This window comes from Juglans microcarpa x Juglans regia, chromosome 6S (assembly GCF_004785595.1).
Source record: "Juglans microcarpa x Juglans regia isolate MS1-56 chromosome 6S, Jm3101_v1.0, whole genome shotgun sequence".
Lineage (NCBI taxonomy): Eukaryota > Viridiplantae > Streptophyta > Magnoliopsida > Fagales > Juglandaceae > Juglans > Juglans microcarpa x Juglans regia.
In genome coordinates, this window is record NC_054605.1 from 14247851 (window position 1) to 14392029 (window position 144179).

The 144179-nt window shown below is 35.8% G+C and overlaps 11 protein-coding genes across 16 annotated transcripts in view; 5 read left to right on the forward strand and 6 right to left on the reverse strand.

The window, feature by feature from the left end:
* Window positions 1–223: 223 nt before the first annotated feature.
* On the forward strand, window positions 224–4870 carry LOC121236985 (peroxisome biogenesis protein 19-2-like). The gene is made up of 5 exons (XM_041133529.1): window positions 224–419; window positions 504–552; window positions 648–936; window positions 3710–4026; window positions 4562–4870. The coding sequence occupies exons 1-5, from the start codon at window positions 380–382 to the stop codon at window positions 4605–4607; spliced, it is 741 nt and encodes a 246-aa protein (XP_040989463.1). The 5' UTR covers window positions 224–379; the 3' UTR covers window positions 4608–4870.
* Window positions 4871–6365: 1495 nt separating this feature from the next.
* On the reverse strand, window positions 6366–14812 carry LOC121236984 (putative glucuronosyltransferase PGSIP8). Of its 2 annotated transcripts, none has more exons than XM_041133527.1 (5): window positions 14172–14812; window positions 8062–8320; window positions 7695–7896; window positions 7412–7559; window positions 6366–7223 (listed from the first exon to the last, which is right to left on the reverse strand). In XM_041133527.1, exons 1-5 carry the CDS (start codon window positions 14477–14479, stop codon window positions 6683–6685), a joined length of 1458 nt encoding a protein of 485 aa, XP_040989461.1. In that variant the 5' UTR covers window positions 14480–14812; the 3' UTR covers window positions 6366–6682. The 2 variants fall into 2 exon arrangements, with proteins under 2 accessions (XP_040989461.1, XP_040989462.1); XM_041133528.1 differs by lacking the exon at window positions 14172–14812 and adding an exon at window positions 9382–9753.
* A 9443-nt stretch (window positions 14813–24255) lies between these two features.
* On the reverse strand, window positions 24256–26068 carry LOC121236986 (pentatricopeptide repeat-containing protein At1g77360, mitochondrial-like). Its single transcript, XM_041133530.1, has 2 exons — window positions 25946–26068; window positions 24256–25860 (listed from the first exon to the last, which is right to left on the reverse strand). The coding sequence occupies exon 2, from the start codon at window positions 25828–25830 to the stop codon at window positions 24355–24357; it is 1476 nt and encodes a 491-aa protein (XP_040989464.1). The 5' UTR covers window positions 25831–25860; window positions 25946–26068; the 3' UTR covers window positions 24256–24354.
* A 25434-nt stretch (window positions 26069–51502) lies between these two features.
* Window positions 51503–56206, forward strand: LOC121236990 (ATP-dependent Clp protease proteolytic subunit-related protein 4, chloroplastic-like). Its single transcript, XM_041133535.1, has 8 exons — window positions 51503–51810; window positions 52526–52729; window positions 53562–53617; window positions 54560–54686; window positions 54863–54940; window positions 55269–55382; window positions 55469–55576; window positions 55912–56206. The coding sequence occupies exons 1-7, from the start codon at window positions 51562–51564 to the stop codon at window positions 55538–55540; spliced, it is 900 nt and encodes a 299-aa protein (XP_040989469.1). The 5' UTR covers window positions 51503–51561; the 3' UTR covers window positions 55541–55576; window positions 55912–56206.
* Window positions 56207–56901: 695 nt separating this feature from the next.
* LOC121236988 (histone-lysine N-methyltransferase, H3 lysine-9 specific SUVH6-like) lies at window positions 56902–78089 on the reverse strand. The gene is given in 4 exon segments (XM_041133531.1): window positions 56902–57496; window positions 65911–67829; window positions 67832–68917; window positions 77941–78089. Coding segments are annotated over 2 exon segments (2928 nt in total). The 5' UTR covers window positions 68877–68917; window positions 77941–78089; the 3' UTR covers window positions 56902–57496; window positions 65911–65946.
* On the reverse strand, window positions 69941–75549 carry LOC121236643. Its single transcript, XM_041133080.1, has 10 exons — window positions 75409–75549; window positions 75198–75303; window positions 74827–75063; window positions 73762–74269; window positions 72966–73679; window positions 72666–72827; window positions 72459–72557; window positions 71708–71915; window positions 70936–71016; window positions 69941–70339 (listed from the first exon to the last, which is right to left on the reverse strand). Exons 1-10 carry the CDS (start codon window positions 75547–75549, stop codon window positions 69941–69943), a joined length of 2655 nt encoding a protein of 884 aa, XP_040989014.1.
* Window positions 78090–80950: 2861 nt separating the features above from the next.
* Window positions 80951–87267, forward strand: LOC121236989 (probable E3 ubiquitin-protein ligase RHG1A). Of its 2 annotated transcripts, none has more exons than XM_041133532.1 (6): window positions 80951–81467; window positions 82612–83685; window positions 83815–84009; window positions 84096–84250; window positions 84594–84704; window positions 86892–87267. In XM_041133532.1, exons 1-6 carry the CDS (start codon window positions 81303–81305, stop codon window positions 86950–86952), a joined length of 1761 nt encoding a protein of 586 aa, XP_040989466.1. In that variant the 5' UTR covers window positions 80951–81302; the 3' UTR covers window positions 86953–87267. The 2 variants fall into 2 exon arrangements, with proteins under 2 accessions (XP_040989466.1, XP_040989467.1); XM_041133533.1 differs by having other exon boundaries at window positions 84117–84250.
* An 18817-nt stretch (window positions 87268–106084) lies between these two features.
* Window positions 106085–111556, forward strand: LOC121236991 (pectin acetylesterase 8-like). Its single transcript, XM_041133536.1, has 13 exons — window positions 106085–106464; window positions 107660–107781; window positions 107883–107965; window positions 108394–108523; window positions 108637–108716; window positions 108815–108901; window positions 108983–109107; window positions 109212–109272; window positions 109543–109596; window positions 109679–109756; window positions 110529–110634; window positions 110899–111044; window positions 111191–111556. The coding sequence occupies exons 2-13, from the start codon at window positions 107661–107663 to the stop codon at window positions 111317–111319; spliced, it is 1200 nt and encodes a 399-aa protein (XP_040989470.1). The 5' UTR covers window positions 106085–106464; window position 107660; the 3' UTR covers window positions 111320–111556.
* Window positions 111557–112996: 1440 nt separating this feature from the next.
* On the reverse strand, window positions 112997–117024 carry LOC121236992 (pentatricopeptide repeat-containing protein At4g19440, chloroplastic). 4 transcript variants are annotated; one of them, XM_041133539.1, is made up of 5 exons: window positions 114259–117024; window positions 113973–114043; window positions 113774–113820; window positions 113540–113612; window positions 112997–113462 (listed from the first exon to the last, which is right to left on the reverse strand). In XM_041133539.1, the coding sequence occupies exon 1, from the start codon at window positions 116796–116798 to the stop codon at window positions 114276–114278; it is 2523 nt and encodes an 840-aa protein (XP_040989473.1). In that variant the 5' UTR covers window positions 116799–117024; the 3' UTR covers window positions 112997–113462; window positions 113540–113612; window positions 113774–113820; window positions 113973–114043; window positions 114259–114275. The 4 variants fall into 4 exon arrangements, with proteins under 4 accessions (XP_040989473.1, XP_040989471.1, XP_040989474.1 ...); XM_041133537.1 differs by having other exon boundaries at window positions 113774–113839; XM_041133540.1 differs by having other exon boundaries at window positions 113973–114054.
* Window positions 117025–131983: 14959 nt separating this feature from the next.
* Window positions 131984–136472, forward strand: LOC121236994 (protein NUCLEAR FUSION DEFECTIVE 4-like). Its single transcript, XM_041133542.1, has 3 exons — window positions 131984–132417; window positions 134375–135318; window positions 135698–136472. The coding sequence occupies exons 1-3, from the start codon at window positions 132109–132111 to the stop codon at window positions 136176–136178; spliced, it is 1734 nt and encodes a 577-aa protein (XP_040989476.1). The 5' UTR covers window positions 131984–132108; the 3' UTR covers window positions 136179–136472.
* Window positions 136473–137529: 1057 nt separating this feature from the next.
* LOC121236993 (DNA (cytosine-5)-methyltransferase 1-like) overlaps window positions 137530–144179 on the reverse strand; it is an 8800-nt gene continuing 2150 nt past the window's right edge. The window contains exons 2-12 of the mRNA XM_041133541.1: window positions 143041–144179; window positions 141105–142614; window positions 140767–140931; window positions 140381–140579; window positions 140174–140285; window positions 139944–140091; window positions 139638–139835; window positions 138906–139184; window positions 138614–138775; window positions 138295–138513; window positions 137530–137959 (exon numbers count right to left, since the gene is read on the reverse strand). The exon at window positions 143041–144179 is cut by the window's right edge and continues 353 nt beyond it. Of these exons, the coding sequence (XP_040989475.1) occupies window positions 137822–137959; window positions 138295–138513; window positions 138614–138775; window positions 138906–139184; window positions 139638–139835; window positions 139944–140091; window positions 140174–140285; window positions 140381–140579; window positions 140767–140931; window positions 141105–142614; window positions 143041–144179 (4269 nt within the window). The 3' untranslated portion in view covers window positions 137530–137821. The remainder of the gene's footprint in view (window positions 137960–138294; window positions 138514–138613; window positions 138776–138905; window positions 139185–139637; window positions 139836–139943; window positions 140092–140173; window positions 140286–140380; window positions 140580–140766; window positions 140932–141104; window positions 142615–143040) is intronic.

The window sequence follows — 144179 nt, forward strand, 5'->3', positions numbered from 1 at the left end:
ATACATTTTATACCTTTAAATCGTTAAAATTTTTGTACTTTTACGTCAAAAATCGAGAGCTAAAACAGTTCGGCCGACGTAACAACTGAGGTTGTTCACGGAATCACGTGTAAGTCATTCCGCTACAGGTTTGTACAAATCGATGCCGATGTCTTTATTATGACGGTTCATGGCATTTGAGAGCGAAAAACGACGAGGGTTCCTTGGTTCATATATATTGCCCTTTTCTTTGGGTTGAAGTCTTCGTAGTTTGTACAAATATCTCATTGCCCGAGAGAGAGAGAGAGAGAGAGAGACAGCGAGCGTCTTGGAGAGTTCGAGGTGGGAGATTTTTGTGAGAGTGAAAAATAAAGGACAGCTTTTACAGTTTTGTGCATCCATGGCCGACCACTCCGATGATTTAGACCAACTCCTGGATAGTAAGCTCACAACTCTCCGTGTGCGTGTGTGCGCGAGCGCTTGTGTGTGAAAATTGCAGGTTGAATGACTTCTCGTGATTGCAGGTGCTTTGGATGACTTCGAAATTCTCGACCTCAATCCTTCCCTTCAAAGGTTCTATATGTTTTTCCTCCAATTTCTCTTCTCCAAAGTTTTGGTCTTTGGCACCTATCATCTCTGAAAATTCCTCTTTCGTTTGCCTATGATAGAAATAAAGATGCTACAGAGACCAAGCAAGATGAGCCACCCACTTTACCCTCCGGGATTCAAGGACTGGGCATGGGTTTGCCCGACCTGAGAAGCAAGAAAAAAGGGAAGCAAAAGGTTTCCAAGGATTCTCATGTTTCTGAGGCGCTTGACAAGCTCAGAGAGCAGACTATGGAGGCTGTTAAAGGACTTGAATCGGTGACTGGTGCTAAACCCGGCGGAGATGATTTGGGCAGTGATGCTATGATGGAGGATTGGGTCAAGCAATTTGAAGAGCTTACTGGGTCTCAGGTAATGTGCTTGAAACTTGTTGTGAATTTTCCTTTTGGGCTTCGTCAATTTTTAACCTATCTGGTTGAATGTTTGATTTGAGACTTGCGGTTTGAGTTTTGAACCAATTATGAATTCTTATCGAGATACGATAGTTTTTTTTTTCTCCAATTTGTCGTGAGTAATAGATTTGAAGAATATTGCAGGTGTTTAATGATTTTTAACTCTATGGGCTTGTTCTTTGTAACATGATAGCATGGAAATTTGTTTGTAAAAAACCAAAAGTCGACCCTTTATTGTTAAGTCTCACATTAACGAGATGAGTTGTGAAGGGATTGCACGGCTCAAGTCTCATATGGCATGTTTACTAGATAGAACTTATAAGTGATTGCAGGATCTCCATTTGTAATAATATTTTTTCTTTTTGGAGTATAGCATAGACTTGGTTAGCACCTTCCTTGAATGCTATGCAGTGTTGTACACCGTGTAATGCTGTCCTTAGCGAAGACATTAGATTTGAGTGGGGAGATTTTGTTCCCCTTAATTGTTAAGCCTCGTACTGGTGGTTGAGTTGTTGGGTTCCGTGTCAATTGTAAGATTTTCTTGGTCGAAGTGGATTTTATAAGCTATTACAAGAAGCGTCAATTGTAACACTCTAGACCTTTTGAAGCATGGTGCAGATGTCCTAGGTCATGATAATGTCATGGTTTTGGGCAGAGAAATTTAAGTTTGAAGCAGTGTAGGAGTTGAGAAGTTTGTATAAATTTTTTTTTAAGTAAATTAAATAATCAAAATAGAATGTTCACGGTATATTTCTATATACTTTCTCAAGGAATTAAATAATCATAGTTTTTTCCCTTTTAGTAAACAGGGAAAGGATTGGAGTTCAAATGTAATTGTGCCAAAAGCTTGTAAAAAAAAAAAAGTGTGATGCTAATTGCGATGGCACACTTGTGCATCACTCTTTTAACCATATTGCAAATAGAGAGTCCTAGCTATGTAAAAGAAATTAGGGATTTTGCAGTAGTATTGTGCAATACTCTTATTGATATGTTATTTATTCATCTTGCTCTCGTGTCACATCATTGGTGGAAGAGTGCTCAAATTAAATAGATTACTTATGATGGGTGATGAAGTTTTTAGAGTATATAGATTATCAATACAACAGGCTAGGACTAAGATTTCTTTTATAGCCCTATCCTGTATTCGGATCAATTGAGACGTATCAAAGTGAGTTCAAGAATTTTTCAGGGTTTTCCCTCTCTTTTCAGAATTGCAAGGGATCAAAATGCAGCTGTGGGATATTCTTTCTTTTGTATTGACAATAATATTCAGTGGAATGTCAACTTTTTTAGGGATGTTAATGACTGGGAAGTGGATGATGTTAAGGCTTTTCTGGAAAGACTTTACAGTTCAAAGTTGATGCTAGGTAGGGAGGACAGCATGCTGTGGATTCCTGCAGGAAATTCTAAGTTCTCAGTTTCCTCTTTTTACAGCATATTAACCAGTCACAGGAGCTGTGAATTCCCCTGGAAAAACATATGGAAAGTGAAAGTTCCTTCTAAGGTCGCTTTTTTCTGTTGGGTGGTATCCCTGGGCAAAGTGTTGACAACTGAAAATCTTAGAAGGAGAGGTATGTACATTGCTGATTGGTGTGTCATGTGCAAGAAGGATGGGGAATATGTTAATCATCTCTTTCTTCATTGTGAAGTTGCCAGGTTCTTGTGGAATGAGGTTTTGAATTGGTTTGGTCTTCTTTGGGTAATGCCTAAGGAAGTGGTGGATTTATTGGTAGGGTGGAAGGGATTGAAGGGTAGCAAGAATGCTGTTGATATTTGGAAGATGACTCCTTGTCTCATGTGGTGTCTATGGCTTGAAAGTAATGGGAGATGCTTCGAAGACAAAGAACGTTCATTAGGAGAACTTAGGGATTTTTCTTTAGTACTTTTGAGTTTGTGGGCTAAAACTTCTGTAATGGTTGATAATTTCCAGAATTTGTTCTAGATTTTCCTTTTGGTATTTCCTTTGTATACGTCCTGTGTACTTGGGCTTATGCCTATTCTTGGGAATAAAATCTCTTATTACTTATCAAAAAAAAGAAATCGGGGTTTTGCAGTGTATGAGATTTTCTCGAAATAATGAAAACCATATTGTAGAGAGGCGTAGGATACTTTAATTCTCAAGATAACTCATCTCTTCCCTTTCTCTTTGCAGAAAAAATTTGCTTGCTTAACTTTTGCTTTAATGGGAAATACTAACTGGCAGCTCCTGACTTAATTCCATATTTGTACTTTATTTTGCGGCTGAAGAAATCTCAGAGAGTCGGACTTTGAAACTGCATCGATCTGAGCTGAAGAAAAATTTAATCGTAAGAAATAGGTTGTTGCGAATTTGTCAAACATTTCTGGATTCGTGACACTCGCATACACACAAGTATAGATTCTTGAGTTGTTTGAAAAATAGAAAGGCCGAGATAGGAAGCAAGCCTTTTTGGATTGCACCAGAAGTAGAGGAGTAAGAATGTTTGCTGGATCAGTAGTTGCAAAATTTCAACCCAAAATTTGATTATATGGAGTAAAGTGGATTTAGGCTATGAAGTATATTATGTTAGTCAGAATGATGTTTTTTCTTTATGCTATTGCATCCTGCAGGTGCTGTAGAAGTTGGAGTTATGGTTCCACGCAAATACGAGTGGGATTCATTCCATGTGTTTTCTATCAAATCACTGTTCAATGCCATTTCACTGTTTGGTATAATCTCCGTAAGTTTGAAATATCTTGGGCTTTTTCTCCAGGACATGGAATCTATTGTTGAGACCATGATGCAACAGCTTTTGTCCAAGGAGATTCTTCAAGAACCAATGAAGGAAATTGGAGAAAGATATCCAAAGTGGTTGGAAGATCATAAAGCCAGCTTGAGTGCAGAAGAATATGAACGTTATTCTCGCCAATATAAACTCATAAAAGATCTAAATGAAGTTTACGAAAATGATCCTAGTAACTTCAACAGGGTTGTTGAGCTGATGCAGAAAATGCAGGAATGTGGACAGCCTCCAAACGATATTGTCCAAGAGCTTGCTCCTGATTTTGATCTAGCTAATCTTGGACAGATGTAAGTGCTCTACTTTTTAGTTTACTAAATATTACCTGAGCATTTAATGTAAAATGTCATTAGCAAAGCTGTCTCTTATTGAGGCCTTTGAGAGTGTGAAGTCTCAGGAATTAATTGCTCTTCCAGCATCATAGTAGCTGACACTTGTCACTTCTCAGCTGAAGTGTGAATCCTAAATTAGTTTTGATTTAAGGAGTTTGTCTTCAGAGTCCTTTTATTCATGTGCGTAAAGAAAGGAAAAAAAAAAGGTACAAATTTGTAAGAGTATTCCATTGGCTAAGAGAGTCATACCCCCTACAAATGCATGTATCCATCATGCCAGCTTGGCCGAGAGAAGTCATGCCTTTTAGTTGGATTGAGGCATATACCCCTAGTACCAAATTCCTCACTCATTGGCATGTGTTTTTCCCTTGATGTTTAAAATAAAGTTCTGCAACAATTGGAGGTGTTAGGATATTAGGTGCAATATCTTGTGGTAGACATTGCTCATTTTATCAGTAGTCTTGCTACTGAAGCCAACACCTCTCTTTTGCAGATCTCCAGAGATGCTCGACTCCCAGTCAAATTGTTCCATAATGTGAGGAAATGTCTCCAGTGGCATGTCCCCCCAACCCCAGGCTGTTCGGTTATACGGTGGATATTGTTATTTGTTGAATATTTGTAGGAAATAAATTGTTTTATGCTCCAAGAACTAGATGATGATGATGAAGAAGATGAGTTCCGCAATTTCAGAGCTTCAGTGTTGGGTTCATTTCAAGCTTTGTACCTGATCTGACGTTGTGTCCCGAGTCAAATTGTGGCTTTTGTGGGTGCTAAGTTCAGCAATTTGCTTGTGAGGACATTACATCTCATACTCTTTTTTTTCATGGGTTTCTATAGATTTACACTTTCTTGGGTCAAAACTCTGCATTCGCCACTTTGCAAGTTGCGAAAGCTGATGATTAAGCACTGTAGTAAGGCTATTGCCAGTTTCAGTCTGATAAAAATGCTTCATAACAAGTCTGAGTAGACCTAACAGCACCAGGTTTAAATCAAGCAACCTTATTAGAAAGAATAAATGATTTTTTTGTAGGAAAAAAGTTGCATGTTCTTTGCGAGTCATTAGTGCATCCGAACACGTATCCAATATCCTTGCAATGAGCCAACTTTGATTTAAATTTAGTTCTAATTTTCTAGACGAGTAATTTAACACGGGAACATTTTTTTTTCCTCAACCACTTAAATTTTATCTAGAAATATCTGGTCTACAAAGAAGTTTTATAAAAATAAATTTATAAAATGAATACATCATATTATAATTTTTTTTTATTATAAAACAAATATGATGTATCATGATAACTTATGTCAGATTGTTGTGTAGATTAGGAAAATATGAACACCTGAAAATCAAATGGGAGCGAACCCTATTAATAAATTTATCAAAAAGGGAAAAATGGTGTAGCCTAATTTGGCAAAATAAAGATTGGACAAGAATCAAAGGGGCATCATTAAAAGTTAAGGTGATGGATGGGGGCTCACTTGTTGGAGTTGTTGGTGGTGTTAATATATCCCAGTCGTACCCCGAGGCAGCATGTGCTAACGATGTCGTCGGAGTGAGTGTATGAGTAGACAATCCTGGCATAGCAGCCCATGGCTCGTCAGTCGACTGCAGTACCATGCATCGTTAATTATCGAGAGAGATGATAGAGTTTTCCACGTTTGTCATGAGTTGTGACGAATCATTGCCCTTCACCTTTTAACTTGATTGACATTGAAAAGTCACGTATGAGATGATGTACATCTCTGATCGCATTATAAGGCCAAAATTCATGCAGCTGGCGAATTTTGACGAATTGGGATTACCCAAAATCGTTGAAACGTGCAATTTCCGAGGGAAATTCAGAAAAAGTTATCTATGATATTTGACGAAAATTGGAGCATCTCCGAAAATTGGGTTAGTTTTGGATTTGCACATGTTAAATGGGTTGGAGTTGCCCGAGGCTGGCTATTCTAGATTCCATGTAATTTGGGGACGCGTGATTGGTGTTCGGGGAATTACCTCACCGGAAATTGAGCAATTTCAGTATTTCACACATACTATGCCACGATGGTTACATGATTATGCACAGAACTTTTGCTGGTCTTTCGGAGTATCTACCATCTAGAAGATCTCAATGACGTCTAAATTGGGTGGAGAGGGAAAGATGATATCATGATTTAAAGTCCGGACAAAAGATTTATAAGTTTATGATGGTAATTTGAACCTTCTCAATCGTCTTTTAGCCTTCTAACATCGCCCCCCTTTTTTGGTTGGGTATGTAACACTACCCAATATAGGTTAGCCAATGGGGAGACGAATCAAAAGAAAGGGCGAAGCTTCATATGGACAAAACTTATAAAAAATGATCACAAACAAAAACAATATTACAACAAAGTCAATTGATTATAACAATCATGTATGATTTTCATTGCCACTGTCCCTTGGGAGAGTGAAATAATCCCCCCCCATCTTGCTTAATCCATCACAAAACTTCTGTCCTGGAAGAAACCACGGAAGCCCATGCAAAGCAAAACTCCTCATTTCAATCCCTCATGTCTCCAATATCTGTCCAGATTTTTCCCAAAACTTGCTCCATCATCCCAAGCATCGGTTCATTCATGATCAGAAACTTCATACTCAATATAACTTGTTGAACCCTGGAGGAGGGGAAGATTCACCCAGTTTTGGGAAGAAGGCTTCCCTTTCGAGTGAGACTTGAAGGCATGCCATGACCTTGACCATCGCTACCCACGCGAATGGTGCAGCACAAAATGCATAGCCAAAGACGGCCAGAGCTCTTACAACTCCATCTGAGTACCAAGGAAATGCCATGACCAAAAGGGACCCAAAGATCCCAAGCCATGGCACCAGAACCGGTAGCATTGGCAGTAAAAATGCATTAATGGCTATGGAGCAAAGTCCAAAAGAGCCGAACAAGTATACGGTCCAGCCTAGCAGTGGATGAACTGTGTGCGGAATAATGAAGAAGGGTACAACATAGGAGGCAAGAATAGACCACACTGCGATTACTTTGAGCCCTGTTTGTATAAAGGAGATGTTCTTCTCCGATCTCCGGTAGCATATCTTGGAGAAGCTGGGCCGTGCTAGACGAGTCATTGTTATTATTCCTACATAAATTGCAAACTGTATGAGTATTGCGGGTATCTCTGCAGCATACCTGTATAGAAAATACGTTAGCGTCACAACTATTCTTTGCAATTGATTTTGAAAAATGAGCAAAATCTTTGTAACTTCTTATCTCTCTTTTATTAAAGATGCCATAAAATATCCGTCATGTTTGAAACTTGATCTGTTTTTTTCTATATTTTGTCTGAAAAAACAGCGCATAAGAATGCCTAATCTTACCCCAGCGTTTGACGACGCTGTTCATGCCATGAAATGCCCAAGGGCAGGACAGGCCAGGACCACCAGTACCATGGCTTCAACCATGGTGCACCTGGGAATGTAATCACGCTATTGGGTCCACAAGGTACGCTCCAGCGGAGTCTAAGATCTGGAACATCAAATTAAATTAATTAAGATAAGCACATAGTTAAAGACAAATGCATTACTTCAAGAACAAATAAACAATTGGAGTTTAAAGCAGAAGAAAAATGGAGAAATTTTATTTATTCTCTGGTTTACGTACAATAGTAAGTAGCATCCATTTGATAGCCCAATGGAAGTCTGAAGGTTCCGTCAAGCTTGGTGCCATTGGGGGGTGGATGGAACATAGGCCGATCAAGCAAATTCGGGAAGTATCCGCAAATAAAACCCTGGTCTGCACCATCTGGATTCTCTCTTCCTATCTCTAAGTCATGAACCATGTCCTTGAACACCTCCATTGATGGCTGCAGAACCAGTTTCATAACAACACCCATTAAACACATTCAAGCCAAGTTCTGAAACGAATTATTATCAATTTTTTATAATTTATACCATTGACTGAGACCCAATTCCTCATTAGTTTTAGAAACTCATTTAACACAAACATAAGCAAGAGTTGGAATTTTTACCTGCAAGACGAAGAGTCCAGTGTGAAAGATGCAAGGGTTGATAAAGACAGCGCAAAACTGTCCACATTGGAACAACTCATCAGTTTTCTGAAGGAAGAGATTATCAGCATCGAGCATGACAACCCTGTCATATTCGACCAGGCGCCACGCATAGAGTTTGTTCAATGTCAACTTGAATCTCCTGTCGAAGTTGGACTGATCCTTGTATGGATTATCCAGATTTTCAACTCTCACCACCTTTGCCCCATCTTCCTGTTCCCTAGACCACAGATCAAACATGATAACCCGTCACTTAATTTTCAACAACCCTTTTCATCTGATCAGAATTAGCCCATACCTAAAAAACTGCCCATAAATGAATAGATTCAAAGGGATGGTAACAAATTCATGGGGCCACAGCCACTCTCTCCCTATTTGTTTCTTGGGAAGGAAATCTAGGAAATTATCTCACATTACCTGAACAAGTAACAAAAGAAAGAGGAAACAGCGGTGTAAATTGAAAGCAACACATACGCTTTCGATTCTTATATTGTCTGGTTCTTCAGCCACGAATATGACCCCAAAGTCACCATGATTATGATACAAAAAGTCAGAGCTTACAGATCCCATGTGACAGTCAAGCTTACGTAACAATGGCAATATGTGTAACACGGTGATAATAAAGTTATCATTTTTTTTTTACAATTGATGTAACAAGTTTGAGGATTACGCTTAATTATACATTAAATAAATTATTAATGTGGACATTTATCACTTTAACCACTATAAATTATGACAAGTTCACAAAATGACATATTTACTGGGAAATTGAGGTGGTTTCAATTCTAAACGTAAAAGCACCGTTTATCTTAAAAGTTTAAGCTTGAATTTAGGATGTCTGCTCTCTGATATCACATGAAAGCACCAATTATCCTAAAACACTTCAAAGCTGAAGAAGAGGTAGATTTACTTTATACTAACAACACTAAATTAGTAAAATATTTAAACAGATAGGAACAGAACCTGAGCTCTTTTTTCCAACGCGGATAGCTAAGTTAAGCTGTAAAAAAAAAACAATTCGGGGCCACCTCTGTTTCTGCTTTATGGGGGCAGCCAAGCAAAACAACCATCAGCAATATTACCAATGGTTTGGTTTGAACAACACTATAGCTGATCGTCTTATCCTTTTTTGAGCAAGAGGATGCTAACCAGCAACAGAGGTCCACGCCGGCGTACGTTAGAGACAGACAGATCGAACAAGACAAAAACGGTGCCGCACGGAAGTTGCAAACAAAAAGGGGGGAAAGGAAGGGAAAGCGGGCGGTTTGATGAGAGACTCACAGAGCTCGGACCCATCGGAGAGGAACGTCGAGGGAGGCAATGACGACGAGATCGGCGTCCACGTCCAGCCCGGCGAGCGATCTGAGCATGACACGTGTGGCCACGTAGAAATCGTAGTCCCTCGTCGTCCCCACGTACATAATCGTCGCGTAAGCGTTCCGGTGCTTCTCCCTCTCCTCCGACGCCGTCGTCTCGTGAACATGAGCGAAGAGCAGTAACAGAAACCTCAGAAACCCCACAACCTTGAACATCTCTCTCCGGCCCATCGTTCCTTGGAGCTCCTTTGGGGAGTTCAGGTCGTGAAGAAGTCAAAGGTCCTTCCAATATACCGATATAGTGCTGGATGATTAGAGTATTTAACGTGCTGGATGGGGCCGGGCCCTGGGGGCAAAGTCAATCTAGTCGGACTTTATTTCCATCTAACCAAACAGTCTCGACTCTCGAGTACTAGTGTCTGACTATTGTTAATCCCGACCATTTAAGAGGCTCTCGTGGACGGTCGACGTGATATGCATGATTTTAAGATTAAAGTCGTGCTATACCAACCTGAGTTTACGAGAGAGCTACCGACAATTTCAAAGAATTTTTTTTTTCTTTTTATATTTTTAAATATTTTTTTTAAGAGAAATGATATTATTTTTTCAAAAGAAATGATATATAGTCGTAACATATATAAATATCGCACAATAATTTTTTAAAAATAAATAAATACGATATCCATGAATAGTGGGCCCAAAAAATTCAAATCTCCTAAATATACGTAGGTACAGTCATTAATGACTAGGTATCAATGAATTAGCCCTAAAATTCACGGGATTGTATAAACAATAAAGAAAAAATCTATTTATCATCATCTCATCATCTTATAATATGATATTAGATAATAAATTTATAAATAAAATATAATAAATAATTTTTAATTACTTAATGTCATATTATAGGATGATGATAAAAATTAAAATGATGAGTAATATTACTCAATAAGGGTATAAATTCAAACTGGAAAACCGATTCGGACCGGACCGGACCGGACCGATTTTATCGATTTTGAATCTGTCCGGTCCGGAACCGGTTCTTAGAATGTGAAAACCGGCCGGTTCCGGTCCGATTCCGATTTTAAGATTTTTCGGACCAGACCGGTTGATAAAAAATATATATAAAAAATAATATTTGTATTGTTGTATATATAAGTTTTATATAAAATATTATATATATAAGTTTTATATATTATGTATAATTATAAATTCTTATGTGAAATTTTTATATATAATATATATAATTATATATATTCATATATGAAATAATTTCTTATTATAAATTATAAATTATTACATAAAATGTTAATACTAAATCACTAAAAGTTTATAACTAATACTAATAGTCTAATATAGACTAATGACTATAGTTATACTTATAATTAATACTATAAGTTTTTACTAAAAGTTTATAACTAATTATAATATTAAATATATAGTTTATAACTAATACTAATATATAACTTATAACTATACCAATAGTCTAATATTAATACTATTATATAGTCTAATATATTAATAAAAGTATAAAATAGATTTTTTTAAATCAGTTTTTTTTTAATAAACAAATTTTTAATGACAAATTGTGAAACTTACATTTTAGAAAAATCAAAAAACCGGATCAGAAACCGGTAAAACCAGAAATATCGGTTTAGGAGGGTAACTGGTGCGTAATCGATTTTAAAAAATATAAAACCGGTATATACCGGTTCGATCCTAAATTTTATCCAAAATCAGACCGAACCGGTTACACCCCTATTGCTCAATAATAAATGAGAACCTAAGAGTCTAGTAAAGAGATTCAACTATTATATTATAGGAAAATATTTTAGATCATCTATAAATAGTTGTAAAATAATTTATAAATATTAGTAAATTGTTTATAACTAATAATAAAATAATCTTAAAAATTCTAAAATAAATTATTTTTTCAAGAAAAATGATATTTGTTATCTTAAAAGGTACAAGTGTCGCACAATAATTTAAAAAAATAAATAAATACGAAAATTTAGTAAAAAAAACTAAATTTTTAATAATAAATCTTATTTTTTTAAAAATAATTACGTAATGCTTCTGTCATCGACTAAATATAGTATTATTCTTTTTCCAAACAAGGTTCATCGTATGATAGAACCAACAAGTGTGCCAAAAAGTACACACAAATGCCAAAAAATAAATAAAAAAAGATACTTATATGGATATACTCGTCGGTCCCTTAGCCGTACCCTTCTTCGTCAATTAATGTCACAATCGATTCACAAGATATTTTTATCAACAAGAGACAGATTGGATGAGATTCCTCTCCTCATTGGTTAGCACATTTGTCAAGATTTCTTATCAACAAGAGAGAGATTCGATTCCATTCCTTGGCCTTATTGTTTGGTGTACTTATGCAGCACATTTCCAATCCTTCTATTCAACGTTTACTATAATATCAAATGAGAACGGCTACCGTAAACAAATTACATAAAATTAATTTATAAATTAATTTAATTTTATGAAATTTATTAAATCTATTTTATAATAAAAATAATTTTATAATCTTACATACTATATTAAGCTACATTAATTTATAAAATTTATTTTTATATAATTTCTTTATAGTGATAATATTTTCCATATCAAATTAAATAGAGATAAGTACGAACGAAATGCACGCTTCTTTGTACTTACGAATGCTCGCATCTTTATATCTATATATATATATATATATATATATATATATATATATATTTCCACAATTGACTAAATAATAAATTTTTTTAAGTATATGTAAAGAATATTAACTTATTTCTATTTTAATGGAAGAGACACCAATACGTCAAATGAGTACTAGAATATTTATTTAATATTAGATAATATCTGAAAATTCAATACATACCGCCCCCGTGGGGAGGAATTCTGGGCAGGCACCCATATCGAGCCTACCTGACACCCTGCTACACCACCACAATCAAGTAAATGAGTGGACATTTTTTTGTAAACTCATTTTATTAATTTATGAATTTATTTTTATATAATTTTTTTATAGTTAAAATATTTTTTAAAGAGTTAACATGCGAACAAGGCTTGAGTGTGATCCTCACCCGTTTGAGATACACTCACCTGCCCTCATATATATATATATATAATATTTTTTATTTTTTTAATATATATATAGATATCAAAACAATGTCTTTTAATAAGTTAAAAAAACTCCTCACATGGTCTCATTTAGGCAATGTATAACCTAAATCTACCCCTCTCCCGAGATTTCTTTTCCTCTTCCCGTCTCCCAAATCTCCCTCATTCTTTTGAGTCTTTTCAACTGCTACATCATCTGCGTTATCACCCTTGTCGTCTCTCACTTCTACTCTCAGATGAGAATCTCTCTCGTTGTCTTTAGTCTCTTCAGCTACTACGACGACTGCGTCATTCTCTGTCGATCTCTCATGTCACTGTCGTCGTTTCCGCTTCCCATTGAAGCCCACAGTCATGGGTGGGCAAACGGCCCATGGGCCAATCCACTAACCCAACATCTTGGCAAAGTTACCCACTATAGGACAAGGTTGGGGCTTGGAGACTAGACTCGATCCCTCGCCCATGCGAGTGTAGAGGGTGAGGGGTGGGCAGATAACAGGCTTAATACATAGTAATAAATATTATAAAACTAATTTTGGATCTTACTCTTTGACATGTTCGAAAAATTCAATTCCTATGAAAAGATACAAAGGATAAATATTGAAAACGTTAGATTTTAGCAATTTAGGGTTTCCAAAGTTGACTCAAGACCTTAATTGTTTTATAAGTAAGATATAGATATAATTATTTAATTGATAATTGCTTGTTCTCCATAACTTTAGTGACGCAACAATGAGTATATGTAAGATGGATCATGCCGTACCGATAATAGATTAAAATGCATGGCATTATTAGGAGGAAGGAGACTATTAATTATTGTTTAAAAATGGTAAGAGTAGAGTAGAGTAGTATTCTATATATCTATCTAAAAGTTACTTCTAAAGGACGTGACAACCACGCCCTATCGTGAACAAAGATTACTAGGAGTAGGAGAAGTAAATCCAGCACGCGCCTGCATTAATTGAAATTCAAGAAAAACACAGACAATTTTGCCGACCATCATTGTGGTGATGACTCTAAGGATGGCGATCTGCACGGAATTAAGGTATCTCCTGAGGATATGCTTTTATTTTAAAGTTGTGTAAAATACATATAAGTTTAGGTATTAATCTGTATATTAATATTATTATTTTTAAATTTTAAATTTAAATTAATACTATTTTTAATAAAATTTACTTTCTGACCAATCATATTAAATGAGTGCGTATATTAATATGTAGAATCGCTTATAATTAAATTTTTTCTTTATTTTATCCACCGCTTACTCTTGGCTAGCCTATCTCCAACTTGATTAGATCAACCCATAAATATATATATATATATATATATAATCATTTGGAAATTACTTTTAAGAAGTGGGTATTTGGTGAGCATGTTCTTGATCAATCTAAGCGCATTACAAGGGATCGAGATAGAGTGATTTTCCACATACTTCTAACTTCTAAGGTTTTATTATTGCATTGTTTATTATGTCAAGAAATAATTATGTTTTGTTTATTATTTGAAGATTGAAGAGATTTAAATGAATGAAGTAGTGTTAGATTGGCGCAAATTAACGATGACAGACAAGAATAAGTTAAGAATAAAACATAAAAAATAATACTGGGAGTGGTGGGAGAGAGATGATGGACATACAGAGCTTGGACCCATCGGAGAGGCACGTCCATGGAGGCAATGACGACGCGATCGGCATCTACGCGGAGCCTGGCGAGGGATTTGAGCATAACTCGGATAGCCACGTAGAATTCGTAGTCCCTCGGCGTCCCCATGTACATCATCGTCGCGTACGCGTTCCTCTGCGCCGCCGCCGGCTGCGATACTACTACTGCCCCTTTCGTCTCTCCTCCATATGCAGACGCCGTTCCATATGCCGCAGCTAAAATGATCAGCAAGCACAAGAATCTCGAAAACCCAGAAGTCTTTCGCTGCTCTTTCCAGCCCATTCGATCGTGCGTGCGTCCTGATCGTTGTTTCTTTTTCTGTTTCGTTTCTTGCTTGTTTTTTCAAAAAGCTGATCGATCTCCCTCCTTGCTAGAATATATATAATATGGTATGTACGTAGAAGCTAGCTAGGACCCAGTATCTCTGTCTTCTAATCTGTCGCTTAGTTTATGCTATACTTTTCTTAGATTCAATGGAACTGTACAGATAGAGAGAGGCGCAGAGTGAGAGGGAGGGAGGGAGAAAAGGAGACAGAGAGAAAGAAATTGATGGGTTTCTGAACAAAGGGTAGCGTCGAAGAAGAGCTTGAAGAAATAAAAGAGTATAAATTAGGAGACGTTCTTCTTTAGGCATGTAAAGTGTTTTATGTTTGCGGCAAATCTGAGGAGGCCAAGAGATCACTTTAAAATCTCAGCCAAGTTAAAAACAGACATTTTTTTTCTGTTGTGGCCTCAAGTTTTGTTTTGCCATACGTACGGCTGTGAGCTGATTCCTTCGGCATGTTTCGATGATTGGTATATATATCATAATTTTAAATAATTTAAGTGAAAATATTCTATTAAATTTTGAAAAATAAAAAAGAAAAATTTGAATAAAATATTATAAATTAATAAATTTTTAAATATTATTTTTATTTTGTAGTTTCTAAAAGTTGTATTAATTTTTTTATTTTTTTTAATGTTTTAGAAGTTGTATTGATTTTTATGTTTGAATAATAATGAACTAATTACTAGAAGAAAAAATTTAAAAATTTTAAATTGAAAAAGTTTTTATAATTAAGTGATATTTGAAAACAAAAATTATAAAAACTTTAAGAACTTTTGAGAATTTTTTAAAATTCTCGTAGTCTTCTAACATGTCCTTATAATGGAATGAAGATTCCCTATCCTGATGCTTGCAGAGTAATATTAGATGCAATTATATGATATGCAAATCTCGTATATTCTTTTTAAAAAAAATTTGAATTCATCATTAAAAAAATAATTTTTTCAACTAAATTTTATATTTATCTATTGTTTTAAAAAAAAATAAAGAATGTATTAAACTTGTTTGTCTTATATTACAAATATCATTTATCTCGCAAGAATTTGCCTAAATATTATATTTGAAATGGGAGGAGATAGGTAACTAAAGTAGGCTTTACTGCCATCTACTAGGAATATAATAAACATACATATTTTTTACAATACTTCACATAACTATATTTTAAAATGAGAAATATTAATATATTATACAAGTAACATTACTTATAAAAATATCTTTATTTTTAAACGTGTATTCTTATTATTAACGGTAAAAATATTTCGGTCAGTAACGCCGGCTGTATAAATATCTCAGTAATCTCATAGTCCTTGAGATCCTTAAAAAGATTTTTCAATGGATTATGGAGTACCGGTTTTCTCGTTTATAAATGTTACTTGACCTCTTCTATTTATTTATTTTTTATTTTTTCAATAATATTACTTAAAAGCTAAGTTTGAATTTTCCTTTCGAGTTATGCTAGCTATTTGATGCGAGACTATTGAAGTTACAAAACAGGTCAAAATACCAACACTTTTTATGTTAGGTGATCATGTGGAAGACTTGCATATAATCAATAACGCAGTGACTATATCAATAAATGGACAAATAAATAAATTGGGAAAGGATCTGTACATCTTTAGAGCGTTTAAGTTTTGTGTACTTATTTTGAAAAGAGAAATTTTATTTACAGTCCTCACTTAGAGATTGTATGTGCAGGTACATTATTAAATGAGATAAAAAATCATTTTAAGAAGGATAGTTTTGTAATTTTAAAAAATTTTAAGGTGTCGTTTGGATTCGAAAATGAGTTTAGATGAGTTGAAATAGGTTGTGAATAGTAGTAAAATAAGTTATGAATAGTATGAGTTAAAGTTGATAAATAGTAATGAATAGTAGTGAGATGAGTTGAGATGAATTCAGATGAATTGAAATGAGTTGCGAATACAAACCGGACTTAAAGTTAAAATAGCCTAAGCTTGCATTGTAGTCCCTATTTAGGGACTATACCTAGTATTGCTCTTTTGAAAAACTAGATAAATTTAAGATCTACATAAAATAAGAAATTAATTTTTTAATAATGAGCTCAATTTTTTTAAAAATTAATGTTAGATACCGTCTTAAAGTTAATTTTTTTTATGTGAGTCTCGAATTTACTCATTTTTTTTCAAAATGAGTATACGAAACTTGCATACTTCATAACTGTATAAATCGGATTCCTTATTTTAAAAATAGTACGCAAAATTTATGCACACTAAAACTATATATCTATACTAGCATTACTCAAATAAAGTTTTCCTTTTTATTTTCCTTGAAGAGCATAATATTTCTCTCTCACCTTCCTATTTGAGAGTAAGTAGAGTGATAGGTGTGGAGGGATGGTTATCATCTCCTTCTCCATTTTCATAAGATTTGTGTTCCATTGACTATTCGCAGGCTCTTTGTTATCAAAAAAAAAAAAAAAGGACTATTCGCAGGCTTTCTCTTATGATTGGTTGGACATGATATCCTTCTTTCAATATCATAAGAAATCACGCAGACTTTTTCTTTTTTGGGTTCCAACTCGATCTGACCAGTTGGGGTAGAAGACTTGGTCAATTATATGAATATCTTAACAACTTGCAGTTTATTTTCTAAGATGGATATGTAGGATTAATATTGGAATTAATGTACTAAAGATGTTTATTAATACAATATCATTTCCTAATCATATATGAACTATATATGCATGTATAAATGGCAAAATTAAAGACGATCCGGCCAGCATTAATATCGTCGAGTAAGCATAAGGTAATTAATTTGAATAAAATCAAAATCATGACCTCATGTACACGTTAAATGTGTATTCACATTGCTAATTATTAAATTGGATGAATTTTTCTAGTCACATGGTCTGCAAATTATGTATATATACTTCCTTTCAAAAAAAGTGACCAAATCATAAATCTAAATAAATAATCCATTAAAAAAACCGATGGATTCATATTTATTTAAAAAAAATTGCGCAAAACTTATACATTATAAGTAGCATTATCTTACCAAAATACTTAATCATAATATTATTTTAATTTTTATAATACTTTCACTCGCAAACATATATATATATATATATATATATATATATATAGCATTCAATTTGAACGCCTAATTAATGCTAGCTGCTAATGTTTTTTAAATCGATCAAATGAGCTCATGTACATACACGAATTGCGTCATACCATTCGATCGTGATCTGATCATCACTGTTCTCACAAGAAGCCAGTTATTTCACCAGTATTTGACAACTTTTTTTTTCTTCTTAGAATGCATCATTGATACGTGTACAAGACTAAGTATGTTTGGGAACACAATTATTTTTAGACTATGTTATTATTAGTCATAAATAATTTACTATTATTTATAAATTATTTATTATTATTTATAAATTATTTTATTATTATTTATAAATGATCTGAAATACTTTTAATATTCAAATGAAGCATAAAAGGCCCATGATCCTATCAAGATATATATATAGATCGATGTCAGATGATAGCCGTCCCACAGGCCATCATGAGCCGACCTCTTGTTGCTCAAATGGCAAACTACTTCATTTCCCATGAACTTGGTTCGTATGTCGATGAAGTCCCATGAACGATAATGTGTTTTGTTCTAACTTATGACCGTAGTTGCGAAATGCATGAAAGATAAGATGCCATATATATGATCAGTATATGATCACTTAAAAGACTCATGTTGTACCATGGTTGTCATGGTACGTGAGACAAGCTGGTAGTGCTGACGTTGTCATGCTGCCCCTCTGCTGGGATCTACTTCTGCTATACTGTTTCTTACAATCTTATCTAATATGGGATCAAAACTTTAAACCATAAGATCAAGTACCAAAAATAAAAGATAAAAAGCTACAAAACGTTAACATCCGCACCGGCCTCCATTGATTAAATGTGATTGTCTCATCATAATCTCATGGAATAACCTTGAGGCCGGTCGGGTGTGAAATTAGTTTTTATATTGGCCAATCATCAAGTGCCACATAGGCATCCCAAAAGCAAGTGAACTAGATATGCATACACCTGATCTACCTCTCCCTCTCCTTTTTTCTCTCCCTCTCCCTCCCCCATCTGCACTCAATCAACAAAAGCCCCAAAAAAAACGTCTCCCTCTCCTTCTTGGGCATCCACAAAGACATCTACAAAGGTGTTCATAGAAGCGTTCGCCGATTGAATGAGATATAATATTACATCATATTTATGATATTCTAAACCCATGTTTTGAGATAATATTAGCAAGTATTAGATAACTCTCTGATGAATTCTTAAATATTTTTTATAGAGGAATTAACAGTAATGGTAGACTATCAGGGTGGAAGTAAGTCAAGAAGAATAACACTAGAGGAGGCCATGAATGCAATACTTCTCTGTAGCTCCATTGTCCACGATCTGGCCTACATACCAAGCTGCAAACCTAACAATTGAGAAGGAAAACTTAATTCCATTGGAAGGCTCATGGCCAATAGTTACAATATTGGGAAAATCGAATTTTGATAAAAAAAATTGCACGTGGCAGAACTGCTTGCAAACCACTTGCTTGGAAAGCCCACAAAGCCAGGCAAAAGTAGGTGGAAACAGATGCAAAGCCTGCATCCAATAAGATCGAGAATGATGAAAACGTCGACGACTGGATTGAGTGCGGATGGGGCTTTTGTCGATTGAGAGGGAGAGTGCTTATGGGGAAGGGAGAGGGAGAGGGAGAGATCGTCGATTCGAGATGGAGAACTTTTTTGTGGGACTTTTGTCAATTGAGTGCAGATGGGGGAGGGAGAGGGAGAGAGAAGGAGAGGGAGAGGTCGATCGGGTGTATGCGAGTCCAATTCCTTTGCTTTTGAAATGCCTACGTGGCATTTGATGATTGGCCAGTGTGAAAACTAATTTCACACCCAACCAGTCTGAAGCGCCTCTCTAATCTCATATGTCTATAATCATTATTGCGATATTGCCACGTCATAAAAAATATTAAGATTTTTTGAAAAATTAAATTAAATTTTTAGGTATAATTATTGATGTAATACAATTTTTAATTGGTTTATATATGAATAAGTGAAATGATCAAGAACCAATTTATAACATTTGTCACGCGGTATAAAATTTGACCGAAAAATAATAAAATTAATTAAAATGAAAAATAACATTAAAAAAGAACAAGATATTGGCATGCAATAATGTAGTAATTTTGACCCTATACCATAACATCATGCATGGTCTCGATGCTAAGTGCATGTACCATTGTTCACATGACCATCATGACCATGACCATAGAAAAATCAAGGAGTTTGCAGTCAAAATTAAGGATAATGTATGTTAAAAACAAAAGAACTACGAGACAAAACATGATGAGATTATTAAATATTATGATTGCTTGATTAATCAAGGATCAACGTCACAAGCTTCCACCTATAAAGCATGTCAATATGCGACATTATTGATCTGTCAAAACTTGCCCCAAAACAAAAACAGATGTCCGATTTTGCCGGCCATGCCACCTGTCTAAGTTCTAACATTGAACCCTTATAAGAAAACGAACTTTTGTGATCAGTTAATTTTAACGAAATGATTATTTGTAATTAATTTTAGTTGTAAATAGTCTTTTAATTGTAATAAATTAATCACAAAAACTCGTTTTTCTTGTAGTGACAAGGATGGAGCTGATGAGGTCGGTCGGTTGGCTCATAGATATATATATGTTTGTATAAAACAAAGCATTGCTTTGGCCGACCAAAGCACTAATAGTTAAATTAGAACTAATTACTTAGGAAATGTTGTTTATGTGTCAGTATTTTAAAAATCAGAGGCTTTCACGTCGCCCGGGACAGAAGAAAGTTTACTTATAATATATATATAAATGTTCCTTATTTTGTTATTTTTCTGGTTATTTTTTTATTATTATTGTAATACTAAGATAATGTTCTTGTTCTTGTTCTGATTCATCAGATTCAGACGTTTCTTCCCACGCACAAAGCATAATGGCAAAGCTACTGCTAATTAATTAACGTAAAGATGGGTCATTTGTGGCCATCAAGACATGATTAGGATCCTCACAATCAAACATACTGCATCGAGAGAGAGAGAGAGGGCAACAAAAGAATAGTGCCACCAACTCCAAGAAAAACAATTATTTATGATGAGTTATTTGTAAAATATCAAAAATAGAATAATGCTATTATATCTTCTCAATTTGTCAACCTGATGCATCCCTAATGTAAATTGTATTTTTCTTTTATTTTATTTTTTATTTCAAATATTTTATAAACACTTTTAAACATTTAAAATTAAAATATCAATACATTAATAGTCACTTCATTAATCAGTAAGTAAAAAAAAAAATTAAATGTATGAGCGGTCAAAATGAGTAGGCATACTAATACTATTCTAAAAAGAATAATGCTAGTTACAAGATCTAAATAGACAAGTTTCATAAAAAGTAGATGTCACTAAAAAATAATAGATTTTTTTTATTCACTTTTTGAGATGGCATGGTGTCTACTTTATTATAAAAGAATTATGTGAAATTTTTTTATTTGAAACTTATACAAATTATTTATCTCATAAGAAAGCGGCTCGAAAGCTGCGAATAATTGGCCATCTATAAGTATTTTTTCTTATAGTGGGAATGCTTTTGCCTTGTTGATTTGGGGACGAATGCTTTCGTCGACAAAAAGTGGCTAATCTTATCGTCGATATACGCCAAGACATCGCTAATTCTTTAAGCAAGCAGCGGCAGTCCGTTTTAGCCTTTTAGGGACATGGTTTATGTTCTGGGTTTGTTGGAAGTTTGCGTCTGAATTTCATGGCATTTTGTTGTGAACATGTCCGCCCAAACTCGTAGCTAATCATGTTAGAGGTGAAGCCTAAGAGAACAACCATCGAGGTAATAACAATTTGATTTTCTTTAATTGAATGGTTAATAGATATTAAGGGGTAATCACTTTAGATCTAATATCAATTTGTTCAATTTGTTTTTATTTATTTACGTTTTTTTTTTAGGCTGGCTTGTGTATTGCATATACGGTTGCATGCGTCAATTTCATCTCAAAATAATTATGGAAGTGGGAAAATTACCTCAACCCATCTCAAACCAATCATTGATGAGGACCAAATATTAATATTTTTTTTAACTTTTTCATATAAAGTTAAATTCATCTCAATCTACTCCGTATATTCAAACATATATATCAACATATTTACATTCAAATACATTTCAATGGAATCCAAACACTACTATTCACATATCAATGCAGATCATCTGAGATCACATCAGCATCCAAACGCAGCCTTAAGTCTTAAGAGCATGTTTGGTGCATTCACAATCATCACTCAAAAACAAAAGGAAAAATCTAATTATAAGCGATTATGCGTACTAATGGACGTACTCATTCAATATGATTGATCAGAAAATAGATTTTATTGAAAACAAAACTAATTTGAATTTAGAATATGAAGACAATAATATTAATACGCAAATTAGTACGCAAACTTACTTGTACATAGCAAAACTCAAAACAAAATACTTCTCTATTTCAAAGTTAAACTTTTCATCAAATCATTACACAAATACAAAAATCAATATGATTTTTACAAATTTTAAAATAAAAATAATATTAATAAATTATATTCAAACAATTTTTTAATTTTATCTATTAACTTACACAAACTTCAATACAATACTTATTTTAAAAAATATTTTTATTCAATTTTTTTTCTTTTATTTTCCAAAATTCAATAAAACATCTTCACTTAAATCCTTTTATTACCATCCACAAAATTTTGAAATACTTTTAAAGCATCCAAACATAGCTGTAGCGTAAGCTTGAATCTCAAGGTACATCAAATGCTTACACTTGGGAGAGAGAAAAAAAGAACTTGACTACTAACATCTAGAAATTGAGATCCTATGCAATTGTGATCGCTACTATGGTCGCAACACTGGAAAAACAAAACAAGAGCACAATGGTCCGCGCCAATGCACTAATGTAGCTCATTTAAAGGAAAATGTTACATACTACGCCTTCATTTCATTCTTACTTTGCTATAATCAAGCGTCATTAACCTTAGAATTTTCTTTTAAACAAATAAGAGGTGATCCAAGGATATGGAAAGCGTCACACTTACAAAGCGAGATGAAAGTAAAATAGAGGTGTAGTATATAATATTGCTCCGTTTAAAAATGTTGAATCATTTAGAAGAACAAACTGAGCTTTAGACTAAAATGAAAGCAACATGACTGTAGTTGAAGAGCCACAACTATTGTGTCACCCATAAATCCCATGAGATCCCAACGAATAATAATCGAGACACCAACACAACCGAAAGTTAATTACTTCGAAGGGAAAGCAAGTTAAGCAACACATATAGTACAAATATATACATACATACATATATATATATACACACACACACTATGAACAGCTTCAGGTGCGTTAACCCCAGCATGCACCTGACATAATGATTTAAATAAAAAAAAATTGAAAAAGTCAATAACTTATTTGTCTGGAAAAAGAAAATACAATGTTAAAGAAAGATTAAAAAAAAGATTAAAAAACAATCTACACTTCAGCAAAGTATCTAACCGCAGAGCTATTAAGGGTCTTTTGGTAAAACATGATCCTTCATTAAATTCTACAAGGAAGCTATACATCAAATGGTCAATGGTCTTAAGGACCTTTTGGTAAAACATGATCCTTCATTAAATTCTACAAGGGAGCTACACATCAAATGGTCAAGGGTTTTAAGGGCCTTTTGGTAAAATAGGACTTAATGGAAAAACAAGAAAAGTTGACAGAAAAAAACAAAAATTACTATTTACAGTTAGATAGCCACTAGAACAGGCCACAATGCAAAATACAGAAGATTCCATCACTTTCTTTTTACAGATATTCTTCTTCTTTAATTCAGTTATTAGATTTACATATCAGAGAAAAACTTCAGTTATACTAATAACGAAATTAAAGGAATGAAAAAAAAAAAAAACCAGAAATCAAAGAAGTCTGCAATGGGCTGGTAAGCCTACATCTCTCTCTCTCTCGGCACCCGTTATATCTCCTCGAGCATTGAGATTGCCACTCCAGGAGAGGGTAAAACAGATGCACTGATTTCATACAGAGAAATGGAATTTTCGTACTAGGATAACTGATCAGAATCGACGAAAAAAAGTTACTGATACTATAGAAAAAAGATTCAGATTTCGAGTGTTTTCAATCATTTGAGAATGAAGATCAACTCCCCAAAGATTGAGAGAAATTAGGGCATTTGGTAAACAAGGGCTCGGAGAAGAGGAATGCAAGGGACGGAGAGGTGTAGGAATCCATCACTTTTTTCATAAGTGGAACTAACATAATTGTAGTGAAGAAGGAAATTAACCACTGTACACGAGTGGAACTAATCTGAATTCTAAACCATCGGAGGAAATAAAAAGGAAAAGACCACAAAACAAAAATGAAAAGAGAATAACACAGCACAGAAGAAAATTTCAAAGTGACACAAAAAGAGCCATACTTTGTCCCCTTCTACCACCTATGGCAAAGTGTGTGTGTGTGTGTGTGTATGAGAGAGAGAGAGAGAGAGAGAGAGAGATGAAGAATAAGGTAAGACAGCTACTTTCAGCACAAGACTGGCCAGACACCAAGGATATCCATGAGATAGCACAGAACCTACATCACTTGTAAAAGAAAGGGTTAGACAATCAACACGAAAAGAAAAAACGATTTGCATCAAGGACTTCTAATTATCGAAACATTAATCCGAAATAATAAAAATGTTAAAGTTTATATGCCAGATCAAAACAAAAATTTACACCATGAATCCTAGTGTCCTTTCCACCTCCTTGAAAGACTATCAAATTTGTCCCTCGCAGCTCTATCCTCCTTCTTATAGAAAGCATTCTTCAATTTTGCCATCGTTGTCTCATATATACTTACTCTTCTGTCGAGCATATCATCGGCAAACCTCCTTGTCTCCGACAATCTACCTAAGTTACAAAGACCAAGGAGCAAAGCATTTGCACTTTCATCAAGATGTTTGACATTGTTCTCAATCATGTAGTTCCAAATCTCAATGGCTGTTTCAGGGTCATAGCCTTCAAACAACATAGCGATGGCTGTTGCGCAATTAGAATGCGTAGGTGACCATTCATTTTTAATCATCTCGACAAAGAATTTACCCACCTCATGGACCTTATTGTTTCTAATCAGGCAATTAAATATCATGTTATAACTTAAACTATCAGGAAAAACACCATCAAAGGGCATCTCATCCAGGAGCCGAAACGCATTATCGATATCATTGTTGTTGCAGAGAAAACCAATCATCTTATTATACATGATCAACTTGGGCACCGAACCACTTCCAACCATAATATCCCACAATGGCATTGCGTGGCGTGAATCTTTTAGCTCAATAAGTATATCGAGAGCATCGGAAAAGAATTTCAAACCTGGCAAACAATTATTTTCCTTCATAACTTGAAGAAACTTGATGGCCTCTTCGAACTGCGCCTCCCGCAAAAGCATCTTCAAGAATGCCTCATAAGTTGACATATACTGCGGGCTCCAACCGAGGCGGATCACCATTTCCTCAAAGGTGCGCTTGGCTTGTGCTACATCGCCTTCCTTCCGCCAACCTTCCAACAAAACGGCGAACGTGTCCCCATCTGGGGGAATCTTCACTTTGATCCTATCGAAGAACTCCAGCGCCTTCACCGTTTGATTTTCCTCGCGGCAAATCACGCTCAACAGCAGATTCACCGCAAGGACATCTGCTTGAATTCCGTACCTATCCATCACATCAAAGCTCATCCCGGCCTCGTTAAATCTCCGGACCATGCAATAACTCCCAAAGACGGACTCGAATGTGGCCATCGAGACCATTCTTTCCTCCTTCATGGACCGCACCGCGTCCCACATGGGGTCGAACAACTGATTCTTGCCAAGCAAGTCGACCATGAGGTTCCACGCATCAGCGGAGTGCTTCTGAGCCCGGCCGGCCCACCGGAAGAACTTCACAGCAGAGGAAGGGTAATGGTAGGAAAATTTGAGGACTTCCTGGACGATTTCCGTTGAGGGAGAGATTCCGGTGGAGGAGAGTGCAGATTCGATGTCATGGGGAGAGACACGGGTAAGGATTTCGCAAATGGTTCGGGCGGCGGAGGAAATTTCCGGTGCGTCGAGGTGGGATGGGAATTGGTGAATAGGAAGAAGTGGTTTTAGGGGTGAAGTTGAATTCATCGGGATTTGTGATAAGGATGAAGAAGAGGTATTGGGGTTCACAGCCATGGCCTCCATTTGGTGTCAAAAGGAAGAAACGGTTTAACCCTAGAATCAAATTCAATGTATAATTTACAAAAAAGCAAACAAAAATGAAGAATAAAGTAAGAGAAGGGAATCGGAAACGGAGAACCTTGGAGGCGAGAGTACGATGACGTTGGATTCAGCTGCAGGAATGACCGGAGATTCCTACTGAACTGACTGAGGTTTTCCGAAGAGATGAACACGTACGTAGGAATAATGCCTACTCGCCAACGGTTAATTGTCGGCCCATTTAGATGGGCTGGGCTGGGCTGGGCTATTTAAAGAATGAACATACATCTAAAAGAATAGTAAGCCCAAGGGAAAACAATACACACAATTTTTTTTTTTTTGACATCCAATACATACGAATTTCATTTCTTAATTATTTTTTAAGATTTGTCATGAATCCAATATTCATGTACATAAGATTCGGAAGGCATTACAGAGTAGTGAATTCAACCATGAAGATTGATGAAAAAGTTTTTTTTTCCTTTTTTTTTTTCTTTTTAAAAAAGAACGGCACTTCTAATTTTATTCTTAATCCTCATTTTTGTTAGAACAATACCTTTTTTTAAAAAAAAAAAAAAAAAAAAAGAACTTGGAGATTACAGAAATTTCAAAACCAAGCTTTGAAGAAAAACTATATCTTTATAATGTGTTAATTACAACCATAGTCTATACTCAGAAAAAAGTTAGAAGCTACAAAATCATCTAATGATGGTGCTTAAGATTGTATTTGGGTAGTGTAATGATATTACATCACTCCGTTACTATGCATTATTTTTCACGTTTTTCACTATTTTTTACTACTATTGATTATAATTTAATATTTTGTTATTACTTTTCACTATTATTTACAGATCATCTAAAATCACCTCACTATCTAAATACACACTGAATCGAAATAATCTCAAAATGTCTATCCTTATATACTCCCCAAAGCCAATGATAACATTTAAATAGCAAAATAATAAGTATTTGAAACAGCCCATTTTTTTGCAAGATGAAGAAGTTTTACCACTCTTAGTGCTTCTTCTCATTTACACAAAGCTATACATTGGCAGTTAACTTTTTTATTTTTATGAACTCAAGTGTTGATCATTTATGTTGTGAAGGGACAAGTGCATGGACAAAGACACTTGGTAGGTGTACCCATCATATTCTTGCAAGGGTAATGATATTATGTCCCTTAATTTATATTATTTATTTTGTCCATTTGATGTGACACCACTATGTGATTTATTAAAAAAGATTAAAACACAAATATAAAAAAGTAGAGAGAATCTAGGATTTTAGCCATCCTAACCTCTTTTTATCTTTTCGAATGCCATTTTGTTTTAAATATATATATATATATATATATATATTAATCTTTTTAAGAAAATGATAGTATGACTATAAAATATGACCACTCTTATTTTTATTTTTTTTTATATTTTTATACTTTTTTATATTTTCTTAATGGTTAAAGAAGTGATTATTAGTAAATTTATATATATTTTTATTTTTTTCTTAATTGTTAAGAATGTTTAAAAAATGCTTAAAGAAAAAATAAATAAATAAATAAAAACTCATTTGTACTAGTGTGCACATTTAGTGAGCACATTTGAGAGTTATTCTAGCATTGTCCATTTTTTTAATAAGTCGCATGGTGGTATAAATTAAGAGGCATAACAACATTACTCTTCTTTAATTGCAAGCTGGTTGCAGTGAAAAACGAGTCGTATCCGGCCAATTCAGTTTGGTCGAAATGTTACAAATTAACATGATCTCTGTCTAGCTATTATTGCATCAAGACAAAGAACATATGCAGTGCTGAAATGTCTAGTTATCACCCTATCATATATATAACCGTTGCAAACTCATGTTTTTGTTCCAAGAAAGTACATTTTCGAGGACTACATGCATGCACCTCAAATCACAGATAGAAATGCTTTGGGTCCCAAATTCGAGACCTAAAAAGTGTCCCAAATGAGTGTTTTTTTTTTTTAATTTAGTAATTAAGAAAATATTTTTTAATTATATTGTAAACTTTTTATTTTTTTTAAAAGTGTTTATGATGATTAAAAAAATACATGAAAAAAAAGAAAAAAAAATTAAAAAGAAATAAAATGCACTATTCGGCGAAGTTATTCGGGCCACTTTTTCGGTTGCGGTATCAGGACTCAATCGCAGATACCTTAAGCATCTTGGTGTGCATAAGAGACTTGTGATCATACTGCTGATCTTCATGACTCCCAATGAAGCATCTACTTCAAGCCTCCTGCAAACACTCTCAATATTGGCGCATGGCAATGAGAAAAAGATTTGATTCTTTTAAGTGAAAATGGAACTTAGAAGTTTTTACCCATCACATTCTTATAAACTAAAGAGAAGTCATGCCACGTACGGTTATAAAGATATTTCACCAATTTAAACTCACAAACTAACATGATTTCATGTGATCCGTTAAAATTACTTTACAATAAAAGTAACCTTATTAAAATCTGACGTACCACATCAAAACATGTAAGTTTGTAAATTTATTTTTGTGAAATTTTATTTGTAGCTAAACGATTTATCTAATAAACTAAATATATTCAGTTATGGGTGTGTGTGTATATATATATATATATAAAGGCGGCCAGGCTAGCTAGTTTTCAAAGGCTTTGAACAACAAGATCATGAGATAGTTGATTATGTAAAAACGTTCAATCCTGTTGGAGTCATTTCAGATCGATGGCGTTTTAATTAGCCAACTTGATTTGTCTAATGTTTTAGCGTTTCTTCATTGAATTTTCGGCGAAAAGTGTGGTCTTTATATACCGATTGAGCAGTATGCTGGTTTTGTAGATAATTCGGCCTAGTGGCTCTGATTAATACATGATTTTTGGCCCATATAAAGGCATTATATATATATATATACACACACACACATACATATACATATACATATGTATATATATAATGAGCGAAAGAAAATCACATCAAGTACTATTATATAATATTGTTCTAATTGTCTAAAGGCTAGCTGTTTTTGTTTTTTCCAGTATACTTTGACGTGTGTCCTAGCTTAATGCATGATTTCTTGGTGAATTTTCCTAAGAATTATTTCCCATTGAGGGTACACTTTAATACATTCCTCTCATTTAATAATATAAGTTTCTCATTAATAAATTGTCATGGTGCTTCTAATAATTATATTTCACTTTCGTCCAATAGTACATATAATATAGACTGTCTGGATCGTGCTCCCCTAGTACATATAATATATCACTTCAGTGATCATATTAATATACTCAAAGAATTGAGAGTAAATAATATAGACTAGAAACATGAAGAAGAGTTCAAATGGTTTGAACAACGAGTAATGATATTACAAATGCAAGTTTGTACTAAATTAAAAAATACATTGGATTGATTATTTTTAGATGTTTATACATTATTTAATATGTAGGTTGTATAAATGCATGTGAGTAATTCAAACGATATACCGGACGAACTGTATGCACTGGTGCGTGGCCCCTCAAGATAGACTACTCGATATTCTGCATGTATTTCTCGAAGAAGTAGGTATCACACAATGGATCGAGAACGCTATAGGAAAACACAAGATAGTGGTGTCCTAGTTGAAGGAAGTCATGACGGAGACAATGTTGATTTTTATGAGAAAAACATCATGATAAATATTTTCTGAGTGTTAATATATCAAAAAAATGGTATGAAGATGATTCTTTTATTTTGGCTTTTCAAACATCTCAAGTATTCTATTTAGAAGATCTTGAGTTAGAGAATGAATGACAAGTAGTACAAAAAGTTTCTCCAAGAAATATGTATGACGTTATCCCTGAGGCGGAGGGACAAGATGAAGAAGAAGATAATTCATCTACTCAAGAAGCATACCAAGAGAGTTAATCGTCTTTAACTTATTTATGGATTTGAGCCAATATGAGAGTACCCAATTACATAGGGAAGATATTGAGGACAAAATTGTTGATGCGACATTTGAGAAAAATATTGAGTCATCTGCAGTATCTACAGATGATGAGAGCGAATCTATAAATGAAACTGATACAGATGATTGGCCGGTTTTGTATTCACATTACATCGTATCTCGAAATTATGCCACCGAAGAAAAAGGAAGTTCGCATCCCATCTCCACCTGGTCCTAACTCTCCCTTTGATTCACCACTAGAGTCTGACTCTACAGAACAAGGTAAAGATCTAATCTAATGCTTATTTTTTTCAATTAAGATAATTGATAATTGATACAAGGTAAATAACTAAATATTTTATAGAGTTAACAGTGCACTCTCGTCAAGGTCGAGGCACTACTAGAGGCGTGACGTTGGAGAAATATCATAAAGTGGGTAAGATTAAAGTTAATATTCCTAACGAACATACCGGAGGCGAGGGACAACAAGCAGCTTAACTTGCATCGCATGCGAGTACTCTTACACTAACTTATACACCTTTAACTACAAGTTCATGGCATAATTTTTCACAAGATGTGAAAGAGCTTATAAAAAAACGTTGTTTGGTATATAATATTTAAATAATTAATTTATATTAATATTATTTAATATTTTAAGTGATAATATATGTGTATATATATTTTCAATGATGATTTCGAACTAAATTTGGTCTGAGAGATGAGCGTAAGACTGTCGATGAGTTTATGTGTAATGCATTCTGCAAGTATAAGGTAATGTGTCATAAGCATTACAATAAGTACGAGAATAAGGAAGATACACGCTAGAGTCTTTTTCAGGATATTTGACCTTCCGTTAGGAAAAATTTTGTGACATATTTGAGGATCCATCATATAAAGTAAATTAAATGAATTCCTTAAGTGTCCTATTTATAATTTTAGTTTACTAATATTTACAACTTCTATGCACGATCGAAATTCTATAAACAAAACAAATAGATCAAAGTTAAAGATTCATCATCATGCAGGCTCAAGATCTTTCTATCACCTCTCTATGAAATTGGTAATACACTTTTTATTTTTTTATTCTATATAGTTTATTTTTTGGAGGTACTCATTTTAATATTGACTTTATATCTTAACAATGTCTCTTGTAATAAGAGTCAGACACTAATTATGATATGACAATATTATATGCTACATCACATACTGATTGTAATGGAGAGTGGACTCATCCCGATACTCGTAAAAATTATATAAGTATTATAATCTATTTTAATTAACCATATTTGAATATTTGTTACGATATTAATTCTTTAAGTTGTTGTAGGATAAAATAGTTGCCCTACGTGCTGAAGTTGTTTCAGATAAAAATTCCTCAACAAGTAATGTTGAAATTTTTACACAAGTTTTGAGTCAACGTTAAGGATATTTGAGGGATTTGGTTCGCTATGTAAAGTCTTCTAGTTGTTCCTCAACGCCAAGTACCTTTATGGTGTTAGAAAATGCGAATTCCAAGATCAAATAATTGATTGCAAGATAGCATGAGTTAGAAGCTCAATTGACAAAATAAAGAGACATGGAGATGCGCATGAAACAACAAGAAGAGTTTGGGAGAGAGATGTAACTCCAAACACAGATGCTTATGCAACAGTTCAGGCCTCTAAGCAACTAATTTTCATGTTTTGCATACATTTTGGGATTTAATTATAAAATTCTGTACGGATTATAGTTGTAAGGAGATTTTCCTCCACTAAGCCCAAGAGGGCTATAAATGGAAAAGAAGCATGATCAAAAGCCCGACCTGAAGTAGAGAGCCCCTAACCTAGCCCACGGGAAAGCTCCTTTGAGCACGACCTGCAGGAGGGATGGTGCTGTAAGGGATTAGACTCGTTAATCTAGAAACCATTCGAGTACTGTCCAGTCCTCAAGTGCCTGCCCGCACAGCAGGCGTAATATGCAGGGAACTCTTGATCTACTGACAGGAAAGGCATCAACGAACTATCAAGAAGGCAGTTTGAGAGAATGAGGTCGGAGAACCACGCCGCCTTAATGGCTCCACTACCTAGGCTACACGCTACATTAATTATACTGTCACAGAATCACGCCGCATTAAAAGACTCTGACACAGGGAACAATATGAAGAATGCAGACTTCATAAGGGTAGGCACGATTTGTCCCCCCCAGACTTATAGTATAAATATCAGATCTCAAGTACGAGAATATCTCTCTCTGATCCTTAGACTCCCTTACTTATTTACAAACTTCAAATAATATTTACTAACTTTGGTATCAGAGGTTACCCAGCCTCTAGGCCGCCCTCTCCCAGTAGCTTTTCTCTCATTCTTTTGCAGGCACGTTTTCGAAAACCTGACTTATTGGAACTTGGCTCAAAGGTGTGCGAAACACAACATTAACATTGGTGCCATCTGTGGGATCATAATAGATATTGCGTGTCTTTCTCATGCATGCAACAACCCATTTTGAGCAACTCAAGAGAAACATTGGAGATATTATGGAAGTAAGGTTGAAGACCATGGAGGAATGAGTAACAAAATTAACTGGCGAAGTACAAACACTTCACAAGGAAAATGAGGAGCTCAGAAAACCCCAACAGGAGCAAGATTGCGGGGCAGGATCCAGTGACACTGAGCATGTGGGATCTTGAAACATGCAAGCGAGACTTAATAAGGAAGAGGAGCAAAAGAATATGCAGGATCCCAGTTTATGGCGGAGCTGGCCAAAAGGACTTCCGCTACATTGCGAGAGTTCATGGACAAGGCTGACAATCTCATCAAGACAAAAAACACTTTTCAGGCATTGATGGAGTTGCAAAGGAAGGATGTGGAGCGCGCAAAGAAGAAGGTGAAGGTCCCAACCAAGAGAAGGGTTCTCAAGAGAAGCGGCACGAAGAAGTCCCGACAAAAAGACCCGGACCATGGTACGATCGATTCTCGTTCGCCATTCAAAAGGAAGACGACCAGGGGACAATGTGCCACTATTGTACGTACCATTAGTCCACCTCACATAATATCGAATATTGTTTCTCTCCGTAAGGGAGGAGGGAATATGCAAAAGAATAGAAGCGGCACCACTCCTCGACCCGGAGGTAGGAGTAAGAGAAAATGGGAAGATCGAGAGAAATGAGTCGAGATCGAGGTGACCGAAACAAGCGAGCGAACAGCCCCGAACGGCAACTGGCAATAAGAGAGCCACTGCCAGGTCACCCCCGTTCGTCGCCAAGGCAGGAACCCCCTCTTAGGGAAATTCGAACCATAGTTGGAAGATTTACGGGCGGGGGTATTACCTCATCAAGCAGGAAAGCACAAGCCAGATAGGCTTGATACCACGAGGTGTACTCTGCTGAGTATCATCCTGCCAAACAACGAAGGGGTGACCCAACCCAACAATCTCATTCACGGAGGCTGATGAAGAAAGGGTTCTGTACCCCCACGACGACGTGCTAGTGGTCACTATACTTATTGCCAACTTCACCACCCACAAGATCCTCATCAATAACCGGAGCTCCGCAGACATCCTGTCCTGGGGAGTCTTAGCCAGAATGGGTATTGAGGCCGCCCGGCTATAACCCACCCCTATGCCCTTGAAAGGTTTCTCTAGAAATGTTGTCCAGCCTGTGGGAACTATCACGCTATCCGTCCTTGTGGGGAGTAGCCCCTGCACAGCCCCTGTTATGGTCTACTTCCTGGTAGTAAAGACACCGTTGTTGTATAACTCCATTATCGGGAGGTCCACACTCAATAGCTTAAGGTTTGTCACATCGACCTACCACCTCAAAATGAAGTTCTCAATCTCCCTAGGGAGTGGGCGAAGTCCGAGGAGAGCAGGTCTTAGGAAGAAAATGCTATGCCCAGGAGCTAAAATAGAACGAAGAAGGGTCCGCCTCAAACGACAGTAACAGAACAAAGTAGGCCGAGCACCACCAAAGAAGCCATGGCAGGCCACCGTCTATGACTCGCCCTGCTAGTCTCAAGAAGGAAAGGGGCGGTGCACAACTTTGGAAGGAAGGATGGATAACGACCTCCCCTGCTCGAGATTCCATTTTCTTTAATTTTGTAACACCTCTTCATCTAGCTTGTACTTTCTTTTTATTTAATGAAAATGTGACTTTTCAAAACAATACAAAACATCTACTCCACGCTTTCATATTACCAGTAAAGCACCAGCAAAAAAAAAAAAAAAAAAAAAAGTGTGCGCTAACGAAATCTACGGCAACAAGTTCATTAGCAGATTACCTCCTCGTGGGGCATTATAAGGAAAGGCAGGCCTAAGGATTGTCTTATCCCTCCAGTGGCGGAGTGCAGGTTAGCCTTCGGTGGCCCGAATATGAAAGCTTGCATTTCTTGCAGACGTCAATAGGCGGGTGCAAATCCAGTCACAAACTGCTCGAAATTACCTCCCTGCTGGACACTATAGGGAAAGGTCGGCTCGAAGGTGGCCTTATCCCTCCTGTAGAGGAGAGTGGGATCTGCCTCAAGACCCCCTGAATCAATTACCTCGACCTCCGCTGCAATAAAGAGTGGGATCAGCATCAACCTGACCTAACACGAACGACATACCTTTTGTGAGACAGAGGGGGGAATTAGGCCAAAGGTTGTTCCACCCCTCCTACGTTGGAGAACGGGTTATGCCCCTCCGGCAACCCAAACAACTTACCTCGGCTCTTATCACAGGAAAAAGTGCTCAACTATATTACTGTTCGAACTTATCTCCCCGCGAGATACCACAGGGAAAGGTAGGCCTTAAGGTTGCCTTGTCCCTCCCGCAATTGAGTGTGGGTTAGGCCTCAGCTACCTGAAATCAGAAACTATACCTTCTTTGTAAGTGTCAACAGGCGGGAATGGGTACAGTAACAAACTTGAATAACTTACCTCCCCGCAGGATACAATGGGGAAATGTAGGCCTAAAAGGTTATCTTGTCCCCCCTACAGAGGAGAGCAAGTTTGACCCTTGGGGCAACTTGAAATTTGAAAACTTACCTCAACCTTCACTACGAGTGAAGAGTGGGTTCAGCACCAGCTAGCCCAAAATGTTAAATTCCCGTGTGATGTCAACAAGCGAGAACGGGTCCAGTAATAGACTTCCCAAATGACTTACCTCCCTACGGGACCCAACGGGAAAAGACATATCCAAAGGCAGTCTTATCCCTCTCGTAGAGGAGAACGGGTCCTGCCTTTGAGGTGGCTCGAAGAGTTTAGCCCGACTCCTATCACAGAAGAAGAGCAAACTGCCCCAGTGGCTACCCGAAGAAGTTACCTCCTTGGAGAACCAAAGGGGCAGGCTAATTTGAGGTAGCCTGACCTCTCCATGATAGAGTGTGGGTTTTAGTCTTACAATTGCCTGAAGTAAAAAGGACATCCCGAAGGGAAGCAAGGTCCCTCAAGAAGGCCGCACAAGCACCAGCAAGCAAGAAGTAAGTCAAGGTTGTAAACTCCCCAAATACCGAGACAAAATATAGAAGTAAGGGCAACTACGGCACGCGGGGAGGACAATAAACGCGGAACGATGCAAACGGAAGAGCCCAAAAAAGAGAAATGCAGTGAGGAAAGCACGAAAATCATATAGCTAGGTACAATCAACGAAAGGTAATTTTATTGATTACTGAAAGCTATAAGGAACAAATTACATCATAAAGTCGCAAAGTTACAAGGAACAAATTACATCATAAAGCCGCAAAACTACAATGAACAAATTACATCATAAAGCAGCAAAACTACAGGGAACAAGTCACAACAAGTTCCAGTGTTCAACCATAGACCAAGACTGTAAAACCGCCAGGGATTACCTAAAAGGACCAGGAGACCGCACTGTTCTTAGACCCATCTAAAACAAGATAAGCTGAAAATCTCCAACGACGATGAAGATACCGAGATACCGCTAAGAATCAAAACATCTCGGAGTTGATTTGTATGTTGAGAATCGTTTATCGGACGAAGGCCATTCGCCACTGCAACCAAGCCCGATCAAATTATGCTTCCAAGCAAGCAACAAGTTGAGGAGAATGGCTTCGAAGTCGAGCCCTGTTAGCAAAAGGGCAAGAATAAGTGAGACACAAAAATCAAAAGGGTAGGAACAAAAACAAGGAGTCTAGGACCCCCACAATGGAGGATGGGCAGTTCCATCACATGAAATCATTCAGGATGGAACCGCCACGGCCAGTAGAGACCTGAGCACCGTTAGAGGACTCGTCGCCCACTAGGGTTTAAAGATTTCATCGAAGCCATGGAAGATAGAAGAAAAAGCAAAGGAACTTCGGGAAAAAAAATAAAAACAAAACAAAACAAAACAAAACAAAACAAAACAAACAAACAAACAAACAAAGACAAATGAACTAAGAGCTCAAGCAGCAGAGCAAGAATCACAAAATGAAGGAGAAAAGACAGAGTGAGTATAATAGGTTTCCCAATGTAGAGGAGGGTCTTTATATAGGCGGGGTTAACGTTTGACATCTTGATGCACCATAACTCCACGTATCACCAGGCCTTTTCGTAATCTTAATTTCGCATCAACAAGGTTCATAATTATTCTTATGCTTATGATCGATCTTTTCCATTTGAACTTCATTGAGAACCAAAAGTACTCGATCGATCTCAGAAAACCATGCAGTACCTAAGAAGTTAGCAAGGTAATTAAATATGCAAAACAAAGGACATTTAAGTGCACTATTAATCATGAAATTAATTTCAATATAAAACATATAATGTGTGTGTACATGTGTGATGGCCTGAAAAGGCATATATAGGTCTTTGGAAGTGAAGGAATAGATGCTTGCTAGCTAGCTAGGTTTGATATGCTTTGAGAATTATATATAATATGGCTGAAGAGCAGATATACCATGGGGGTATTATTCTTGATCCTACTATATATTTTTATATACACCCTATAATCTTGTGGGTTCAAATTTTGTGTCTCTTTTTAGAGTGCTTTCCTGAGCTGTAGGTAATATATATGCATGGATAATCATGTTTTGGGCCTGCGTATATACGTCTTTGGTATGTTATTTGGGCAGTGCACGATGGTTATGCCTTTCGATCGGACTTGTACAAAATAATTAATTAATTTGTTTATTTATCACGTACAGTTGCAGAGAATAAGCTAGGTTTTCTTGATGGATCCATACCTACCCCAGAGCAATCCAGCTCTCTATACGTGCCATGGTTGAGGTGTAACAACCTCCTGCTGTCTTGGATCCTCAACTCAATATCTAAGGAGATAGCCTCAAATGTTCTATATATCAACTTTGCGAAAAGGGTGTGGGAGAAGCTCAATGATCTATTTGCTCAATCGAGAACGTGAGACTATATCACTTGCAACATCAACTCAATTCCATTGTTCAAGGAAACCATTCTGTGAGTGATTATTTTACTAAGTTAAATGCTGTTTGGGAAGAATTGAACAACTATCATCCTCTACCTCATTGTTCTTGTGGACATTGTACCTATCATGCTCTAAGTGATGTTGGTCAACAAGTAGATAATGTTTTTAAATTTATGATGAGGTTGAATGACTCTTTTGATAGCATTAGAGGGCATATAACACTCATGAGTCCCATGCCATCTCTGGATAAGATATTTTCCCTGGTTTTGCAAGAAGAAAGGCAGAAGCAAGCTCATACCATCATGTCACCTGCACCAAAATACTCGCCATTTGTAGCATTTCAAGGTCCAAACAAGAAAAATGATTGGAATGATGTCACTTGAAATAACTGTGGGAAGAATGGACATACCAAGGACAAGTGTTATAGGCTGATTAGGTTTCCACCCAACTTCAAGTTCACTAAAACTAAATCACCATATTCCACAAATCCTTCAGCAAACCAGGTTGCTTCTCACAATCATGGCTAGGAAAAATAACCTATGACTCCATCTCAGCTGCCTTTCACTCAAGCACAGATTTAGCAGCTCATATCTGTTGCCAATGCTCATACTTCACTATCTCATGATCACTTCTCTATCCCATCTACCGAGAACATCACTGGCAACACTACTTTTTCCAACATGGCAGGTATAGGACTATCCACCCTCACTGATATTCCAAGTACTTAAATTTTCTGTCAAACATCATTCATCACTGCATCATTCAAATTCAAACACCACTGAATGGATTGTTAACACTAGAGCCACAGACCATATGGTCTGCTCTCCTTCCCTTCTCACATCCATCACTTGTGAAACACATGCCTATGTCCAACTTCCAAACAAAACTCAGGCTAGAGTCACACACATAGGGAATGTTCAAATTTCAAAATCTCTCACTCTCACAGGGGTACTTTGTATTCCTTCATTCACCTTCAATCTGATTTTTGCCAGTAAGCTTACTCACGACTCTTCCTTGTGGCTTATTTTCTTGAAAATTTTCTATTTTATACAGGCTCTCTTTCCTTGGATGATGATTGGACTTACTAAAGTCCACCACGACCTTTATTTTCTCTTTCAAAGTTCATTTTGTAGCAATGTCAGCAAATTTTGCTCCTCCAGTCCTGCTGCCATCTATCCTACTTCATATCATAAGGCCCTCAATGCCAATACGCAGCAGCCTTTCGACTTTTGGCACTTTAGATTAGGGCATGTATCTAATCAAAGGACAAATGTAATCCAATCTCTTGCTCCTAATGTAAAGTTTGAAGAACATATGCAATGTACCATTTGTCATTTGGCCAAGCAAAAGAGAGTCTTTTTCCTTGAGCAATTTTGTTTCATCTTCTGTTTTTAAACTTGTGCATTGTGATATATGGGGCCCTTATTCACAAACATCCCTTCAAGGTCATCATTATTTTCTAACAATAGTTGATGACTAAAGCCGAGTCACTTGGGTTTTTCTAATGAAATTCAAATTGAAGTAAGGGCTCTTTTACAGTCCTTTGTTCACATGATAAAATCTCAATTCAATGCAAAAATCAAACAAATTCGATCTGACAATGGCATTGAATTTCAAATAACTGATTTTTATCATCTTCATGGTATTTCGCATCAAAGATCTTGTGTACACACTCCACAACAGAATGAAATTGTTGAAAGGAAACATTAACATCTCTTTTTTGTTGCTCGAGCCATCCTTTTTCAAGCATCTCTTCCAATCAAATTTTGGGGAGATGTTCTCACTACTGCACACTTAATCAATTGCATTCCTACATCTATCCTCAATAACAAATCACCCTATAAGGTCTTTTTTTCCACTACACCCTCATACAATCACCTCAAAGTGTTTGGTTGTTTTATGTTTTGCCTCCACCATTCAACACAAGAAGTCTAAGTTTGATCCGAGGGCCAAGAGATGCATTTTTCTTAGCTATCCTATAGGAGTCAAATGCTATAAAGTCTATGATTTAGACACTCAAGCATCCTTTATTCCAACCTTCTAGCACTACTTCTCCTCATACTAGTCTCTCTGATCTGACTCTACCTCCAGCTTTACCAAACTAGTCACCTCTTTCTTATCCTTCTTCTTCTGCTACTGATTCTTCTCTTGTTGCCCATTTGCCTAATTTTTCACCCAATCCTGATAACAATGCCACTTATGCTTGTCCCTTATCCAACCCTACACATCACAGTCCTTCTTATTTGCTCCCCTCACACACAGATCAGCCTTTAACACCATCTACACCCACTGATGCCCAATCTCAAACACCACTTCTAATATTGATGATCAATCTCCTATTATCCACCTTAGAAGATCTGATCGAGTCAGGCAACCACCCACTTACTTAAATGATTATCATTGTCAGTTAACTCTTACTGATCATCACCCTTCCTCCACTCAACACTCAACTCACCCAACCACTGCCTATCCCATTCATAACTACCTCTCCTATGCTCAATTCTCTCCCTTCCACAAAGCCTACTCTATTACTCTTTCTCTTACACATGAACCTAAAAATTATGATGAGGCAGTGTTGTCTGAACATTGGAAAGAGGCCAGTGGCACATGGTCAATTACCCCCTTATATGCTGGTAAATCAACCGTAGGGTGCGAATATGTCTACAAAATAAAATTGAACTGGAGGCTTTAGAGGTCAGTGGCACATGGACAATTACCCCCTTATATCCTGGTAAATCAACAGTAGGGTGTGAATATGTCTATAAAATAAAATTGAAGTTTGATGGTACAATGGACAAGCACAAAGCCCGATTGGTGGCTAAGGGCTACACACAAATAGAGGGCTTCGATTACCAAGAGACCTTTAGTCCTGTTGCTAAAATCACCATTGTCTGATTATTCTTAGCCTTGGCAACCATCCACAATTGACATTTATGTCAATTGGATGTTAATAATGCATTTCTCCATGGAGATCTTGAAGAAGAAATCTACATGGAATTACCACTAGGCTACCAAGTTCAAGGGAAGTCTCTTTCACATGGCAGTAGAAGATTGGTCTATAAGTTGCAAAAATCTTTATATGGCTTAAAACAAGCCGCTCGGCAGTGGCACTCAAAATTCTCTTATGCTTTTGTTGTCATTGGTTTTCAACAGTCAAAATCTGACTATTCATTGTTCACAAGATCATATGAGTAAGGATACATTGCCCTTTTGGTCTATGCCAATGATATCCTCATAGGAAGTTCAAGTTTGGCTGCCATTGAATTTGTCAAACTGCACTTGCACTCTCAATTTAAGATCAAGGACCTTGGATCTTTGAAATACTTCTTGGGTCTAGAGATTGCTCAATTTGCAGCTGGAATCCATCTCTGCCAAAGAAAATACAGAGTTGAAATTCTTGAAGATGTTGGCCTTCTTGGTTGCAAACCAGCTAACACTCCTATAGAACTTAACCATAAGCTGGCTCATTCTCCCACAAATTTATTGGCTGATATTACAAGGTATAGAAGAATGGTGGGTAGATTGATTTATTTGACAATCACACGGCCTTACATCACATATGCTATTATTATTCTCTGTCAATTCATGGATAAGCCAGCTCAAGTTCATTTGCAAGTAGCTCATAGGATCTTAAGGTACATAAAAGACACGATTGGACTAGGAATTTTCTTCTCTTCACAATCTTCATTGCACCTTAAGGCATTCAATGATTCTTATTAGGCTGCATGTCCAGAGACTAGGAGATCAATCAGAGGTTTTTGTGTCTTCATTGGTGACTCTCTGATTAGCTGGAAGTCTAAGAAACAGGCCACTGTCGCACGATCATCAGCAGAATAAATTGTTTGGATTCTTTCTTTATTAAAGGATTTCAATACAGAACATTCACGGTCTGCGTTACTCTACTGTGATAGTCAATCAGCTCTCCACCTTACTAAAAATCCCATCTTCCACGAAAGGACAAAGCACATAGAGTTAGATTGTCACTTTGTTAGAGAAAAGGTCCTTGTTGGTATCATCACACCAGTTCACACTACTTCCAAGTTTTAACTTGCGGATATACTGACCAAAGCCTTGCCTGCAGCCGCACTTCATTTTCTACTATCCAAGATGGGCATCTTGACGGGGAGTCTCAAGAATTGAAGGATCCATCAAATAATTTCCCCAAGTCAGAGAAGAGTTCGTCCTTATGCGCAGCTGTACAAAAGGCCAAGACTGCATCTGTCCACTGTCCAATAGTTAGTTAGAATATTCCTGATCTGTACATTCCTTAGTTAGAATATTCCAAATCTGTACATTCCTTATTCCTCCTCTATACATGGCTGGCTGTAGTGCTAGCAATATTAGTGATTCCCTGTCATTCTTTGGTTGGCTGCAACCTTGTATATATTCTTCTAGGTGCTAAACAATATACGAAGGAATAAAATCATTCATCTCAAATTCAATTGTCATTTCTTTTATGTTCTCAAATCCACTTTTCATCAATCCAGCAAGTTCATACATGTATATTTAAACCCTCTGCCCTGTATTTTCTATATACATGAGTAGTACCATATATTAAAACAATGTGCCTGATCTTTTCCAAGGACAGAAATCTGGGACAAGTAGTCTTCGACGATTATAATGTTTTAACCTTTCATTATGGTTCAGATCAAAGCATAATATATAATATTGCGCTTCACCATCTTTGCATGTCTGACTCTATGGGCGCTATCCCTGCGTGCTCGTCCGTGCCCCGCCAACCCCACTGATTTATAATATCACATATCGACGGCCAGTACTAGTCTAGCTAAGAATATCTCCAGATATGCTTAATTAATTCCTCATACATGATATTCTAAGCCGAGCTAAGTGCAAGCAATCAATCTCAAAAAGACGACAAATTTAACATGGGGGCCGGAGTCCAGCAACTCAGTCAAAATTAATCTAAAGTTATTGCCGAGTCATGTACTGTCTGAACTGTTTCACTCCCGAGATCTAATAATTATGATTCTCCACAAAAAGGGTTTTCCTTGAGGAAGATGATCAGCATGCAGGCCGTTGTCTAGTAGTGGGAATATCTTATACGAGGCCACATCCGGAGATTGATCACCGATCATGCCACAATGGTAAGTAAACATGCGTACTCATAAATTAAAAAAGAAAAAGCAGCACTAGAGACGATCAAAGCTGGAATACGTACGTACAGGATTCAAAAAGGAGTGAGACAAGCTTCTAGATCACTAGGCAGTCCTAAGCTGCCATGCGCGCGATGGATCGAAACCAGGAGCGGAGGCTGCTGGCCTCTGCCTTATGTTTCCTGATTAAAACAGATCGAAGTGATCGTGCAAGTTCGTCATAATATATAAAATTATACGTTAATTAATTATTTGGAATTCTTTCTTTTTCCTCTAAAAGAATCTAATGCATGCAGCATGCCTCGTTGTAAAGTACTAATAATGCAAGTTCGGGAAACCTAGGTTTTCAGATATCTTTTGGGCTATATATATTGGCAAAGAATAATTAAAGCATTATATATTTAAGGTCAGGGATGATCATGAGAAATCCTTTACTGTACGCACGTATTACCATGATATTCTTGGTGTCTGGCTCTTTTCGTTCTCCTTCACGTTTGCTAGCTAAGGCAACCAGCTAGTTAGGTCAGACGTACAATTGATAACAGCCATGCATGGTGCGGTGCTGAATATATATATCAATATATATATATATATATATAGGAAAAGGAGATGATCTCTTTCCAGTCGTGTAGGTTTAATTCGGTGTCATCGATCTCTTCCTGTCCTAATTAGCCATCGATCCCCCTCGGCTCCTCACTATAAATAGGGTTAAATTAATTATAATTAGGTTTTCATGAACCAGAAAAAATTCGTTAAAACCTCTAGATTCATGTATAGTGAATCTAGATCTATATATACATGAATATATTTATTGACACGCCCAACACATCAATTAATAAAACTTCTATATAATTTACCCACTGAAAAGCAATAAATAAATATATATAAATATATATGTATGTATGTAGGAGATCTACTACAAGAAATTAGGTCTTTTCCAGTGATTTTAAAAGTGCCGCAAATAAGTTAATTGCAGCAACGACTATATTTTGCTGGAAATAACTTTTTGCGACGATACCTTACAATCGCTGAAAAAATAACTATTTTTTTTGCGGTAATGTATTAACTTTTTACGACGATATATATCGTCGCAATTGATTTTTCTCAACGATTTAATGGTAAACGGGAAGGTTATTTTTGTCGATTTTTAGAACAGTTGTGACGGACAAAAATTTTTTAAAATAGTAATTTTTTGCAATGATTTTTATATATCACTGAAATTGATTAGAAATGACGCTTTAATTTCATCGAACGTGCATGCAGCGAATTATAAATCGCCGAAAATGATCATTACATTGATTATTATAAAGAGTATTTGAAATAATTTTGAAAGCTGAAAAAGACTTAATTTCTTGTATTGAGATCACGGAAGTGCATCGGAAAGTAAAAGGTGAAGAATCTCTCGATCGAGCACACGTGCATACGAGAAAGAGAATGTCTGGGCACAAATTCAAGAAGTCATCAAAGTGGAAGCCAACAGCGGATCAAGGGCTCATGATTTTTCTTATATATAATGGTCAGTGATATAAGGAGTTGTCGTACTCCTATATATATTATATATATATGGTGCAGCTACCTTAACTACTTTATAATTATTTCTTGCTGTTGATCACCGGCGCCACATAACTTTTACATCAGGTATCTAGAGTTCCATATATATATATATATATATATATATATATATATATATATATATATATACGCTCACACGATCACAAATATCTACACTAATTCCATGCCAATTGGTTGCCGTTAACATGCTTGAGCATCTCAAATATCTCTGAGAAATCTTAATTATTTTTTTTTCTAAATTTTCAGGATCCAAACCGCGTATTTATGATCATTAGTCAGAGTACTCCTGAAGATATTCAAAGTAAAGTAAGCAGGTAAACGTCTCTCATAATTAATTTGCATTATTAACAGATTAGAGGTCTTCCAGTTCCAGCAAAGTAATAATGCAAAAATTAATAAACTTGGAAAAAAACAAAAGAAACAAAAAACAAAATCACAGAGCTCATGATGATGAGAAACATGTGTTGGCTTTAACAAAGCCATAATATATATATATAAGCTTAGTGGAAGAAGCATTGTCTTTATAAAAACTCAGTTAGATCTTCGATGTTGCAGATCACTTCATGAGTCTCTGATCATCATGACTATATTATACAAACAATTAATTAACAAAACGGGAATTATAATGCTAAGCAAAGTGATCATCATCTTGGTGTTGTCTAATCATCCTTACTCTAATTATATAACTTTAAGATTCTATATTGCATTCCAATGAATGGCCATGAGAAAGTTTTACTTTGAGTTGGAACATGAAGCCAGATAAATGCTTGCTTTTCTTCCTAATTATAGAATATATATATTCTCATGCTCGATCGATCGCTAATCCTTTTCGGATATCTGCTATATTTCTTTGATAATATCTAACAAACATCTCCATGTGCTGCGAACCCTCGTTTTATAATCATGTCGAAAGTTAAAGAATGCCACACGTGGGACCGTCACAAACAACTTAAATAGCAGACTCTACTAGTAACATGACAAGCGTCAGTCAGCACATGAGAAGCTAGCTAGCTTGATTCTTTCCTTTCCCCGGCCATGTCTGTTTCTTCTTAATTAGTTTAAGCAAACGGCCTCTCCTTTCCAAGTTCCAACCCTAGTCATGGAACACACAACGATCACGATAACCTTTTTAATGGCTATCCTGATCCTCCACCAAAACTTGGGCTCGATAGCAGCGAGGCCATCAAGGCCGCCAATGATCAGTACTAGTACAAGTACTACTACAATTCATCCACCAGCTGCAATTATTCCTAGAGGCTCCTTGCCAAGAGTAGTACTACCAAGGCCTCCTTCCATTGATCATGGGTTTACTGTAAATCCATATAAGATGAGCGATGCCGATGCCTTCCGACCGACGACCCCGGGTCCTAGCCCTGGTGTAGGCAACAAAAAAGGGCCGCCATCTACGCACACCATAATAGGAAATTAGGAATCCCATATCACATGCATTCGTGCGTGTGCAATAAGATTTTCCTTGCGAATGTTGTCTTCATCATCATTCTTGTACGTACGTATAAAGACGCTGATAAATTACTGTTTTCAAGCTGCATGCATGACATGGTCATCTGCTTCCAATGTGAGATGCTAGCTCCATTATTATTAGGGCGAAGGTAGTAATAAGTACGTACTGGATCATGCATGATATATATGAGTGTTCCCTATTTGTGCAAGTACTCGAATTAGTGTTTTTTTTTTTTTTTTCCCACATTGTTTTGTGTTTTTTGGTTTTTTAGATATATAGTTTTGGCAATGTTTGATCTTTGTGCTTGAAGATCTATTGATTAATACTACTCTAAGTTCTCATTTTTCTGAAGGGCTATTAATTACTGAAATGAATTAAGCTGCATGGCCCCAAAAGTAAATATCCCCATAAGGGTGTGGTCAGTGCCCTTAAAGAAAAAGAACGTCTCCGTTTCAGTACTTGTCAAACATTAATTTTACTTTTATATCTTGATAAATAAAATGAATAAAATATGTTAAAATAGAGAGAATCTTTATTCCCTTGAAGGTTGCTGTGTGTGCGCGTGAGTGTGGGTGTGTTTTACATGAGAGAGAGAGAGAGAGATCAGCGAGGGGGGCGAGGCCGGGGATCAGATATAACATCATCATATATATATTCTGGTAATTGACAATAAATATATATATATATATATATATATATATATCTTTACGTCCTCAACCCGGCCATATATTATATCCCAATTTGCAGGGTTTAAATGATATCATATATACTAATTTGACATGCAGTTCGTCCTTTTGCTTTGGGAGATCATGATAAAATTAGAAGGGTCTTATGCGGCCGTAGTTTGTTGCTTTTATCACCTGCTGGGCACGTACATATATATATATATATATATATATATATAGTACTGTAACCTGTGATCATTTGCCACAATAATTGAAGAAAATATTTTAATTAGGAACCTTACTCTAATGATCATTCATGACCATCAGCTAGCCGGCGGCCTTGATCTAGATCTTGAATGACAGTACATTTGATTTGGGGTATATCATCATGTGAGCCGAAATCTCTCTCTCGATCTCTGATGATCTATAAAAGACGATAATTTATAAGGGTACTGGTCCTGCCTTTTAATTTCCTTTATGATTTTGCCAAGAGCAGTGCTGCACCGATATTGTCTCTTTCTTTGACAAATTAAGGCTTATAATATATTCTAAAAAACATACAGATGATCATAAGCTGTAAAGTTCAGAGACTCGGATTGTAAGAAGAGAAAAATGATTCTAATTTCTTCCAAAAAGTAAAGTGATTTTACACTGTTCTGTTTATATACACGTACATTATAACAAAAGCTATTGAAAACAGAAACAAAAAACATTACAGTATACTTAAATCAGAGAGAACTAGATAACTTAATCCTTAATAATAAGCACGGATTGATATACATCTAATACTCCCTCTCAAGATGGAGAATAAATGTTTAAGATTCCCATCTTGCATAACAAAGTAGAAAAGGATTGAAAACCAAGTAGTTTGGTGAGAATGTCAACCAACTGAGAAGCAAAAGCAACATGTAATGTCCGAATTAATCCAGCTTGAAGCTTCTCACAAATAAGATGACAGTCAATTTTTATGTGTTTCGTGCGCTCATGAAAAACAAGGTTTGCTGCAATATGAAGTGCAGCCTAATTATCACAGAAAAGTAAAGCAGCTTGTGGGTGAGAAATGGAAAAATCAACAAGCAAAGAATGAAGCCAAGTAAGGTCACAAACTATAGAGGCCATAGCCCGATACTTAGCCTCTGCGGAAGATCTTAAGACAATGGACTGCTTCTTAGATTTTCAAGACAACAAAGACGTACCAAGAAACACACAAAAACCAGTGATAGATTTCCTTGTATCAGAACAAGTTGCCCAATCCGAATCAACAAAAGCTTTGAGGTGAAGTGGAGAATCTGATGGAAAAAATAAGCCTTGACCTGGTGCAAATATAATATATCATAGAATACGATGTGCAGCATGAAGATGAGGAACGCAAGGATATGCCATGAACTAACTTAAGATATGAACTGAAAAAGTGAGATCTGGTAGAGTCAAACACAAGTATAATAGATGACCAATCAAACGTCAATAAGCACCAGGATCAGATAATAATTCACCCTCAGAATTATTCAGTTTCAAGTGTTGTTCCATAGGAAAATTGATAGGTTTATCTCCAAGAAAACCTGTATCTTTAAGAATGTCAAGGGCATATTTTCTTTGGCAAACAGAAATTCTTTTAGCTGAGTGAGCAACTTCAAAGCCTAAAGAAAATTTTAAAGGCCCCAAGTCCTTGAGTTTAAACTAACTGTTGAGAAACTCTTTCAAAACAGAAACTGCATGAGCATCATTACTGGCAATGACAATATCGTTAACATAGACAATGAGAGCAATGAAAGAAGAACCTTGAACTCGAGTAAACAAAGAATAGTCATTCTTAAATTGAACAAAATCATGTTGAACCAAGATGGAGGGAAATTTAGCAAACCATTGGAGGGAGGCTTGATATTTAATCCATAAAGAGAGTTGTGTAACCGACAGACCCCCCCCCCCCCCCCCCACCCCTACCAAAATTGCCAACACCAGGTGGAAGAGTCATATAAACCTATTCATCAAGATTACCATTCAAAAAAACATTATTAACATCTAATTAGTTCAAAGACCAACCCTTGACAGCAGCCAAAGTAAGTAAACATCGAATAGTCATTATTTTAGCCACAAGAGAAAAAGTCTCCAAGTAATCCAAACATTGACACTGCTTCCCAACAGATAAATCAGTAAGAGACCAGGTTTTATTCTCTTCTAAAGCTGCAATTTTAGTTGCCATTGTATCTCTCCAATGACTATAATGCACAACTTGTTTAAAAAATGTGGGCTCAATTGATCAGAAACAGATAAGGAAAAAGCTCGATGGGCAGAAGATTGTTTAGAATATGAAAGTGTATGAGAAAGGTCATAAGGCTTACCTGTAGGAGGAGATAGGACTGTAGGAGCTGAAACAGAACTACAATTATAAGCATGCAAATAACCAAGTAATCGAGAAACACGAGTGGATCTTCTCAAAGGACAAGAAGGAATAAAAGCTAAATTAGAATCTAAAGGAAACTGTGAAGAGTTAGAAGTGGTAGAATCAGAGATTGGGAAAGGTAAAACAGAAGAGGAAAATTGTGAATCAGAAATAAGAAAATGCTGAGAAGTATGAAGGTTAAAAGAATGGAATGGAAAAATAGATTCATGAAACAAAACATCTCGTGAGACAAAGATGGAATTAGTATCAAAATCTAAAAGCTTGTAACCCTTGACACCATGAGGATAACCAAGGAGAATACATCGACAAGATCTGGGATCAAATTTAGCTCGATTATGAGAAAGGGTTGCAGTATAGCAAAGACAATCGAAAATTCTAAGATGAGTATACGAAGGGACAACATGAAAAAGCATTTCGAAAGGAGTTTTATTGGACAAAACAGGTGTATGAAGCCTATTAATGAGATGAATAGCAGTCAGTACACAATCTCCCCAGAAGCAAATTGGAAGATTAGCTTGGAACTTGAGAGAACGAGCAACATTTAGAATGTGCTGATGTTTACGTTCAACAATGGAATTCTGTTGAGATGTTTGCACACAGCTACGCTGATGAACAACACCCTTAGGAGCAAAGAAATCTTGCATAGAGAATTCTGCCCCATTGTCTATCCGAATGGTTTTAATTCTAGTTTGAAATTGAGTTTCAACCAAAGAAAAAAAAAAGAATGAATAATCAATGGGCATATTTCAGATTTATATTTCATCAAATAAACTCAAGTATGCCTAGAATAGTCATCAATAATTGTCAAGAAATATTGGAGTCCATCAATTGTAGGAGTAGACAAAGGATCCCAAATACCACAGTGAACCAAATCAAAAATTGAATTAGTAACTTGAGTAATAGTAGGAAATGACAGTTTCTTTTGTTTATCAAAATGAAAAATTGAGCAATGATGTTGCTTATTACAAGGGAATTTCAGATACAACATCATGAAGAACAGTCAATTTTGAAAATGAAGGGTGGCCTAAACGATGATGCCAAAGATCAAAAGAATTCTGAAAAATAGGAAAAACAGTAGAAGATACAGCAAAAATGAAAGACTTGTGATACATTGGCTGCTGCAAAATGTAGAGCAACCATCTTTGATTTTATATTTCGAAGTGGATATCATTTAGTTTAGAGAGAATCAAATTTACCATTTAAACCCTACAACAACAATATTTAAGGCGCTACATTTGGGTTTATATTCCAAAAGAAATAGACAAGTCTATAATTGGAGTCTAATGGAGTCCTTATAAAGGCCAATACGAACCTCATACCAATGTCGGATTGAATCTCATGCCTAGCACTCATTCGCCACCTTTTTATAGACATAGGGTGTCACAATCTCGCCCACTTAAATACCTAATGTATCAATTGTGAAGCTATTTTGTTATGGTACGTGTTAAGATATAAAATAAATAATAAAATTTACATATTTTCATTAGTTTAATCTTTTAAAACAAGTGATAATTTCACATGGTATCAGAGTAAAAGTCATGAATTCGAGCTCTGACTCTACACTTTACCACATTTTAATTAAATATTTCATGGGTTGGGCTCACTTATTGAAAAAAAATTTGGCCTACATGTGAGTGAGAGTGTTACGATATAAAATAAATAATAAAATCTACTACTTCTCATCAATTAATTAAGTTTTTGGTATAAGTGGTGATTTCACAGTACGGCTTAAATCACATACTTTTTTTTTTTTTATTAGGATTGGCTTTATTTCCATATGTAATGAAGCAACAATGCTCATGTCATATCAGAGCAAATATTCCAAAGGAACTAGTTAAGATTGCAATTAGAGCACCATGGAATTCTTCTAATTATTAAGAAAACTCTCGTCTCTTCGAGCCTTGTGAGATCTCATTCTTCAAACTCTCATCTACCACTTTTCCATATAAAAAGGTGTTACAATAATTCTCATTCAAGTATCTTATAAGCCCTTTTATTGTGATATGATTCAAATTATCTCATATCTAGTTAGGATTGAATTTGACATCATTTATAACAACATAAGAAAAGTATAAGCTGCCACATATGAGTTTATGCTCCAAATTTAAGTATTAATTGAAGTTATAGTTGGATTCTTTTAGAACCATTATCAAAAGACCTTCTCCACCATTGTGGGATGTGGAGGTACTCAATGCATGCTTATGATCAGACTCATTCGAGGTGATCATAGATCACAACTCACCCAATGTGGAGTTAGATTGTTATTAATTACAATCTCCTCCACTTAAATGATCTCTAGTGTTCGCAGCAAGGCCCACATTGCACTAAGTATCCCAATGTCACATAATACTATGATATTGACTTTGAGGGAGAAATTCTTGGCCTTAAAAAGATTCTAGAGTATTTCAAACGTGACATTCACTAATGTTTGGAGTATAAATTCACACGTGGCTTGAACTTTGATTGGGTCGTTACACTTTTCGAATGTGGATCCCATACATATGGAGATAATTATTATTGTGCCTTTCTCTTCAACTTGGGATATTATTTTTTAAAGTAGAGAATTGGAAATTAGGATCTTAATCCCTACCTAACTAGTGCTCAAAGATTTGAAACTAATTAATGAATTATCAATAATGAAACAATGTACTCTTGTCTTACCAACTACTCAATCGGCATCACTATAATAAGAGAATTGGGCTGATCATTGGCATTTTTAACTAGTTTCCGATCAATGAGAATTGGGCTTACAATTAATTAATGAGAAATGATTTATACGAGTTTCAAATAGATAAATCCTATACAAGTCATAGAAAAAAATGGACCACACCTTAAAAAAAAAAAACTATTATTTAATAGTAAGATTCACTTTTTTATAAATAACTTATATAAGTCTTGTCTATTTAAAATTTGTATATAACATTACTCTTAATTAATTAGACAAATTACATGTTTTAAAAGAATATATTGAAAAAAATTGATGGATGCAAGCCCAACTCAAAATTTAATATATAGGTTATGATGGTTACGTTTGGATAGTAAGGCATTCTGAGTATTATGTGAATAGTAATAAAAAAATTATAATAAAATATTAAACAGTACTAAAAATAATAATAAAATAATAAATCAGGCACTTAACAAAAGTGAATAATGGGCTCGGAAGCCCAATCTATGAACCCAAAGCCCACTACAATAATCCTTTTCTAGTTTAGCAATCCTCTGCTCTTCTCACTCACGCACCACCAAGTTACCAACTGCTAGCTATGGTGGCCGTCGTCACCACCGCTTCGAGCTTAGCGCTCCACCGGCCCTTGCTATCACCGCCCATCGCTGTAAATCCCATCCGCAACTCGTCTTCCTTCTCTCCCAAAGCCTCTTTCTCCAACAATTTCCTCCCTCCCTTCTCCGGTGGCAGCGTCTCCGCCGACTTCTCGGGCCACAAGCTCCGTCCATCGTCTCTCAATCCGGCGTCTTTTCCTCGCTCCAAGGGCAAGCGAGGTGTTGTCACCATGGTACAACCCTCTACCCAATTCCTATGCATTTTTTGAATTGTTCTGCAAGGTTTCTTTGTTAAGTTGTGATTGGGTTTGATTTTGATTCTTTTCCTCGCTTCAGGGTGTATGCATTTCCCGCAATGTCTAGTCGAATTTGTGTGTGTCAGTCAAATAGATTTTTCGAATGGTGGATTTTGATTAGAAGCTCGATTACGACGATTACCAAAACAACAAGTATAATAAGAAAGGAAATTTACTTATCAAAAAATAAAAAATAAGAAAGGAAATTTAGTATAAAAATTACAAATAATAAATAAACAATATAAAATCTGACTAAACCCCACCTACTAGATTCTAGCTTTAGAATAGACGAAGTAGCAAGGAATGAACTGGTGTATATGAGTTGATGTTCATAAGCAAGTAAGCTGATGTTTATTTATTGTCTAACCATTAAGAGTTGTAAGAGTTGCTATGAAGTATGAATGATGTATATGTGATACTCCTGTTCCTGTTGTATAAGCACCTATTAAAATCTTTCATTTCTTTCAATATATAACAAGGTATTGTAAAACAACTATACGTGGTCTACCACCCCATTGTTATTTTCCTGGTTCTCTTAATTTGATTTTCCTGTGAACAATATGAAGTTGTTTTGCTTCGTATTGAATTATTTATAATTCACAATAAGATATCAGATGCGTCAGTCCCCTTCTCCTTATGTATTTGTGGACAGGTTATTCCATTTTCAAGGGGTAGTGCATGGGAGCAACCTCCTCCAGACTTGGCATCTTACTTGTACAAAAACCGGATTGTTTACTTGGGCATGTCTCTTGTTCCTTCCGTCACAGAATTGATACTGGCTGAATTTTTATACCTTCAGTATGAAGATGTTGACAAGCCTATCTATCTATACATAAACTCCACTGGAACAACCAAGGTCAATAATTTTCTTTAGTCTCTCTAGTTTGTTTCTGAAACTTTACTAGGACATTATTTTTGTATGTCTAGTATGGATATATTATCATATATATAAATTGATTAGCAAGGTTTGGAATTCAGAGTTTGATTCTTCCATGTAAAACACTATCCTTCCTTTTCTCCTTTTCAAATTTATAGTAAAAGAAATCTGCTGTTCCTTTTTATCAAATTAGTTTGAAATTGGTTTCCCTTGCTATGGAAGATGAGAAGAATGAAATCGTTGCTCAATCTCTACAACGAAGGCTTCTACCTTGGAACATTGAGTCTTCTCTATTAGGCTTGACTTGGAACCCCCACATAGAAAAATTCTATGGATGGATAAACAATTATAGAACTTTTGTTATGTGGGGGTTTTATGAGATTTTTTTTATATATGAGAGCTATAATGACTCTTAGACCTTAAATTGCATGTAGACACTATTAATTACGGTGGAAGGAGGTACAGTGAGGGGAAAGGTATACACTTATCAGCAAATTAGTGATGGTTGTATTAATGGCTGTCATGAGCACTAGCCTTTTTCTCCAATAGTAAGAATCCCCCAACCATAGGGTCTTGTTCTTTGAATTTTGAGAGTAGAGTATTTTCTTTGCCTTTTAAAACATATGTAATAATATTGAATATAAATATTTTGCCTCTTTTTTTTTATTATGTCGTAGTAAAGTGATCCAAGTTCTAATAAGAAACTATTCTTTCTATTCTAAGCTTGAAGAAGGAAGAGATGAGAGGACCAAATATCAGGTTTTTTCATGCAACAATTTTTTAATTTAATAGCGTTTTTTACTTTTTTCAGGGCGGCGAGAAGTTGGGTTATGAGACTGAGGCTTTTGCGATTTACGATGTTATGAGGTCATTAATGTTTATACTTTACATTAGTGCATAACAGTCATCTATTTTATCTGTCTAATTATGCTGAATGGTTCATATGATCATTTATTTAACTAGAGGGATGACATAGAGCCTTTTTACCCTCTAGTGTTCTCTTGGCCACATGATGAGTTTAAAGTTTGTGATCAAGAATGTTTTGACTGGTTCCGATATCACCTCATTTTACGTTTTGTGAATCATGCCGAGGCTTCATAGTAACTTGCAGACATATACATGCAATAAAATCTCACTTGACATCTACCTATCTGGCCAGTAGATCCGGCTGATGAAATCTCACAAAAATTCCATAGTCCAATGTTTTATTTTTTCTTTTTTGTTGTTATTGTTATTTTAAAAAACAATTATGGTTTTTTGTTATATGAAACTCGGAAAAACAAAACTAATTCTGCTCTAAATGATGAATAGTGACCTCATAACAGTAGTCTGGAAAAAAAAAAAAAAAACTCAGAACAGTCTTACACTTGGGAATCAAATGAATGTTCCACACCTGGCTTACCTGGTTGGGCAGGTTAAGACAGTATTTAGACAAAAGGACTGCCACCAAAAATCTTTATGCATCCTAGCAAAGTGTATTTTATAATGGGGTGGCTCCAACTTTGCCCTCAATTTTGTAGATAGCATTATCTTGATCTGTAAGGACTCCATAGTTTTGCTTATCCGTGTACTTGTGCTAGCCCATTTGCACACTATAGTTACACAAGTTTTCATCTCATTCATCATTTTCTTTTTTGGTTTAGTTGATGATTTGTAGCCTTTGTTTCAGTATCTCTCTTCTGGTAAAATTCTAAATAAGCATTGTGGAATAATTGTGTTTGCAAATCAACTGCAGCATTTATATTAGATTCATGGATTTATAAATGCTGTATGTTGTGTCTATGACAGTGGTATTCTCTTCCATTGCAGGTATGTCAAGCCACCTATATTTACTCTGTGTGTTGGAAATGCTTGGGGAGAAGCAGCCTTACTTTTGGCTGCTGGTGCTAAGGGAAACCGTTCTGCTTTGCCCTCATCAACAATCATGATAAAGCAGGTTTTTGTTTTTTGGATTTGTAATGCTTTATCATTTTGTTCTTTCAGTCTTTGCCTTCTGTGTCAAACTTGCATATCTTTTTAGCCAAGCTGTATTTTGCTATTTATATGATATAGTGGTTAACCTGTGTTAATTCCTTATGAAAATTATGGTCTTCTATTTCAATCGATCTGCAGCCAATTGCCAGGTTCCAAGGTCAAGCAACTGACATTGACCTAGCGAGGAAAGAAGTGAAGAATGTGAAGGCAGAGCTGGTATGTTTTGTAATTAGTAAAAGCGCACATTTCTCCTCTTTTATTGTTCCATTCTCAGCCACATTTTCTACTCAATATATTTGACGTCAAAAGCTGGCCAATGCCCAGTGTTTTAACTTGTATTCCAGTTTAGGGTCTTGCTTCGGGAGACAGGGCAAAGGAATTTCTCCCCCCCCCCCAAGAAAAAACAAAGAACCGGATCCATAATTGGATCTTAACAACTCTGATTTCATTACAACTTGACTGACAGGCTTTAGCAACTTGGCATTTTTTATCCATTTAAACGTGAGCCAATATATCACCTGACAGTTTTGCTATTTAATTGGAGGTTAATCTCCTTGCAAAGCATGTTGGAAAATCACCTGAGCAGATTGAAGCTGACATCAGGCGCCCAAAATATTTCAGTCCCAGTGAAGCAGTTGAATATGGCATCATTGATAAGGTGTCTCTGGCAGAAAGATTACTGCTTTACTCTCTGTCCTACTTATCATAGATCAATAAATTGATATTTCCATTAACTTTGTCCAGGTACTATACAATGAAAGGAGTTCTGAAGACCGGGGAGTTGTCTCTGACCTGAAAAAGGCGCAACTTATCTGACACAGGGAAAGCATGATTATCGCATGGAGTATTCAGTTAAAGCAGAGCCACAAATTCTCATCAGACTGGATTTTTACGCTGTGCAGTAGCTGGATACCAAACACCCCCTTTTCACTGGCATTCTTCGTATTCCTTTACACTACTTGTGCTTTTTTGTGCACTGTTGTTCATGCCATTCTACATATTTGACAGCAGTCAGACTTGAGTATTTGACTACATATTGGAAATCCCGGTCATTAAGCATTGATTTACTGTATGTTATTGGTGATCAAATAGATGAAAAACACGTGTGGTATACGTGTTTGTAAATTGGTTTGCTCCGTGCTGTGGTTTTACCTTTTCCATTTTTATTTTTGCTCATACGTTATCAGATTGAAGTTTATACAAAGATCAGCTTCCTGATAGCCAGAGCAAGTTGCCCTGTATGAGAAGAAATATGAGCATAAAGTGGCTGATAGAGACAGCCATGGAAATCCCATAAGAGTGGAGAAAACTCAAACAATTGGCAGTTTAGTTCATGTATGAACCCCAAAGGATGTATTCTAGTCCGACCATGTCCTTCTTGATGTCAAAAGGTGTAGCTCAAGTGTACCTATGTGTAATAACTAATTTTTATGGTGCTCTTTATTATTAATGAGACGTTAAAATTTGAATCATGTTTTAAAAGATGGGGGGCGATTGCAACTTTTTTGTACTTTGGGAAGAACAGTATCAAAATTGAAAATTTAGTTAGTACAAAAATTTGATGTTAATTTCTACAAAAGATCTTACCAAAAAAAAAACTTATAACTTGGCATTATTTACTTTGATAGATCAAATCTACTTTACAATAAAAGAAAAAAAGTTCTAAAATTTAATATATCATATTAAATTATGTCAATTTGTAAGTTTTATTTTGAAAGATCTCTTCCGGATTAGGTCGGAAAAATTTGTAGAAGCGATAAAATATTGAGATTGGTGAACTTAATTCTTCGGGTGCATCATATAAACCCTCAAACTACCGTCCAACATACCCGAGAGCTGTGGGAACTACTCCTCGATCAGGTTTGGGCATCAAATAATAAATAAAAGGGTGGCATTACCTCCAATTTATAACGAAAATACAACAATTTCCCTTTCGCTGATAGAAAAAAAAAATTCAAAAAATAAAGACACATTTTAAAAATTGGAGAATTCAGAAGTCAAAAAGGACATAATATGTATCCATCGATGAAGGAAATTCAGAAGCTTAATTTTGATGCAACAATGAGGAGGACTTCTCCATTGCTCTGTGACCCTATTTTGAAACCACCATGAATATGCGCCTCCTCCAGGCAAAAAATATTACAAAAAATAAAAACTGCAAGCATAGGCTATACATGTTTCAACATTCAGATCATAAATCTGATATCAAGAAAATCATATGTACATAGCACAAAAAATCCAGGCTCATTCATCTCTGAAGAATGGATCAGCCAAAAACCAAAGTGCCATAGTAAACAGCCAGTTATTGATTCTGACAATTATTTCTGTCACCAAGTACAACATATAAAATGCAACCATACTGAGTAGTTTGTTTAGACCGATGTCACTTGCATTTGGAAATATAGTCCTCTCCATAAGCAAGGATTCATAACCATCTGGTTGCCAATGGCTGATCAGCTCAAACACAAAATTCAAGTACAATCACAGGCACTGGCAATAAGCGCACTCAGAAACAGCATATAACTTGGCATCGGTGGCTGGCATGAAGCCAACCCATATGAAGCCCAAAAATTACCCAGACACCATACAATGTCTGACTTCCATACTGTGAATTTTACCTCCATAACACTAAGATTCTTCCCCATCATCGTCTTCTTTCCCCTACATTCTTTAGAACAAAGATGAAAATCCTTTTTGTACCTCCAAACAAGACCACCACTAACCCACGAAACAAGCTGCTCCACCCATGTCCCTAAACTGAAGGGTAAATTCCTGCTCAGATCAATACTTTTATCATTAACTTCCCCTCCTTTAAAAAGAAAAATAGAGCTGGAAATATAGCACTACACTAAAGAATTTTTTTTCTATAGTTTAATGGTATTCCTTTTTCAATGACAAAACACATTGAAAAATAATTGTTAGCAACTAAGGTTTTAAGGACATGAACACTTTGCAACGTGAAGAAGTTATTGATGGGCATCATGCAATAAATCCTAGCCACCATTCATACCTAAGTCCATTAAATGTCGTCTGCAACTGAATATAAGACATGTTCTGACTTAACAAGAGCATTATTTGTCGGTTGAAAATTGTGCACAAAACTATTGGTGTTCAATGGTAAATTTTATTTTCAATGGCAAACCAAATTTTACTAAATATTCATAATTTCTGCCCACACTTACTAACACTGTAAAGTCCTCCAACTAAATAACTAAGACATTAAAGCACCTAGGGCATACAACCCATCTAAGCAGGGCAGCTCAAAAAGGTGAGCCAAAGAAATTATTTTTGATAAGTAAACAGCCGATCCAAATAAAAAGGTGAGCCAAAGAAATAAAAAGGAAAAAGAAGAAAAATAAAACATAAAAGAAATTGCAGCTCAAAACTAAAGTTCAGAGCTTCTCTTTTTGTTTGACAATGGTATCAGAAGCTTTGGCTCGGCTAGTTCCTTGGCTACATGCAGTCTCCCCATCCCACATACATAGAGCAATTAACAGACCACACTTATATATATAATTGGTTATTTATAAAAAAATATATATATAATTGGTCGAAATGGGATTCCTCAAAAGGGAGATGGCAGAGAAGTGTTGGGTTCGAATGAGGAAACATTGATGCAGGCATTGGCTATTATGGAGGAAAAAGTGGGTTTATTGCTGGAAGATATATTTTGGATGAAACGGTGCGTTAAGGGGAAGGGGATTATGCAGATGGGTCTGGGCCGGGAGATGGGCTCTAAAGAGGGGTTGGGAAGTGATAAGGCCAAGGGTCAGGGTGCATCGCAGTTGGGCCTGGGCAGGGTTTCGGATCCAAGAGCAGAGAGGGGCTGGTTGAGGGTTGCGGTTCAGGCTGGGCCAAGGAAAGAATCCAGGCTGGGCCAGAGTTTAGGCCCAAAACAAGTTTGGAAGCCGCTGTATGGGGAACAAGCCGATATTTCAGGGCAGGGCTGCAGTCATCCTCCTGCGATGCTGGCACGTGACCTGCCAGACCCCACACCGACACAGAAAGTGTCGCCGTCGACCACCTTGGTGGGTTGGAACAGTCACAATGTTGGGAGGAAGCCGAGGAAGGTGAGCTGGTAGAGGAGCTCGACGGCGGGGATGTTTCAGCTGAGGAGATCAGGCTGTCTTCTGTGAAGTCTAGTCCTTCAGAGGGAGAGGTTCTTTCGAGGGAGATTGTTTCGTGGAAGGGTGGCACGGATGTTGGTGGAGAGGGTGAGGGTGGCATCGGGAACTCAACAGAGGTGTGGTGTGGTGAGTTACAGTTGGCTCGACTAACAGGGGCAGGGCTCTTAGACTCTGTTCATAAGGAAGTTAAGAAGGGTGGTGGCGTTATAACAGAGGTGGGGTCTGAAGGAGACTCAGTGGATTCTCAGTTAGTGTGTGGCGAGAGTGGGGGAGCTGATATGAAGGAGATGGGTAGTCCCATTCCTCTATGTGCTATTCTACCTAGTTCAGTTCCTCAATCTTTGGATTGGGTGCTAAAAAAGGTGGCGAAGCTACAGCAGTGGGTAGGGATTTCTTGCGAGGGCTATGAGGAACAATTTAAAGCCCTCTTGGTGGCTATCGAATCAGGCAGATCAGCGGCTTTGAAGTCAACAGTTAAAAAAGACAAGGAGTTGAAAAGAATGATGTTCACTATCAACTATGATAACAAGGAGAGTAGTGTTGGGAGGGAAAGGGTGAAGGGGCAGGGGAGTTGTTTATCTTATGAAGCCTAGAATTTTATCGTGGAATGTTAGGGGGATCAATGATGTTAACAAGAGACTCCGCATCCGATCTCTTCTATGCAGTTGGAAAGTTGATGTTGTGTGCCTTCAAGAGACCAAATTGTTTAATGTCAACAGAAACATTATTCGAAGTTTATGGGGCTGTTCGTATGTGGGGCTGAGCTATTTAGCCTCTTTGGGGGCCTCAGGAGGGGTGTTATTGATGTGGGATAGAAGAATGGTAGAACTAGTAGAGGTGTGCATTGGGGATTATTCTATTGCTGGTTCTTTCAATAATATTGTGGATGGATGGGGGTGGGCACTCGCGGGAGCGTATGGGCCTAATGTGGATAGTGAAAGAAGATACTTGTGAGAAGAATTGGCAGGTTTGTTCTCTTTATGGGAACTTCCTTGGGTCGTGTGTGGGGACTTAATGTCGTTCGCTTCCCTTGTGAGAGGGAGGGGGCCTCTTTGTTAACAAGGGTGATGGAAGAATTCTCGGAATTGATTGTTTATCTTAACTTGATTGATCTCCCTTTGGTTGGGGGTTGTTTACGTGGTCTAACAGTAGAGGGGGGTCAAGGTTGGATAGATTTTTAGACTGCATTTGGATGTTGAAATGAATTGAGTTGAGATGATAAAACATTGTTAGAATATTATTTTTTAATATTATTAATATTTTAGAATTTGAAAAAGTTGAATTGTTTATTATATCTTGTGTTGGAATTTGAAAAAGTTGTAATGATGAATTGAGATGTGTTTAGGTTCCAAACATACCCTTAATCTCTACTTGTTGGGAGACTTAGGCCCAGTTTGTATTCGTAAGTCATCTCAAGTCATTTCAACTCATTTCAACTCATCTCACTACTATTCATTATTATTCATTAACTTTAACTCACAAATCTCACTACTATTCATAACTCATCTCACTACTATTCACAACCCATCTCAACCCATCTCAACTCATCTCAACTCATCTTTGAATCCAAACGATACCTTAGTATCCGGATTTATGTCAGAAGAGACTGCCACGGGTATGCTCAGATCATTTTCCTATTTTGTTAGATTGTGGAGGTATTCATGGGGGTCGATGTTATTTCAAACTTGAGAATATGTGGCTTCAAACGACTGGCTTCAAGGAGAGGGTGAGGGATTGGTGGGCTTCCTATTCATTCCTTGGCACACCTAGTTTCATTGTGGCTAGGAAGCTTAAGGCTCTTAAGTTGGACCAGAAAAAGTGGAATATTGAGGTTTTTAGACATACGGATGAGCAAAAGAGTCTTCTTTGGGATGAGTTGCATTCTCTAGAAGTAGGGGGTCGATGAAGAAGCTTCCCTGAGAAAGATTGAGGTGGTGGCGGAGTTATAGAAGGTGTTGTTGTTAGAGGAAATTTCTTGGAGACAAAAATCTAGGATGACATTGCTGAAGGTGAGCAATAAATGAACTAAGTTCTTTCACAAAATGGCAAATTCTCACAGGCGTAACAATGTAATTGAGGCGATTCATTCCAATAATATGGTGTATCAGTCCCCAGAGGATGTTCAAGATCATATACTATTATGAGGAGCTCCTCAAAGAAATGGCGGAGTGGCGTCCTAAACTGGATGGGTTGTCTTTCGATCAGCTGGACAATAGTGTTGCAAGTTGGTTGGAGAGACCTTTTGAGGAATCCGAAGTGCATCAAGTGGTGTGTGGTATGTGTAAAGACAAGGCCCCGGGCTCGGACGGATTTTCTTTGGCTTTCTTTCAAGAGTGTTGGGAAGTAGTGAAGGTTGATGTGATGCAGGTTTTTCAAGAGTTATATCTTTGCCAAAAGTTTGAAAAGTCCCTTAATGCCACCTCTATTGCTCTCATCCCGAAGATTGCAGGGGCTATGGAATTGAAATATTTCCATCCTATAAGTTTGGAAGGTGAGATTTATAAAATCATTTCGAAGGTGCTAGCAAACCGCATGTGTTTGGTGATGGATAAAATAATTTCTAAACCTCAAAATGCCTTTGTTCGGGGTCAACAAATTTTGGATTCGGTTTTGATAGCAAACGAGTGCTTGGACAGCCGGGTGAGGGAGGGTAGACCGGGAGTCCTTTGTAAGTTGGACATGGAGAAGGCCTATGACCATGTGAGCTGGGATTTTCTGCTTTATATGTTAAGGAGGTGTGGCTTCGGAGATAAGTGGTGTGGTTGGATTAAATATTGTGTTTCAACCGCTAGGTTTTCCATGCTTGTTAACGGCAAACCATGAGGATTTTTTCAGAGTTCGAGAGGTTTGAGACAAGGGGGTCCGTTATCTCCTTTCCTTTTTGTTTTAGTAATGGAGGCTTTAAACCGTATGATGGAAGCTGCTGTAAGGGGTGGTTTCTTGGCTGGTTTTTCAGTGGGAAGCACTAGCAACAGGTTATCCATCTCCCATTTATTGTATGCAGATGACACTCTAATTTTCTGTGATGCTGACAGTGGAAATATTCAAGCTATAAGGGCTGTACTGTTGTGTTTTGAAGCGGTTTCAAGCCTCAAGGTGAACTTGAGAAAGTCGGAATTGGTTCTGGTGGGGGAGGTGGGGAATATTTACTATTTAGTTGATTTGATGGGCTGTAAAGTGGCAACTCTCCCTATGAGTTACCTCGGTCTTCCCTTGGGAGCCTCTTTTAAAGCAAAATCTATTTGGGATGGAGTGGTAGAGAAGGAAGAAAAAAGGTTGTCAAGGTGGAAGCAGCTTTATCTTTCAAAAGGTGGGAGGTTAACTCTTATCAAGAGCACTCTCTCCAATCTTTCTACGTACTTTCTCTCTTTATTTCCTTTACCAGTGGGGATGGCTAATCGGATTGAAAAACTTTTTAGGGCCTTTTTGTGGGGAGGTATGGGTGAGGAATACAAGTTTCATCTTGTGGGTTGGCCAAGAGTGTGTTGTCCCAAGGAGATGGGAGGTTTGGGGGTGAGTAACCTGATTACTTTCAATAAAGCCCTTTTAGGAAAGTGGTTGTGGAGATTTCAATTGGAGGAGGATTCGCTGTGGAAAATGATAGTGGATGGGAAGTATGGCTGTGATTGGGGGGGTTGGTGTTCTAAGGAGGGTAGGGGGACTTACGGTGTCAGTCTTTGGAAGTTTATTGGAAAGGGGTGGAAGGAGTTTGTAACACATACCAGTTTGGAGGTTGGTGAGGGCACAAGGATCAGTTTCTGGTTTGATAAATGGTGTGGCAAAAGAGCCCTGTTTTCTGCATTTCCAAGAGTTTTCAGATTAGCCAAAAATCAACAAGCTGTCATGTCAGATGTGTTGTACCGAGCCAATGACACAATGTATTGGAACCTGTCCTTTTCCAGAAATGTGCAGGATTGAGAAGTTGAGGAGATAACAGGTTTTTACAGTGTTTTGTATTCCAGGAAGATAGGAGGTATTGTGGGAGATAGAATGCTGTGGAAACACTCAAAGAACAAGAAATTTTCGGTCAAATCCTTCTACAAGGTGCTGCAAAACCACCAGCCCTTAGTGTTCCCATGGAAGGGTATATGGAGAGTCCCGGTTACACCTAAAGTTGCATTTTTCGTTTGGACTGTGGCTTTAGGTAAAATTCTGATGGCTGACAACGTAAGAAAACGAGGGATAATTATTTTGTAGTGGTGCTACTTGTGTAAGAAAGATGGTGAATTGATTGATCATATTTTTCTGCATTGTGAGGTGGCAAGGGAGTTATGGGATGGCATTATCAGTAGGGCTGGGTTGTCATGGGTTGTGCCCAGGAGTGTGGCGGAACTTCTAGCTTGCTGGAATAGGCAACATCATAGTTCTCAGTTGGCTGCGACATGGAGGATGGTCCCTTTGTGTTCATTGTGGTGTATTTGGTTGGAAAGAAACGAGAGATGCTGCAACAACAAGGAGAGAATAGTGGGGGAAATCTGGAACTTTTTTGTATTTTCTTTGGTTCAATGGTTTTCTGCTATTGTATTAAAGGGAGGGAATGTTCATGAGTTTTTACTTTCTTTTCAGCTTGCTAGAGTATAATTAGGTGTCTCTTTTGTATACTACCTGTGTACATGGGCTTTGCCTAGTTGCATTCGATCAATAAAGTTTATTACTTATCAAAAAAAGAGAGAGAGAGAAAGACTGATAGCGACAACTCAACCAGGTGAGACATCTCTTACTTACTATTTAATTTACCGAAAATAAATAACTTTCTAGATCGTACCTTGATTTACAACCCAAACCAATAAACACTAAACGTGTCACAAGGTTTACACACTTTGAGATATTGACAGGCCATGACTCCAGTGGGCACCAAAGACCTTCAACTTAACTGTTTATACCTCTGAAAAGCTTACTATATAAAATATATAGATTTGATAGGTAACAACAGCCTGAGAAATCCCAGTATAATCCCTCCCAGTGACCTCTCTTTGCCTTCAAATGCCCTCTTATAAGCATCACACAAAAAAGGCATATAGCCAACAAGTCAACCAAAGACTTGTCTATAACCAGATTAACACCAGTAATGGAAAAGAACTAAAGAAGAGAGATCAAGTGCAACAGACAATGCAAGTAGAAAATTATCCACCGCCTTTCATGCTCGTATAGAACCAGCTCAAGTAGAATATTTTCAGATTTAATGATAATTATGAAATATAGAAACAGATGAGAACAAAACAAATAAAACGAATTTTATTTGTCCCTGTCTAATTAGTGGACAAATTCCAAAGCCCATCATTAAATGACAAAGATTTATACAGTAACTTCCTAGAATTTATGAATTGAGAAATGATAACTAAAGGGAAGCAGCTATAGAAAAGACACTCCATAGGTCAATTCCTAAAAGTGTCAATCCGAAAGTGGGTTTAAACAAATCTTACCACATCTATGGAAAATAAAGGAACGCGATGATAAGAATTAGTGATGTCTGGATGTGAAAATTCTTGGGACGAATTTGATGAAAAGTGAAGAAATGAAGTTGAGATGAAGTTTTAATTGTTTTTGTGAGAGTTATGGGTCCCATCTTGAAAATACATCGGAATAATCATTTTTGTCAGAAATATTTTAGAAAAATTATTATATAAACTAAAAATTTTAAAAACAACTCAAAATTGACGGCCACCACGGGAAGGTCTGGTGGTGGCCAGTGCTTAATACAAGCTATGTACTATTGATTTTTAATTTATATTAATTAAAATGAAAAAGTTTTTGGGTAAGATATTTTTGAGTTTTGTATGTTTGGCAGAGAAGTTGAAAAAAACTTGGAATTGTAGAGTGAAAACCACTCTACAATTTTGTTGCCAAACACGGGCTTAGCCCCAATCTTCAAAGAAGTGTACGTGATTGTGCAGTCCTGTGATACATACATGAAAACTGTTAGCCTTGTCAATAAGTGCCCTCTTAATTAACATTTCAAAAAATGCAAATTGGGATAACGTCCATAAGTAGTATATAGTGGCGTAACATTGTTATCCATATGAGAAGAATGTCAAATTGGAGAGAGAGAGAGACGGAGGGAGGGAGAGACAGAGAGACAGATGGGTAGGAAAGCATTCGACTTTGAGACTCGGTTTCAACCTTCAATTAAAGGACGTAATAAGCTTTGTTTGGAAAGTGTTTTGGGGTATTTGTGATTAGTAACATCCATAAACTGTTTTTGGATGGTTTGCAATGTAGCACCTGGAAAGTGTTTGGGAATATTTTTTAGTGGGGAGAGGGGGGAATTGAAAACAAGAAAGTTCAAACAAGAAAATCACTAAGCTCAGTGGTGGATCATCTACCCCCACCACATGTGGCTGGCCGCAAGGGAGGCGGGAGATACCCCCTCATAGCGCAGCAAAGCAGCCACGTACAAGGACAGGGGAGATCACTTCCTCCCAGTTCCTCCCTTGGCTCAAACATGAGGATATGCGAGATATGTCCCATCCCTCGCAGCTTGCCGTACAACAGGCTGCAGGCTGTGGGTGAGGAGGTGGGAGATCTCATGGCAGTATCTCACCCATCTTCCTTGGGTTCACCATGCGGCTGTAAGGAGGTAAGGAGCAGGACATCTCCCCATCCACCATTGCTCAAAGGCAGGCATGCACAGTAAAGGCCACACTTGCAGCAGAGGGGAACTATCACTACTGCACCACAGTGTTTTTTTTTTTTTTTTTTTTGGGGGGGGGGGGGAGATCTTCCTCAACATCTGTGCTTTTTTTTTCTTCTGTTTTATTTATAAATAAAATTATAGAACAAATTAAAGAAAATTGTCCTCTATAACAATTTTAAAACTTTTACTGAGAACATAAGTCTTATAACTGTCCTCAAAAACAGTTTTGGTTTTCTGTTTTTTTGGCTGCAATTTTAGGGGAAGCTGTTCTTGAAAAGAAACTTGTTCTCGACATTCAGCAAAAAAAGAATATTGTTCTTAAGGACAGTTACCAAACAATACCTTCATGTCTGCATATTAAAGTGAACCTTTAAGCAAGAATAAAAATAACTAGGGTTTTCACACGTAGAAAGCAAGAAAATCACCTTTTCTCCGTGAAATCCAACCGGCTGCACTTTGCCTCAATACATCCTGCCAGTGCATTCTATAGAGCCACAATAGCAACTCTTCTTTTTTATATTGCCATTTGAGTCACGAACCTGATCTATCACATAATTGTAATGGTAAGTCAGCTCCTGCAAAGGAGGAATGTTCTCAGCGGCAAAAAGCATTATGTGAGGAATTCTCCTATCATCACGATCATATAGGACATTTTGGGCATACAAATTGGGAGAGCAACTGTGGTTGATGAATCTCCCCACATTGCCATACTGTGCTGCATCAATAGTGAAGCCACCATCCTCCACAACTTCAGAGGAACTTGCTTGCACATCAGGCATAAGGGACGAGAGTCCATCCCAAAGAGAACTGTCATTGTAGAGATTCCCAATGTCAAACAGGTACTCATCATTACCAGTTCTTTGCTCAGCTTCCTTCTCTTCGAGGAGCTCTCCTATATACTCACATATAAAACTTCCAGAAGGAATGGAATTAAGGGATCTCACCCCCCATCCCCTCGATTTGGTTTTAAAAATTTCAAGCTGAAATTTGATACCACGCTGGCTAACTCTATTATGGCAAGAAGGAGGACACGAGCAAGAAGGACCACACTCATAGACAAGGGGCTTTGCTTCAACTATAGCACCATTATGGTTAAATGGGATTTCTCCACCATTCTTGACTGCACACAGACATCTCTCAGAATCTGAGCATCCATTGGTGCAGTTACAACCCTTAGGCTGTAGAGGGTGGCACCAATTGGGGTATATCATGCTAGTTATGTATGTAAATGGTGGAGGTTTTGCATCATCTATGGTATTCACAGCAGAAATGGGAATCAACTCTTTCCCTTGTGAGATATCATTTACACAGAGACCCTCCCTTATTTTGTATTTTTTGGACTTCCTGACTTCTTGCCAAGCAAGCTCTGGTTGACCAGGGATTCTGTCCAACTGAAACTTAAAAACCAGCTTACCATGCGGCCCCAACTCCTGCCAACATTTTCCCACCAAATATAGCCCATCATAGACATATGTTTTTCCATCTGAAGACTCGGAGCCACGGATCACCCTAACCGAATTCTTTTCATGCATGCTATTCTTCAAAGCGAGGTTTCCCCTTTCAAGCTTCTGATCTTCAGGTTCTTTATCTGTATTCATCACATTTCCTCCCTGGCCTGTATATATCAATGAATCTGAATTATCCAAAAGATCAGCATAGCCCCCAGATGCTACAACGCTAGTTGCAAGAATCTTCCCACCATGCTTTACATAATCTATACCACCCTGAATCGGACGATGAAGGCCAATAATATTAAGTTCAACCCTATAGTGAAACTCATCACCAACTTCAACTCCTGGAACAGATCCCAAGATTTGCTTTCCAGTGTTAACATATTTTTTGTTGTCTTTCAGAATCGCTGCTGCTTCAAAATCAATCCTCCTTTTCTTTTCCTTATTTTCCTTAGACTTTCCATTTTCCTTATTTTCCTTAGACTTCCCTTTTACCTTTGACTTTGCTTCTACTTCCTGCAAGAGCTTCCTACAGATGGCTTGAAATAGACGCAGTGTCTCCCTCACTTTGTTCCGGGTAACTACATCATTGTTTTGACCATTAGAACTTACACTCCATTCAATGGGAGGAACGTTTACTTCAAAACTACGTGGCCTTGGAGCCAAATGAAAGTCGTCATGTTCATCAACATCCTCAGCAGAATCCTCCTTTTCTGCAATAACCATTTGACCAACACTTTGATTAGCAGTGTTTCCTGTAACAAATGAGTTCTTTTTTTTAGACTTCACTACAGAATCTTTCGCTTCATGCTTTGTCCTCACAGCAGATTTATATTTTCCACTCTGTAGAAAACTATGTTTCTTCTCTTTGCTTTCACTTGTAGCACCAGATTGATGGGTTTATAGGCCCCCTTCCCCTTCTTCCAAGGACAATTTGGTGCAGCCATCAGACCTTGCACCACGACCCAGTCCAGCATAGGTTCCAAACTTTCATTATCTTTATCTTCCTCCAGCAGCCAGTTCTGATTTCCCGATATTTTGGAAAGCTTTCTCTTTATGCTCAAGTCCTCTCGGTAAACTACCATCTCCTTCCCCATTTTTTCTTCAAGTTCTCCAATGTCCTTGGATTCTTTTATGACATCTGTCTCGGACTGGCGGTCAACATTTCCCCGCAATTTGCTCTCCGGCACATTTTTATCTTGAACATCCTCTCCCATTAGCCTCACATTAGTTTCTATAGTCTTTTTGAACGTCCTGTCATCCATATCAGACTTCTCTTGACCCAAAATATTGTTCTTTGGAGAACTAAACACCTTCAGACTCTCTTTACTAAGACATGGAGCATTTCTTCCACACATGGGAGGGAAGTCTCTAATGGCTGAAACATTTATTCGAGGAGGATACCTTTTATCCATAGTCCCCCCGAAACCATTGCCATTAGGAACAGCACTAGAACCATCAGATGGTGAGAAGGATTTAAAACTACTTGGCGAAATCATTTCTTCTTTTGAAGCCGAAGCAACCACCAAATGTAAATCCTTCGATAAAGCCATGGCAGCATCTTCTAAACCCTTTACAGGTTCACTCAACCTTGCATTATTCAAAGCTTGTGAAGCTGGTGACTGTGATTCCACATGTTCAGCACTCACAGATTCAAGTCTATTAACTTGACCAGATGAAGCAACCACTTTTTCTTCCTCTGATGTCAAAACACTTTTTGGCTCAAGAGAGTGGGTTCTTCGTACAAAAGGTCCACATCCTGGTGGGAAATCACGAACAGAAGAAACTGAGCGCCTCTTATACTTGGGTAGACCGGTATGGCAAGAACAATCACCATTTTCCATAGACAATCTTCCCAATTTTTCTTCAGAATGGCCACTATTTACCGATGTAACTGTTTTAAGAGATTCTGGATGCAGCATATTGTCCATAAACCCCATTAGAACTCCCAAAATGAGTTAAAGCTGCAATCTAATATGACCTGAAAGCAAAAAGTATCAGTAAATCACACTAATACTGCCCATAAGGAAGTGTTAGTGAACTATACTAATTCCAAAGGTTAAATACCAAATGCAAATGCAACATGTCTTTAATCCGGTTAAATGCCAGACCCACATAGCGCGTCCCCATCACACGGATTGATAACAAGGTCGAAAACCGTCTTTACATTGGATGGTTTGGTGTTTTGATGATCCCTACCTTATTGACCGCAACTTCAGGTAAATCATCGAATTTTCACCAAGGAGACGTGGCTTCTAGAAATTGATTTTTTTTATCAGTAAGAAAATTTATTGATCCTCATAATTAAGTATAGCCCAAGTACACAGGTGGTATACAAGAGAGAAATACCTAATTACAGCCTACGAACAAAGAAAGAAGCATAGAAGTCATTATAGTTAACCCCCTCTAATACAATAGCCTTAGGTCTCGTTTAGATGTTGAGATGAGATGAGAAATCTGTGAATAGTAGTGAAATAGTTTGTGAATAGTAGTGAATTGATTTGAGTTAAGATGTTTTATGGGGTTTTGAAAAATAAGAGAAGAGAAAATAGAATAAAAATATTATTAGAATATTATTTTTTAATATTATTTTGTTTTGGGATTTGAAAAAGTTTAATTGTTTTTGTGTTTTATTTGGAAGTTTGAGAGAGTTGTAATGATTAGGTAATTATTAGATCAAAAAGTTGAAAATCTGAAAAATTTGAAATTGAAAAGTGTTTGTATTTGTGTTTGAGTGGTGTTTGGATGTTGAGATAAGACGAGATGGGTTGAGCGCATCTCAACATCCAAACGGGGCCTAAGTCTCTAATCCCCCCCCAACGAGCGTTCTCTATTTTCAAAACATCTTCCATTCTTCTCATTCCATACACACCACATATGACATAGGGGCACCATCTTCCAAACATCCGCTACTTGACGATTTCCCCGTGTTCCACACCAACAAGATAAAAGGTCCACCACCCTCTTTGGCATCACCCAAGCAATGTTCAGCCTTACAAAGATTTCATCCCATCGAGAATTCGCCACATCGCAATGGAGAAGTAGATGGTCCGTCGATTCGCCATGCCTTTTGCACATCAAGCACCAATCTATTATAAAAAAAACCACGCTTCCTCAACTTGTCCATGGTCAGAAGTTTCCCATGAGAGGCCAGCCAACCAAAGAAAGCAACTTTTAATGGCACTTTACACTTCCAAATGCTTCTCCTAGGGAAAAGAGTAGAAAAATGGGTAGACAAAGCATTGTACTGAGATCTAACTAAGAAATTCTTGTTCCTGGGGTGTATACACAGCAACTTGTCCTCCACACCACACTCCAAATTCAATGCATATAAGGTGCTAAAGAAATCAGAAATATCTCCCACTTCCCAATCTTGAACTGCTCTGATAAATGACACATTCCACTACAGCAGGCCATTCGAAGAGTCCATATAATCAGATACAGAGGATTTCTTATGCAATGCAATTCTAAAAAGATAAGGAAGGAAAAACCTCCTTGAGAACATCACCGCACCAAACATCAATCCAGAATCTGACCCTTGTTCCATACCCCACCACAAATCTGAAATTATGAATGAAATCCTCCCCTTCTTAATAAATTTCCATACTCCCACACCATACGATCCACGCACTTCATTAGAAATCCAACCTCCCCAAATGCTTCCAAATTTAGCGTCAACCACGGTCCTCCATAAAGTATCACTTTCTTGATTGTACAGCCACAACCATTTCCCAAGTAAGACCATATTGAAAATGCTCAACTTTCTAATCCCCAAACCTCTACAAGAAGGGGGGGTTAAAAATCTTGTCTTATTTAATCAAATGGAATTTTTTCTCATCCCCCAATCCACCCCACAAGAAAGCATTGAAGATTCTTTCCATCCTATTAGCCACACCAGCCAGAATCGGGAATAAGATAGTACATAGGGAGGTTAGATAACGTACTCTTAATAAGAATGATTCTTCCCCCTTTAGATAGATACATCATTTTCCAACCAACCAATCCATTCTCAAATTTTTCGATAACACCATCCCATATTACCTTGGATTTATGAGGGGCCCTCAATGGAAGATCAAGGTACTTCATAGGCAAAGAAGAAACCTTACAACCCAAGATTTAACCCTTTTTTTTTTTTATCAGTAACAATTTTATTCAAAGAAATAGGCATAAGCCCAAGTACACAGGACGTATACAAATGAAACACCTACAACTTCCAAAAATGAAAAGAAACTAACACCAGAAAACTAAAACAAATGCAGAAAATTATCCTCCATTACAAAAGCTTTAAGCCAAAAACTCAAAGTACTAAGAACAAATCCCTAAGCTCTCCCAATGAGCGTTCTTTATCTTCGAAGCATCTCCCATTTCTTTCAAGCCAAATGCACCACATAAGACAAGGAGGAATCATCTTCCAACCTCTCGCCGCCTTCTTACAGCCTTTCAAACCCTTCCACCCTACCAACAGATCCACCACATCTCTAGGCATTACCCAAAGTAATCCTGTCCAACTCAAAACCTCATTCCACAAGAATCTTGTCACTTCGCAGTGAAGAAAAAGGTGATTTACTGATTCTCCATCCCTTTTACACATAACACACCAATCAGCAATAAACAGACCTCTCCTTCTAAGCTTATCAGTAGTCAATACTTTACCCAAAGAAACCGCCCAACAAAAAAATGCAACCTTAGAGGGAACTTTCACTTTCCATATACTTTTCCAAGGAAAAACACAACTACTAAGACTTGACAAAATTCTGTAATAAGAAGAGACTGAAAACTTAGCATTTCCAGCAGGAATCCACTCCATACTATCCTCTCTTTTAAGCACCAACTTTGAACTGTAGAGTTTAACCAGCAGAGCCTTAACTTCATCCACTTCCCAGTCATTAACGTCCCTTGTAAAAATAATATTCCATTCAACCTTGTTGTTACTATTGCAGTAAGAATCATAAATAGTTGCATTATGATCCCTGGCAATTCTGAAAAGGGTAGGAAATTCCAGTTTGAGTGCAGTATCCCCACACCACAGATCATGCCAAAAGAGAATCCTCTTTCCATCTCCCACCTTCAATCTGAAATTATTGGAGAAGGAATCCCATCCTTTTCTAATAAATTTCCACAAACTAACCCCATAAGCTCCACTAGCTGCATTAGTACACCAACCTCCCCACAAACCTCCATATTTCACTTCTATCACATTTTTCCAAAGGGCTTTACTCTCCAATTGATATCTCCAAAGCCATTTCCCAAGTAAAGCTCTATTAAAAACTCTTAAATCTTTAATCCCCAAACCACCACGATCCAGTGGTTGACAAACCTTCTTCCAACTAACCAAGTGAAACTTCTTGTCCTCTCCATTGCCTCCCCATAAGAAATTTCGATATAAACTCTCAATCCTCTTTTCAACACTTGCCGGAAGAGGAAAAAGAGAAAGAAAATAGGTGGGCAGGTTCGACAAAGTGCTCTTTATGAGAGTTAGTCATCCCCCCTTAGACAAGTAGATCCTCTTCCAACCCGCTAACCTCTTTTCAATTTTTTCAATTACCCCATCCCATATGTTGACAGCTTTAAAAGAGGCTCCCAAAGGAAGCCCAAGATACCTCAAAGACATAGAAGAAATTCTGCACCCCAGTAAATTAGCCAAGTCTGATAAATTCTGAACATCACCCACCGGAACAATTTCAGACTTCGATAAATTAACTCTTAACCCCGAAACAGCTTCAAAACACAGCAAAAGTGCTCTTAAAGCACGAATATTATCCGAATCAGGCTCACTAAAAATCAAAGTGTCATCAGCAAATAACAAATGAGAGATCTTTAAACTATTCCTAATCTTATTACCCACCACAAAACTGGACAGAAAATTACCCTCCACAGCCTTCTCAATCATTCTACTCAAAGCGTCCATAATCATAACAAAAAGAAAGGGGGAAATAGCATTGTCTTGCCTCAAACCGCGAGAACAACAAAAGAAACCAGCCGGTTCTCCATTCACCAAAATAGAAAATTTTGAAGTCGAAACACAATACTTAATCCACGAGCACCATTTAACACCACAACCAAATCTCCTCAATAAATAATCAAGAAAATCCCAGCTTATATGATCGTAAGCCTTTTCCATATCCAATTTAATAAGAATACCAGCTTTCTCCACCTTCAATCTACTCTCCAAACATTCACTAGCAATTAAAACAGAATCTAAAATCTGCCTACCCTTCACAAAAGCATTTTGAGATGGTGAAATTATCCTCTCCATCACCCTACTCAAACGATTAGCCAGCACCTTAGAGATAATTTTATAAATGCCATTCACCAAACTAATAGGCCTAAAGTCTCTTATCTCCACAGCCCCTGCCTTCTTCGGAATAAGAGCAATGAAAGTAGTGTTCAAGCTCTTCTCAAACTTCATAAACGAGTGAAACTCGGCAAACACCTTCAAGATATCATCTCTAACAACATCCCAACACTCTTGAAAAAATGTCAAAGTAAACCCATCCGGACCCGGAGCCTTATCCTTGTCCATACCTTTTACCACATCTAGAATTTCTTCTTCTTCAAACTCTCTTTCCAACCACTCAGCATCCAACTGCTCTATAGAGTCAAAAGCAAGGCTGTCCAGTTTTGGTCTCCAAGAAAACTTTTCTGAAAACAACTGCTCAAAAAAATTCACAATGTGGGCCTTAACATCTTCTTCATCCGTAATCAACATGTCCCCATCACAAAGGACCTCAATCGCATTATATCTTCTATGAGAGTTAGCAATTTGATGAAAAAATTTGGAACACCTATCCCCCCTCCTTCAGCCACAACACTCTCGATTTTTGCCTCCATGAAATCTCTTCCATTAAGGCTAAATTTTCCAAATCAGAAACCACCCCAAATTTCCTGATTTTGTCCTCTTCCGATAACAACCCTTGCACCTCCTTCTCTTCCAAAGATTGCAATTCCTCCATAAGCCGCTTCCTCTTGGTATCCAACAACCCAAACTCCTCTTTATTCCATCTCATCAAATCTATCTTAAGCAATTTCAACTTTCTAGCCAAAACAAAACTAGGAGTGCCAGAAACATTATAAGAATTCCACCAACCTCTAACCTTTTCCCCAAAACCTTCAACCTTTAGCCACATGTTCTCAAATTTAAAATAACTTCTTCTACTCACAATTCCTCCACAATCCAACATAATGGGAAAGTGATTGGAACACAGTCTCGGCAAAACTTTCTGCGTCAAACCAGAAAAATGTGCTTCCCAAGAAGACGAGACCAGAAACCTATCCAACCTAGAAGAAGATCTGCCATTAGACCAAGAATACTCTCCTCCCACCAAAGGCAAATCTATCAGATTTAAATCAAAAATTAAATCTGAAAAAGAAGCCATAGCAGTTGACAAATAAGAATCCCTCGACCTCTCATTAGAAAACCGAGTATGATTAAAATCCCCATCGAAACACCAAGGTAAATTCCACCAACTACAAACACCCGACATTCATTCCCATAAATGAATCCTCCTACTATCCACATTTGGGCCGTAAACCCCAGCAAACGCCCACTCAAACCCATCCTCAAGATTCTTAAAATGACATGCCACCAAAAATTCCCCCACAAAGTGTTCCACCAGCTCCACCACCCTCCTATTCTACAAAATTATGATACCACCCGAGGCCCCATTAGAGACCAGCTCTACCCAGCCCGCACTACAACAATTCCACAAACTCTGAACAATGGCTTGATTCACAGATTTCAGCTTGGTTTCTTGAAGGCAAATAACATCGGCCTTCCATTGACGCAACCAATATTTCACCCTTAAACGCTTCCTATAATCATTTAAACCCCGAACATTCCAAGAAATGATTTTGGGCTTCATAACAAATCAGCAACAGCCCTTTCCTTACCTTTTTCCCTCCAAACACTCTCATCCTTAGACTTGTAGGTGATAGAACACTCCAACCTTTTAAGTTCCCTCTCCTTTTTTGCAGCAGATTTGGCCAAAGCAGGTTGACCCGCTTCTATAGCAATTAGAAGAGCTCTAAAATGTTCTTCAAATCCATGACAAGAAATCCCCACAACGTCTCTGATCTCTTCAACCTTCCTCAGAACCCAATCAGAAGAGTTACAAGGCCATTCAAGGCCTGTATTCATATAACTCAAAAGGGACAGGATTTACATTCTCATCAGATTCTAAAATCTCCCCTGTGACTCACACGAAACAAAGTCATCACCTCCCCCAAAACCAACTGAAGCTCAGAATTAATAAGAAGAGTACAGGGCACCTCTTCCACAGAAGAAATTGACCCCTTTAACCCTTCACTACCCTCCTCCAAGACCCCAGCCCTATCATCACAAGACAACGAAACAATTGCCTCCACAAACTAAGCAGGACTCGAACTCACAACTTCAACCGACAGCACTTCATCCTCCAACCCAACCTGCAAGGGCATACACAATGTCGAGATACTGCTAGAAGACCCCCCCACCTCCATCGACCCCTTCTGTGAAGACACTGACAGGATCAAACCCTTTTCCTCCCTGGGCTGGGCATACACCAGCTTCGCATCAGATAAATATCCCTCATCACTGTTCACGGTTGTCGATCTTGACAACTCCAAAGTCCCCATCGGCTCACACCTCACCGGCGACTTTTTCTATGAAGGAAAACCAGGACACTGACCATCGCCCATCCGCCGTAGCCAAAAGAGGAATCCCAGCGGCTATCTGGCGACAACAATCATTGATCCCTACTCCCATTGCACTATTCACCGCCGCAGAACACTCCACCAGAATGGTCCCCATCAATTCGCACCTCATCAGCGACCTTGTCTGAGGAGGTGGTCCAAACTCCTGAACAGGAGAAGCCACCGTAGCCGAAGGACGAAGCCCAACCCCATTCTGTCGATAAATTACCTTTGACACTGAGGACTTACCATTTGGGCCTCTATATGGCCCAACAAACTTACTCTCAGAAGGCTTATCAGCCTTAGGCCCGCACTTCACATTACCCAAGTCCATCAATAGACCCAAACCCTCATTTACAGAAAATAATAAGGAGCCAATTTTATCTTTCCAACTCATTAATTCCGCCCGTATGTGCCAGAGAGACCCCTCGAATTCCCCCACTTTTCTCCACATCTCGGAACTCCAACTGTCACCCTCTACTAAAGAGATCCTACGACTGTTCATCTCCTTCAAGACCTCCTCCTTGTTTCTTCCTGAAGATTCAACCAAATCACTCCTACTTTTGATATCAACATCAACAACTGCAAGTTTCTTAGCAGCAACTAAGTAAGGAGTTTCTCTAGAACTTTTCTCCCTCTTATCTCCAAAAGAACCTCTGTTTTCTTGAACCAAAACAAAAAGTCTAGACCCAACAATCTCATGTGCCTTCTTCATGAAACCAGACCAGCCAAAACCATTTCTCCCTTCAGTAACTACAATAATTCCTTTCCCCTTACCCTCACCCAGCTCAATCCCTTTAACAAATCTTCCAAAAGAATTATGAGAGAGTTGGATTAGGAAGACTCTATTACCCTCCCTTCTGGTCTGAAAAAAAGAGTTTTTACCCAAAAAACTCAGACAATCCTCAACCACCTTAGCCATCCAAACCACTGCATCACCACTACGGAAGAGAACCTTAATAAATTTCCTGCACTTTTCAACAATACTATAAAGATTACCCCCCCCCCTTCCTTCTAAACACAAAAGATTTAGCTTCCACCCCAAAACTGCACTCCATCGAATACCACCTCCTACCACACAACGCTGGAGCCAGAATAAACTAACAACAAAAAGCAGAAGAAGAAAAGAAGAGAAATAACAATGAAAAGAGGTAAAGAAATTTAACGTTTATTCCCGGGGTCAACCCCTAGGGGTTTGTACACCACCAAAGGGAGCACACCACCAAGACCAAGGCTCGTACCTCTCTGGTCAACCCCTAGGGGTTTGTACAAACATTTTTATTGGCTAAAACTATAAAAGAAAGGAAGGCTTGATAAAATTATGAATTATAGGATCTATGAGATTTTGGATTCCAGGGTCCAATACATTAAAAAAAGGAAATAAAACTCCATTGAGAAGATCAAACCAAAATTTGACCAGCAAAATTAACTTTCCCACCTTTTGGCGACTAACAAACAACATAGAAAACTAAAACAAATAGCAATCTGTCAAAGACCCAACTATTGATCCAAAATCCCTAAGACTGTTGGATATTAATTTGGTTAAACCTTTAACCCTCAACATCGTAACATTCCACCATGCTTTTGAACCCAACGTCCACGGCGGCCCACTCTATCGACATTAACCCGGTGGTAGCTCTTTCCCTTTTGGCGGCTTCACTCATCTATCAGTACTCAATGACTTAACACTATGCTCATACATAGTTCTAAGACATTTTAATCCAACCTATAGGTCACCCCCTTCGTGACTTGAACCTGTGACGTGGTCCCTTTTTTTATACCAATTGTTAAATAACCAATTATTGATCCAAAAGCTCTATGACTATTGAATATTAATTTGGTTAAACTTTTAACCCTCAACATCATAACACAATCGAACACCGTCATAACGTTATGTTTCCGCCAGATCCCCAAAACAGAAAAATCGACCACCATTAAGAAACTTTAACTATCCCATTTTCCAGTCTTCTCTCAACAACCAAAATAAATATAAAAAAAATAACAAACTATTTAGAAAATAACCTATACATCCTTCGACTTCAAGGAAACGATTTTAAAAATAAAATTAGCATATAATTTCGGCTTCTACGATGCATTAACCACTTAGGTAACAAATAAAAAAACGACCCGATACTCGTTTCGAACAGTTCCTTCACTATCCTCTAGTTTACCATCTGCCAAACAGAATTGAAAGAATCCCGTACCCAAATTTTAGCATATTAAGAGAAGAAAGTGGGAATTGATCCTCATTTTCGACGAAATTACGCACATGCATCCACTTTTACCAAGACTTATTACTCTTTTTTTCTTTTAACATAAAAAAATAAAAGGTACCTGAAAAACTTCGTGTACGAACATCTTCTAGTTCCTCGCTTCCTCAGCAACGGACTTCTGAAATAAAGCGAAAATGAGCCATTTCTTTCGTACTTTACAGGCTTACGGAGGATGAGAGACTGGAATGTACTTTTTCCGGATTTGCGGATCCTGAAAACGGCGTCGTTAAGATGTTGTGAGGACGGTAAATCCAGAGCCGTAATAAATACACTGACAAAAATGACTTAAAAAAACGGATGGCAAAATTTTGGCACCGCCCTGTTTACGTATACTTCTTGTCCGTATCCTAAGCATTTTTTTATTTTCAAGAGCATTGACGGTTGTTTATACATTTTCATATGTAAAATTATCTTTTTTTAAGAATGATTTTGTATAAAAAAAAAAAAATTCTCACGTTGGTTATGCATCTTTAAATTAAATAATAATAATTTATTTTTATTTTTTATTTGTTTTCTAAAATTATTTTTTTATATATATTTTACAATTAACATTTATCATGTATTATCAACTTAATACAAATTTTATGTATCAAAATCATCTTAATATAAATTCTATAAAGTTGATTTTAATGGGTAGAAGAGAGAAAAAAATAGTAAAATAATGTTTGAAGAATGAATAGTATTTCTTCAAATTTGAAGAAGTACTATTTATAGCTATGCAAAAATTTAGATATGCATAAATCAATGTGGATGAATTTAAAAACATATTCTTTAAATTTAAAGATAAAGATAAAGATGAAGAAGCCATTACTAATACTCTTAATAATTAAATTAGATAATAATATGCCCTTAACAACGACAGACAATAAATTTTCTCAAAAATAACCTTATAAATTAAATTGTTTAATGCGTCACAATACATCATTTTATAATACTTTATTGATAAGATTTTGAAATCTGTTTTTTATTATGAGAAATGATATTTACAATTTTAAAGTATGCAAGTTTTATGTACTTTTCTTAAAAAAACCGATAAACCTGGTATTAATATGAATTTTTTATATATTTTTAATGATAAATCTCTTCTTCTTTTTTCAAAATAATAAACTTGCATACTTTTAAAATTATATCTGATTTTACTTTTTTACTATTATAGGCCCTATTTAACTTTTTTATTTTTGGCAAAATTAATATTAATATTTATACTTTTGGGGGCCTTAGCCAATGGCCCAGCCTTTGAGCCATTGCTGGGGTAGACTGTAGCTAGTGAGAAGGCATTTTGCATGTTATGAGTCATGTTAGAGAAGCCTACACTCATCATCGAATAATCTTTTCGGATCTTGACTAAATACGAGGGCTTGAAATATATATATATATATATATATATATATTTATATATGAAATAGGCTCTATAATATTAATCAAATATTTATAAATCTATATGAACTAGGATCCATATCATTTATTATCATCCCTTTTTCATTGAAGAACCTTTTATAAAAATCTTGAATTATTGATTCCATTAACATATACAGTTGAGATGGACAACTGCAAGGCAAGAAATCAATGATCCCCTTTGGGTTGAAGGAATTAAGTTCGCTTAATTTTCAGAGTTGGCTTTTGTTGGGCAGTGGTTATTAGGTTATCCCACATCAGTTATGAAAGAAATTGATAGTCAATTTATAAGTGTGAGAGAAGACATTATTCCTTGAGCTAGCTTTTTGAGTTGAAAGAACTCGTGACTACTTAACACTAGTATTAGAGCCCATATTTACTGACAGTCAACAGGATAAACGAGTTGTTACGGGATAAACGAGTTGTTTCTACTTTGACTCAGGACCCAATGTGTGGGGAGGAGATTGCTGACTTATCCCATATCGCTTATGAAAGGGACAGTAGTCAGTTTATAAGTGTGAGGTAAAATCTTATCTCTTAAACTAGCTTTTAAGATCGAGAGAGCCATATTCAACGGAGGTTTGGACAAATGATCGTGACACAAAGTTGGACATATGTTTGGATATGAAATGAGTTTATTAAAGAGAACTAGGGGTGGGCTCCGACTTATCAGAGTCGGAAAGCCCATCTTCAACCTCTGAGTTGGAGTCGGAGGTAATTTCAAACTTTGACTCCGATTGGAGTGGAGCCGGAGGGTTGGAGCCACACACACACACAGATAGCTCAGTCGACGCGTTTGTGAGGCCATGCATCCTCAACGCTGCCAAAGGCCTAAAGCCACTGTGCATTTGTCTATTTGGAAGATGCCTCGACAAAAATAAAAATTGAAAACTGAAACGAAGGAGATATATGTGCACTGTATCTAAAAAAATAAAATAAAATCAAGACGATGAAAAAGAGTAAGCGATGTACCTAGAACCAAAAATCTTTAAAAAAAAAAAAAAACCCAAAACGATGGTGAATTTTGAATAAAAAGCGAAAAAAGCAAACCTGATAGACAACTGACACACAGACTAATACAAATTGAGATAGATAGACGCAAATTGATGAGACAGATAAACAGATTTAGACAGACACACAACTGAGTCAGACAAAAAATAAAGACTTTTTTTGTTTGGAGAAAGAAATTGCAACAAATATTTTTTGGTTTAGTCGAAGTTCGAAAGTCAGAGCGAATTTTTCCTCCAACTCCAATTCTGATTTTGACTATTTTTTTCACAATAACTCTAATTCTAATTCTAAATTTTATTTTTTCCGACTTCGATGGAGTCGGAATGGAAGCATACGTCCGCAGGAGTTTTTGCCCATCCCTAAAGTGAACCTTTTCTTCAATCAACTAGTCAAGTTTCGTTTATTAGGTAGTTGTAGTCTACATATGTAGTCAACCTTTTTTACATATCATGAATGAGTTGTAGTCGATTAATTAGATAATTGTGAAGCGCAGATAATCAACTTTTAATAATGTGCGGTGTGGAGAGGATAAATAAAAATTTTCAAGATACAGGAGCATTAATTTTATATTTAAAATTTAAATATAAAAACTTAAAACATTTTGAATGAAATGGTACAGCTACGCTTATTCAACTTCCAACTCGATTTTATACGGAGTCACTGACACGTACAGTTTCTTAGAAAAATAAAATACACTTTCCTTCGGTTAAAAAGGCTCCCTCATTCATTCATTCCCACACCTCTGTGCCTGTCTCTGCAACCTACTTCGTCTCATTCCCCAGCCAATGCCCCCTCCCTTCTTCACTCAAGCAAATCAACTTTCTCTCTCCCTCTCTCGTGCATTTCGTTTCCTTTCATCATGCTTGAACTCATTTCGCCAGCTGTGAAATCTCTATCAACTTTCTGCTGCTAGATCTGATTTTTTTCCCTGTGATTCGACTGTTCGTGATGTAATCGACAGACCAGATTGAGGTGTGGAGGATTTGGAGACCCACATTGGTAGTAGGGGGAGGGGAAATGGGATCGGGCGGAAGTAAGGCGTCTTTCGGTGGTGTGACGACATCGTCTTCGACTTCCTCGGGTAGCGTACCGAGGGGTCGGTCGAGAGGGCACCGAGTTTTCCAGTCGTCTTGTCTCGGAACATCCTCTGGATCCCGCGACGGTGGCAATGCCGATCACCAGGTCCATTATTTTTGTTACTCATTTTGCCCCTCCTGTTTTTTTTTTTTTTTTTCCCCTTCTGTTTCAGTTTTCGTATAGCTCCTTCGATTTTCGTATTCTATTTTTCTTTTGGTATTCGTTTGTCTTACATTTGCAACAGAGAAGTCGATTTCTCCGAGTATTATTTAGCGAATCTACGTTGGATCTAAAACAGTTCTTTTTTTCTGTGAGGCGAAACTTTAGAGTCTATTTCCAATGTACCGGGCTCTAGGTCCAATGGAAGGCCTATATAGTTTAGTTAGGCTCCAATGAAGAACTATGTATATGTAGGAGAATTCTATATACTCCGTTCTGAGGGCATTCCCTTCTCAATAAGTAGACATGACATTTTCTCATTGACCTTTGAATTTACTATTTGAAAAAATAATAAATGAAGATTAGGGTGTACTTAACATAATTCCTATAAATAATTCGGTTAGAGAGCGGGACCTGTTATTTTATCAGTCTTGTTTTCAGGATCAAATGTGCACAAATTTCAATTGGTAGTTATGTTCCGGATTATAACTCAACCATACTTCGGTTGACTTTATGAACGGTCATGCACTGATTGGAAAGTTGCAAATGAATTTTTAATAGTATCAGATTTATCGTAGATGCCAAAACTCTTATAAATTAGTTGATTTAAGATACGAGTCTTGATGCTTTACTTCTCATGATTATGGCGATTTCTATTAATGGAGTTTAGTGAATTTGCTGGAAAGATTCCGCCAGTAGTTTTGTTGTTTGGTCAATTAATGTGAAGCTCCAGGGTGTGGGGTCGTATTGTTGACGGGAAACTTGAATTTTTGGTTTTAGATTCTATTTCTGAATTTCAATTGCTATTGAGAAGTGAGAACATTGGGTTTTCTGGTGAGTAAACATTTGAAGAAATTGTGTTGAAGTATTTGCCTCTAGACACGGATTGCTCTGTGGTGTGTTGTTTCCTCTCTCTCTCTCTCTCTCTCTCTCTCTCTGGGTGAGAGGTTGAACTTCGGTGCCAGTAGGCATTATGCATATTGACACTGTTTTTCATGGTTTAGCAATTATCAAAGGGCATATGAGTGACATGCAATCATTTAGTCGTTATTGATTTTCTAAATACGTGCATGTGTAAATCATGTTTCAGGTCTGCAATTTTGGGAAGAAAGAAAATGGTTATGGTATAGGTCCATGTACAGATCGCACCGAAACAAGTTCAGATGAGGTGAAGACTGAGTGTTACAGAAAGGTTAAAGCTGATCAAACTGGTGAACTACCTTGTTTATCTTCTAATGGTGATCTTGAAGAATGGGATGAAGCAAATGTTACTGATACGGCATCCAGAACTGGTAGCAGCTCCCAAGCTTCTTCAACTCAATCCTTGAACCCCTCGAGTCGTTTCCTTTCTCGCTTTAGCTTAATACCAGGTAATGGAAGCTTCAGACTCAGCAGAGCAATCAGTTTAGGGTCATCAAGATCCTATCCTGTTTCTTCTACAAGTCTCACAATACTAAACGACGAAGATGAGCTTCATCTACAGGCAGGACCTGCCAGCAGCTTTGTTCATAGAAATGAAACACATCAAGGTAGTCACTTGCTTCCTGCATCATTGTGTGATGGAACATCCACACGATGTTATGAAGAGGCTACTGGCAGTTTAATGTTACATGCTCCAACACCTGATGTTTCTGACAATTTTCAAGATAATCAGACAAGTCCTAATATCCACAATACGACCATAGATGGTGATATAACAAGAAATGGGGTTGAAGGTAACTTGTATTCACCAAGGGTTCATACTGAAACTGGGAGTGTTGAGACTAGGCATTCTGATAGGCGGATTGGAGCTCGCGAACCAGTTGAACGGAATGTTCGTTTCAGTCGGACCCTAAGTGTTGGAAGACTTCGTGACAGAGTTCTTCGTCGATCATCACTGTCTAACTTAACATTTTGTCCTTTTCAACCAGAGACAGAAACAAGAGATGCTAGTCAGGGCAGTGGTAGACCGGCCTGGGAGGATGGGATAAGCCAACCAGTATCTGAAGATAATGCTGTAATGACTCCAACTACCTCCGGTTTTCCTACATCCGGCACATCTAGCTCTTTATTTGGTATCCAAGATTACGAGGCGGAAACTTCACGGTCAAGAGAAGGTAGGTACCATGATCTACTGGAGCATAGATCAAATTTCCTTGAAAGGAGAAGAAGAATACGATCTCAGGTTTGTAAAGTTTTTGCTGGACTCTGCTAAGTTGCCACCTAACCTTTTTTGTATGGCATAATGCAATTTTGTGATCTTCCATCATTATGTGTGTTTGTTTCAGAATAGTGATTCTTTTTCATGATTTAGGTTCGTGCTCTTCAGCGATTGGGGAGTCGTTTTGAGAATCTGTCTGGTCATGAGAGGTCTTGTATATTGTCTGGTCAACATAGAACAGGTCGTTGTACATGTCGTGTTAGCAATCGGGATGCCAATGTAAATGATGATGGCAGTGCTAGGGCCAGCATATCAAGAATTGTTATGTTAGCTGAAGCTTTATTTGAGGTAGTGCTGATATGCAATTACCTTTTCAAATGGACTTTTTTGGTATTATTTATATAAGTTGAATCCTTTTTACATATTTTAATTAGGTTCTGGATGAAATTCACCAGCAATCTGTGGTTTTATCTTCTCGACCTTCTGTATCTTCAATTGGATCTCTCCCTGCACCTAATGAAGTTGTAGAGTCCTTGCCTGTCAAATTATACACCAAGTTGCAAAAACATCCGAATGAGGAGGCTGCACAGTAAGTTTTTCAAGTTTACCTTTTGGTTTTCAGATTACTAAATTGTTGAATGTTGAACTGCTCGTTTCATCTTCACCTGTAGTAATCATAACCTAACCTAGGGAGTCTCTCAATTGCTGAATTCCCAAATATACTCGGTACTTGGTATGCCACCCTTAAATGCAGTACCTGCTCACTGCAGAATGAATCCTTAGTTCGGCAAAATGATGTCTGAGCAATTTACACTTGGTTCTTTATTGTTTTTATTTTTTCAAAAATAGTTTAGTTCAATTCGAAATTTTTTTGAAGTTGGCTTTTATGCTGGATTATCTTAAGTTGCCTTCTGCTTTTGTTGATTTTTAAGATGTTATATATGCCTTGTGGAGTACGAGGAAGGAGACAGCTTGCGGATATTGCCTTGCCATCACGAATACCATAGAGCATGTATAGACAAATGGCTGAAGGAGATCCACAGGTACGAGATGGGTCCAGTCTTTTAATATTTTCAACATTTATGACTTACAATATAAATACACTTGCGTGCATACAGTTGCAGAATTGGATGGTTGGGATTACATACAGTTGTCTAGGTTATGATGCTGGTAATGTTTGCTTGAGAATCTTTATTCATTGTAAACTTTCTAAATTTTTATTAAGTAATAAGAAGTTTTATTGAATCAAGTAAATAGGCATAGGTAAAGTACGCAGGATGTATACAAGAGAAAACACCTAAATACAAACTAGGAACTAGTAGAAGCTAAAAGAAAATCATGAAAATCATCCCCATTCAGAACAAAAGCATTCGCCCAAAAACATAAAGTTCGAAAGAGAAACTCTCTAATTCCTCCCAACAAACATTCTCTATTATCAAAACACCGCACATTCCTTTCTAACCATAAACACCACATTAGGCATAAAGGAATCATCTTCCAAATAACAGCAATACGATGACTACCCTTAGTGCCTTTCCAACAAGCCAAAAGATCCACTACCCTCTTAGGCATCACCCAAGCAATACCCGTCCTACCAAAAATCTCATCCCAAATGGTCTTAGCCACCTCACAATGAAGAAATAAATGGTCAACAGATTCACCATCTTTCTTACACATGAAGCACCAATCTAAAGATGATAAGACCACGCTTTCTCAATTTATCCGTCATCAAGATTTTCCCAAGAGACGCCAACCAGCAAAAGAAAGCAACCTTCCATGGCACCTTGGATCTCCAAATGCACTTCCAAGGAAATTGACTAACACAATGGCAAGTCAACGCCTTGTAGAATAAACTAACTGAGAATCTGAGATTTCCAGCACGATCCCACAGCAATCTATCCTCCCTACCCTGTACAATCTTCATGTGATACAACCTTCTGAAAAAATCTGAAATGACACTCACTTCCCAATCATGAACATCTCTAATAAAACTCACATTCCATTGAGGAGTATCGTAAGATTAAAGCGTCAGCTACTGCAGCTTCTTGCTCTCTTGCAATCCTAAAAAGAGCAGGAAAAGTATTCTTGAGAGCCATATCCCCACACCAAATATTATGCTAAAAGCGAATCCTAGTTCCGCTGCCCACCTTAAATGTTACATGGCTAACAAACTCCCCCCAACCATTCCGATAGATTTCCACAAACCCACTCCATACACACCTCTTACTTCGTTAGAACACCAACTCCCCCAAGCCCTCCCATATTTAACATCAACAATATTCCTCCCCTCTTTTTTCATTGTAAACTCAAGTTAGGTTCATCTTTGAACCCTTAGGAACTTATGAGGCATAAGGTCATGTTTTATATGGGGCAGATTGTGTAAACTACCCTTTTTTATTGCGAAATGCCTGACTATGAGCTAAGTGGGCAACAGTTTCTAGTAGCTCCATGTTTGGTTCAGTCAAGGAATCTTTTTGCTCCAGAAATTATTAGAACTTGATCCAATATATGGGTCCTAATTAAGGCTCCCGTGACTTACTTTAAAAAAATTGCATTTTTTCAAGCAATTAAGTGCACTCTTTTCTTTTTTTTTATTAAGTAAAATTAAGTGCACTCTTTGTATTACTTATATAAAAAAAAGTGCACTCTTTGTATTGATGGTGTATGCCATTGATTTCTCGGTTTTGTGCGGGTGGTGCGTTCTTCTAGACATTATGCCTGTTAAGGTTGTAGGGTTTCTACTCCTTTTGTTGCATCTTTGTATTGCTATGTTTACCTCTACAAGGTCAACTACCTTTGATTCTTTTGTCTCTCTCTCTCTTGGCAATAGACACATTAGAGTTACTTTGAGGTGTTAGTAGCAATCTTAACCCTCTCCCCCTTCCCTTTTAACAATGAAATTCATTTGTTTGCTAGATCAGTAAAATTCTCAAATTCATATAAAATGGACCAGTACATGTTATGGAAGTCTAAAAAGAGAGATGTGATAAGCTTGAGTTTTTTTTTTCTCCTCTGAAAATGTCCTCTCTATAAACCATTGCAATTATATGAAGAAAAATGTCCTGATTTTGTACTTCTCATGATTGAGTGCAAATAGAATTGGCTTTCCCACGTGCAGATTATAAATTCGTGTGCTCACTTTCCCTTGCTACATTTCTGACATTAAAAATGAGTGTTCTCTTGGTTCTGCTAACAATGAGACAATATGCTTGCTCGTATATGGTGTTCAGGGTATGCCCTCTTTGTCGCGGTGACATCTGCAGATCTGATTCATTGCCTGCCGAGAACTAAAGTGGCTAGCTTTGCCGTCTTTTTAAAGAACCCATGAACTCTTTGAGTAAAGTCCTTCACTTAGGCAAGAATAAAAGCTGAGTCAAGTCTGATTCTTCAGAAAGTTAGTGTCCATTTTCTGTCGGATTTATCTTTCTTGGCTGCAGTTAATTGCTCTAATTGCACAATGAAACATGGCACCATGGTAGAATTGAACTGAACTACTTGCAAGTTCCCCTGGAACTGGAGAGAGGGGAGAGATGGTTCTTCTTGTTGCCCAATCAGCATTGTATATTTTGAGCATTCCCAATTCTAAATTCCTCGAATCTTGCTTGATAGTTGCTTGATATGTTGTACGAGAGAGGATAAGACCAGCTTGGATTGGAGTACGCCTTCTTGGGGTTGATTGACCATTTCCAATTTAATGGTTGATATTTTAAGTATCAAAGGAAATGTCCCACCAATTTGTAGAAGGGCATGAAATAAAAACTATAGTACCTCCGGTCGCATTCATAAATCTGGCGATAGCTCTTGAAGTACCCAAAACGAACTAATTATCAATTGGCATAAAAAAGGATTGGCAACTATCATGGCATCTGAGGTCACAAAGGTGCCCTCTACCATGCGTTAGTGGGATTCCAACTCTCAATTTTACCATAAGTTGGGACTGTCCATGACTTCATGGCATTTGACACTGCATGAGGTGATGGCGTGCGTCCATGGCTATCGCATGCGAGCAGCTAAAAAGGTGCGTCATCCATGCCCACCTTGTAGCTACTCTCACATTTTGTGGAAAGTGTCTTAATACTGTCTTTAATTTTAAAGAAATTATATCTGCAATCCTAGTGTGGGCAATTCTTATGCACTTCTTTTAAAAAAAATAGATAAATATGGAACTCACATAAAAGAAAATAAATTTTAAATAGTGAACTCTACTCTTTTTTTAAAAAAGTTTGCGGGACTTGCACAGTATCCTAAGATTGTATTTAGTATTACTCTTAATTTTATCTACCTCTCATTAAGATGTTCATGGATCAAAACTCTCAGCTTGAATATATATCTTGAAAGGTCTCTAACTGCTAATCTAGAGATACCGATCGAAAAGGTCCTTGGGATTCCTCCACAGCTTGAATTTTTTGCCAAAGAATTGAAAGAATACATAATGTAAAATGTAAGACACAAAGTACGTACATATATCTTGGAGAATTATATAGTATCTTCACCCTACATAAACATTTTTAGGAGTATTTTTGACAATGACAATATAAAATATTTGATGAAATCTCTGTCAGCACATGGATCGCGTGCTAGCTTGGCTGCAAGAGCAAGATGTTTGGGTACACGAATGCATGCGGAGGCTCCGATTAGGTTAATTCCGATGGGTTTTAACGGATCGATTTTCAATCGTTCGAATATTGATGTCAGTTATAAGCTATAGAGAGAACGTTTAGAAGTTAGAGATATGAAAGAGGCAGGGTTGGAACAATTACATCAATTTTGTGCTTTTTATTTTTATTTTTTTTATTTAATCAAATTTAAAGATTTAAAGGAAAAGAAAGATAAGCGAGCGCATATCTACTTTATTATAATAAGTGATTATCTAAATGTGAATAATAACTTTTGTTGTTTTTCCGTTAATTTTTCTTGTTTTTTCCGTTAAGTACGTTAAGTCTTGTTTTATCAAAAGGCCCTTAAAACCTTTAATCATTTGACATATATTTCTCTTGTAGAATTTAATGAAAGATCATGTTTTATCAAAAGGTCTTTAAGACCCTTGACCATTTGACATTTAGCTTTCTTGTAGAATTTAATGAAGGATTATGTTTTACCAAAAGGCCCTTAATAGCCCCACAACGCACATGAATTGACGTCTTTTTTTCATGTCCTTTTTGTTTTGACAGTATATTCATTTTCCTTTTTTTTTCAATTTTTTTAAAATAAAAAATTAATAATATTTTATTATATAGAGAGTGAATAGATAATCTAATATGAATGCAGATTGATGCTCATACTTTGCTGAAGTTTAAATTTTTTTGTAATTTTTATCTTTTGTCTTTCTTTAACTTTGTATTTTTTTTTTCCAAACAAGTAAGCTACTTATTTTTTTACTTTTTTTTTATTTAAATCATTATGTCAAGTGCATCCCGGGACTAACACACTCGGTGGCTGTTTCCTAGTGTGTGTGTGTATATATATATATATAATATATATATATATATATAATGATCACTGCTATATTTATTGAGAATTCGAGAATTTAATGTTGTCTAAATAATTACTGAGCAATTACAAATGACTTCATAAAATCTATTTTATGCATCTATTTTTCTCTCACCTTAAATTCTAAACTTCGATAAAGAAAATTCTAAAGAATCAAAGAGTAATGTTAGATGTAGTCATAAAGTTTGTAAGCCTGCACATCATTTGAAATAGATTAGTATGGTTCACTATTAAAAAATTAATTTTTTTATATAGATCCCATAATTATCTAATTTTTTAAAAAAGAATACATGAAATTTGCGCATCTTAAAACTGTAAATATTATTTTATATATATATATATAAATATACACACCAAAAATGAAATCATCTCCTTTCTTCTTCCCAATGACACACGTGCACACATCAGAAACATGCTGCATGCAGTGTATGTATTTTTTGGAAAATGCTAGTTGTTTGGAGGATGGTCCGATATAATTTTTTTTTACTTAGTGATTAAGTAAATATTTTTTAATGATTTTTTATTTTTTTTAAATGTTTAAGAATTAAAAAAAAAAAGAGGAAAAGCCAGCATTTTACCTTCTCGCGAGAATTCATGGGGCGCACGACTCATATTTTTTGGTGGAACGTAACCCAACTATCTTTGTGGCTGAAATTATCGTTGTCCCAATGAATCACATGCATACGATGTTTACGTACATTAGGTTCATCATTTTATTCTTCGGATGGATCGATCGAATCGGTAGCTGTCTTTAATAATTGCAGATAAGATAACAATGGCTGACCCTTTCTCTCATTTGATTATGAAAGATGAAGAAAGCACTTCCCCCTTTTTTTTTTCTCGTCAAACAATTAGGCTATTCATGATTAGGTACCTGATTGCATAATTTCCAACTAATTAATTATTATATGTTTTTTTCCCGTAACTTCACTGTTTTTAATGATAGCTTTGTCCATTTCTTTTTTCTTTCCCTTTTTTTTTTTAATGGAAAATAGATTGCATTCATTTATGAAGATAAAGTTACAACTATGACTGATACATATAGGGTAAAATCCAGATTACAAGCCAACTACTTAGAGTTGGGGCTCTACTAGTACACAAATTCCTTTATGACTGGTATGGTCTTAACTTCTAGAACTCTCTACAGACAAACTGTTTGACAGACCACTCTCTACTTAAAGCAGAGATTTCAAACCCCACCCTTGAGAGCGGGGGAGGACTTTCACTCTATGGACAAACTGTCCAAGAGACTATTTCTTTTTTATTATTAATCTAAAATAAAGGAAATAACAAAAACGTAAATGATATATGAGAAAATAGCGAAATATGGCTTGGAAAGCTGTAGATCCGCATTTTCAACTTTAGAGGAAATCAAAAAAGCAAATACAGGGATTGTGGGGACACGCGTCACCCTAGAAGTACAGTGGACAGTCGAGTCTGAAAAAATCGATGGCCTTGGTCCCAAAAATATCGCACATGGTAGTGGTATAGCTCCCATTGCAGTGGCGCGTGAATGTCACGCGCACACTTTGGATTGCGCATGTGGCTCACGTGCCACTCTGTTCAACGAGATTCTTCGTTTGTCTGAAAGATCAGCTCATTGAGAATCTTGCGGTACGGCGCGTGGTGGTCGCCAGGCACTGAAGAACAACAAATTGGCATTTCACCCTACTTTAAAAGAAAAACACACAAAACCAAGAAAAAGAAAGAAAGAAAGAAACTAGACAGAAGGAGGAGGAGGGAGGACGAGCTAAAACTCCAACTCCCCTCCTCTGATCTGGGTTTTTTTAGGAAGGCTGCTTTAGAGAGAAAAGGGAGAGAGAGAGTATGGCGGCGAGGGTTTTTTTCAATGCTATTGTCCATTTCTTTTTCTTTTTGTTTTTTGTTTTTAAATTCGGTTAGAAATATACTAAAATTTTACTTTACAAACTAATATGAGTTGATTTCTTATGAACGTCACATTGTAAAATTCTTTTTTATCATGAGATAGATTTAGCTACATATCACATTAATTTATAAGCTTTCTTTTTATAATTCTTTTTTAGAAGTAATATTTGTAATCGTGGAATGCGTAAGTGCCGCACAATCTTTTTAAAAAAAATTAAGTAAATACGAGACTTACATGAAAAAAAATTAATTTTTTAATAAAAGACCCTACTCTTTTTAAAAAGAATTGCATGGTACTTGTGCATTCCAATACCTTATCTAACATTGCTCATTCTGTTTTTAAACTTAGTTTTTTTCTTATTTGTTTTAGAATCAATGCTGATTGTATAGGTTTTGTAAGCAAAAAAACTAATCTCCTCCCTTGATTCCCAAGCATGGTACATATGTGAAAACTATATATGATTAAAAGGCTGATCATCTTATCCACCAGCTTATAAAAATAACCTCTTTATTTCTCTTCGTCTCATGATTTTTCTTGTATTTGAGTGAGTTATGCCTATTATTATCAATGAAATTCATATCTATGATTACAAAAGAAGAAAATCTCTTCAATATCACATGATCATCATTACTTCTATAGTGTTCTTATTTATGTATAATTATCAACGATGTTGCATAGATCACATGAGCACTGTGACTATAATCAATAAGTACTATATCATGCATGTTTGCATCAGCCTAAACTAAACTGTCATTTCAGGCTTGGTTTGGAATGAGAGGGACTCTCAACCCATCTCATCTTATTATTATAATTTTTATAAATTTTCACACAAAATATAATAAATAATTCAACATTTTCAAATCTCAAAACAATAATAAGATTAACAAATAATATTCTAATAATATTTTATTCAACTTTCATATCAACTCATTATTCAAACCTCACCACAGTCGAACCTCAATCCATATTAATATATATCTCTCAATAGTGGCCGGATGACTCCATAAATTTTATTTCTTTTCTTCTGTTTTCGTCTATTTTTCAATGAATTTTTCACGATGATCATACTTTTAAATAATTAGTTTAATTAAGTACATACTTTAGGATCGATTGCCACCATGTCACTTTATTAAAAATAAAACTCAATATAAAAAACAACGCATCCATCTATTGAAACTCAATATAATTATAAAAAAATTAAAATAATAATATTTTTTAAGTTAATCAATATGGGCCTTAAAACGTTTTAATAAGCGAGTTTAAACTTGATTAACCCAAGGAAATATTTTAAAATTAGGGGTCATTCTGAGGCAGCCGGCCGGGAGGTGTCAAATTTGGATTAGAATATTTTACAACCATTTGACTCAAATCGTCGTAGTCTTTTTAATCAGCTTAATTATGTAGTGTTCGATCGGCTATCTTACACGCACGCGTCCGCCACAATGCCTCATTGGTTTTGAACAAAGCCAAGAGATAATATGATAGGCGAATGAAAGACCCCTCATCTCATATCGCTTGGGGCACAAGTAGATCTGATCAATGATTAGAGAGGAAATGTGGATAAAAAGGCTCGAGACGGATTCTGGGGTATTTGTATGAGTCGTATGTAGTGAGAGTCACATGCTTGGTAACGAAGGAAGTTCACGTTTATGTTGAGTTTGTAGAGTCTAATTTATTGATGTGTCAGCTCGCTTCAATGACTTGACTCAACAATGATGCGATATGATTTTTTGGCGAATTTTCAATGAGGCTTGGGCCATGAAATTAGAGATGTAAAAATTAACCAGAAAATCGGACTGGCCTGGCCCGAACTGGTGGAACTAGTCCGGAACCTGTTCCTTAAGTTCCAAAATCGACTGGTACGGGTCCGGTTCTGATTCTATGCTTTTTAGAATTGGATCAGACCAATTCATTATATTATATATTTTAAATTAATTTTTTTAATATTATATATAAGATTTTTTATATTATGTATAATTTTTATATTATATATAATTATATAAATTATAATTATCTATAAGATTGGCTGAGAGAAAAATGATTAGATCATTAGGATATTTATTGTGATCCCAACATGGTATCTAATATAGTGGACGTTATTCTCTAGTTTCTGCCTTGAAATTCTGAGTTGCTTACGTCTAATTTCTCTACGAAGGTTGGGCACTCTATTGGCTCATATATGGCTTGATGTGTTTAGGAGGTCCTCATAAAAGGTGATGATAAATTAAATTTCGTTCATTTTCAATATCATTATGTTACTTCACGTTCTTAATTTAAAGAATATTTGTTGACATTTTTCCTAGGTTTACAGGTGACCTATTGAATTGGACTATATCCATTTTTGACCGTAAACTCACAATCGAGGTGACAGTCTATTATTAAAACCGGACTGAACTGAACCAGAACCAGTAAAATCGGAGGTACCGGTTTAGGAGGGTAATTGGTGTGTAATCAGTTTTTGAAAATGCAAAATTGGTGTATACATGTTCGGTCTTAAATTTTGTCTAAAATCAAACCAGACCGGACTGGTTACACTCCTACATGGAATGCAGGCTTGAGCCTATCGGCCTGAGCATGATCTTTTGCTTTTGATGCATAAGAAGTGTCAAATAGAAAGTTCACTCAATGTTTGCACGAGAGGTTGCTCGAACGAAACTCATGTAGAGAGTTCACTCAAGGCTCACTTGACAAGTCGCTCAAGCAAACATCAGAGAATTCGTTTAAGGCACGCTCGACACTCCGCTCGAGCGAATAACCCCATAAGGTGAAAATTAGAATCTTTGATATATGACATTATAAATATGTACTTAATGAATAGTATAGTTGGTTCTAAATAGTGAATTTCGCCTTAAAATATATTTTGTGATTCCTCCACATTGACGATGTGTTTAGTACCCGCCACGTTCCTCGCCTCTCGTGGTGGTATCCTGCAAAACAACAACAACAGTAGTGAGGGCTCCCGACCGGGGGGGGGGGGTGTGCGACACCTCTGATATCAAAGTTAGTGTTGTGGACAAGAAAAAAGAATGAAGGAGTAGAAGAAGAAAAGAGAATCCCCTTACCTAAGCATGGAGATGGGTTTATTTACCCAACTGAGGTGGTCCCCTCCTTACATGGCCAAGTCTTCTATAGGCCGTACTGAACACCACGTTCCTGGCAAAGCAACTACTTGTCTCCTTAGTGGCCACGTCGTCGTTTTACATGCTCATGTGTCTTTCCCCTCATTTTCACTTTGCATCGAGTGTAGGAAGTGCACCCACTATCCAAACTCCTGGGCCAGGGCATGGCTCCTGTCATTGTTGTCATTTGTGGTTGTCCCCATATTATCAATGCAGCGTGATCTCCTGTAGGTAGTGAACGCGTGGTCGCTTTGAAGACCCTCACCTTCTTGACACGTACCCTGCAGGCTAGGCCCGGGTCTTCTCCTATTGCCTATGTGGAGTTGGGCCGCATACCTCCTAGGAGGGCCCAGGGCCTTCACTCACCCTGCCAAGGGGAATTTCCCTTCCACTCAGTAAATAAAATTATCTGCAACTCTGTAGACTTAGACACATTGCCAAACCACGTTAATTTTATAACATGCAATTGATTTGTTTGTATTTACTTTTTACTTTTATGTCATCATTTTTACAACAATCTAGATCCTCCAAATATTAGAGCTGATTTCCCCCGAATCACACTAATAACATAAGAAGAAGGATTGATAGTATTAAGCCCAAGATGTGAATCTCCTCCTAAACAAAGTAACCTTTCATCTTCTATATCTGTTTGATGCCTAAATACTTTATATGATATATATGTATATATACACACATGAATCTCGTTATATTTAATACAGTTTTGCTCCTAAGCAGTTGGTCTGATATTAGAAGTATAACAGCCTTCCTTTCATCTGCCGCCAAGTCAAAAATCACACAATAGTCTCAATCACATAGAATAAAATTATTTGCAGAAAAATTTATTTTCACCCACGACTAGAAAAGCTCGTTGCCCTCCATTTCATCTACTTTCGTCTCTTTGCACCGCCACCCAAGAGCAAAGTCAGTTCTACCGCCACCATCTCAGTCTGATGCCGACCATCCATTGCTTACCTTGGTATTTCCTACAATTTCACCCACACGGATTTTGCACCACCATCGCCCACATATATTTCTTCTACCACTAGTTCCTCTCGCACTCTCAGCCCCTTCGCATCCCTCTTGCGCAGTTGCCCCTTCACATTGATTTCTGTCACCATTGGTCCGTTGCCCACCATCCCAGCTGCCAACTAATGGTTGTTCATGGCTCACATTAGTGACCTTGGTGTTGCTCAGGTATTTTTTACCATTCCCAATACTCAATCAACATTCTAAAGTATTCTCTTTTCAGAAAATATGCTCATAAAAAATCTCATTGAATAGTAATTCTTTTGATAGAGTAATTTAAATAAATTACACCAATTATCATATACTACTATATAGAAGAAAATAAATGATTACTACTACATAAAAAGTCTTTGACAGAATGTTTGAGAAAAAATCTTTTATTGCTACAACACAAACTTAATTGCGATTCAAATTACAACTGCAAGTGGATGTTGAAATGTACAGAAGTATCAACTAATTGCTTATGTTAGTCAATGGGCTCCATGCAAAACCTTGAACTTGCTTTATAAAAAAAATTTGTCAATAGTTTCCATTAATAATGCATGTTTAATTAGCCTCTGGAGAATGTTGTTAATCTGATCAATCTTTCCTACTCAATTGACTGGGTCAGGATCTTTGGCTTATAGCTAGATTATGTGGTAGTTAATCAATCCGTCCTCGATCCACTTACCTTAGCATTTAAATTAGTCCTCCCATCTATAATCATTATTTTTGATTTATTATTATTATAATGAGTTTGACTATTCCAACTATAGCTTTCTTTAAGTAATGAGTGGCATATACATTTCTGGTTGGTTGGGCATAATATTTCTTTGAAGCATCAAGCTACAAATTAATTAAGCATCTTCAATCTTCAATTGTCAAACTCCCATTTTGAATAACTACGGAATTTATAATGTTGTGGTTTTGTATGGAATGAAAAAATTTCTTGTTTTGATATTGATGAACTTGAGGCTAAAAGTGTAGACATTAAATGTGATGTGAATGTGAAAGATGGAATGAATGTCAATGGAGGAGTCAATGTGATTTCCTCTTCGAGTAGTGGTTCTTTAGAGTCATTAATTGATATGGTAGTTGATGATGTGGAAGACGCCCAAGCATTTTATAAGACATATGCAAAATGAAAATGTTTTTCAATTTGGGAGAATTATACTTGATTGTCAAAAGATGATAAAAAATTTTGTGTAGTAGACTATATTTGCACAAGAGAAGGATTTCGGCAGGAAAGTCAGAAAGAAAAAGAACGAATAATTCTTGAACTTGCTAAGATAAAAATTGGATGTAAAACAATAATGAAAATAAAAAAAAGATGGTGAAAAGTAGATAGTCAACAAATTTGTGTTTGGACATAACCATATTTTATTTACACTGAGAAGTACTAGTTTGCTCCGTAGACATAAGAGAGTTACTAAAGTCCAAAAAGAATTTATGATAACTTTGAATGAGTCCAGTGTACCAACAATGAAGATTATGTCGGTGTTGAGTAAATAATCAAGTGGTAATTTTAATATTGAAAATTACTTAGGAAACAAAAGGAGAAAAGAATTTGAAGAAGGGAATGCACAACTCTTATATTTCTACCATCTTGATCAACAATGCACAAAACCTGAGTTTGTGTACTCCATGCAAGTTGATAAGGATAGGTGTATGAGAAGTTGTTTTTACGCTGACGCTCGATCAAGAGCTGCATACTAATATTTTGAGGATGTTGTCAAATTTGATGCCACGTACCTGACCAATATTTATAAGATGTCATTTGTGCCATTTTTTGCTGTTAACCATCATTATCAAATCATAATATTTAGTTGTATTTTGTTAGTTAATGAAACAACTGAATCCTATATATGGTTATTGAAAATATGGCAAAAAGCAGTGCTTAGGCATGTCCCTTCAACTATAATTACCGATGATGACAAGGCGATAGTGAAGGCCATTGTAGAGGTACTCTCAAATACAACTCATAGGTTGTGCTTGTGGCACATTTTACAAAAGTGTTCTGAACACTTGTCTCATGAATGTAACAAATTTCTAGACTTACAAAAAGATTTTTGTTATTGCATTTATGAGACAATTACAATTGATGAGTTCAAGTAGGAATGAGTTTCGATATTAGTTTAAGTATGAGATAAGAGAAAATACTTGTCTGCAAAATCTTTACAGTCGATGGGATAAGTGGGTTCTGGCTTAATTGCGTTCAACATTCTGTGTCGGTATGTCAACAACTCAAAGGAGTGAAATTATGAACAAATTTTTCAAGAATTATATTTGTTCAATCACCATGGTTAGTGACTTTAAAGATCAGTATAAAAAAGTTGTAGATGCACGTTATTTTAAAGAGAAAGAGAATGATTAGCAGACAAAATCTACACGGGCGTTATTGAAGACATGTTATAAAATTGAAGAGGTGGCAATGGTTTATATCAGAAAATATTTCATGATCTTCTAAGATGATTTTTTCAATAGTCAACGATACAAATCAACAAAATTATCCAAAGAGGGTAAAAGCAAGATATATGGAGTGGTACCTCATGGTAAAGAAACACTTATTTACCATGTGGCATTGGAGAGTGGTGAAGGAAATGCAACATATACATACCATATTTGTTAGTTTATAGGGACTATTTGTAGGCATATCCTATGTGTTTTTTGCAAGAAACCGAAGTTAGATAGATTATCATAACATTATATTGTAGAAAGATGGACTATTAATGCTAAGAGTTGACCTATTCCTGACATACCATGTTCTAAAGGGCAAGTTCCGCAACGACAAGACGATTTTACGATAATAAAAAGCAAGTTGATGATGCAATTTTATGACATTGTCAAACTTGGATCGCAGTCAATAAAAAACTCAATCACCTCACCCTTGCATTGGATAAGGTTCACAAAGAGTTACTTGTAATGGAAGATCATGTAAATGCTGAGGAAACACATTTTACAGATAGAGGGTAGTCAACCAATGATGATCAAATGTTAAGAAATCAAGTTATATCGAACTTTTCACAAACAGTCTAGGATCTTCCACGACTGCTACAAAAGGACGACCAAAATCTTTGAGAGCAAATAATCCAAAAGAAACACAAACAACAAATAAAAGACGTTGTAGCATTTGCAAGAATGAGGGACATGCTAAAAATAATTGTCATTTAGTGAGGTATAGTAGTTTTGGAATTATTTGTATTTTATTACTTTTTAATCGAAGAAGTTAATAAAGTTTGTGTTTTGTTATTTTTATGTAGGGATCTTGAGCCAAAAACTGACAACGTCTCACAATATTTGGATTCATAGTGCAAGTTATCTTATACTAGGTATGTGATTTATTTGTCTTTTGTTATGTCTAATTTAGCTTATATTTATCTCAAAGTTAATTTAATTCGTCTTTATTTTAATGTGACAGGGAGTAATGTGAAAGATTGCGAGCTTTGAAGAGTGGATTGAAGTTTTAGCTACTTTTATATCGTAGTCTTTCTTTTTTATTTGAGTGGAATGTAACTCATGGCAAATAAACTAAAGACATTATTGTAGTCTTTCTTTTTTATTTGAGTGAAATGTAGCTCATGGCAAAAAAACTCATGTAATTTTTAAGAATGTGTTGAATCTTTCTTATTATGTGATTCCGAGGAATTAGTAGCAAGTATCAAAGTCATAATTGGTATGCTAAATCTAATGATGTTGGTCTTTATTAGCACATGGTTGGTTGAATGCGTGTTGCCATGGAAAGTTTGATGTTGTAGGGAGTAATCTATCACTGACTATATGTGTTGTTTTCTTGTATGGCTAATGTTGCACGACTAGGCCAATTATCAACTTGCTAATAGAATGATCTTCTGTGAAGAGGATACATGGCCCCATAATATGCATTATATAGGAATTTCACATATAAACCAGATTAAAATAACACATATTCAATGCATTCAAAACTTGTCCAAAGTTCTCATTACATTAACCACATTATCAACACATTCAATTGAAAAAGTACTAAAAAAATTACAACGGGTTACATGAGTCATAGCACTGGCTGACATACATTGTAGTTTTTTGGAAACATAAAAATTATAGCACAAATTATGATAAAAAATAATCATGCCAAGATTAACACTTTCAAGATTCCTTTGTACTTCTTCTCCATTACTTGCAATTTGAATTGTTCGATGCCTAGACGTTCATGAAGTACCATCTCATTCTTTCGTTCAGCTAACTCCAAAGTCATCTTACATCAGTTGTTATGGTCACTTTGAAGATCAATTCATTCAAAAAATCCACATTGTTTATTGTTTTTATAGTTTGGACAATTATAAAATCTTCTATAAAAACTATTAGTTTTTCCAGAAATCTATAGCTTCAAGTGATTGCCACAATAGTAAAATGGTCTCTCCATTGGAACTTTGTCCTCCCATCTTGTAGTCCAATAACTTGAACCGGAATGAGAATCCAAACTTCTTATTTGTTGTCATAATTCGAAAAAGTAAGCACTAACAGAATTGAGTCTTAGAGCTAGCAGTGCATGCAGTAACTGAATAAGTATGAGAGCTATCAATTACTTAAGTAATATCTTCACTTTGAATTATAAATATAAAAACTCAAAAGTGTAATAGAAGGCAATTTAGTCATACTACACTGAAATTGTAAATTAGAATGAGAAAAACAGAGCATGCATAATCATTCATAAGATGGCTAAATAGACCTATCCCTATCGAGCTATAACATGCATTCATGCAAAGAGTTATTTATGTACAATTTTTAGTTATGATCCAACTATGGAGCACCCCACTCCATTCACAACCACATTAGCATTTCAGTTGTGCAGTTTGATAGATTTAAGTTCAAGCCAGATTTATTTCATTATGTACATATAATCTCTACAATTTGACACCAATTTTCATCTCGTTTGACCTTTTGCAACCTTTTTAGAAGAAAATATAACTCAGTTTAATTCCACACATTTCAATAGAGACATCACTCCAAACATGGCCCCTACAGTGGTTTCTAGCAACAACAATAGTACTATGGCTTGAACCTAATCACAGGAGGCTATGCATGTGGGAGGTGGGGGAGTCACTTTCTCTCCCATCAAACTGCACATTTAACACACTCACTAACACAAAACAGAAACATAAAGCATCACATCCACAAGACATACTTTTGTGTATTGGGACACCACTAGTTTCTAAGACACCCAAAATCATTGTCAGCTTACAATAATGGAATTTGCATCCCCAGTCCATAGGTACATGTAATCTTAATCCTGCATGTTTAGACACTTGACAGTGATAAAAAAAAAAAAAAAAAAAAAAAGGTACATGTCATGTCTTCAACACCAATGAAAGCCCTTGCAACAACTATTTATGATGTGTAAGTCATAAATCATAATGGAGTTCATCAATCAATCGACACATCCAAATTGAATATATATCTTAGTGCATCTTGAAACATCAGTACAACCTAATAGTTATGGCACCCAACTAATCATAAGACAAATTATTCATAGAACTTAGCTCATAGCTATCAACAGAGAAACAAGAAGTCATACAGATGAATAATTATGTTAACCACCAAACAAAATCAATTTTAAAAATCAAACAATATAGACTGGTTGTTCACAGATGAACCAATCTACCACATTGGGAAAGAGCATACTAGAGAGGCTTCGAGAGTTGCGTCTTCTTCGGCGGTGGCTGGTACCACTCCTTCGTCATCGGCTTCAAGAGAGACGGAAGTGGGTCACCAGATCAAGGGTCTCGAGGTTAGTTCTGGTCTAGGTAGAGTGAGGGGGCAGCCGTGCCAAAAGGGATGTGAGAGGGGAAGAAAGGGCAGCCGCTGTGAGAAGGGGACGAAGCCGTGTGAAGGGGCAGTCGTGCAAGAGGGATGCAAATGCGTAGTCGTGCGAGAGGGGACAAAGGGGCTGAAGCCGTGCAAAGGGGCAGCCTTGCGAGAGGGATACGAAGGGGCAGAGATGGTGGCAGAGAGATTTTCATCTGTAAAAGGACAAACAAGTTCGAAGGGAGAAATGAGTGGGGGTTGAGATGCACATCATCTCCATGATAATTGTGGTGGAAAGCCTACGTGTCACTTAACTATTGGCAAGTTGTTAATTAGATAAAATTAGATAGACCGGATATAACGTTTTCTCTATTTAATATTAAGAGGTATATTATTCATAAATAATAATGAATATAATTGATTCAAAAAATGGTAAGAATAACAACCATAAACTTAAGACATTACAAGTGGTTACTTGGAGACGACATGTTGGGTGTCTGCATTAATGGAGTCCGTGATCACCATGTTCAACAGCAGCAATAATAATGGCTGAAAAGAAGTTGTGGCTTTGTGGTGGAAAGGCCTTTTCAGACAGCAAAGAGACCAACGAAATAGGGTCCACTCCAGTTGCTGATGGACCAACCCATCCTCCTTCCCCCAAACTTCATTTTTATTGGCAAAAATGTTCAGTGATTTGAGATATGGTCCTCCTAAGGGTTGGCCGCTAGTGTATTTGTATGTTACTGAGATTATGTTTGGGTGTTAATTTTATCTTAATTTATTTTAGATTAATTATTAATAAAATTAATTATTTTTTTTATTTTTTCATAAAAAGTTAAATATATTTCAATCACTTCTTAACAGGATGCACAAAACATTAGAGTAAAGATGATAAGATTAGGCCACAGTTTGGATTGAAAATTCATCTCAACTCATCATTACAATTTTTTTTAATTTTTACATAAAATATAATAAATATTTTAATTTTTTTAAAATTTTAAAATAATAATAATATTAAAAAAAATAATTTATTTAATTTATCTAAAATTACCTCTCAATCAGGAACTAAAAAACAATAAAATAAAAATGAAATTTACACGCAAAGATGTGGTGATTGGCAGCCTTTCCGCAGTCTTTCGTCAAAGACCAACACCACACATAATATAAAACAATAAACCCAATATTTTAGTGTTAAAATCGAGTTTCATGTTTCGTCAGACTCAATTCAAATCTACTTCGTACGCTGACTATTATTATTTTTTCATTGCTTTGTTTTGTATTTTCTTTCTTGTTGCTTATCTGTTTGTTTTTTATTTTTTAATTTGAATTTCAAAATTTGCAGTATCCTATCATTATAATTATTTATTTATTTAATTAAAAATTATTAAGCAAATCCATAATCTATAAATTTATTAAATTATAATGACGTCAATAAATAGTTATATATATATATGGAATGAGTAATGTTACATACAATCATGGAATGTGCAAATACCGTATAATCGTTTTGAAAAAGAGTGGAATTTACTATTAAAAAAATTATTTTTTTTATATGAGTCATATTTATTTATTTTTTCAAAATAATTGCGTAACACTTATACACTCATGACTACAACTATCATTTTTTATATGGAATGTTTGTACTAATTGAAAATGTTCAATTGACAATAGGATAGGTCCTTAAAATGCTCAATAAAATTGCCAACATTTCTTTGCTCTTTGCTTTTTATTCCTTGAAAAATTATATCCACTATCTTTTTATATCATTCTTTCATTATTAATTTTTTATTTAGTATCAAATGATTTGTACATGTTTATAGTGTGAAAATTTCGTACAAACATTTTAAGAAAAATTAGATTGATATTAAAAAAAATACTATTTTATGATAAATCTTACTTTCTTTCAAAGAGAAGTTATAATAGATACACAAAAAGATATCATAAAAGTAAAATGATAAATTGACATAATTTTATATAATTTGTTATATCTACTTTATAATAAAAAAAAAATTTATAATACCGTACACAATATTAAATCACATCGATTTATTAGTTTATTTTATAAAAAAAATTTATAAATAAGTTAATAACACATTTTTTTGAAAATTGTGATGCGAGACTTTAGCATAGTTTAGTTTCACAAATCTTTTAAATCATTTCATTCTATCTCATCTAATCTAAATATCAAAATAATATTTAAATACAAATATTTTTCAATTTTAAATTTTCGATTTTTTAACTTTTTCATCTAATTATTACAATTTTTATAAACTTTCAAATAAAACACAAAAAACAATTCAATTTTTTTTAAATTCAAAACAAAAATTATATTAAAAATTTATATTTTAACCCTCTTTTAATTATATAATTTTTATATTCAATTTTTTCTCTCTCATTTTTCAAAATTTCATAAAAAAACCTATAGATATGAAAAATTTTATGCATCAATTATTATTTATTACTTTATACTTTACATTCTATAAAAAACACTCTCACATCTTATAAAAAAAAATCCTCACATTTTATAAAAAAAAAAATTATAAATATAAAATGTAAAAATAAATAGTAATCATATAGATCTATAAGTACTATTTCTGGTTATTTATTGGATGACAGCTTACACGCAATGAGAGTGGAAACGGACCCAAGTTAGTAGAGGCGAATGTCGCATATGCGCTCACAAGTCACAACTGTAACTGTAAGTGGTCCCACCCCAACTTACCTCGCCGTCAATCACGTAGTCCAGATGTAGGTAGACCCACCGTCCTTGACACAAATCACCATCCTCCACGTGGCCGTTCTCAATTTTGGTCCAAACAAAATTCCCATGTGCTTCAATTCCACTATTTAAAACCCCATAATCATCCCAATATGAATTAGCTATTTGAGAATAAATATAGCATCATCTTATAATTAAAATTGAAGCAATATATATATATATATATATATTTACACATTTTTAAAAAATTCATTCTTAATTTTTAAGCTATAGACTTTTTGAATTATTTTTTAAATTTGCGACTAAATACTTCTATGGTGCAGAGTCAAATGCTAAAAAATTCATTTATAACAAATAATGCTCCCAAGAAGTTTGATGGTTCCACTTATTCCTCTAATTGGATCATTGGCTAAAGAAAATTTATAGAGTAATGTTAAATTTAATCATGGATTGTGTAAGTATCGTGCATTATTTTTAAAAAATAGTGAGATTTACTATTAAAAATTTATTTTTCTATGTGAATTTTATATTTATTTATTTATTTTCAAAATCAGTGTATAGCACTCAGGCACTCTATGACTACATCTAGCATCACTTGAAATTTTATAACGCATTAGGGCATTCATTTATAAGTTGACTCAGGCCAATTTATCGAATTTTGATATTATTTATCGATCTGTGCGAATATGCATAAATCTTTTTCATTATTACAACAAATCCTCAAAAAATAATATTTATTAACACAAAATGAAGAAAATGGGTGAATCGAGTTCATACACTATTTTGTTACAATTTGGTTATTAAAACTTCCCTAATATTTAATCAAATGTACGTCATAAGATCTAATTAAAGATTCTTGTCAGGTAGTGGTGTTCTCTTCCTCATCTTGCTTTGAGAGAACTTTTTAATATGAAGATTTAGGATATCGATTATTAAGGTTTATTATTGAAGAATTAAAAAAATAAAATAAAATATGTTTCTATCATGCATTTTGTTATCCCAATACACAAACTGATGCGATATATTTTAAATTAGAAAATTTTATAAATAATTATAATTTTATGCACATAATCATATGTGTTAATATGTCAGCTATTAAAATGATAACAATTTTAAAATTCAAATTTTGAATTAAAAAAACTAACAAAATGAAACAAATACCTATGATATTGTGTATAAATTTGCACGTGCATGTGCACCACTCTTTTAAATTTATTTATCTCCTTGTTTTTTCTTTAAAAAAAAATTTTGTAGGCTATTTATCTCTTTGTCACATGAAATAACTTAATATATATCATATCAATTTGTAATTAGGATAATAAAAATGAAAATAAAGAGTAGCATTTAAAAAAAAAAGTAGTGTTATATGTACTTATAATTTAATTTACAAAACTTATTTTGTTAGTTTTCTTTTAAAATTCAAATCTTGAATTTCAGATTTCATGATTTTCAATATATCAATGACTGATATGTGAATAAGTACGTGTAAGAGGATTTTTCCCCCACTAAGCCCAAGAAACATGTGGATGAAGGAAAAAAGATCAAAAGCTCAACTCAGGGTAAATAGTCTCTAACTCGGTCCACGGGGAAGCTCTACTAAACATAACCTGCAGGAAGGATGGTGCTGCATGGGATGAGACTTGTCAGTTTGAGGACCTCTCGAGTAGTGTCCAGTCTTCAAGTACCCGCTCGCATAGTAGGAGCGATATATGGGGAGCCATTGATCTACAGAGAGATAAGACATGAAGGGACCAGAGGGAAGATAGACTGAGAGAATGAGGTTGAAGAACCATGCCACATTAATGACCTCACCATCCAGGTAACACGTCACATTAATGACGTTTTCATGGAGCCACGTTGTATTTAAAGGTTCTGACACAAGAAACAATACGAAAAACGCGAACTTCATGGAAACAAGCACAGTCTGCTCCCTAGATATATAGTATAAATAACAGATTTCATATATGAGAATATCTATATGATTCCTAGACTCCTTGACTTATTTACAAACTTTTAAAAATATTTACTAATTTTGGTATCGGAGATTACCTGACCCCTAGGCAGCCCTCACCAAGTTATACTTTTCTCCATCTTTTACAAGCCCATTGTTAAAGATTTAAGTTGTCGAATCTTGACTTAAAAATGCACGAAATACGACGTTAACAATGCATGTAACATTTTCATAAAAAAACATATATATAATTAAGATCGTTAACTATTGGTAGGTAACATAAAAAATAATTCCTTAAAAGAAATATATGAAAAAATAATTAAAATGCCGTGGTATTGAGAGAGGAGTTCACGATGAGGTAGGTGGGGGACGTCCCTATCATAATATAGCTCAAAATGCTCGCATTTATGTGAGAGCGCGTAAAACGATAAGATTCGTCTTGGGATGGCTCGGGTCGGGTTCAAACTACAATCCTGCCCGACACGACGCCCACGCAATCTTTTTGGGTGGTTTCGTTCGTGGGAATGAGTGTCGGCTCTTTGGTCTCTCTGTTCCAGTCCAGCGCTCAAAACTGTAGCGTTTTTGTTTTCGAACACTTGTTTCGCGTCGGTGTTTTGAAATTTGCAATATATAAAACCGCTGCCATGGAGAGCATTTTCTCCTCGTACAAGCTACCACCCATTCTTTCCCTTTATTGTTTCCCTCTGACTCTCTCTTACAATCATTCGACATTGGTTTTTGCATTCTTTTCTTTTGGGAGTTCCAGGGAGAACAGTGTCCTGAACTGGGTTCCATTCACATTCTTCCCAAACTAGCTGGTTCAGAATCCCTTCCATTTTTTCTAGTTCAGGTACAGGCTGTGGTTATCAGAATTAGTGCTTCTTCTTCTTGTTCTTCTTTCTTTGCTAGTTGGGTTGTATAGGGTACTTTGTTTTATCCAGGAATATGGTTCCTTTTCTGATTGTAAGCTATTAATAAAAAAGAAAGAAACTGAACGAAAAATGTTCGTTCAATATGGTAGCTCGGATTGTTTTCTATTGAGTATCAAAAGTTGTAATGTGCATTTTGTGATTACGTATTTGTATATTGGATATTCTGGTTGTTGTATATCTGATATTCTGAATTTGAATACTGAGATTTGATGAAACACTAACTGCATTTACGAAGTAAGAACAAATTATGAGCAATTGATTCTCTATCCATGGTCAGAATAGCAGGTTTCATGCGTCAGTCCGATCTATTATTATTACGCTAGTAATAACAATTAAATGCTCTGTTCTTTCTACTTTCCTTTCTCAGTTTTCTTTTTGTCATTTTTTTTTTTTGCGCGCCCACACACACACGTACGTGTATATGTGTGTGTGTGTGTATATATATATATATATATATATATTTTTTTTTTTTTTCTTTTAAAAATTTTAAATTTTAAATTTGATAATTTTCGATGTATCAATATCTCTACGAAGAAGTAAATTTTTTATAAGTTTTGTTAAATATAGTTAGCATTTTTCTTATATTTTTCCAGACATTTTTTGTTTTGCGTTTACATAAGCTGGGAAAAGCTGAGAAAACTCTCTTTGCTTAAGACCTTGCAGAGCTTCTGTTCTTCGGATCAAGTTTCCCAACTTTGAGGGTAATATTTTGTTACCACACCACGACGTAACTCGCCTCTAGAAAGTATAAAATTCGATAAGCTTTATATAACACGTTTTATCTCTGGGTATTGAACAATATAGAAGGTTAGATTTTGTCGGTTGAGACTAAATTGTAGTTCTTTTGTTATGTTCGATGCAGTTGGGTTTTGGTTGTGTCAGGTAACTCAATCAAGTTTATCAGACCACCTTATTTCATTTTTAAAGAGTGAAGGAGGATTGATCCATCATCTGTGGATACACATGTTATAAATTCTAGGATATTCCTAGCAAAAGAAATAAGAAGATGGATGGTTGAGAAATCTTTGTTATTTCAGAGGAGGTAACTCCACATTATGATTCTATGTCTATGTAGAAATCTTTATTTTTTGTCTTTTGATTTGATACGTGCAGAATGGCCTTTGCAAGATTTGTCCAATGGTTAAATCTTCTAGCATGTGCATTGCTATTGCTCAAAACAGAAGGGTTTAATGTAGGAATTACTTATGTCCAGACTGCGGTAGCAAAAGGAGCTGGTGAAAAATTTCTTCTGAAATAAACTGATTAAAATTAATCCTTTGTTATTGTCCTTTGAAATCTTCGTTTTTTATGGTCCTGAATCTGATCTGTTCTGCAGTTTGTTTGGATGGAAGTCCACCAGCTTACCACTGGGATAAGGGATTTGGTGCAGGAATGAACAATTGGTTAGTTCACATTGAGGTTTGTCCTTTTTCCATACCCCATGTCACAATGGCATAATGTCATAATATGTAATCAAACATACAATGTAATCCAAGGGTTGTATGTTTGATTACTTTCTTACAAATGTAGTTCTGAAAGGATCTTACAATTCCCACTTATAAAAACTTGTGTTGTTTTTTTACAGTTCCCACTTGGAAGATGTGAATTTAATCATTTAATTTGCATCCTAACATTTTCCTTTACGTGTGGGTTGGACCCCCTTAATAAGTGAGCTTAATACATGGAATATATAATGAAATGGAGTAAGTGTGGAGCCTGGCTCGAACTTTAAACCTTTTGATACCATGTCAAGTCATCATTTATCTAAAAAACCTTAAAGCTGATAGAAGAGGTGAATTTATTCATTTAATCTATAGTTATCACCTGCCTTTTGCTCTGTTCCACAGGGAGGAGGATGGTGCAACAATATAACCACTTGTCTTTCTCGTAAGAACACTCGTCTAGGTTCATCTAAGCAAATGGCCAAGGAAATTGCTTTCTCTGGCATTATGAGTAAATATCGAATGTTTAATCCTGGTATGGCTTAACAGTTTATTGATTTAGTTAATATTTTTCAGCTTTTATCACCCTTGATTCTTCCTGAGCTTTGCTTACTGATGAGATTTATAAAAATCTGTTTTAATATCCAGACTTTTACAATTGGAACAGAATCAAGGTTAGGTACTGCGATGGGGCATCATTTACTGGTGATGTGGAAGCAGTCAATCCAGTAAGTTTCAAGTTTTAATTTCAGGGAAGAACCTGATTTCAGTGTATCCTGTGTTTATGTATTTGGTGGGGTCTTAAATTAAATAAAAATTTGATCAGGCCACTAATCTGCACTTCAGAGGAGCAAGGGTTTGGCTTGCTGTCATTGAGGATCTGTTATCAAAAGGAATGAGAAGTGCCAAAAATGTATAGCACTATCATCATTTCTAGATTTAACCCTTCTCTAAAGTCCTCATTCCTATAACTGGTTAAGACTTGTAAACACAGGCTATTCTCTCTGGTTGTTCAGCTGGTGGATTGACTTCTATTTTGCATTGTGATAGCTTCAGAGCTCTCCTACCTATAGGTGTGAAAGTTAAATGCCTGTCGGATGCTGGTTACTTTATCAACACGTAAGCTCATATACCTCACCTTCTATCTTGACCTCATATTCGGGCATGAGAGTTGGTTTAAGGTACACATATCTGTAATTTGACACCAAAACATTGTGCAACAGGAAGGATGTTTCTGGAGCACAACACATTGAAGCATTCTTTAGTGAAGTGGTTGCAACACATGTATTCATGCTCTCTCTCTTTCCGATGATTAACCATTGTTTTCACGATTTTATGGCTTCTGTCATCTATGCTGCTATGAGTAGGCAGTTTACTCATTGGTTCTTTTTTGGGTTGCTTGCTCATTCAAATCACTCCTCTCTATGTCAAGCGAGGCAATAAAGTTGCCTCTTTTGTTCATGCAAAGGAGAGCTCCCTTTTATCAAGTTTGCATCAGATCCAAAAGGCAACATACGATTCTTAGTTTTTTATTTATTTTCAATTTTGGTGTAGGGTTCATCCAAGAATTTGCCTTCATCATGCACTTCAAAACTGAGAGCAGGGTTTGTAAGTGCATCTATTATGGTATTAGTTTTGCACCTCACCATCTCCTCTTCAATTTTAAGATTAATTCTAAACTATACTGTAGTGTTTCTTTCCCCAATACATGGCAAAGCAAATCCGGACACCAATATTTTTGGTAAATGCAGCCTACGATTCATGGCAGGTAAGCTCATTCTATTTGGTGATAAAGATGACTGTTTATTGCAATTCTTTCAAATTCCATGTATTGAATGCAAAAGGGTTCATTGCCTTGGTGATGAAATTGATGTATAAACTGAAAATTGGAAAAGCTGTCTGATTAGAGTTAAAGACATATGAACATCTTCTAGAAATACTAGTCCATTTCCTGTGCCAAAAACAACTTTTTTTTTTTCTTTTGGGGGGGGGTTGTTTTTTGCCACCTGTGATCCAAGGTCCTGGAGCCTAGAGTAATTTACTAATGTCAATGTTTTCGTGTGCATTTATGAGATTTGATCTGGCTTAGGCTGTTATCGGTGGTGAACTTTTTTATCAGGACGTCAACTTTGCGTTGTTACATGGCAGTTAGTTTCATGTAGCCAGATCTAGTTGTTTGAAATTTGGAGGTGTTCTTTGATCAACTGAGATTTGAAGATTGGGTTCCTTCACACCACTCTAGAATGACAGGCATGAAGAGCTTTTGGTTTGGATGGATGCCCCTCTCTATGACAATCATTTCTTGGACCTTTTCACCGTCTGCTTCTTGCTCAGGAAAAAAAGAAACTGAGATTTGAAGATGGTTTTACCCACACCTTCAGCCTGATATGACTGTATTTAAGCAAACATCTGAGACCTTAAAACTGCTGATGATAAATTGTAGCACATATTTATAACTTATTTATATTCATTTATAAAAACTTAGTGATACATTTCTATCCTTCATTTCTCTAACGCCTGAACTCAATTTTCTCTTCCAGATAAAAAACATTTTGGCACCTGGTGTTTCTGATCCTCACGGCTACTGGCATAGCTGCAAACTTAATATAAAGAACTGCTCGCCTAGCCAGATCACAGCCATGCAAGGTGAAAATATTGTCGTAATAACATTTTGAAGCTTTTTGGATAATGAAAATATATCTAAATCTTGACGTGAGAGATCTAATCTGGTAACAACAACTAGCTTTTGATAGTTTTTGACGTGAGAGATCTAATCTGACCCTGTCTGCCATTTCCACAAAAAGGTTCTAGGGACCAACCTAGAATGGTATCTAACATGATATTGTACAGCATTGATAACAACAACTAGCTTTTGGAAATTTTACTTATCATCTTGATGTTTATTTTCAGATTTTAGGCTGCAATTTTTAAGAGCATTGAAGGCTTTAGGCCCCTCATCATCCAGAGGATTATTCATAGAGTCTTGTTATGCCCACTGCCAAACAGAAACGCAGGAGACATGGTTAAGCAGCGATTCTCCATTGCTGAGTAGAACAGTAAGATGTGCAGCTTTGTCATTCTCCCTTTATTCATCATTTCTGTTATCCATTATTCATTAACGAATATCTTGTATTTAATCTTCTTTTGGCACTTCAGAAACTAATCCCATTTTTGTATGAAAAAAAAAAAAAATGTTATGCAGACAATTGCAAGGGCAGTTGGAAACTGGTTTTATGACCGAAGTCCCTTTCAAAAGATAGATTGCCCTTACCCTTGCAACCCCACTTGCCACAACCGTGTTTTCAATACAAAGGAACACCCAGATTTATAGATGTATTATGCCAAGATAAATCATTTTTTTTTTTTAATGAATTTGAGTTATCAGCAACATGAGAGAAAAAAGAAGAAGAAATATATACAATTAGATATAATGATTGATCAAGTCTTCTGAATAAGCAAAAGGCACCACTTCACTAAACTTGTGTGCAGGGTGCCTTCCATCATTGTTTATGTAATCGATTACTATTCTCAATAAAATTAATGCACCAATTGTTGATGGTTTGAAGCTGATCTTGTGTTCTCTGAATTAACTGTCGTAAATGGATCCTTAAAAGCAGCTTGTACTGATTTAAGTGGCTACCCAAAAAAAGGTGCTGGAGTGTGAATTTTTTGTTGTTTCAACAATATTTAATCCACAAAAATAAATTAAGAAAATAAAAACTAACTTTTGTAGCTAATAAGAGAGTATTTTTTTTTTTTTTTAAAGTGTCGGGGAACCTCTCCAAGATAGGGTTCTTTGGACCCATCACTACAGAGTAAACCTTGGTTTCGTACACTACACTCTCGAAAGTTTTTCTACATGAGATTGGTGAAATCGCTAATTTTTCACTAGGAAGTATGGCTTCAAAGGATTGTTTGCACCTATGAAGTATTGAACCTTGGATCTTAAAGAGAGTGATACTCCAAGCCCATGACATTCACCACTTGGGCCAACCTATTGGGGTTAGTGAGGAATAAAAATATAAGTTTGATTGTTAATATATTGTACCTATGTTGGTCTTCAAAGCATAAGAAACTTTTATCGACGGGACAATCTCATGTAAAGTCATTAAGAAGTAAGATGGTAGGAATAAAAATGGTGTTTTTGAAAACTGAGGAACTCAGTGACAAAATGGATTCTAATGGTGCAAGATGCTAGAAATTGATAATTTTAATCGTGCTCGTCTTCATAATTTTCCCAGCTAGAACCTCATTTCGACCCACGATTCTATTTGGGTAGGTGAAAAGAAAGGATGACATAGATTACTCATATCTATTGCGAAAGTAATGTTATGGCTGATTTTCTTGCTAAGCAGGTTGCTGAGAGTTTAAATACAGAATAGATTGGTGAGAGGGATAATTTATCTACTCAATTAAGAGACATTCTTCGCATAGACAAAATTGGTTTTCTTTATTTGAGGTTATCAAAGTGAGGTACTTGGTTTTTGCTTCTCTCTTAGGATTGTTCTTTCTATTTGGTTTGTAATTTTTTGGCTTTCTTAGTTGAAAAATTCTAGACATAAGCTCTACACTCTGTACACCCACTTAAAAAATCATTTTACCTTTTTACCTACGTAATGAAAATGATTCCAGACATGTTTGTAAGTAAAATAAGATAAAAATGTAAAATGACATTTTTAAATGGGTGCGCAGGGTGTGAGGCTTATAGATAGCATGACTCTTCTTAGTTTGTGGTTGGATTTTTTGGTTTTTGATACCTGAGTTTTGGTCTTTATACTTATTTGTAACCCTAGGTATCTGTTTGTAACCATGATTTTCCTCCGTAAAAAGTGAGAGTTATCAATAAAATTAGAGTACCGTCCTCTCATTAAAAAAAGAAAAAAGAAAAGAAAAGGATGACATAGATTAACATCCTTTGGTTTCACTTCTTGCAGATTTTTATTTTTATTTTTCTCTTTTTGGTCAACAGGAGAACAGAGATGAAAATAAAAACAATTGAAGTGGCTACTTGAATGAAGCTTATTTCCTTGGATGTTTAATAATAACTCTACGATTGTCTCAGAAGCCAAACAGGGTGGAGGATATATTTGACAACGAGGTTAGCCAAATCAACATCAGAAAGAGCGAATCTATGGCCTGATGGGTTTAGAGCTTTTTTTTATCAAACCTGAGGATAAGAGGAACTCTTGAGAGCTTGAGGTTCTATACAATATTGTGGTCATCCGCCTCCTTTGCATCTTCCCCTAAGACTCTTCTCACTTTCTCTTCCCCTTTATAATATGACCTCCAAAATCTGGCGCAGCGCCCGCACGGTTGCACCCTTAAGTTTATGAAGTAGTAAGTCTCATGAGGCGGGTAAAAACCTTTGAAAGGACTTACTCCAGTAGGCTTATACTGAATGCATGCCTAATTGGTGAGGAGTAGCTATCAAAGGACTACCTGCTGCCTGGAAGCAATAAAGGTTCTCCATCGTCCTGTGGCATATATATGATATTTACATGGGATACAATCAAAGATTAACTTTTCATATACCAATCGATGAGAGAAATACCAATCCAAATGAAACTTGCAATCGAGATCTCATGTTCTGTGGGCCTATAAGGAACTGTACCACCGTACTTTGCCTGCCAGAGGGAAGAGAGAGAGAAGATTAAAATATTTAGGAAAGCAATAAAATTTCTAGAAAAGCCAGAAAATGCCTATGAGCACATTGAACAACAGATTATAGTAAAAATAAGAAGAAATCGTGAGACATTATGGAAGCAACAATTGAGCCAGAAATCACCTTACAACAAGCTCACGGCTCATGGTCTACAAGCAGCTACCGCAAATCTGCAACAGCAAAGCAGACCTACAGCAATCAATTAAGACTAAAGGCTGAAGTGTAAGGGCTTTAAAGTGGTTGGACTATATTGAAACAAGGTAACTACTATATATAAGATGGATAAAGACAACAATGGTCACGGGAAAATGAAGCAACCAACCTCTAAAGTACAAAGATCATACTGAAACCTGGAGAAGAGGTTGCCAAGGACTGTCTCTACCACCAGCTTCCCTAAGAGGATAATAAAATCAAGAAACACATAATTAAAGCATACTCAACTGATAACCTAGCAAACATGGTCAGACAAATAAACATAACAAATTTTTTTTTTTTTTTTTCAAAAAAAATAAACATAACAAATTTGTTTAAATAAATAGAAAAAAAAAATAAAGATTTTTTCGCACCACAGGGACAATAATATGTCAAGTACAAATTAAGAACCCAACCTCTTGAAATTTCCACATTAATCTTGATTTGCAATTGTTGAAGACTGATGCCAGCCATGAATCAATGTAGTATATGTGATTTCATCTAAAGGTACTCCTTTATTGGACATTTGATTGCACACTTCAAATGCTTCATCTATCTTCCTCTCTTTGCTATATCCATTTGTCAAAGCATTGTATGTGACAGCATCAGGGAGAATTCCACTTTCTGCCATCAGATTTAGCATCTTAGTTGCTTCTTTCATATTGCCCAATTTACAATACCCATCAATCATGACAGTGTAGGTAATTTTATTAGGGTGTATGTTATGTGAAGACATTTCCAGCAAGACACTTTGAGCTTTTTCCATCTGGCCCAGCTTACAAAAACCACCAATTAGTGCAGTATAACAAACAACATTTGGCAACAAACCCTCCTTTCTCATTTCATTGAGAAGGTCTTTTGCTTCTTCAACACGGCCAATATTGCACATTCCATGTATCAGAGAAGAATATGTGTTACAAGTAGGTGGAATACCATTGCTTTTCATGTCATCACGGAGTTTAAAGGCTGCAATCATATTCCCCTTTCTACAGTATGCTCTGATTAGTGTATTATAAACAACAAAATTTAGCTCCACTTTCTTAGCAACCAGCTCATTGAATAGGTTTTCACCCTCTTCAATTCTGTCAGCTTTGCAATATCCATCTATCATCACCCCATATGAATAAACATTGGGAGCCATGCCATTTCCTTTGCACTCATCCCAAAGCTTAGCAGCAGCATCCACTTTACCCATATTACACAATCCATGAATTAGCAAATTGTAAGTATAGGTATCTGGTTGAATTCCTTGTTTAGCCATCTCTTCCTTAAGCTTGAAAGCTTCCTCCACTTTCCCCTCTTTGCAACACCCCAAGATGAGTGTGTTGTATGTGATCTTATCTAATACCAAACCCCTCTCTAGCATCTCCTTGAGTAACCTAACAGCCTCTTGCATGTTACCTGCTTCACAAAGTCCATGAATTAGAGCATTTGAGGTCACTATATTGGCTGGGAATCCTTTGCTGAATAACCTAAACCAAAGTTCAACTGCCTCTGAATTCTTTCCGTCCTTACAGAGTCCAACAACCAGTGTGGTAATCAACGAACTACTGGGTCTAAAGTCTCTAGATAGCATCTCCTTAGTGAATAGTAGTGCAGAATTAAACCTAGACTTCATACATAACCCGTGAATGACCGAAGTATAAGCCACCTGGCTTATGGATAACCCTCTCAATAACATCTCCTTTAAAAGATGCTCAGCATGTTCCATGTGATTACTCTTGCAAAAACCCTGTATGAGAGAATTAAGGGTAACTGAATTAGGAGCTATTCCCTTGGATACCATATCATCCCTTATCTTCAGTGCCTCACTAATATTTCCAGTTTTACAATGGCCGTCAATCAATGTGTTATATACAACCTCATTCGGAACAAAGCCCCTGTCTGACATTTCCTTCAAAACAGAATTTGCTTCATCAAATTTCTCTAGCGTAATAAAACCATTAATAAGTACACTATAAGTTATAAGACTTGGGCTCACGTTGTTTCTTAACATCCTCTCTCTAAACTGCAATGCCTCCTCTAATCTCCCGTTCTTGCATAAGCCATGTATTATATTATTGTATGTGACGGCATTTGGGGCAACACCCAACTTCTCCATTTTCAAGAACAACTCAATCGCGTCTTCAACCTTCCCTCCCTTACAAAAGGCATTAATTGCGGTACTAAGCAAGTAAACATCCGGAGAAACCCCTCGACACATCACTTCAAACACTTCACAACTCTTCTGAAGCTCATTTGCTTTCACCAAAGAACTCAGAAAAAAATTGCAAGTCCTCAGAGAAGGAAACATGCCCTTGCTCGCAGATAACCTAAACACATCAATAGCAAAACCGAAACCGAGATTCTTAAACTGGGTACAGTAAACGTGAACTAACATATCCAATGCCTGTACCCCAAGAACTCGCTCGGACGGCAAATTCAAATCTGCCATCATAGTGGCAATCTCAATGTGCCGATTTTTTGTGTTGGCAAATAAAACAGGCATTTTACCATCAATCAAACGGATCAAGAGCAATCTTGCAGGCGAAACCAGGTTCGATACAATAAGCAAACGAATTAAAAGGCAATAGGACCTCACACTAAACGGAAACCTAAAAGCGTCAGACGCAAAATAGAAGAAATTCAGAGTAGTTTTGGGATTCAAATTGGACTTCAAAGATAAAAATATCTGATCAAATTCGGAAGGAGATAAATGGGGAATGACTGATTTACACATGGAAGAATCTAGAGATGGGTTCGAGAGGATGGTAGATACCCAGTTGAGCAAACTCTGATTGGGAGGCTGTGAATGGCTCTGTCTCTGGAGCTGTAATGGCGGCCGATGCTGAGATTGAGGAGGTTGTTCTTGGTGGTGGTGAGCGATGGAGGTGACCCAGGTTAAGCGGCGGGTGATGGAGTAGAAGATAAGGGTAGGTTTGGTGATTGGAAGTCTCCTCAAATCCATAGAGTACATAAAGAATGTGCATCTAAAGGTTTTTGACTTCGAAAGCGGTTTTTAGAGTAAAGGCGGATGAAAGGAAGCCATGGGTTCGGTTGCTTTACTCAGAGGATGTAAATGAGACACGCTGACAGAAATATAGGTTTTGAGAGAGAGACAGAGAAACGGTCTTCGAAATGGGAAAGCTTCTTTCCCTCATGTTTTACCTGCCTTGCAATGGAGAGGAGGCAGCAATGTAAATGTGAACTCAGGGTTAGAGAGAGGAAGAGAGTCGCAATATCGACGTATTGGGCCTAGAGAATGGGCTGCTGACAAAACTGAACATTGTCTTTTTGGGCTACATGAGTTTGGGTCCAAGAAACATCGTTTTTTTTTTTTTTCTTTTTGAGCCCAGAAACACCGTTACATCTTCTTCATATAATCAATCTTGTTTTGGGCTTTTGTGGGTCGTACCATTTTCAGCATGGGTGGGTCTACGCCCACCACTCCCAGCTTCCGCTCGCAGCTACGTTAATTCTAATTGGGTTTTTTTTCCTCTCTTTTTCTTACATATATTTTTTAATAATTTTAAATATTTTAAAAAAATCATAATATTATTAAAAATACTTTCTTCATTACTAAGTAAAAAGAAAAATTAAAAAATAAAATAAAAAATTCGAACTGTAACATCAAGCAATAAGTTTGAGTGGTGAGAGTAACATTTTTCTTTTCAGCATATACCCGAAAGGTTAGCTTCCGAAATAATTCTTATTTAACACGGCCTTCATGGGTGAATATAACGGAGAATAATTACATTTTCGACAAGCACCAAGGAGCTTTTATCTACAGCAGAGTCTCAATTAACCTTATAGAAATTGAAAGGGTGAGGCATCCACTGGTCCACCTAATTTTGAGACAGGAGAAGTTGGCCTTTGTTGATACACCAACTTGTCCTCCAACTTTTGAGATACCTGTTTTCAAAACCATGCCATTCCTTCTTTTCCATAATCTCCGAGCCACTACAGCCAGTTCCACCAGACCCTCTTCATTTAGTTCCTTGAGCAATGCAGTCAGTAATTCTTGTAAGCTGGACTGCCTGATACTCTTCTTCTGTATCTGAGTCGAGCATTGACTCAACACATCCCTAACATACACACATTCCCATAAGGCATGCTCAACACTCTTTTCATGTTGGGAACAAATAGGGCACCAGGGATCTGAAACAACCTTTCTTTTAAATAAGTTCCGTTTGACAAGCACCAATGAGCTAGCAACACATTATGACACTAATTGAAGAAATAATGTCATAAGAAGCATTCACAAAATAGGAAAGAAAACATCCACAGGAAAAAAAAAAGAAGAAATAAACAAAGAAAGAAGAAGATGAAGATGAGAAGACTTGTTTGGGAAACACATCCCATCTCATCTTAAAATTTCTCATCATTTTCTTCTCAAATATTACTCGAACACAAAATATTTTTTGATTTCAAATCTTCAACTTTTTTATTTAATTATTTCAATTTTTCAAACTTTCAAATAAAATACAAAAAATAATACAACTTTTTTAAATTTCAAAATAAAAATAATATTAAAAAGTTATATTCTGACAATATTTTAACTTTACAATATTTTTTATTCAATTTTTTTCTCTCATTTCTCAAAATCCAATAAAACATCTTAATTCAAAATCATTTCACTACTGTTCACAAAATTCCCTATCTCATCTCATTTTCCAAACATCCTTGATCTTATGGCGAAAAGTGGAATTCTCCCAGATGTTATCCTATACAATGCTTGAACTTTTGTGATAAATAGTAATTTTACATAGTATCAAAGTAGGAATTCTGACTCTACACTTCACTCTATTTAATTAATATCCATATGTTTGGCCCACTTATCAAGGGGGCATCTGTCCCACACATAAAGGGGAGTATTAATATATCAAATAAATAATAAAACTTACTTCTTCTTAGGGTAGTCCTCTAACGCCCCCCGTCCCGCATGGGCGAGGGGTGGGGTTTTCACCCTCGAACCCCGCCGCCGTACCCTGAGGGTGGGGTACCCCGCCTCGATGCTGGGGGCGGGGGCAGAGCCCTCATCCACCCCACCCCCTGCCCACTTCAATAGTGGACTATAGTCCAATAAGTCCAAAAATTATTCTTCAGTAAAAAAATGATCAAAAACATATTTTTTGACAGAAATTATAAATTTAAATTTGTAAATATGACTATAATTTAAAAATTATGTAGGTTTTAAATTTGCTAGTGTATATTTTGTGTAAGTTATAGTGTAGTAATGTGACTTTTTTATAGGTTACCTTAACAATACAAGTCTCACACTCAAATAATATGAGACTCTTGTATTGTCTTGACATATCCAAATATTTTAAGATTTTCATAAGATATATAACTTGAGATTTCCCATTTAGCGATATACGTACGTTATCTTGTTCTGTTTTAGTTTTTAACTATATATATATATATATATATTCTACCGCAACATATTTCTTTCTATATATGATCAGAGCATACAATCTGGGGGCTCTATATATAGACTTTCGAATGAATCCCAGAAAGACAGAAGTCACTTTCATATATATAATACTTCTTTTTAACAAGACATGCAGTTTAATTAGACTTTGTTTCACACTTTCAAAAAAAAAAAAAAAAATAGACTTTGTTTCTCCTACATATACATATATGTTGTAAAACTTATCTGACATTTTCATATTGCCTATGATTTAAATTCGAATCACCAAATCAAGCCATGAATTTTACTTCTTGAAGTTTCCCATTGCTTTCGCAGCCGTTATCAGATTCTATTCTTAATTTATTCTTAATTCTATTTTCTTGCTTCCACTTTTAAATTTACTGTCAGATTTGCTGCTTCGTTTGCAAATTTTAGATTAAATTTGGTATGCTTTCCGTTTGGTTTTATGCTCTGTTAATTATGAAATTTCCTTTGCTTTCATAAAATAGTAAATATGTATACATGTTAAAAAAAAATTATGTTTTTTATGATTTCAGAAACCATTAATTACAACTTCACAAAATTATATTGTAGACTCGTAACATCATGACAGAATTACTTTTACATTCATAACATTCATATACATAACAGAATTAACAATTTTTTTTTTCTTTTACATATACATACAGGACAGAGTTACTTTTACTTTTACATTCTTTTGTATTTGTTTTCCCTTTTTGTCCCCCAGTTCTAACATTTATACCAATTTTGCCCCTGCTTTTGTATTTGTTTCCCATTTCTGTCCCTTTATCCTAACATTTATATTGATTTCACCCCTGCATTTGAAGCAAGTAGGTGTTGTCTAACACTTTTCAACCAATTTTATCCTTCATTTTGTATTTATTTTCCATTTTTGTCCCTCAGTTTTAACGTTTATATTGATTTTGTCGCTGCTTCTGTATTTGTTTCCCCTTTCTGTCTATTGCTCTGTTATCTATTTTTTGCATTTTTACAGTGTTTTCGTCCAATACTCTTTTCTTGTCAATCTTGACGAAAAATATAATACATGTTTAGATCTAAAATAATTCTTAATACAAGAACAAAAAACCAATATACAGAAATAAGAAGAAAAAATAACAATTTTTCCAAATTTAGGTTTCTAATATGATATGAGAAGAAAAGAAAATACTAACAAATAAAGAAACGGTTACAGAGAGAAGGATAAAACAAATGAAGAAGAACAGGCAATTATACATCAAACGAAAGAAGACAAACAATTTGCACATCTGAAAATATAACCTATGAGAAATAAAACAAAAAAAAATTATTATTTGGAGGTCTGGGAAAATGATAACAGCAAAAAAAGTCAAGATATAAAACAAAAAAAAAAATGAAATCACATTTTGAGATCTGAGAAATAATATCTCAGATCTGTGTGAGTTCAGAAAAGAAAATGCTAAGAAATAAATAAACGGCTACACAGAAAGGGATATAACAAACAAAAGAAGAAGAGACATTGATCTTTACCATTAGTCATCAGTCATGTATGAATGCATCCATGCAGCATTGATGTTTATCAAGCGTTCCACATTACTTAAATGTAAGACTTGTATTGCCAATGCAACCTATAAAATAGCCACCCTATTACACTACAATTTACACAAAATATTAAGTAAAAATTCTACATAATACATATTACTATATTTATATGAATTAATCCAACCATCAACTACTATTCACTACCCTAAACTCACACTCACACCCCACATCCTATGTGGCAAACTGGGTTCACTAACAAGTGAACTGATTCTTGCCCCAACCCCTCCATCTTAGTCCCGCTCGAAGGAAGCACGTTGAGAGAGAGAGAGAGAGCTTGAGAAGAGAGAGATTGAAATTAGAATGATGGGTGATGAGTCTGACATAAAAAAATAAGAAAAAAAAAGCTATTAGGTGTGGGGTGAATAGTGACTGATGTATAACAAAACCCTATTGATATATAATAAAAATAATAAATATGCTAAAAAAATTTAAATATACGTGGAGGGGAGACGGGACAGGACGGGATGAGGCACCGCCAGGCCATACCGCCCCTCGCCTCCGCTAGAGTTATGAAAATGATGTCGCGTATATCATCATTGAAACACTACCCAACAAATCGACAACAACGTACAACAAACTGTTTATCGATCATTCATTGCTTTGAAGAAGAAAAGAGAGAAACTTGCCTAAACCATCCAGCTAAGAAACGTGCATGGTGGGGGAGCTATATAGCACTATAAATTATATGATGAAATCATTTCAAACAGTTTTGGTTCAATAATGCACTGATCGAAAGCAATAATTTTGAAGGTATTGGGGACCCTTTGCATTATTGCCCAACATCGTGGGCTCTAAAGGGCCCAACCGTGGTCTTATGAAAAACAACAAATTTGTTGGTAGAGTGGATTCCTTCATTTGCGGCACACGTAGTACTATTTAGCCCAAGTCCTTATTTTCCTCGTAAAAACGTGTCAAAATGTTCATGTTCTCTAAGTGCTCCATAATAATGCATATCAAGATTTCCTAGCGAGTGATGCCAAATATTATTAATAGGATGTGCAATAATATATAAAGTGGGACCCACCATGAAAAATGAGTTCTATTAATGTGTCATTTTTCTTCCAAAATATTTATAGAGGGGCTTGCACGTATTACAAATTGATAAGGTACGTTAGATTATAAAATATATTTATTATAGAGTAGAGTTAATGTATCTGGCACTTTGTGATAAAGAAAACATCACAAAGACAGAATGATATGACTTGGGTTGTGGTGGAGATTCTTGTTTTCCTATGAGACAAATGAAGATTGGAATTGGGTGGTTGGAATTCGGTGGTCGGAGATGCAGTCTCGTTTGTTTTTAGAGATGAGATAGGATGAAATAAGATGAGTTGAGATTAAAGTTAAAAAGCTAAAAAAAATATTGTTAAAATATATTTTTTAATATTATTTTTATTTTAAAATTTGAAAAAATTGAATTATTTATTTTATTTTATGTAGAAATTTGAGAAATATGTAATGATTAAATGAGAGGTTTTCAAAATTTTAGATTTTAATTTTGAAAGCAAACCAGGCTCTGTTGCACCAAGTCCACTCAACATGAGTTCCTAAAGCATCTGTCTATATATACACAAGATAGAATTCGAGGAGTTGTTTGTTACCCTTCGTTTAGGACTACAAGACATCCGGAAAAAAACATCCCCCAAGACGTTGTTTCAAACATTATTAACTATCGGCCAAAGAAAGAAACACCACATATCTACCAATTATATATGCTCCTCTTCTATCTTTCATGTCCTTATTTTATTTTGTTTTTCAATCGATAATTTCAAAATCATGATAAATCGGTCCCGTCCTACCCGCGGATTGTGACCGATTCATTCAACGAAAGTCCTAATTGCATATAGATTTATATTTAGTTAAAATTATAATAGAAATTCCTTAAAATAAATCCTCTAAAATGTGTGGATCTTCGACTAAACATTTAGAATTTAATCCATATAATTGTAATTGTTTGGATATGAAATGAACTAGGGTCTACTCACTAAAACAAACACATCTTTTTCCCGTGAGAGATTGTGGTGGCAAAAAACCTCAATTTTGTGGAAAAAAACTTTTTTCTCATAAATTTTAGTCGCAGGATGCTCGTGAAATAAAATTAGTAATATAAAGTATTTTTCTCCATTAAAGTCTAACTCGTGGAAAATGTCTACATTTTCCTAGAAGATTAGTCGTGAGAAAAAAATTATTTCACCGTAGGAAATATTATAGCTTTTGATAGTAAATTGTGGGAAAAAAAGTATTTCCACAAAACTATTTCTAGCAAAACATTTCATCAAAAATATTTATTTACGAAGAAATCTTATCACGGGGAATAAAACTTCAGATAAGCAATTGTTGGAACTCTATGATGGGTTGATTAGATTACTTTCTAGAGACTCTCTGATGCTCTCTATTAAGTTCTCGTTAGAAGTTTTTTTGTGAACTTGTTAACACAATTTTATATATTTTTAAATTGTTACAAGTGTGAATTGGGATCTCCAGGATTCATAAATATATATATATATATATATATATATTAACTTTTATTACACCATTTCTTTTGATTTTGTTATTCTCGCTAGCATTTTCTTGGTTTTACAATTTCTTCTCTAAAACCTTTAAACATTTGCCGCGAATAGTAACTCGCGAAAAATACTCCATAAATAATCTTGTGGGCTTCATATCTACAATCTGTTGGGACTCTCTCTTTAGATTTCTTCAAGGACAACAACTCGACCTGGAAATTATGAAAGATGGTAGGTAAAGTCCAATAATTCTCTAGACTTTAATAAAAGTGATGGAGATTCATGAGGAGCCAACGTGTGATAGGGAAAAAATCATTACCTTGGGCTCAGGATAGACCTTAGGCTCAAGATAGCAGGAAGGGTTTGTTGCAGGAGTTGGGCCGACAATAGGGCCCAACTCGGGCAAGGAAAGTGAAAGCCCGGACCAGAACATGGATAGGGAGTTCGGGTCGGGGCAGGAGATCCGGAGGAAGACTAAGGAAAAAGAAAAGAAGAATGTGACATGCATCGCCAGATGGAGGGAACGCAGAACAAAGGCTATGACGCATTTATGCGGCCCAGAACAGAGGCCACGTCGCATTAAATGCCTCCCAGGGCACAGGGTGTGCGGCATTGAATGTAGCCCAAGACCAGAGCAGTACGTAGAGAAGGCCTGGGGCCATCGCTGCTCGGTGAGGTGACGACGTGAAAGCTGCTCGGTAATGCAATACCCAGGGCAAATCGCCCCGCACTGCGCAATGCTCCGCCATAGGGAAATCCTAAACGGTAACAATAAATAAGGGTCAACCCAGCGACAAATGAGGTAATAAAAAAAATAATATCATCATTGTCCATGATTCTTGCTTCCCTCCTTAATTTTCCCCCTCTAAACAATGACTTAAGCATCGGAGGATTAACGGACCTCAAGATCCCTTCTTTGTTTTGACTATGCAAGATCGCGCTTGGATGCCGCGAGTGAAAAGTTGTCCAGACTCGCGAAACACGACATCAACACAACGTTTCTACAATTAGTAGATAGTCGTAAATGAAGATGGCTTGTCTTCCTAATTACAAGCAGTAGACGTACCTTGTAATATTATTAATTTGATAAATTGGATGCATGGGATCGATCGGAGTTTATGTACGTGAGAAAGAAAAGAAAGACATTGGGCAAAACATGTCATGTGTTGTTGGCAACTTGGCATTGGCATTTATCGGCAAATAGAAAATAGCAGTACTTCGGATTAGGAAGCACGTATATATGTTTTTCCTACCATGCGTCGTTTGATTCTCTGGCTTTTGTTCAGATATTAGACTGTACGTAGATAGATTCGACGATCGAGCTTGCCCGCTTTTTGCTAAATACAAATTAATGGCGGGACAGAAAATTGGTGGGAAAGTACGTTGGATTTATGTGGAGGGAAAAAAATAGACCCATCAATGATGAATGTCCGAATTACATAAAATTGGGATGATTCGGTTCTATACTCAAAGAGTTCACTAGTTTTGTAGCTCTTTTTTCTTTCTTTTTACTAAATAGAAATTAAAAGGGAACAAAAAATTAGTGGCCACTTTTTATCGATAAAAAAATATTCATTCATTGATGATATCAGATGAGAAGTGATATAATTATAAAAAAAATTTCATAAAAATAAACTTACAAACTGACATGACTTAATATGATACGTGTGTTAGATGTATTTTATAATAAAAATAATTTTACAATCTAACATACTACTTTTGTGTATTTACTTTTATAGAATCATTTTATAATGTCAAAATATTTACATGAAATTGGTATGCTTTAATTCTATACTTAAAGTAGAGTCTCGTTTGGAACTTGGTTTCAGTTCAGTCTAATTTCAAACTGGATCTAACATTTAAATACTTAACTCTCAAATCATTAAACTCATCTCAACTCAAAACTTCTTTATATGTGAGACTCACAATTTTTTTTCAACTCAATATTTCTTTACACACAGGATCCACAATATTTTTTTCAATTTTTCATAAATACATTTAAACTCAACTTAATATCTAAACTCATCTTAAATAAGCCTCACAAAACTCATTCTACCATCTCAATTCACTACTATTCATAAAAAAATTCAACACATCTCAATTTAACTCAACATCTAATCCCAACAACTCAATTTTCTTTTTTCTTTCCTTTCATCCTTTGTGACAGATTTTTCAGCAGCTTGTTTTTTCAAATCTTTTTCAATACATTTCATCTTCCATATATATATATATATATATATATATATTGAACAAAAATGGTCAGCGTAATTTTCGTGGGAAGCTATCAATTCAATCAAAATCAGGACGATGAAAACTAGCTACTTCGTAAATACAGATTCATAAAAGCTATATTTATGGAGTTCCGCTACGGCCACCGAAAAAGTAGCCGAAGAAGAGTCCGAATAGTATATTTTAATTTTTTATTATTTTTTTCATGTATATTTTTAATCATAATAAAATTTTTTAAAAAAATAAAAAATTTAAAATATCATTAAAAAACACTTCATTAATCACTAAATTAACAAAAAAAAAAAAAAAACCATTCGAGATCTAAGAGTACTGCTAGAGCTACCGCTAGTGGCTCCAGCTGGGAGATTCCGTTGGCTCTAGCATGTTTTTTTTATGTGTTTTTTTTAAATTATTTTTTATAAAATTTTTTTAATACTTTAAATATTTAAAAAATAAAAATAAATTTAGAATATTATTAAAAAAATTATTAAAAAATACTTCCTTAATCATGAAATAAAATAAAAAAAATAAACATTATTTCGTGATTAAAGAAGTATTTTTTAATGATATTAAGAATTTTTTTTTTTATTTTTTAAACATTTAAAATTGTTAAAATAATCTATATAAAAAAATTAAAAAAAACACACAAAAATGCTAAGTGATAACTTCCAACTCTCGCTTGAAGCGAGACGCTTAGCATTTTTTTGATATCTAAATTCGAGACTTCTCGTACCCCACACATCCCTGTACAACATACATTTTTATTTTAAATACTGTTACGGGTCTTGAATTTGGGATCCAAAAAATTTACTGAATAGTGTAAATTTTTTTTTTATATATTTTTTTAATTATTAAAAATATTTTTTAAAAAAATAAAAAATTCACAATATCATTAAAAAATATTTTTTTAATCATTCGGTTAAAAAAAAAATCCTATTCGATAAATTTTTGAATTCCGAATTCGAGAGACCCAAATCATTTATCTTTTATTTTTTAATGTCAGATCCATCACATCTATCATTGTAATCTCTCTCTCCTCTCTCTTTCACCTGAATCCATTTCTCTCTCATCGACTTCTCTCCCAAAGCTCTCTCTCCTAAGTTCTCTCTCACCGAACTTCCTTCTCTCTCTCGTTGAGTTTTCTCCCTCATCTCGGTGAACTCCTCTCTCTCATCGAGTTGTCTGTCTCACCGAACAATCCCCCCCCCCCCCCCCCCCCCCCCCCCCCTCCCCAATTCAAGGCTCTCTCTCTCCGAGCCCCCTCTCTCCTCTAGCTCAGTTTTGGATTGATTTGATTTTCACTGTTTTTTTTTTCCTACACGCAAGACAAAAAATACTGAAAATCTGAGGCCCATTTTTATGTTTTTATATTTAATTGATGGGCCCGATTTATCGCATTCGTTTTGTTACAACATTAAGTTGAATTCAATTTAATTTTAATTTAAATTTAATATCTAAATACTCAATCATTAAATTATAAATTCATTTCAATTTAAAACTTTTTTACATATAAGATTTACAACTTTTTTAACTTCACACATTTTTATATATGAAATTTATAATTTTTTTTAACTTCTTATAAAATGTATTAAACCTATCTAAACATCGAAATACATTTAAATTTAATTTAGATAAACTCTATATAAATTTTTCAATTACTCAATTTATTATTATTTATAAAAAAATAAAATCAACTTAACATCCAAACATAACAAAACGTGAGGTATAAAATTAATAAACCAGATTTACTCATTTATTATATGATTTGTAAATAACATAAAAAATATTTTTATATTTTAAATTTTACTTTGAATACGACCAATTGGAGCACATGGGTACGTACGTTTTGCCTGTTAATAAGCCTGGCCTGATCTGTAATTTTGGAGTCACATAAAATCTTGATCTTGACTGGTCGCTGCATCTGTAAACCGATTTTTTACAATAACTATTAATGTCAAACTGTCAAGAACCTAATTTGTGTGCCCTTTGATTTGTAGCTTTGAATGACAGCGTAGCGCAGCTAATTACCAAAAACCCAACCACGTAATGCACATAACTCTTTACTTTTTTAGTATAGTCTTAAAATATGTAAATCTTACATAATACACATTTAAAAAGTATAGCACAAAAGCAAAATAAAGGATGCTGGGCCTAGTTTATGAGAGGGAGACTAGTCATTCTCTATAGAAACCCTCGAGATGGCTCAAGGGGCCCTCATTCCTCCTTCCTTCATCTCTCATTCCTCTTATCTTTAGCTTTCTCATTTTCTTTTTCATTTTTTAGTATTTTTTAAGGCTAAATATGGAGGAAGGCCAATTTGTTGCTCTCCAGCACTGTCGACCACCATGCGCCCCACTACAAGGTTCCCAAGGCACCGATCTTTCAGATGGACAAAGAATTTCGTTGAACGGAGTAGAGTGTGAGCCACACGTGCGGTCCAAAAAAGCGCGTGTATTCCACGCGCCACCACTCAGGAGTGTGGGGTTTTGTTAACTCTACTCCGAATTAGACGAAGTATAGGATTTGATTAACTTTGTCTTGAGCAGAGTTGTGCTGTCTAGAAAACTTTAGGTTTGTAGAGATTTGCAGCTTAGACTAGACCATATCAATCACGAGTGTATAGTGTGTATTGATGAGTTATTAATGTTGTAGTTAACTTGTAATGTATGTTTCAAATCCAGTTTGTAATATCCGTTATTAATAAATGTAATATATTTTTTTTTTCTAAAAAAAAATATAAGTTTTTATATGGATCTCAAATTTATCAACTTTTTTAAAGATAATATTGCATCCTATAACTATATAAATTATTTTCCTTTGTTTTATTTAATACTTGATTAATTTTTTCACTTATTTATTAATCATTTAATATCACTTTAAAAAACAATATATATATATATAGATAATTGTGATTTCTCAACCATTCAATTTGAACTTAAATTAAGTTTGAGTGTATTCTTAAGAACAATAAATACCCTTACTAAATTTCATCATAGAAAAAGAGATGGAAAAGAGGGGATGGTGAAAAAAACTTTGAGGGTTACGTATTTCCTATTCACAATTTAATTTGATTGAATACAGAGCACAGATTTCAATTTATAGAAAAATTACACCGAGATAAAATAATCTAAATATTTCGATTATTATGAAAATCAAATGATATTATCCTAAAAATATCACTAGATCATATTTAAAATAATCAAACTCTTGATTTGATATCATCCTAAACAAAAATATCCAAATGATCATAAACATTTTGCAAGCAATTTTTAAGAATAATAACTTAGTGAGGAAAAAAAGGAAGAAATAAAATACGTTACCAAAAACCCAGTACCACTTATTATCATGATGAAATTCTAGTCATTTTAGGATTGCATGAACCCTAGTTTCATCATATGGCCTGTCAGATAAGATTGTAATTCCATATTTTTGGTCTGATTTTTTTTTTTTTCTCTCTGCATAGAAATAAATGTATTTTTTTTATAATATTTGTGAGAGATGGAGATTTATACGGTCGAAGATTATTGTATTTTTTTTTAATAAATATTGTTATATTTATAAAGGAATTATACATAACAATTTCACAAATTGATATTATTTCATTTAATCTGTTTGATCTATTTTATAATTTAATAAATCACATTAAATCATATTAATTTATAAAATTATTTTTAAATAATTTTTTTGTGATTGGAGTATTTTTCTTATTAAATACTAACGGATAAAAAAACGTTACGATCGACCCTTAGCTGGCAGCAATGTTTGAAATCACCACCGACCTTTGATACTATACTTTCAACGTTAAGAAATCCTCTGAAACTAGTGTTTTCACTTTACTTTCAACCTTTTTTAATGATGTTCGGTCTTTTCTCGATCTATGGGTGGCTCTACAGTAACTGCTGTGGCTCCAGCCGAGGCTCTGCTAGTGTATTTTGAATGTTTTTTTTTTTTTTTAATTTTTGTTATATGTATTTTTTTAATATTTTTAAAAATAATAAAAAATTTACAACATTATTAAAACACACCTCCTTAATTACGAAGTAAAAAAAAATTTTAAAATAAGTTGCACTAATAATATGTGATTTCATATTAGAGATTTTATTAATTATCTTATTTAAAAAGTAATTTTACTAATGATCATTTTATATATAATCATTTCATCATCCTATAATGTAATATTAAATGATTAAAAAATTATTTAGTATGTTTCAAATTTTCAGTAATCATTTAATTTCACGTCATTAACATCATAAAATGTTGAAATGATGATAAATTTTAAAAGAGTAATTCTATATATAATCGTGAAATGTGTAAATGTCGGGCAATTTTTTTCTTTTTAAAAAAGAGTAGAGTCCACTATTAAAAATTTAATTTTTTTCACGTGAATCTTATATTTTATTTATTTTTTTTAAAACGATTATACGATAATTACATAATTTATGATTATAAATATATTTTCTTATTCTGAAAATAATATTAAAGAAAAATTCTTTATATTATACTGATCTCATCCTACTTTTACTCTGCTATAATGAGATATATTATCATCAATTTTCAAAGTTTAAAAAAGTTAAAGAAATGATCAGAGAAATGATTAAAAAAATCATATTTTCGAGAGGAGACAAGAGTCCACGAAGAGTTTAGTACATTGTACTATTACTTAATAAAAAAAATTATATTCTTAAGTTAGAGCATATTTAGTAAAATTAAAATATTTATATTTCATAATTTGATTTGCATGATAAATTTTAAAATTTAAATATTATAAATTAAATCTTATAATTTAATTAAGAATTATACTACTCACCATCTTAATTTTTACTATCTTTTTATCATTTTATGATGTGGTATTAGGTGATTAAAAATTATTTATTATATTTTACTTGTAAATTTATCATCTAATGTCACATTATGAAATGATAGAAAGATGATAAAAGTTAAAATGATGAATATATATATTTTTTAATTAATATGACTCCGACTCAAAAATTAAATAATTTAAAAAAATATTAACATGCGATTGCCCCCACGTGACCTCCACACAAACACGTGAAAGAGGAATCAGGAATTATAGAGAAAACAAAGCAAAGAAACACAAGACCTTTTCTTTCGGTTTTCGTTCCCCTCCACAGAACAAGCAAGCTTTACGAAGCGATGAATCTGAATAAGCACGTGTACGAAGATCAAGGGAGTAGTGGTGTGGTGATCACAAGGATATCTCTGACTCTGACCATTCAATGCTCCTTCCATCACATGCTGCCACGTGAAAGCTAGAGATAAGCCCTGATTACATTTTGTATGTACCAGGCCACCAGCCAATACGTCATTCGTTCTAACCAGTTAACCGAATTTCGTCGGTGCCACTAGAACCACCGGTTTGGAAAAAGAATTTAAAAATCTTTTACATTTTCAATAAAAATATATTCATATTAGTGTCACGTCTTAACTAAAAACAGAAATGATGTTTATAATTAAAAAAATTATATTTATTATTTTCATACACTATAAATTATATTTTTTTATTTTTTCTTTTACTAAATATATATAGTATATAGATGATAAATAGAAAATTTAATAAATTTAAGAAAAATAAAACAAAAAAAAATTGATGTGTGATGTATGGAAATGATGAATAGTAAAACTTAATTAATTATAAAATGTGCAAGAATTATACATTTATTTTTAAAAATATTAGTAAATACAAAATTTATATAAAAATAATTAATTTTTTATTTTTTTAAAAAAATACTTTTCATATACACAATTCATAACTATAATTTTATTAAAAATAATTTGCCCCACCTCTGGAAAGGGAGTATATGGCGCTGCTTGTGAATTTCGACCACCTACATGAATTGTCTTCGGATGGACACTTGTCAATTGATGGTGATTATTCCAACTTTCTCTAAAGGAGGGGGTTACTATACGAGTGACAGTGACCACTTAACAGTAGTTAAAATTAAAAATTTAAACATTTATTTAAAAAAAAATGGGACAGAAGTGCGGGCTGTTGAGACTCGGCGTTAGGTAGGGTAGGGTCGGGTTACTATGTCGCTTTATTTTTACCGCGGCGTACTGTCGTGGTGTTTTTTTTATTTTATATATTTAAATATTTTTAAAAAATAAAAAATATTTAAAAATATTTAAAATTACTTTCTTAATTATTAAATAAAACTTACTTTTTTTTTTTTTTTTTTTTTTACTAACGATCAAATAGAAATAAGACGGTTAAATCAAGTGGACAAAAGTAATGTTTTCTTACTACCTATGAGACGACATTTCGAGAACCCAAAAACTCATAAAATATAATTTTTTCAAAGATAAATCAAATCAAAATTAAATTCAAAATCAAATTTTAAAAAATATTATTTTATTCGATAGTTAAGTAAATTAATTGGTAGTTTATCATTTATCTATAAAATAGGCATAGACAGGGTGCTATATGCATAGAGAAAAGAAAGAAAAAACAGTTTAATTTTTGGAGGCGGGCGGGGGGGCTTCTGGTCTTGTGGTGCTAGCTGCTGCTGACATATAATAGCGTCATGCCGGGGCAGTCACGAAAATGGATGATATTGGTGGCCACCATATGGATTCAGGCATTCACCGGCACCAACTTCGATTTTTCAGCCTACTCCTCGGCTTTCAAATCTGTTCTTGGGATTTCTCAGGTGCAGCTGAATTACTTGGCCGTGGCTTCCGACCTTGGCAAGGCTTTTGGGTGGTCTTCTGGCCTGGCTTTGATGTATTTTCCCCTTTGGGTGGTGATGTTCATGGCTGCTTTCATGGGCCTCGCTGGTTATGGCACTCAGTGGCTTGTGATTAGGAGTATCATAACCTTGCCTTACTTCCTGGTATGCTCTCTCTCTCTCTCTCTCTCTCTCTCTCTACCTGATACTGGAGGCAGTACTACTTTGACAGAACAGTACCTTCAATTCATACAATTCTTTCAACCCTAAAACTGCTTAATTCTATGCTGCCAAGAACAATATTAACCAGTTAACACACTCAGCCTTGATATCATTTATTTTCTAAGATTTTAGGAGCACTGCACTTCTTCTTCTACTGTCCTTCTACCCTCTTTTATTTTCCTGGTTTATGAGCTGCAGTACTTGGTGGGATTTCAGATTTTCGGACATTTTCATAAAATAGTACTGCTAAGAAAAGAGAGTTACTTCTTGGTAATACTATTTTAACGTTGAGTTGAGTTTGATTAAATTGATTTCTTTATAAATAATAAATACATTTAAATATATTTATAGAAAATTAAAAAAAAAATTACGAGTGTCATAAATTTTGAGTTAAATAATATTTATGATTTAAGAGTTGAATAAATAAGTATTGGAGAGAAGTCTCGATCAGGAAATTTATATTTAATCAAACTCGAAATTATTTTTCTTTCTTTCAATGGATCGATAAGAAATCCATACAATTAAGTTACAAAGACTACCAAGTGATTGCCAATTAATTTCCCATGTACGTAGGACCTCCCCCTGCTGATGTGTCGAGCTACCAACGGTTTATATTTATCTCTTTTTCCTTTTTTTTTTTTTTTTTTTTTCTTTCGTTGAAAATTGTGATTGAGATGTAAGCACCTAATATTATTATTTTTGTCTGAATTTTTTTTTTTTTTTTTTTTGTGTGGATATGATTAATAGAGATGTTAAGATGGAAGGGTTTTTATAGCACTTTTTGGTAGCTCGAGACCTGGACTGGTAGTTGGGAACAAAGTTTGTGAGAGAGGAATGACCGATGCTGACAAAGTTGTTGTTGACGTTTATGCTACTTTTAATTGCTGATAGGTATTTTAAAAAGCAGACCCATCCATAAAAATTATACAAAATTAAACTTGACATAACGCAAGTACACGTGATTTATTAAATTTATTTTATAATAAAAATAATTTTATAATTTGACATATCACGTTAAATCACATCAATATATAAATTTTATTTTTATATATTTCCTTTGTTGTTTTTCTATTTTTTTTAGACAGAGATCATCAGTTTGAGTTGCAATATTCAGTATTATTTTGGGCTGATCTTGTTCATGTTTTATAAGGTTCATGGCATTAATCTAGCTAGCTTGTTCATATCATGGACTGGGCGTTTTGAAGGACAGTTGCCTAAAGTTCCAAGAGTACTAGTGGAATGGTGGCTGAAAATTGGAATTTTTAATATCTCTGTCAGCCCCTCGGTTCTCCCATATATATAGTCATGGCTAATATTTCGTTGAACTAAAAAAGAAAAAAAAAAAAAAAAACATGTTTTTCTTTGAAAATTTGAAGTTTAAAAAAGTAGTAATGATATTTTAGGTCCTATTTGGATAGTGATTTCATCTCATTTCATAATTACAAATTTTTCAAATATCAAAAGAATAATAATATTAAAAAATAATATTTTAATAATATTTTATTCAACTTTCATCTAAAATCATTTTATCTCATTATCCAAATCGCAGTTATTTTATTCTTAAGTCGGTGAATATTGTACAATACATCATCCACATCACTTAAATGATAAGATTTATAAGATTTAAATTTTAAAATTTATCTTTTAAATTAAATTATGTCACGTAAATATAAGTGTAGAGTAGAAAATTAGAATAACAGTACTCTTAACAAATATGGTAAGTAGTTGTTGCCTTTTGTTTTAATGATCATCATGATCATGTTCTTGCTGGTACGTACCTCATCAAATTTGTTTCTGCACTTCTACTACTACTACTCTAGCTAGCTAGCTAGCACCATGCATGCAGGAAGAACTTTAATCAAATATGTTAAGTATTTTCACTCTCGCATGCATCATGCAGGTCTTTCTTCTGTGTTTGTTGGCCGGGTGTAGCATCTGCTGGTTCAACACTGTATGTTTTGTTCTTTGCAACAAAAACTTTCCTGCTAATCGACCCCTTGCAATCTCACTCACAGTAAGCTTCAATGGTGTAAGTGCAGCCTTATACACTCTTGCTGCTAGTGCAATTGACTCCTCCTCTGATGCTCTCTATCTTCTTTTAAATGCCCTCATTCCTCTGATCACTTCTATTGTATCACTAATCCCAATTCTCCGGCAACCGCCTCTGGATCCTCTTCTTCCCGACGCCGTTCGCCGGGACTCCCTTATATTTCTGTTCTTGAATTTCTTAGCAGTCATCACTGGCATTTACCTTCTTCTCTTTGGTTCCTCTACCTCGGATACTACAGCAGCTCGTCTCCTTTTTAGTGGAGCCATTGCCCTCCTAATTTTCCCTTTGTGTATCCCTGGTGTTGTCTATGCTAAACATTGGTTTCATCGCACCATTCATTCTAGCTTCCGCCTTCAAGGCTCTGCATTCGTTCTTATTGATTCAGAGGATCTTGAACTGCATAAAGAGCTTCTTTCCCGTCAAGGTAGTAGTATTGTCCCTCTTGGAAATGGATCCTTCTCTCACCTTTTAAACGAAAATAGAACTGTGGATATCACCAGCCAGCAGAAAGCTGGGGAAGTTCAATGGTGTTGTCAGAGATTAATATACAAGGATCAGTTGGCAATGCTCGGGGAAGAGCACACAGCACGAATCCTAGTACAAAGGCTAGATTTTTGGCTATACTATGTTGCTTATTTTTGTGGAGGTACAATCGGACTTGTGTACAGTAACAATCTAGGACAAATAGCGCAGTCGCTGGGACAAAGTTCAGACACCACGACTCTCCTTACGCTCTATTCATCGTTCTCCTTCTTTGGCCGATTGCTTTCAGCTGCACCAGACTACATACGTGCGTAAGTAATCATGACAACTATTGCTTAACCAGTACTGCTTACTTTTAGGAAAAAAAAAAGAGGGTAAAGATAGTTGCAAAAAAAATCAACATGGATCGAGGATGTTTTTTTTTGTTTTTTTTTTTGAAGGTAGAACAAACTCCGTTCATTCATAAACGGGACATTACAACTTTAACCTGAGACATACAGAATACAAACTAATTATTGCTTTTAAGGCGCTCCAATACACCAATTTCTTTGTGACTGATATGGTTTAGTCCATTGCTATAACTCTACTAATAAACCATCTAAGAGACAACAATCTGTCATACGACAGATTTAACAAACCTCACATTCTGTCTCAAGACAGAATTAAACAACACCACTATTACTTGTGCAGGAAGTTTTATTTCGCGAGGACTGGATGGCTGGCCATTGCACTTTTGCCAACCCCAATTGCTTTCTGCTTGCTAGCAGCATCAGGCAGTGGGGAAGCACTGCATGTAGGCACTGCACTGGTTGGCTTGAGCTCCGGATTCATCTTTGCTGCTGCTGTATCAATTACATCAGAGCTTTTTGGACCCAACAGCGTAGGTGTCAACCACAACATTGTAATCACCAATATCCCAATCGGGTCTCTCGTATATGGCTGTCTTGCTGCTCTAGTTTATGATGCAAACATAAGCTCTGGTTTAGGGAACATAATGTCAGATTCGGATGATCAAGTATGCATGGGAAGGCAGTGCTATTTCTTGACATTCGTTTGGTGGGGATGCATATCAGTTCTGGGACTAGCTTGTAGTGTGCTGTTGTTCTTAAGAACCAAACATGCTTATGACCTCTTTGAACAGAACCGGATCATAGCAGCACAAGAATATTAATAAATTTTGCTTGACTAGAGGCATGCACGTACTTAAGATGGTTCAAGCAGACAGGTACGTATGAAAAGGCTCGAACCGGTACAGCTATATATCATCTTTGTGTACTTGTATTCGGGTCCTTCAAAACAAAACAAAACAAAAATTCAAAGAAAATTGTTTATTTATATATGTTACTAAGCTAGGGGAGAGAGAGAGAGAGAGATGTTGACACTCAATGTTGGATGGAGTAGTACTGCCTCCTTTGAGAAAGTTTTTACCATAAAGAACTTGAGGAAATGAAAAATTATTATTATTGATTGGTGTTGTATATGTAAGAATAAGTGTAAATATGTGGACTATTTATTATTTCATTGCAAGGTGGAGAGGGCCATTTGGGATATCAATGTTTATATAAAGACTAATTGTATGGGTACGTAGTGCCTGGGAAGGTCCGGAGTGTCCTTAATTATACCAGTTGGAGAAGTGTATAAGGTAATCTCCAAATCGCAGTAGTACTATGAAAGAGAGTTCCGCAGAATGACCGGAGTTATAACTTTATATAATGATTTCAATTGAGCTAGTTTTCATAATTTTCTGATGGATATTTTTTGGGAGCCTCTTGTTCTTCTCTTTGGGTTTTGATTTCGTTTTATTTTAATGGGAAACAAACAAATTTATTTTTGTGCACTTGAAATTGCAGCAAGAGCACTAGGGGCTTCAGCATTGGGGGTTGCAGAATCAGAGATGCAAACTCCACCTTAGGGAGAGAGAGAGAGAGAACCCATTAAAGCGTACTTAAAAGATTTGAGATGAAATGATTTAGATAAAAATTAAAAAAAATATTGTTAAAATATTATTTTTAATATTATTATTATTTTAAATTTGAAAAAATTAAATTATTTATTATATTTGATTTTAAATTTTGATAAAATTGTAATGATGAAATGTGATATTTTTTTAATCCAAACAGGGCTTTAATATTCTTGGAATGTGAGTAAACACACGTTGGGAAATAATTGGAAAAATAATGATTCCTCGTAATATGGCATTCCCAATTTTGGATTATTCTTAAGAGCAATTGAAGAATCATTTGTTTTCCCATAAAGCATGCTTATATATTCAATATGAACTACATCAGGTTTTTCGATTTTTGTTTTTTGTTTTTTGTTTTTTTTTTCTCATTTCAACAAGTGCAAATATATATATATATAAGAGAAAAAATCATATATTAACAAAACTTCTTGGTCAAATAGTAGCATAAAAGTTCATTAAACCTAAAACTACTATACCTAAATATTTCAGCTGCAGGTGGGCTTGGCCTTCTGAGAACTTTTGCAGAACACCGAAAAAAAAATAAAAAAAGCAATAATAATACAGTAATCCTGATAATTCAAATCATTAAATAATGATTTATCGTCCCTTGTTTGAGATAATAAGCCACTCGATCGAACGAGCAACATAACAAGTGCGACTTGAATTATGCAGTGTTATTGTGGATAACACTGAAATTATGCAATACTTTATCTTTCAAGTAAAAAAAAAAAAAAAAGCCATCGAATTAGGCAGAAGTATCCACATTAATTTGTCCATCCTTTGGGAAGAAAGATGTATTTGCTTTGTGCATCGGTCAATCCAAAAGACAATGCAAGATGATCACTGATACACTATGTAGACCTCTTACTGTCCACAGCTTCCTTCAGTTTTCTCCCCAGGGCGTATGCCAGAGGAGGAGGTACAGCATTTCCAATCTGCCTGTGCTTGTGTTGGATATTACCAGCAAACTGGTACCTATCTGGGAAACCCTGCATTGGATTCAGTTCTTGAGTAACTTGTTTGGATTGTAAACTTGTTAGCTCAATAAATCTTGTTATTACTGTCATGCATGCATGTCCATATTCCCAAATATTTCTCAGAAGCCAGAATTACTAGGCTTAGTTTCGGGAAGGAGTAAAAGGTTTCTTCACTCACATTTTCTTTTTCCTGGCTTGAGCATAGATCTTTGACTTAATCACATCTTATAGTTAATTCAAATAAACTTTAATTCATCAAAATGATTTCCTTCCCTTTTTTGAAACCCATTCTTCTAGTTTTTTATCATGGCAATTAGTGAGACCAAAGGAGATGGAATTCTTCTTACTTGCGATCGAGCACATTCACGAACTGTGAGGATCCTGTCCTGATCGGGGTGAAAACACATCCCCACCTTACCCATTGGTTGAGGGTCTGTGATGGAAGTTGGGAAGTTCCCTTCCCAATCCAACCTTCCAAACAGCCCCTTCCATTGATTGTGTCGCTTAGCTGTGTTAGGCAGGCACCATGGTATCAAATCAACAATCTGTCCAGTAGACAGCTTCACCTGCATTTTATTGAAATAGCATTTACAAAACTATTTAAGGCCAACACATACAGGCAGTAGGCCAATAACAACCTCAGAACTCCAGTAGTTATGTTTGTACCTTTTCATCCGGAAGGTCATGCCAATCTGCACCAGGTCGCTTTGGAATTTTCTGACACCGAATAAGATTGAGCTCATTCATTTCTTTTGATATATGATCAGTCAAGACAGCCATATTCCCTCGAATTTTCTTTTGAAACCATGAGGCAGGGTCATTTTCATACTGAGCAACAAAAAGTCAGAAGTCAGACAATCCATATTTGCTCTGGCTCAAGGCCAGTTATCAGTTAGGGTGAAGGTATACATAAATTGTATATTTCTACATTTCTTTTGGTCTATTATATTAAATATACCTCTAAATTTATCTTAGCGGCACCATTCCCTACAGCTGGGAGATCACCAATTGTATCTCTTACAGTTATTGCACGGAAAGGGGCTCCATTTGCAGTACTTCGGACTGCAGCATACTGCAAATTTCCTGACAATGTTACTCTCAACTCCGGGGCAGCAAAGACGTGCATTGGCTCTGGCCACTCTGGGAGCATCTCTTCAGGGGAGGCTGCCCATATAAATGCACGTTTTCTTGACTGTGAAACACCATAAGCTCCAGCTTCCAGAATACCAAACCTCACCTTATACAAACAAAACCAACATCCATAAGATCCACACAGACATGCAAATGAACCCACATGCAAACAGATGCAAACATATACCACTCAGATACAGACATGATCGACTTATATTTTATGATATATATACATATGTTTTTTTTTATTGGCACTGACTGTCCGAGAACAGCGTTCCGACATACAGGTCCTTAACAAAGAGTTTCCTGCAAGTGTATCTCAAGTAATTCAAGGGAAAAATCACCCAATCCAATAGACCCTAGAGATTATTTGCACCAGAGGGATTCCAACCTTGAACCTTTACCACTTAAGCCAACCCCTTGGGGTTTATATATATATATATATATATATATATATATATATTATGCATGATGGTCCATTTACATATCTATATATGTAAAACACAGATGAATGTATGTATGCTTAAAAAATATACATCAGAAGTGATGCAATATCTACCTGATAACCCATCTCAAGGAGTGAGGAAAGAGTTAAACGAAATGTCTGTCCTTTATTGAAAGACACAAAGTTCCTCACATTCTCTAGAAGGAAGTACTTTGGCCTAAAGTAATCAGCAAAGGATAAGAATGCCAAGATCATTTCGCACTGAACTGTACTCCAAGTGCTTTGATTGAACCTATTCATTCCCGAGAAACCCTGAAAGAAATGTGGCTTTCGTTAAGTTTCTTGTTGATAAAGGCTCAAAGGTTTATCACATATCAACAGAAACTGGATAGGAGGAAAAGAAGCAAACATCTGGCAAACCTGACATGGAGGTCCACCATTGATGAAATCCACTTGCCCTGGAAGTGGCAAATCATTAATCTCCTTCTCACTAAGAGCTGCAGCTAACTCTGCAGCTTCAGAAGTTGAGATACAGTCATCAGCATCCCCACACTTCCCCATCACAGCCCTGTAGTACAAAAGAATGACAGGTCACTCAAAAATTACAGAAGCGGGGGGTCAAAAGGAATTATGTCAACACATTTGTTTACCTAAGAATCACGTTGCAGTTATTAATGAACATCACTGACTCTGGATGATTGAGTTTAAAGGCATCTCCAGCAGGTTCTTCATACTCAATTGCCCACTTGGTTAATGAGGCACCTGCATTGATGGATGACAATTAATGAAAATCATGAGGTGCTTTAATATAGCAATTGGAAGAAAAAATACATCAGAAAAAAAGAGATTGAGTTTACCAGACTGCTGCAATCCCTCTGACAAGCCACCACAACCAGCAAATATATCTAATGTTGCCAACCGATTCTCCCAAGACGCTTCTCTTTGCTTCTCATATTCTAAATCCTCTCCTTCTTTGCACTTGCCCTTTTTCTTTCTAGATGCAGCAACACCATCCGCATCCCCAGTTGAGTATCTTAGTTTTATATGAGATGGCAACTGTCCCCGAGAAAGAGGAAGAAAATTTATACTCCAACAGAGTAAAGTTTTTTTGTACATCCAGTAAATGGTCTGGTAATATTACTTGCAGAAGTTGAAGCTATTTTGAAATCATAAAATAACACCATTTCCATGTATTGATCAAATTTGTAAATGAGATACAAGACGAGTGGAGAAATCCGGGTACCTGCTTGAGGGACCCTTTAGAAGGATCATACATATATTCACAGAAGAAAATGTGTTGGGAGATAGCAGGAGCAACACATGCCAGAACATCATACTTCTTTCGGACTTCACATTTACCTTCTATGTTTTCGATAGCCATAACATGTGTTTCTTCACTGAAATAGACCTAACAATTTGAACAATGAAAATACCTTAAGAGAAAAGGTTACAAGAAATCAAGGATGGAAATGCAGGTGAATTCGTAAAACATTCACCAAGAAAATAAAAAAATGACAAAGAAACCTCATAGAGGTATTCCATGTACTTCGAATAACATGAGTTTCTTAAAGGAGCTCTTACTTCCTGAATGTCAGAGCAGTATGCCTTCTCAACTGAAATGTCTTCTGGTCTGAAAAATCTTCTAACTTTAACCTTTGTAGATTTATCTTCAAGTCTTTTAGCTTCACTTGTGACAATAATCTCCAGCACTTGGCACACAACATAAGGTTTCAAACCCACATTCCTTCCACTCTTGAAAGTCAGATGCTCCAGACTTTCCACCACAAAGTTATGGGGGCTGACATAGATATAATCATGAACAGAGTACTCAGTTCCCCTGTACATGAAACCAGTCTGACGTGAATTTAATTTAAAAGTTTCCTTGTCCTCCTGTGCTTCTCTTATTTTGCAAGAGTGGCAAAAGCCTGACCCGAGACCCATAGTTTCATAGGGAATACTAACAAAAGCACCTTTATCAGGATAATACAAGCTTTTACAGTAATATTCAAGTGGCAACCCCTTTCTCTTCCTCTCTTCTGCTCGTGCTCTATCAATTTTATCAGCATTAGCATTATCCTTCCTATGTTGATGACCCCATTGCACTAAGCGAACATCCACAACAACTGTTTGTTTAACATTCTCCAATCCCAAGGTCATGCACTCATTTGTCAGAAATAGCTCCCTCTCATTAGCAGCGTTGCCAAGAACAGTCTGAGATCCTTGCTGCAAAATTCTGCCATGGAACATTTTGCTTCCATCTGATGCTTGAAACATGAATTCAACAAAATAGATAATGGGAAGGTCCAATGATTCATTTTCTTCCATTAAAACAGCACCCCCTACAGCAATTGCATCACCATGAACAATGGCTTTTTTATAACACACTTCACCAGTGGATGTTTTTCCGACAGGCTTCCCATCCCAGTTTATTTCCTTATTCATGGAGCATAATTTAGTTGTTCTTGAGACTGTAAGAGGTTTCTGAGTCCCCTCTGAAAATAATAACTTATTGTCTTCACAATCATCTTCTTCATTTTCCTCTTGCTCCTCAACGTCTTCCTCGTCTTTCAAATCACAAGTAATTTCTTCTTGTAGATCATCTGGTGAGTAATTTGAATAGTACTCCCCCCAAATTCTGTTTATTAGTCTAGTTGTTGTAGCCTGCATAACCTTCCTCTTGGATTGCACAGGTGCCATTGCTGCTCTTGGATTCAAATTTGATTCAATCTTTTGCACTATCTTTTTCTTCTTCAATAACCATTTAGTATGATGTCTCTCCTCCATTTTCTTTGTAAGACCAATCACAAATGCACACCTTTTAATCTTCTCATCTGGAAATTCTGCAAATAGCTGCAGTATTATCTGTCCATGGACAACTACATATCTTTCAACAGCTGCTGGATCAGAAGAAACGTATGCCCAATGGTCCTTCTTGAACTCAGACAGTCTCTTGATGACATCTGCAAAAGAAAGTCGAGCAACTCGGCTCTGTTCCTTCAACAATGTGATGATACTTACAGCAAGCCTGGCTGTTCTCAAAACTGGTTCGTACCAACGAGCATACTGCTCTGATGGCTTACCAAGTCGATACCTAATGAAGATCAGAGAAATCAGACACACATCATTGACATATATTTCATGTTATTTTGAATTCCTTTTCCTTTAATTTTTCCCCTGCTTGGGCACAAAGCCAGAAAGCTATTCCTAAATCTTCCAAATGTGCATAGATATTCATGAATAGCCCATTAATTTTTTGATAAGTATGAATATCTCATTAATTGTAGCAAAACGGTTCTCTAATTACAAATACTTGCAACATCAACACAACTTTTAGAATGAAATAATTTCCACATCCATAATCATTCGTGAGTGTATCTCACTAGTTCATTAAAATTCCAAACTACATGTGCACACACACACCCACAGAATTAATTTCAGTCAGTAACTTCTAAAGCAAAAGATATGTAGTAGCTGGAAATTATCCCCACTGTTTAGTCAGAGAAAAGATGCATCATACCAGGCCATGTCTGTACGGATCGAAATGAAAACCATTGATGACCCAAATTCAATCATCCATTCCTTTATTGCACTTAAATAAATTGGAATCCCATCAGCATCCTGTGCTCTTGAACCACATGAAGAAGACTGACCAGGGTTGGCATCAAGACAAAATCCACTTCCATCATCAGAAGTCATAACCCCTGACCCAAAGATGGTGACATCAATATCTGTACACGGTTTCATTGGAAGAAGTTCCAAGGAAATTAACCTTGAATCTGAATTGTAGAGTGACCAATTATGAAGCATGCTTCGAGGAAGTTCATCATTGTCACATATCATATCACCGTCAAAAATTATGAACTCATCAGTTTCTTCTACAGAGTTCTTGTAATAAGCAGGCAGAGGGTAGTCATTGGCAATTTCATCTTCATTAATTTTTATGTAGAATTTGTTCGACGTATAGGAGAAACTCTGACTTTTCTTCTGCTTCATTGATTGCCAGTTCTCTTCTTCCTGCAAGAGTCTTGCTAACTTTAAATCTTCATTTTCCTCCACTGCAGATTTGGATGAACCAGATTTATTTTTTTCATCTTCATCTCCTAATTTTGAACCAATTGTTAAACTCCCACCTGTAGTTGGCGCATTTGCTTGAATAAAGCTTCCACGCTTGCTACTCTCATCTCTCAAGGCAGCAAGAACAGGCATCTCTGCAAATATCAGATCATTCTTCTTCGATGTCTCATCCAAACCTACCAATTGGTTATAGATAAACTCACCCTGAGAAATGACAAAGTCCTTGATAGATGTTGCATAAGAAAAATGCTTGCTTCCACTCATTGAACGAACAACTCCAGCAAGCAACTCATCTAGACTGGAATCAGAGTTCCCTCCAGAAGACCTTCGCAGCTTTTTGTAAACCTCAACACAAGCGCGTGCCTTTTCAAAGAAATGATCAAAAAATTTCTTGTAGCTACTTGCTGGTTTAAGGCAATCATAATCGGCAATGTCAGTTGAAAGCCATACCACTGGAGAACCATCTTCGTAACCAGAGATATCCCATGACTCTATCCGTCCAAAGCCTTCACATCTGACACCCTTTTCCTTATCCTTTTCCTTTTCCAAACTTGCTTCGAGAGGCAATATAAGACCTGAGAT

Coding starts and splice junctions, on each gene's coding strand:
- LOC121236985 (XM_041133529.1), top strand. CDS start 380: ATGGCCGACCACTCCGATGATTTAGACCAACTCCTGGATA. Junction 553..647: donor CTCAATCCTTCCCTTCAAAG/GTTCTATATGTT, acceptor TGCCTATGATAG/AAATAAAGATGCTACAGAGA. Junction 4,027..4,561: donor CTAGCTAATCTTGGACAGAT/GTAAGTGCTCTA, acceptor TCTCTTTTGCAG/ATCTCCAGAGATGCTCGACT.
- LOC121236989 (XM_041133532.1), top strand. CDS start 81,303: ATGGGATCGGGCGGAAGTAAGGCGTCTTTCGGTGGTGTGACGACATCG. Junction 81,468..82,611: donor GTGGCAATGCCGATCACCAG/GTCCATTATTTT, acceptor ATCATGTTTCAG/GTCTGCAATTTTGGGAAGAA. Junction 84,251..84,593: donor CCGAATGAGGAGGCTGCACA/GTAAGTTTTTCA, acceptor TTGATTTTTAAG/ATGTTATATATGCCTTGTGG.
- LOC121236984 (XM_041133527.1), bottom strand. CDS start 14,479: ATGGGCTGGAAAGAGCAGCGAAAGACTTCTGGGTTTTCGAGATTCTTG. Junction 7,560..7,694: donor AATGGATGCTACTTACTATT/GTACGTAAACCA, acceptor TTGATGTTCCAG/ATCTTAGACTCCGCTGGAGC. Junction 7,224..7,411: donor CAGCGTCGTCAAACGCTGGG/GTAAGATTAGGC, acceptor TTTTCTATACAG/GTATGCTGCAGAGATACCCG.
- LOC121236986 (XM_041133530.1), bottom strand. CDS start 25,830: ATGGAGGCCATGGCTGTGAACCCCAATACCTCTTCTTCATCCTTATCA.
- LOC121236992 (XM_041133539.1), bottom strand. CDS start 116,798: ATGTACTCTATGGATTTGAGGAGACTTCCAATCACCAAACCTACCCTT.
- LOC121236991 (XM_041133536.1), top strand. CDS start 107,661: ATGGCCTTTGCAAGATTTGTCCAATGGTTAAATCTTCTAGCATGTGCA. Junction 108,717..108,814: donor ATGTGGAAGCAGTCAATCCA/GTAAGTTTCAAG, acceptor AAATTTGATCAG/GCCACTAATCTGCACTTCAG. Junction 109,597..109,678: donor CAAAACTGAGAGCAGGGTTT/GTAAGTGCATCT, acceptor ACTATACTGTAG/TGTTTCTTTCCCCAATACAT.
- LOC121236994 (XM_041133542.1), top strand. CDS start 132,109: ATGCCGGGGCAGTCACGAAAATGGATGATATTGGTGGCCACCATATGG. Junction 132,418..134,374: donor TAACCTTGCCTTACTTCCTG/GTATGCTCTCTC, acceptor TGCATCATGCAG/GTCTTTCTTCTGTGTTTGTT. Junction 135,319..135,697: donor GCACCAGACTACATACGTGC/GTAAGTAATCAT, acceptor TTACTTGTGCAG/GAAGTTTTATTTCGCGAGGA.
- LOC121236990 (XM_041133535.1), top strand. CDS start 51,562: ATGGTGGCCGTCGTCACCACCGCTTCGAGCTTAGCGCTCCACCGGCCC. Junction 51,811..52,525: donor AGCGAGGTGTTGTCACCATG/GTACAACCCTCT, acceptor ATTTGTGGACAG/GTTATTCCATTTTCAAGGGG. Junction 54,941..55,268: donor AGAATGTGAAGGCAGAGCTG/GTATGTTTTGTA, acceptor ATTTAATTGGAG/GTTAATCTCCTTGCAAAGCA.
- LOC121236643 (XM_041133080.1), bottom strand. CDS start 75,549: ATGGGGACTTTGGAGTTGTCAAGATCGACAACCGTGAACAGTGATGAG. Junction 74,270..74,826: donor GAGTGTTTGGAGGGAAAAAG/GTAAGGAAAGGG, acceptor TAAATCTGATAG/ATTTGCCTTTGGTGGGAGGA. Junction 71,017..71,707: donor CTGGAAATGCTAAGTTTTCA/GTCTCTTCTTAT, acceptor TTGCCTATGAAG/TACCTTGATCTTCCATTGAG.